General features: G+C 37.9%; 3 protein-coding genes across 11 annotated transcripts; 1 reads left to right on the top strand and 2 right to left on the bottom strand.

The window, feature by feature from the left end:
• Positions 1 to 50,620: 50,620 nt before the first annotated feature.
• Positions 50,621 to 52,490, bottom strand: c5h3orf38 (chromosome 5 C3orf38 homolog). The gene is made up of 3 exons (XM_026912745.3): positions 52,275 to 52,490; positions 51,921 to 52,099; positions 50,621 to 51,810 (listed from the first exon to the last, which is right to left on the bottom strand). Exons 1-3 carry the CDS (start codon positions 52,399 to 52,401, stop codon positions 51,265 to 51,267), a joined length of 852 nt encoding a protein of 283 aa, XP_026768546.3. The 5' UTR covers positions 52,402 to 52,490; the 3' UTR covers positions 50,621 to 51,264.
• Positions 52,491 to 57,484: 4,994 nt separating this feature from the next.
• myo1b (myosin IB) lies at positions 57,485 to 115,933 on the top strand. Of its 5 annotated transcripts, XM_053234555.1 has the most exons (32): positions 57,485 to 57,725; positions 65,498 to 65,640; positions 69,198 to 69,313; positions 85,041 to 85,135; positions 87,997 to 88,101; positions 89,370 to 89,416; positions 91,171 to 91,234; positions 94,923 to 95,021; positions 95,454 to 95,557; positions 97,708 to 97,855; positions 98,758 to 98,876; positions 99,625 to 99,711; positions 99,796 to 99,861; positions 101,614 to 101,718; positions 103,164 to 103,226; positions 103,459 to 103,659; positions 103,956 to 104,182; positions 104,312 to 104,512; positions 105,646 to 105,739; positions 106,970 to 107,119; positions 107,252 to 107,320; positions 107,430 to 107,516; positions 107,823 to 107,909; positions 108,621 to 108,707; positions 109,492 to 109,578; positions 111,081 to 111,155; positions 111,252 to 111,386; positions 112,168 to 112,274; positions 112,362 to 112,494; positions 112,604 to 112,756; positions 113,530 to 113,660; positions 113,756 to 115,933. In XM_053234555.1, exons 2-32 carry the CDS (start codon positions 65,506 to 65,508, stop codon positions 113,883 to 113,885), a joined length of 3,507 nt encoding a protein of 1,168 aa, XP_053090530.1. In that variant the 5' UTR covers positions 57,485 to 57,725; positions 65,498 to 65,505; the 3' UTR covers positions 113,886 to 115,933. The 5 variants fall into 5 exon arrangements, with proteins under 5 accessions (XP_053090530.1, XP_053090531.1, XP_053090533.1 ...); XM_053234556.1 differs by lacking the exon at positions 108,621 to 108,707; XM_053234558.1 differs by lacking the exons at positions 108,621 to 108,707; positions 109,492 to 109,578.
• A 4,035-nt stretch (positions 115,934 to 119,968) lies between these two features.
• Positions 119,969 to 126,920, bottom strand: LOC113525845 (uncharacterized). 5 transcript variants are annotated; one of them, XM_026912440.3, is made up of 6 exons: positions 126,614 to 126,920; positions 125,854 to 126,138; positions 124,833 to 125,069; positions 124,487 to 124,600; positions 123,180 to 123,212; positions 119,969 to 121,717 (listed from the first exon to the last, which is right to left on the bottom strand). In XM_026912440.3, the coding sequence occupies exons 1-6, from the start codon at positions 126,666 to 126,668 to the stop codon at positions 121,689 to 121,691; spliced, it is 753 nt and encodes a 250-aa protein (XP_026768241.3). In that variant the 5' UTR covers positions 126,669 to 126,920; the 3' UTR covers positions 119,969 to 121,688. The 5 variants fall into 5 exon arrangements, with proteins under 5 accessions (XP_026768241.3, XP_053090537.1, XP_034160506.2 ...); XM_053234562.1 differs by lacking the exon at positions 123,180 to 123,212 and adding an exon at positions 123,271 to 123,303 and having other exon boundaries at positions 119,969 to 121,797; positions 126,614 to 126,919; XM_034304615.2 differs by lacking the exon at positions 123,180 to 123,212 and adding an exon at positions 123,271 to 123,303 and having other exon boundaries at positions 126,614 to 126,919.
• Positions 126,921 to 144,179: the final 17,259 nt, after the last annotated feature.

Here is a 144,179-nt window from a genome sequence, read left to right as displayed (position 1 = left end):
CAGGAGGACAATGGCCTCTAAAACCCTGGCCTCGAGCTAAGCACAGGCCAGGCTGTCCAAACGAAGGGTCCAGGCCATAATTGAGTTGCTGAATTTGCCACTCACTGTCAAGGCAGGTGTTAAAAGCAGAGATAGTGAGTGTTGTGTGCACACACGTACAGTGTGATACAGCCCCTCAGCTGCAGATACTGCTAGAGAGGAAGCCATTATTCATATATCTCATTACTCCATATTTACAGCCTGCTGCTGCGTGTTTTACTATGTACACTAAACCCTAGCATAAATGCACGCCAGCCTTTCTATTAGGCTTTATGAGAAGACGATCACTCCGCCAGGAATGTCTTTTATTTACAGCCTCACCTCATAGCTCAGATTCAGACTCTGGAGCTTTGGTTGCCTTGCTGAAGTTTTTTCCCGGCTGTATTTTCTTCATTGTTAGATAACAGTTGAAAGGACTGTCTGCAAGTGAGTCAACAGGAAAATTGAGTGTCAGGAATGATGAATGCAAAGTGTTTGAGCATAGTTGTAGACTTAACTGCAGTTTATAGTCAGTTATTTTGTACATTTTTTTTTTTTTACAGAAGCATGATCTTAAAAACAAAATTTTTACTTGTTGTAAGCAGTCTGTGAGTGAGGGCAGTAATGCGGCAAGCAACCTGAGTGCTCTACTGCAAACAGATGCTATGGTTGCTGACTATCTGGATAAGAAGGTTTTGTGGCATCTAAGTAGTACGAAAGACAGAAAGTGGATGGATACCCATCAATGAGGGTTTTCAGTCATACAAGTTATTTAATAAGTAGTAGTCAAGTCAAGACAACCAGATGTAGTATAATATATAAACCAGACAGTATATGTTATATAATGTATAAACCACTCATTCCAAGTACAACAAATGGATCATGGGGAAAAAAATCTCTTTAGAATGAAATGAAGCAAATTCACCAAATGGAAATCGGCAGGTCCATCTAGTACTAGTTTTAAAAATTCCAGATGGACTCAGTGATAATGGGCAATTTTCTTATCTCATTAATTAACTCACCATTTTTCACATTGGTAATGCAAACCATGGCTTTCCTGATATACCTCTGCACACATAAATGCCTGAATTTAGCTTTAGCTCTAATCCAATATACTTGATCCAGTTAATCAAGGCTTTCCATAACATCTGACTATTAGAGCCAGGGGGAATGGGGCTAAGCCCTGAGGGAGTTTTCCTGATGTATAAAAAATATACAGCTCATCCTACTTGATGATGAATTTCATGAAGTTCCTGACATTGAATCTCCTTTATAGCAAATTAAGTGCCAGGGTCAATTTATGGTGCCCTTATGGAAAAACCATATACATTTGTCATGTTATCATATGTTCTTCACATGTGAGTGTCATGAAATTGTGCATGTGCCTTCAAGTAAACACATGTGAACAAAAGACCAGTGTGACTATGTGAAAAATAAACATGGAAATAAATTAATCATGTATAAAAATCACATGTGAAGAATAAAAACACATTCACTACATTGGAAATAAATGAATAGTGTAAAAATCACATTTGAAAAAATGAAATGTGGAAAAAAAATGTGCAAATGAAAAATATGTCATACATAGCGTGTGAATTGCCTAAAAGCCACATATTTAAGTTTCACATTTGAATCATGCGATTATTCACATGTAAAGTTTGTGTGACTTTACTGTACAGGTGAAATAATAGATTGTAGTTTAACTTCAGTTTTTGTATCCTGCTTAATCCTGCTTAAAAAAAATACAAAACAAAACATTCATCCTGTGTGTTTTCTCCCACAGGTATAGTTCATGTATAGCTGTGTGAGAAAGTATGTGAGCTGTATGTGCTGTATGTATAGCTCATGTAAGAAAGTTCATGTATAGATGAATGAACTCCAAACAGAAAAGCTATGATGCTCCCGCCACTTAAAGAGGCGATCAGAGTGCAGTGAGATCCTTTATACACTTTATTTTTCTAGTGTATCCTATTCATTAGGTCTGCATAACCAAAATATCAGATACAAAAATATTAACCTCTATTATGCAAAGGCTAATTATCTCATTCAGTCAGTCATTCAGTTATTCAGTGGGCCTGTCCCTCAGAGAGGCCTCTCTCATTTACAGTTAATTTCAAATTACATCCAGAATGATTATACTGATGTGCATTTAGTCTGAAACTCTCAAAGCGTCAGACGCATTACACAAAATACCTTCGTTTTTGAGGTAGTTTTTGTTAGAACAGTAGTTTAGAATAGTAAGCGTTCTAAATTACTTTATTTTAAATCTTTTAGACTCATGGAGCATGGATCATTTTAATAGAGCATACAGCATCAACTAAAATTTGTGGTCAGAAGCTGTTTTCACTCACTAACCAATATGCTTTAAGGGATTCCAGAATGGAGTATTATTATATCTTTCAATTTCCAGCTCAAGTACCTTAAACCTGCAAGCATCACAACTGCCTGAGGACCAGTTCGGAATCTGGTAACAGAAAGCATAAATAACATATGTTGTGAATTTCATTTTCATTTCTTCCAGTATTTTTATTGTTTTGTGGATTTCATAGATTCCAGAAGTTATTTTCAAGTTAAAGAAAAAATGTGAAATATGAATTATTATAAATATTCATGTCTAATATGAAGTCTGAACAATTATTTTGTAGGATAGAATTGTAATACCAGCATGAAGAAAAAAAAGATTGCTAAAAACCGTGGTGTTCTATACCCTTAAATATATTAAGCATTTACTGAAAGAAGGACATATGGTCTCTCTGTCAGGTTCTAAGAATTTACATTTTTAAACAATTATCTTATTGTCGCCGGTCAGAAGCTCATTGCAAAACCACTGAATGTATGCAAACAGAGGTCAGACATAATTAATGTGGAAGATCACATCTTTTGTTGACTTTTCAAAGTGAGTCATGTTGGATGTGTTTACGCACGAACAAGCATAATGCAAGCTGAATGAACACAAATACCCAGCAGTCTTTGCACCGAGGGGTAGATTTACTGCGTCAAAAGGCGCACCAGTAAAACTGCCTGATGAAGAAGCTCAGCAATCCATCTGTCTATAGACCACTGGTCATTCTGGATCATCTCACAGCCTGGTTAATGTGTGGGTGGCCCAAACAGGGCTGATGCTTAGATCCCCCTTTCTCAAGAGAAAGAGCATGAATTAAGACTAGCACACTAACTTGTGCAAATTGAAAAGAAAGAAAAAAAAGATAAAGGGCAGTAATCATTAACATCTGCTCATAAGAAAATCAGTGTGGTTTAACCTTCAAGAATGCTTCTCAAGATGAGGCTATAAAACCAACAGTCATTTCCCCTTTCATTTTCAAAGACAAATACTGAAAGGTAATAAATGTGTGATGAGATGAAACAATTAAATACCTGACAGGGATTACACTGTTGATGTTGTTTCTGCCATTGTCTTCCCTATTTTCATTGCCAGATTCAATCTTATATATGCAAAACTGCTTTATCTCTCTGTAACCAAGGTCATTCTTGGTCGGCACTGATAAACAGCTGAAAACAGGCACCCTGTAATAAATAACTAAATACAATCTGTGCTGTAATGAGACTGCTCCTAGGTGATCATTAGGATAAAAAAAATAATCCCATCAATAATATTTGTAAGATGGGCCCCCAAAATGCTCCTCCAGGCCCATCACCAGCTCCCTGTTCATAAGAACCATCAGGGTGTTGTAATTTCCTGTGCATCCAGACTGACACAGCTTGGACGATGAAGATGGAGAGATAATGGCCTTTCTGTGGCTTTCTGTGATTGGCTGGGAAAGGAAGAGGAATATAATATGCAACTTTTCTGTCTCTCCTCATTGTTTGGGATCTTGCTTACAGTGACATCCATTGCGCAGCGTCAGTGAACCATTGCTAACAGTCCAATGGCTGTATTCTTCACACAGACAAGTCTCTTTCAGATCCTAGAGAGAGGGAACAAGGTTAGATTGAAAGGTAATGAGTCTATTAATTAAAGGTCTTACAGAAAGACTGGCATGGCTTAGTGTCCTTCCACAGGCCTGCTCTCTCGCACAAATTCCTTTTGAGAGAGGGCAGCTGTCTCTGTAAAACATTCACACCCTTATTCACCCACACTCTTATTTTCTCCTTCAACACACAGACACATACTTTAATCAACCCCCTGGCAGATGTCACTTAATTCAACTGCCAGATCCACTTCAATTTTTCTCTCGTTCATATTAAATTAAAAATATCAGCTATAATACATGTATACTGATTATTCAAATGTAACCTTATCAACAATTGCTAATGGATAAGCGGAAACAAAACTGATCATAATCTGTTCCTCAATGATGGGTTATATAACATTTGAAACTGTAGAATGTCATGTTTGGACCAGTTTAGTAGTGGCACAAGACAATAGCGAAAATATATGAAAAGATTTTAAAAAATGTAGAACATCTCACAATTAAAGTCTCTTTTTTTCTTTTAATTTTTGTTGCAATGATATGCAGACTAGACATTTAGGCAAAGTTTTCACACACAAAACAAGTCTAGACACACATATAGACATACACACAGTGGGAAAAAATGCCCCAAGACCCCAAATATCAAGGAAGTCAGTGCTGTCCCATTATAATCTGAGACAAAGATGGACACACTGCATCTTGCAGGATTTGTTTGTGCCTTTTACACAAAGATAAAAAAGTAAGTAAGTTGCAAAAAGCACAAATTATTGAGGAATATGTGGGAAAATTTGAATATGATTCCTTCTATGAAGGAGAAAGTTCTATTAAGCTGAACCTCCATTTCTGTGGCCCACTGCACAAGCAATACGATATGCCTATTTGTTGTTTTTCTTTCTTTCTTTTTTTTCTTAAAATCCTTGCTGTGTATGCTCACTGTGGCTGTACATGACAGGATAAACTACAACTATTTTCACTGCACTTTTAACAACCACAAACCTCAACCCTAACCAAAAGCACATAAGTAAAAAAGGGTCTTATAACCAGTTGTTTTGGAAAAATTCCTGAACCTAATCCAAGATTAAAAATTTTACTGAATGAACTGTGACAAAATTTAGTTCCCACATTTAGTTCAGCACAGTTAATGGACTCTCTATGTCATTTGGAACCATGTTTGGTGCATCTTCATTTATATGATATGAGTTTGCAGGATAATTCAGTGAATGTTTTGAGAAAGAAAATGTATAATCTTATGTTTGATAACTAGAGTTATATTTGATGAGCTTGGTGCAGTTCAGACCTAATGAGCAGTGATCTAAATTCTCAGTTGTTGTTAACTAGCTGAAAGGTAGCTACCAATTAATTGTTTACTCCTTCACACACATCTACACAATCCATATAGACCAATGTTACTTTGAGACCATGGCTTGTGTTGTCTTCTACAGGGTCTTCCAGCCAGGATGCTATGATTTATTTGAGATGAGAGAACAATGGCGACGGAGAATATGAGGTGATAAAAGGAGGAGACTGTGAGGCTCTTCAGCCATTGATCAGACAGGGCAGCCTGACCTTCCGAAATTACAGCCTCAGATACAAAGTGGTTGCATCAATTTCAGTGAGGCAGAAACATACACCATTGATTTTTACCGAGAACCACAGCACTGTATTAAAAGCACATACACCAAGCTGGACCAAATTCCATAATGGGATTTAATGGATCGATATTAGCTTGTTGAAATCAGCAGGATGAATTTGGTCAAAATGCATGATGAAGAATATTCACTTTATTTTCTAGACAATTTTTGTTTGGGATATTTTAAGATTCACAGGAATCCAAATTATCCAAAACTGAGAAATGTAAACAAATTTATAGTAGTTACAGTTGTTGGATGCATAAATGGCATGGCAGTCATTAATGAATACTAGAGTTTGAATTCACATCAGTAATGTGAAAAGATTACATCATAGGACCACAGGACCACCACCCTCCCTCCCCAACACACCCTTACTTATAATGTAAACACAAAGTGAGTAGGCTTCAAAAAGAGAACTCATAGTTTACTAGATGCACTGTTCAAGAAACAACAATTTAGAAGTCCTTATTTCATTCTTATGGAATGGCTTCCAGAGAAAACACTTCTGAGTATGGTTGGTAAAAACTGTTTATAAATGGATGAGACAATAAAACTTGGATAAAAACTGGAGTGTTGGTGTAATTTCAGTTGGTTTATTGGCTGCTTCATATTGGGTTTATAAGGGTGGAGGTGTACATAGGGACTGGGAATCAATTTAAAATTCCAATTCAAATTTTATTGGGCACACACAGAGACACACAACCATACACAGTACGATGTGCAGTGGAATGCTTTTTACGACAGTCCATGACATAAAAATAGAATTTACTTAAACCAGAATTTACTTGTATACAAGTAGAAAAAGGAAAAATATAAAAATATAATATAAAGAATATAAAAGATAGATGGCAGCAACAGTATAGACTATATTTGGAATAAAGTGCATATATTTGCAGTTGTGCGTGCAATACAATGCTGTATGTGCAATACAATACAATCCACAGAACCCATCAAAAAAGTAGGTGCTTGGATTGGGCAGTCAGATATGAAGCTCATGAGACAAAGAAAGGTCTAACTGATCAACATGGGAGCGTATTGGGCAGGATACTACCTACTGCATTTATCCAGTTCATTCATTCATCTTCAGCAACTGCTTTATCTTGGTCAGGATCGCCGTGGTTTAATTACTTATTGTTTTATATTTTGGCAAATAGACACAAGTAAGATCATTATAAAATATCACACACACGTACAAACAAAAATAACTGTAGAAAGGGGTGGGATTAGTCCAGATTAAAAACAGTCCCGCTTCCACAAGTCTTTTGGGAATTTCCTAGCTCTTTTTGACAGCTTCCCACTTTCCACACTGAGCAAAAACACCCTTTTTGTTTTCTAACACAGTGGAAGTCAATCTATCTGCATGAAACTAAACTATTCAAACCATGTCCTAACCCTGGACAGCTACTTTTGATGCCATCTTTCTTAGTTTTTCATCTTCTCACAGCTACGGCGTGAATATTTCCTCCTCAATAACAAAAATCTCACGAGAGCCAATAAGGGGGCTTGGGAAATCCAGTAACCTCACTTAACTAAGCCTCCTATAGTTAGAACAGAACCCAATGTCAATATTTGATGTTTTCAGTGACCTCTTCAAACTAACCTGATATAGCAATTTCATGGGAGCCTGATAATTCTCAGAGAAAATAAATACATTTGCTGAGATGGACTTAAAATTCTGAGTGGGTTTCTTCATCGAGAAGTCAGAAGACATTTTAAATATCATGTCCTGGGACTGAAAGTGGATAGATAGAGGGCATAAGGACATGTGTGTATATAAACACATAAAGTAGGACCAGAAATTACAAAGATGACTTAACATGGCTTCTGCTGAAACCTGGACTTGACCTCACAACAACAAACAGAGGTGCACTGAAACAAGGCATATAAAACCCTAATTTAATCAGCAACTCTCACAGAACTTTGTAGCAGTACATGTTTCACACATACTGAAAATGATTGTTTGAAAATATATTTAATATGCATTAATTCATTTTTTGTTTGTTCTTTTTCATTTTAATTTCACTCATCATGCCTTCCTCATGATGTCTCTAGCCCTGACTTATTACCCAAAACCATTCTCTGCTAAATGGTCAGTGGGGAATTATAATGAATTTAAATTCATCCTACAGCATAAATACATATTAATTAAAATTCCCTCACAAATCCTGTCAAATGTATTTAAATGCTGATTAAATTTTCATTAGGGTTTCCTTGTTTGTTTTTTGTTTTATAGGATAATCCTATATAAAATGATCAAATCTAATCTAAGTACAAAATACTAATGTAACTGTTTCCTCTTCAACAGACCGAAAGTGATGAAATTCAGTGATTTCTTTAGTCTCACATCCACATATATCTATGCATATCACTACAGGGTTAATTTTGCAGCACTAAGCAAATAAAAGTGGCAAAGACATTAATATTGTCAATGAAGGCCTAACCTTGCTTTAGATTCAGGAGGACAATCATGGATGAAATTTAGGCTAAAGTTTGGTTATTTAATTCCACCTAATGCTGCAATCCCCAATTAAACTTTAGCTAAACTGTCAAACAGTTAAGAAGTTATTTAGGAAAGGTTGTATCCATACACTGCCCTTAATAATTATTAGCACCTTTCATAAAACAATTAAAAATGACTGTATAAAATAAAAATTTCACACAGCAATTCAATAATTCAAATGTTCCACTGAAATAAGAAAAATATTTATCTCTGGTCTAATAAAAAGCTCTTTCATAGTTTTAAATAATAGTATTTTAAATTGTAAATGTCAAGTTGCTTGTTTGTGTAAGGAAAACATCATTATCCTGGTCAGGATAGCATTGTATCTAGAGCCTATCCCAGGAACACTGGGCACAAGACAGCCTAGATCTACTCATGTGCAATCATTCACACTAAGAGGCAATTTACAGTCACCAATCCACCTACCAGCAGGTTTTTAGACAGTGGGAAGAATCCAGAAGAAACCCATGCAAACACAGGGAGAACATGCAAAACTCCACCCAGACATCAATGCAAGCTCACAATTGATTCCAGGACTAATGCGCTGTGAGAAGGCAACACTACCCGCTGCACCACTGTTCCGCCCTAAAGAAAAACATCGCAAGAGAATTAATTGTGGTGGGATGGAAAAACAGAGTGAGAAAGTACAAATTCAAGGAAGGCATAGGAAGGAAAATGAGGCTTCAATTCACACAGGGCAGAGTGAGCACATAAAGCACTGATGAGAAATGACTCATTACTCTCTGGTGTGTGCATAAAGTCCCACAAAATGTACCACTAGCTGATTTATTGCAATGTGCTGTCTAAAATCTGAAACCTAAATACAAAGACACATCTATACATTTGTATAACATCCACTACAAAGTTGCAATCAGTATGTTTTAGGAACATTCATTCATTCATTCATCTTCAGAAATTCTTTACTGTACACTGCTTTAACCTGGTCAGGGTCACAGTGGATCTGGAGCTAATCTCAGGAACATTGGGCGCGAGGCACACCCTGAATGGGACACCAGTCCATCACAGCAGAAGCAAACTCCTCTCTGATAAATCTGACATGTAAAATTTGCTAAGCTGATTCACTTTTCCCTTTTTTCCCCATTTAAGAACAGCCCACGGGCAGGAGATTGTTCAGGGAATTACCAACCAGACACTATACCTGGCAAAACCAAGGGTAATGACTCCTAAGGGATAAAGTTAAGGCACAGGCTGTACACATACCTTTAACATTACAAACAGGCTTGCATGTTAGCAGTGAGGCTAATAACACTACTGCTGTGATTAATATAGGTATAAACTGAAAATTAATATAAAACAAAAAATGTGAAAAAACGTGCGAAAGCAAGATTTACGCCAACATACTTCACATGTTATAGTCAAACCAAAGTAACATTATTATTAGGTATTATTACACACAACACTCCAATATGACAAAAAAATTATAGCTTCTTCAAGACAACAGGTTCAGAAACATTTATTTAACTCGGATTATAATTAATGAGGCTCCCAGTGAGACAAAATATATATAACATTTTACATTATTATATAATGTTATGCACTATGATAAATTATATCTGGCTGAATTCCATTATGCAGTATATGTCAGATAAAATTACTCTCTAACAGTCTTCATAATGATATGTGAGTTTTCATGTCTTAAATTACAGTTTTTAAACACCTCAAACACTTGACCACACAAAACACATAACCTGGAGTGTGGAACCCTGGGGAAATAAATAATGTTCCACCAAAGCCTAAAATACGCATGTAATATGTGTTGTGTGCTACAACAGTGAAGCTTTAGTCCTCAAATTGTTGATCCAAATTGTCACAAATATTTCTCAATTCACTTATACTTACTACTTACTTATATCATCTTATTTTGGAGTATTTAAAATGCTTAATTAGGAATGCTAAAATGAAGGGTGTTCAAAGCATTTGACTGTGTACATAAATTGGTCATTTCCTACATCTAGATTTGTTTTTGCTTTGGGAAACAAATGTTTCTAACCCAGATCTGTTATTGTTGTTAGCTGGTAGTGCAGTAATTTAAGAAAAGTCAGGCTTACCTTCACAACCATTCTAAAAATCTACAAGCTTATTTTGATTAATCAGTGTTCACATGAATTCACTGTACAATAGCTAACATATAAACCTGCCCTAATCAAAAAACATGCTGATGCTGACATGACATAACACGTTTTCACTGGACGGCCTATACACTGTACTATTCCCCTTGTATGGATTCCCAAATTAGTCTTAGTCATTTCCCCTCAGTCTGGGACACAGAAAACCAACACGCACATCAGAGGATGTCTGCAAAGTATGCCACTGCATATTTTAAACCACCAGCCACACAGCATCGCCAAACTCAACACACTCAAAGGAGAATACCGAGTGCTCTGCTGTGCGACGCAATTATGCAGAGGCAAAAGTGGCTGGTATAAGCAGAGAGAGGCACGCTGCCGTCCTCCCCTCTGAATGATAATGTTGACAGTTGTATCCTATGGGAGCCCTACTGAAGTCAAATCTAATTCACAGCTGTAAGAAGAGACTCTGTACTGTTAAGCTGTTTCTACCAGGTCTACCCTGAGGGAATGTTTCATTAAAAGTTGATGAAATATTAAGAGAAATCGTGGCCATACGTGCAGACCTGTGAATGACAAGTAGGTAATAGCCCAGAATAAAGCAAACTTCCAGTACTTTACTTTTAAAGCTTTGACATTGGTGAATAGCAGAATGAGGTCTGGCACGGCCCCCAAAACTGAAGCACACTGACGCGAATTTTGACCTGTTTTAAAAGACACGGTAACACGGATTAAAGGTTCATAAAGCTTGTTTAATGAGTATTTTAAAAACACAAAGCTACAGTAGGAACCTTTTGATGTGCAACTGAATGAGGCTCAAAGGTGAATGTTTTCAAATGATCTTTGCAATTCAGTATATGTGTGTGGAACAATTTGGAATGCAGCAATGTATTAAAATTATTAGCTTTCAACTAATTAAGCATTATGTTGCATTAACATGGCAAAAAAAAAAAATCCACTGTAAGAAAGTTTTGAACTTGCACACTTTGGCTATTTGGAGGAGAAAATAAAGTCATAGCTCTGGAAAATAAAGTCATATTTAATGTCCGGTTCAAATTCTGAGGCTACCCAGAATTCAACATAAAAAATAATTACTTCTTGAAAAGAGGATATTATTTTAATAGAATTTATGTCTGGTAATTACAGCATTTTGCTGACTTCTTTGTAGAATCACACAGAAATATAGCATATTAGAATATGTGAATTAGTAAACTGCAATGAAATGAGAAATTGTTATTTATTTTCCCACAATGTTTCTAATCAAGATAAGATCAACATATATTCGATCATAATGGACAGAAAGTACTAAGAAGTCAGATAATGTAATGTTGCTCCAGGATAAATCAAAAGAATGCTCCAAATAATTCAGAAGAGTGCTGCTGTTTTCAGCTTTCCTTTATAAATGAACTTGAATGACTGTCACTACATTCTGTGCTAATTTCAGCTAGTACTGCATGTGAGATTTTCTAGATCTTTTGCATGGAAAGCTCTGCAAAAATCTTATGTAAGTAATTAGTGAGATTTCTTTAATGCTGTTTCAGATTCTTGTCTTAATAGCCAAAATTCTTTCGGAAGCTTGTGCCACTGGACCTCTAAGGAAGAGAAGCTAAATGGCTTTGCAGTTTATAGATGATGAGATTGTGGTGAATACTGATCCTCTTGCCACAGACAAATTGTTTGCAGAAGTAAACTTCAGACTTGAAAGAGTCAGAAAAGATAGTATAGTAAGCAGTCTGAGATTGCCCAAATACACATATTACTGTATCAAAGTATATCTAGTGAGATTCAGCTGCAGTGCTACAAGCCTGATTTTTTTTGACTGTGTACAGAGTTTCAAATAATAGCACGTCGATATGTTTAAAAAAATACAGACTCCCTTTTAAGCCTTCATGAAAGGAAGACAACACCCAGTAATATAGACATACACTATATGGCATAAAAATCAATAGCTTTCATTCAGAGTGAAAAAGTGAGTGGATTCTGTTGTTCCATGAGCTCTGTAAACTTCTCCAAACACACACACACACAAATTCTGTAGTGTTGAAAATCCTGGTTTAATATTATTCATACCCAATAAAGATGTCATTTCGAATCAAAACATGCACGACCCATAAGCTGTGCATTGTGCTGAGATAAGCAAGGGAAGCAGCGGCGTGTTAATTTGGGTTTGTAACGGCAGATTTGCTGCTTGTTGGCAGCGTCCGCTTGTGCAGAGGAAGGATCAGACTGCAGGCAGAGATGGCAACAGCGCCGTTTGATCTTTCACAGAGCTTAGAAATTTGAGTGCAAAAAAAAAAAAAAAAAAACATCCTATCCTCCTCCACCAAATTTTTTTTAGGGAGCAGATATAGGACATCCTTATAGTTATAGCAAACTGTTATCACTGACACTATATATCACTGAGAGATTTTAATATCATGATTTTTTTGTTGATTAAAGAGCATATTTGTGACGAATACAGGTTTAATCAAAGGTTTAATACATAATGTTGTACAGAATTTTTATTATTACCTCACTGTTTTAAGACCACACCAGGATAGGTCTCAGACAGAAATCTTCATTAAGTAGCAATATTGGAGCTGCTCCTCCTGGGGGCCCACCCTGACTGCCTCAGGGAAAGAAAAAGACAAATGAATTTCATGATCTCGGAATATTTTCCTCCCTCGGAACAGTTTGACTCCACGCTCCCTCTTCCTTCAGCTGTATTAAGAGGCCCAAACAGAGCAGTGCTGTGGTCTCATCAGCTTCATACCTTTTCCATGACATGATCCCCCAGAGATCCCCCAGGCCTGTATCATAAGCCCTCATTAGCAGATGTAATCCATATGGAAATACAAGTCATGCACAAAATGGCCCAGATAGAGAGCTAAACTACTCATAATGCGTTTGACATTAGTGATATTAGTCATTGCTTTTTCATTGTTAAAACAGACTTTCAGGCAATAAGTCAATGTTTCATGTTGCAGCATAGAATAATATATAAATCTAACATGAAAGCCATTATTTTCTATTAATGAATTACTGCAAAAATTGACCTTCTCTGCTTTGTTAAAGAAATCATGTAATGTCATGTAATGTACAGGGTGTAATACTCTAGTTATTTGATATTGTATCTTTTATTATACATGCTACCTACATAAATAAAATGTGATCTTACAACTTGATCAGGAAGTGAGCTGGCAAGATAATAGCCAACCCATCTCATACTTTTTTCAATCCATTCACTTCAGCACAAGACTCCATCATAATAGCACAACCGGGCTCACAAACCATTTTTTCTGCAAAGCAGTAGGCACTTTAGCCTGAAACCCAGCACCCTTCTTCACAATTTCTGTAAAATTGCACAATGTCAATAACACATAATATACTGTATATAATTCTGTACAGTTCTCTAGAAATCGTGCACATATGTACATATTCCGTATACTTGGATACCTTGATAAACTGTACTATTTCTTATTATATTTCATGTACACACACCAAACCAATTTCCTTGTATGTGTACCAGATTGTGATTCTGGTGACCTCCCACAGAATGGTAAACTTGAAAAATACCTTTCTAATTTCTAATGACCTGGGTTAATGAGATCAAATATGAGTTAGCAATGTTTGCAATGTTTTGCCTCTCTGCTACAGCACTGGGAATAATGCAATGCAACTGAACAAACACAGGGCCTGTTGATCTAGTGTATCCGAGCTGGAAGACTGTGAGACTAACAAAGCTTGTCTGTAATTGAGGAAATTGGAAGCTGAAATGGGGCTGGCATGCAGTGTCAATGACTGTGGCTCATTCGGGTCTAATTAAGGTGTTTACAGTAACAGGGCAAAATGACTATTGGCATTCCTAATGTGATAGAGATAGATGATCTGGACATTTGAGCTCTAAACCTCAGCAGTTAAATTCATTGTCCCATTTCACACAAATGGGCCAGAAAATTACTAAGTATATGTCCCTTTGAACTTCTGTCTGTGGACAGTCTCTTGGGTTTCCAACAAGGCCACATGTACCCAGAGCTAGCCCTCAAAGGAACGGAAACTTGAAACATTCTAAAGATCAGTACAAATGATATGAAAGTGAAGGAGGATTACTTATGCCCTGAGCATCTCACCCTGCTCTCTGATGGTGACCTCTGCTTTATTCTGCAGCTAATTGGAACAAAACGTTTCCTTGTATCCTCTGTTCAGGTAATTAAAAGTACTTTTACAGTAGCAGTGCCTGGAGACACAGTGCTAGTGATAATGTGCTCTTTCTGTGACACATTAGCATCTGCTGAATTGTATTAAACGAGCAATATATAAGTTGTAGACATTAATATTTTTACTCAAATTTTAACTGGATTTTTACTCATGGGCAACAGCAAGATTATTGACAATGCTATCGTAATGTACAGTATAATTAGTTTATTAAATGCTGAAGGGAACGTTATCTTATCTTTGTTTTCTTATCTAATGACCCTGACTTTTTTTGCGTCGTCTTGCTGACAGACAGGCAGCTTGCTACAGAGTACATGGGCAGCTGGAGTTTCCTGGTAGATAATATGACAAGAATTCTCATGATATTCCTACTCACATTTTGTAATTGTATTCCCAGAGCTGGTGGATTTGAAGGGATTGTGTGACAAGAACATATGTGTGTATTAAAATCTGTGTTTACACCACAGTGATGATGAATTCTCAACTCTGATTGGTTAGGTGTTGATTAATGTTCTATAACAGCCCAGCTCTGACAATAGACACCAGCTGCAGGTGTATATTAATCTACTTGTTCTATATGTTTCTTTAATTTCTATAGCAACAAGTCATTCACAGGGACTAATATGACTGACACTACACATAATTTAATCCTATTTATTGCTTTTCTGCTTTCTGGTGCTCCAGTAAAGACATTTAATTAACATTTATGAAAGAAGACATCAGTCAGTGTCAGTGCCTTAAGGTAAAGCTGTTCCTTTAAGTTTTGCACTGCGGGGAAAGTCTCCGAGACAGAGCACACTGCACAATTTCAGTTATGTGGCACACTGCATTTTTTCTTATTAGCCTACTGGCTTCAAGAGAACAAGAGATGATGAAGACAAAAAAGATTTATTTTACATTGTAGTATAATTTTGCTTAGATTTCATATAGTAGTGAACATCTTGAAAAATCACTGCTGAATGCAAGCTGAAACCTACAATATATACTTTAACATATAGGTCTTTTTTTCATTCTTAATATTTCTCCCTTTCAGAATGTTCTTCATTGCATTTATTGCTTGCATGCACTTCACTCACTACATGATGTTTCTTACATTTTGGTCTGCATATTTTCTGCTGTATGTTGGGTGGCTGTATAATGTGCTGTTTTTATCAGAGTCAGCCGTGCATCCATGTTAAGGTATGCATTTATATTGCAGTTCAATACGTTTAAATTATGTGTTGATTTCTAAGAACTATAAAAGCCTTTTAATTTTCACCACGAGATCTAATTTTATTGCCTATGGAATTCTTTTCCATTACCAAATATAATATAGTCCGGTGGTTTATTTGGTGCCATATGAGTTTTATAATGTATGAGCAAGCTGCTCCTAAATTCCTTGTGTTATTTTGATTATCGGTCATGTTTTTCTATGATTTTAATGTATTTTTTATTTGTTAACTTTCATATTGTATTAATCCTACTTTGCCCATTCTCCCCTCTGGTGGTTCCTGCAGTAACACACTGATTTGCTTGCATTTTAGTCATTGTGTGGTGTGACTCCTGCGGTTGCAGTGTTTATAATAATGCCTGTGGTGTGGGTGCTTACATCAACACATCTGAATTATATATGTTTCTGTTGCTTTGCTTTATTTATAATTGTGGTTTATAGCTCTGTGGAGCCAGTGCAGGCACCCGCTATGAAGTCTGCTTCGCAATGATTTGGCCCTATTTTGGGTAAACCATTTTTTGTGTTTTGTTTTTTATTTGTATATTTTTCTTTACTTGGTTTCTGTCAAATCATATTGATAGCTTACATATCTTATAATATTTATATTATTTATAATATTTATAATATTTACTTTCTTTTTTATTTAGACTACTTGAGCTGCTTCTCCAAAAAAATGCTATTGCTAAATGATTTACGCTGACATTTCTTTGTTTAAGTTGTTTGGGATTGAATAAGATGTCACAGTGATTTGACACTGAACAAACATTTGTTATTAAATATGGCCAAACCCAAACCCCCATCGTGTTGCCCTCTCGCTCTTGACATTGTTCTGGTGCCTATGATCATACACAGGGCAAAAATGCAGCACCTTTTTAATTCATATTTGTGAATTTCAATTTAACTCCTTATGCACTATAAAACTGTGCTGCTAATACTTGACATATTTTTATTTAAGTAATATAATCCTTTTATAACATCAAATACCGTACACTTAACATATATTCCTTCAATAGACGCTTTTATCCAAAGCAATTTAAAAGTGAAACAGAATCCAATCCATGTGTAGAGCTGCGCAATTGAGATTTAAGGGTCATACAGTGTCTCTCTGGTAGTCCTGGGATTTGAACTCGCAATCCTACCACAATCCCGATGTTATAGCTGTACAAAGAAAAAAAGTTGCTCATCACATCACTGAGACAGAATTTCCCTAGGACTAGAATTCAATGTAAGCTATTGTATAATAAGCGCTCTGTAATGATGCTAAAGCTATGTATATTAACTTCACGTAAGGGAGCAAAGTCCCTGTTTTGTAAAGCATTGTACCAACATATTGTGATTATTATGTTGTGCTGCTTTTTGAAATCATTTTAAAACCCCAGAGCTAACAAGAACAGTCTGGTCCCATTTCAGATGCAGGAACAAAAGTTGCTTGTAGCATCAGTTTATTGACTGGGCATGGATGTGATACGTTCTGGTTTGTATTCCTGGTGGCATATCTTGGCTGGAGCCAGACGATTCAGTGAGCTGTCATTTTCAGAAAGATAGATGCTAACCATGTGGCCAGAGTTCAGAGGGCCTGTCTGATCTGTCTCCTTTAGACCAGGCACAAAACGCAAAGGATGGTGGCTCATCATACACTCTCTCTATTAAACGGTGACCTTCACATTAACATCAGATTGAGAGGAGAAAGTGTAAAGGACAAAAATGTGGAATATTGGTTTATTTTCTTTGGCCACTGGAAAATGATTACTATCAAACTTAATTAGTCCCACATTTCTAGGATTTGAATTAGGACACAAGCTAACACATTACAGGAGATTTGGCAGTGGGTTACATCAGCCTTTGAACATTTGCCCATGGAAATAATGAAAAGGTTATCTTTGTCAGTGAGCAGGTCCATTTCTATTCTTCTATCAAATTCAGCTCATAATTTTCCAATCTTAATCACCTTTACTCAGTGTCTCTATAAACAGTAACGGAAACTCTTTCAACAAAAGTTAACCATCAGTAAAATACTTCAACTTCATATTTCATCAACATCTGTTTTTAAAGGACTTTTCTGTTGACCCACTTTTCAGTTTCTGCTCATATATCACCTTCACTGTCCCCAATTTTACCTTTCACTTAGCTAATGTCATATCTCTTTCTCCACACAGGCTCCATTTAAAGATATAAAATCCAATTTACACAATTTTCTACTAGATGCTCACTCAAGACAAGCTGCCTATCCACTGTTTACTTCTTCATTTTTACACTAGAGCTATAATCCTTACGTAGCTAACTTTTTAGTGTGTCTCATTCAACTTTTTCATAAATACCCAACACATCATAAATATAGCTTATACTTCAAGCCACATCCAGTTCCTCATTAATGATACCCAGATTTGGCTCAGGATACAGCAAGACTTACTGTAACCTTTGAGAATAAATAAACTTAATATAAATAAATGAGAATCAACTTCACATTATATATTATGTGGGCAGCCATCTTGGACAACTGGAATCCCTTTTTTCCTTTGTACAACTTGGTATCATTGTTACCCCCCCCCCCCCCCCCACCCCACCCTAGGCTCCAATGGAATAGTACCTTAAATCTGAATGTGATGTGGATGATAACACACAGTAGTTCCAACTTAAATCTGTAAATATGGACCACTATTTTTCAAAACAATTTACATAAAAATGATATTGCATGTCTGAACAATATCATTAGAGTAGAGTAGAAAAATCCCCTGTGTTGAATTAACACCCTACAGTGTTTATATATGTCCAATTGAACACAAATGAAACCTGAAAGTGTTAAATCAACACTCTGGGAGTTTCAACACTGGGGATTTTGCTGTGTGTGTAAAGAATTGGGCATGTATTTATGAAAAAAGATTTTGGGTGAGATACATATCCATTACTTGTTTGCCTCAAAGCTCTGGTACGAAATGTCCTTGATGATTGATTAGTACAAAGTCTTGCTCTTTTCCTAGACACCCTGCAACATTTTCATAGCAACACTAATAATAATAATAATAATAATACTAGCTGATTTTCATGTGTTGCTTTATAAATGGAGTGAGTCACCGTTTAGCTAAGGCAGAGAAGTGGTAAATTACCATAGCCTTCCTAATGCTCATCTTTTATCTAGCACTTAGAGATTGACTGCACACTAAACAAACATATCATCAACAATTTTCTTGCACAGATTATCAAATCATTTGGTGTTTTTAGGGTGAAACTGCACTTTAATATTTCAAGTATGTCATGAAGCTAATGCCATCACAAGCTGATCATCTTTGCTAGCTACTATTGATTCTTGTGTGTGTGTGTGTGCTTCATGTGGGATTTCAAGGCTTTTAAAAAACAGTTCTGGTGTTATTGTACTTAACTCCAATTTTATGTATTGGCCTTTTAATCCAAGTAACCGGCAGATTTTATTTATTTATACAGATCCAGGCATTCAGCAGTGTAAGGCAGAGTTGGAACTGGAAAGAAAGGGCATAGGGAAAATCCTATAGTATGGCTCTTTTTTGATAAACGGCACTAACAAATGCAGAGCAGCAGCACTGAATACAGTAACTTCAGATTACTCTCGTGCTCATCGTCTTCTCTAACACCATGTTTTCCTTTAACTGAGAATGACTGCTGACAAGCAACATTATGTCTCTGATACAAAGCTCCAGAAATGTTTTCTCATTCCAAGTTTCCTTTGGAAATTAATATAACAGTATTTGGTGTTGAAAGCCCCCTAAAACATGTGTAAACATTTAATTTGATTTGCCATGTAGCTTTGTTATTTTATATCTCTAATTTTATCACTTCAGATTCTTTTGTTGGTACATTTGCCATAACATTAGAGAACAAAGATCAGCATGTCAGCTTACACCCTGTCTTATTAAAACATCAGAATCATTGGTCCTTTTTGTTGAACTTATTACTTTATTTTACTGAGTCTGTCTGGACAAGCCATCAGGAATACCAATATGCCAAGAGAAAGAACAGATATTGATTATAGAGTAAAGGAATTTTGGCTGTGTTGCACATGGTGTGGAGAGAATTTCAGGGTTTCCTGAGCCGTGTCCAAGGGCATTCTGGATTTCAGTCCCAGGGAGTATCCACAAGAGCACTGAAAGAGAGGCCAAGTTCTTTCAGTCAATTCAACACGAAGAGCATTTTTTAAATTTCCTCGAACTTTCTTTCAGGGTCAGGTATAATCATCTCTAAAGCTGTTACCACCATTAAAATCAATTAACTGTCCTCTGCAAGAATATTCCATCTAGATTGTCAGATGGACTTCAGTATATAGATCGCTGAAAGATGAGAATTTTCCAGCTCTAAGACAGATGCCAGGCTGCCAGATGCCTGTTTTGAGAGAACAGCAGAACTGAGAAATGAAGATGTGACAGCCAACTTTGATTCCTCTGTATGATATAGCAGCGCTGATGTGTCATCCATCGCCAAAGGTTGGCACCAGCAGATGGGTTGCAGTTAAGAGTGTAAAAAGGATGTGTGAATGAGGCTATACTTGGGGACTCTGATAATTACATGATTCCGTCTTACAATCAGCACCACCATCGTCCCTGACTAGGTGCTATAATCTCAATTGAATGTGGAGAAAACACTTACATTGAAATGTTGTTATTTTTAAATCGGGCATGCTTTGGAACTCTAGTTGTGAAATATGAACATTTTGGTATCTTTGAGCTGGGGTTTTACTGTTTATCATGAACTGAACTGTTCATGCTCTGTTAGTCACTGATTCGAAGAAAAATCTGACTGAAAGTGGAAGCATTTAATGTGGCAACTTCTAGATCTCGGGTCTCTTTAGTCATGGCAAAAGCCGCCTCGACAGAATTCTGTTTTATTATTATATTCCTTGCACATCTTAAATCTTTCAAGACCTATACCAAAACACACCATCATACCACCACTGTGTAATAAATGCAAAGTTTTTTGAAGTGCATTTGTTTAATATTTTCGTCATCCAGAGAACTGGCTTGAAGTAAAGAAACAGCGGGAAGCAAGCCAATACACAGCCCAGCACCTGGAGTGTGCACAAGCACAAGCACAGTGTGCACAAGCACACCTGGAGCTAAGCACCTTGCTGAAAGCTCAGCTGGACACTTCCATTAGGGCAGTTGTGTCAAACCTGCTAAGCCATAATGTTGCCCTAACCTCATCTGGTAGGAGATGAACAGAGGAGACTGGATAATGAACACTTACTATCCAGCTAGCCTGCTAAAGACTGGTTTTCCTTTACTCTGTGTTGGGCTTCTTATTAACAGAGCACAGCTTGAAGCTTTTAACAATGCCACTGAGCTAACTGTATAAACATTGTATAAACATTTGCATTTCTAATTGTAATTTTATTAGGCACAAATGCCTACTGTGACCATCTATCAGTAAGAATTCTGCCTCATTAATATCTCCAGAAAGATTTAGCTCTGCTCGATCATACCGAAATCTGTTTCAAATCAAACATGATTAAACACTCAGCCTATTATAATCAAGCCTAAATTCCTTAAGCATTTCACTTGAATAGTCATCAAAGACTCAAGTGGAGAAAGACATTAGAAAAATAAACTTTGATCTTGAGTACGTGATTCCAAATTAATCATTTGCATCCATCATAGTGTGTCATATAACAAAGCTGAGAGTTGCAAACACATGATGATGGAAGTTAATTTCAGTGTCATTCTGTACCAAATGTGGCATGCAATAGGTTAGAGGTTATAAGCAGCATGTGAAAACACGAGCACGGACACTGGAGCAAAAATCGTGCACTCTCAGTATCATGAGAGGGGTTATATGAAGTTACAAGGAGGGATTAGAGCACTTCAAAGCAGCAGTGATTTGTAAGCTGTTTGAAGCAAAATCCTCTGTAAGAAAAGACGGCCAATGTGCAGAGCACAGACTGCAAGGAGAACACAAATGACCTGTGGGCTGTCAAGGAGGAGGTGAAAAAAAACATTTCCTGCAGACCGGGAAGCATACGGCTGCCCAGGCGCTGATGAAACGGCCGGTCTTTGCCTCATGCTAAAGTGTAAATCAGGAACTAAGCGAGCAGCCGGATGTGATGGATGCTCGGGCCATGCCCGTGTACTGACAGGAATCTCATCTGTCACTGTGCAGGAGTGAGGGAGTGTGACTTTCCCCGCAAGAGGGTCACATTCTGCCACGATAGACTGGTGCAGTCCACTGTAGATTTATTGCTTGTGCTGTGTTGTTCCTGCATTTATAAATATGTAGAACTTGTTGATTTTGCTGGGCCGTTCTAATGAAACTGACAGGGAAACGTTGGTGTCTCAGGAAAGCAAGCATATAATGAATATACAGCTAATCTCTGTATCACAGGAGAAATCTCTCTACTTCTGCCACTATAAACATTGAGTTTCAATGCAGCCCAGAGAGGTAGGAATGAGAATTCCAAAGAGAAGAGAACAGCAATAAATATTTTGGTGTGAGGAAATAAAATATTTATCTAGAGGGACTCAGGTGTGACAGCTTGCTTGAAGAAAATGTCTGATACAGAATTGCTAGCTTTATGATTCAAAGATCAAATTGTGATATTTATATTGTGACAGTTTTTAAGGCAAAAGAAGGTGTGTGTGTTTTTTTTTTTATCATTTTAGGCCACCTAAAACACAACAGCAGTTTCTTATTATTTTTATAGAGAATGATATTCATTTATTTATTTTATTGCAATTTTGATTAGCATCAACTTTTCTTTAACAACAGATACACTCACTAGCCACTTTAATAGGAACACTTGTACATGTGCTCATTCATGCAATTATCCAATCAGCCAATCATGTAGCATCAGTGCATAAAATCCTGCAGATACAGGTCAACAGCTTCAGTTAATGTTCACATCAAACATCAGAATGGGGTAAAAGGTGATCTCAATAACTTGACCGTGGCATGGTTGTTGACGCCTAATAGGCTGGTTTGAGTATTTCAGAAACTGCTGATTTCCTGGAATATTCACACGCAACAGTCTCTAGAGTTTACACAGAAGTGCAGAAAACAAAAAACATCCAGTGAGCAGTGGTTCTGTAGGCTGAAATATCTTGTTGAAGAGAGAGAACAGAGGAGAAAAGCCAGACTGGTTCAAGCTAACAGCAAGGCTACAGTAACTCAAATATACATTCTTTACAACTGTGGTGAGCAGAAAAGCATCTGTCAGACAAGAACAGAAATCTGAGGCTGCAGTGGGCACAGGCACAATGAAACTGGGCAGTTGAAGATTGGAAAAAGACTAGATAATATTTTTCCAATCTTCTACTGATTGGCTGATTGGATTATTGCATAAATGAGCAGGGGTACAGGTGTTCCTATTAAAGTGGCCAGTGAGTGTAACCTGGTAAAAAGGCCTTCTAGAACAATATGTGCACCTGCTTGAGACGACGTGCAAAATTAAAATGTTAATTTGGTTTACACATCACAGGCTTGTGGATAAACAGCATGCAAAAGTATGCAAGACTGCAAATAGTATATTTATGTAATGAAGAGTGAGTAAAGTCACATACAAGAAAAGAGCTACCAAAAATATATGACTTAAACTTAAACAAAAGTGCAAAGCATAGCCTTTATCAAGAACAGAAGGATATAAACACAGTCACACAATCACACACACACACACACTTGATTTTGGAAGTTTTTGGTTCTTACAACTAAATTTACGTTTATAACCTTATAACCAAGTATCACATTTCTTGACACAAGTCTTGATGAATGCTGATAATAAATAAATAATCTCTGTAAAGACATTCTGATTAAAAAAAAAAGGGAAGGGTGGCAATAGAGGAAAACTATGAAAGTGTACAGCAAAGGTAGCTGTATATGTAATAATTATTAAACCATCAAATATAATATATATATATATATATATATATATATATATATATATATATATATATATATTATTGTTTCCATATTATCATTCTCTCAAAAAAAGTACAAATACCCTACATATAAACAAATAACTAAACAGAAAAAAGTATACTAAAAAAGTTAAAAATATGAGGAAATTTATTATTATTATTATTATTATTAGTAGTAGTAGTAGTAGTAGTATTATATTTTCCAATGGACTCCCTATCATCCTATTTTGTTGTTGTTGTAGATGATGATGTTCATGTTGTCATGCCTATTTTTTTAAATAAAAAAAATCTAAATTACGTAAAAAGGGCAAATTATTAACAGGCCATTGAAAAAAACCACAATTTGGGCATAACAACTGGAAACTATCTAGAAAATACTCAAGCCCCTTAAAAACATTAAAAACATAATTAGGCTTCTAAGGAATAATAAAAATGAAGAGAGAAATGAATCTGTCTGTTTTAACATTGTAATTAAATTGGCAGCTGTGTGTAAATCGGAACCAAGCAGTGGATTACTTGAAGTGGGCATATGTCCAGTGACCATGCAACGGGATTAAACCTCTCCCTCCTCTCTCTCTCTCTCTCTCTCTGGCACTGGCCAAACTGTGTGCTGGTGGCAGCCATTCAACAATAGCCACAGGAGGGAAAACTGTCCAGCCTCTGATGGCACGCTTTTTTATCCCAGAGAAGGAAGGTTGGAATAACAAACAGAGCTGTCTTTATGTACAAAGAACATGCTGACATTCATTTAGAACACTCCCTAACCTAAACTGAATGGGTCATTACAGGAGAGTTTAACTTTCTCTACATTTCACTAAATCTCACTATGAATAGAAATGCTGAGGAAATGAAAGTAAAAAAATATTAACCAGACAACATCACTTTTTCTCTGTTTTGCACTAACAGACTGTGATAGTTTTGGGGAAAAAAAAAACATTCAAGGAAAAATCCAGGGAACACCCAAATGATTAAATATTAGGTAATAGCTGGATAGAAGTACTCAGAGAAATTATTTTTCATTCAGATATATAGATGGTCCAAGTCATAAAACTAGTAAATGTAGTAGTGTACTTATATTTTATTCTCTAGTTCTCCACAAAATCTGGAAAATTTTTTTCTTTTCTTTTCTTTTCCATTATACTGGATTTTTTTTCCACATGACTTCCATAAACCCAGAAAAGCTGTTTTTAAAATATATGCTGGTTGTGTAATTTCACGCAGCATGGTGGGATGGTCTTGTGCATAGCTGTGTCAGTTCGCAGTGGGGTGGTTTAAAGTGCTGCACCAGTGGATTGATCAGGTTTGACTGCTCGGGTCACAGGGGGATCTGGAGGGTAGTTGAGTTCAGCCTTGTTGGGCAATAAACACAGCATGACCCAAACACAGTGTGCACTAATACCCACATACATGCTCTGTCACCATTTCTCAAAAACCAGAATGTTATTAATATTTATTTACATTAACAACTGTTATATAAAATAATTAATGGCACTGAGATCGTAATTGTAAGTGCAGCATTATTGTCTATTTATTTTCCTTTAAATTTAGTCAGTTCTACTAGCTCAGCTGACATGTCTACATTTACTAAAATAAATAACCTGCTATTTTAGTAGTTTTAGACATGCCCTTAACACCAACACACCATTGTTTTTTATGTCAAACAAGCTATATACTGTAGAACACTGAACACTGGTACTATAAAACATCCAAAAAAAATAGTAGCGCTGAATTAGATGTTAGCAGTTTCCCATTCAAAACTGTCAAATGTTCTTTTTTTTTCTGATCAAATTTGGGAGACAATTACATCATCCTCAAAAAACCCAAATCATCAGATGATCCATTGGAAATTACTACATAGACTCTATCTGTCCCCTTTAAAACGCTTCTATATGCATCTGTCACCTTCCCCAAAATGCAATTTTTGTCCGCAGAGGCCACTCGGTACATATTTACATTTTTTTTGGGAATGCTCTGCACTCTCTCTTCTCTGGTCTCAGCTTGCTCATGACATATCATTCCTATTAGAAAAGGATGTGGTTTTGACTCCAGATCTTTTCTTCTTAAATAACTTTTCGGAATTGGCTCTGTCTCCGCAACAGAGAAACTTGCTTTTAGCTGCTCTTACTGCTGCAAAGAAAATGTTGGTCAGTCACTGGGTTCCTCCCCATTTAATGACCAGACGTGTATGGGGCTTATCGTTGCTCAACATTGTTTCTATGGAACTATCTACAGCTCGCATTCACGGAGCAAAGACAAAAACTTTGAAGACCTGGAGTGCTACTTTTGATATTGTTAAATCTTTTGTCTCTTCTTTTTGATGTACAATTTATTTGGGATTTATGTATATTTTTTATTTTTCTTGTGATTACGTATTACACTTTGTACTTTTCTCCACTGCAATGTTTTGTATTTTCCTCAGCACAGTAGAAGTCTACCTGGTGGGTTGGTGGGTTGGTGGGTGGGGGAGGGGGTTTATGGCTACAGTCTAAATTACTGTGTTGTACTTTGTGCTATACTGAACTGACTACTCAATAAAATAAGTGTTCACAAAAAAAAAAACTGTCAAATGTTCTGTTGTAAAGGCAAGGTTGTGGGTGGTGGTGAGGATCAGCTGGAGAGATTAATGACTTTTCCGCTCTCTGAACTCACCCTGACCCTACTGACACAAAACCCAATGGACCTGATTAGGCTTTATGGAGGTAATGTACACATCTACACATCTGATGCTATTATACTATACACATATGTTCACAAGGAGAAGTCTGATCAATGGTAATTTTCAAGAGGTTAGATGAAAAAATTATTTTAAAAATGACAACACTAGTGCAATCTCTACAATTATAATTTAAAAAACAGATCACATATAAACAGAGAATATATTTAAAATTATTAAGAGTAACCTTGAATAAAAATGTATTATATTAACAATAAAATGTATTGAAAAAAAAATTGAGTAATAGCTTATAGGATTTATAGGATAAAAATATCCTAACAGCATCCTTGTAATAATACTAATAATACTACTACTAATAATAATATTTTTATAGATAAGTATCATCCTGTTTTGTTGTTGTTGTTGTTGTTGCTGTTGATGATGATGATGTTGATGCTGTCATGCCTTTTTTTTTCAATTTAAAAAAAAATGATGCAAATGATGATAAGCATATGCTACTGAAGAAAACATTTCTTATAAGCAATTAAAAGTAAATGCATAAATATATATAACCTCACTTACATTATTCCTTTTATTTTTTACCACCTGGCAACTATAATCAATACCAAGTCCAGTGATCTTGCTACTATTAACATGATCGTGTTTTAGGTGTATTTATTTATGAAGCCATTTATCTGATTGGGAAAAATAAACAATGTTATTTAAAAATATTTTTTCTATGTTTATAATTTACAATAGTATCCCATTTCCATTTCTTTATCAAATATATAGTTTATAATATTAGACTTGGATTTTTATGCTTTTATTTATTATATGCATTAGGCTCTATAAATTTGTAATTTGTAATTTGCTTGAAATTACAGCAACAGATTTTTTAAATTGAAACATATTATTTGTATTTTCAAAAACCTAACACCATTACACAAACAAGCCAAAATAACATGATTTCATCACACTAAAAACTCTGCTCATGTCTTAACGTCTTAAGCACAAACTACATGTCCCACTGTCACAGGAGTAGAAATATATGTAGCTCTTGAGGCTTAAATCCCTCCTAGTAATGTATTCTTTTCCTGTAGTTCAAGAAGATTAGCTTTTCTATGAATGTCTATCAGATATATTGCTTGATTGCATTTTATGCTCAGTGGCATCATGAGATTAGGCAAAACAAAGGAAAGACCCCACACCCATCTACATGTCTGGCTTGTCTGGTCAGTGAGGCCTTTATTGCTGTAATGAAGGTCTATCTCACTGACCAGTAGCACAGCTGTAGGCTGCTAGGCTAGCTCAGACCTGCTGTGATTAAGATGTGATTGTGATTACTTAGAACGTGGGTGATGAAATCAGTGGCCTGATCGACAACAGAGCCGAAGGCTGCAGGAGTCAAACCCATACTGTCAGGTGCAGCACGGTGCACAGCCCTGCCTCTATCCGCCTGGTCCCCAGGGTGCTATGTGCCATCTCTTCTCACCCAATGATATGAAACTAATGTCTCTCAACTGACACATGCATCTTTATGTTAGACAGCAGTCCTTCCTCCCTGGTGTGCTGCTGAATGTGGGATTTAGTGGTTTTAGCCTACAGGGAGCATATCGCAGTAGCAGCTCTTCAGAATCTCATCATAGCAGTCGATTACTGTGTGTCTTTTCACACACACTTAATCAACAAAAATGATGGATTTGTTCTCAGTGTTAATTTGAAACATTTCATAATACTTTTTAATAATATTTAATCATTATTAATGATACTATACTCTTATAAAATGTTATCAAACACTTAAAGAAATGTCTATATTGTATATTGGGTCTTGACATGCATTGTGCTGGTGCAAAAATAAATTACAAAACAAAATATCCTGACAACATGTGCTAGGCGAAAGCATTAGCAGCAGAACAATCACTTTACACCAGGTTTGTTATTGGCCTCCAGCTGCAAATATTTATGGGAAATATTGATTGGCATATTGTTTCCATCACAGTATGAAGGAAAATCACTGTGGGACACATCTCAATCACGGATCTTAAATGTCATTCATGTGACTATAAATCTTATTAACAGTGGCAGCTTAGGCCTGTTAGCTCTGAACATGCTGCACACTTCAACATTCTCACCTCAATCTGTCAGGATCAGATTGAAATCAGGCCCATGCAAATCTACGTGCACTGTGTGCTGTAATAAAACCATATGGCGTGTGTGTAGGAGCACAGAGAAGAGGGCATGCAGCGCAGACGTGAGGAGCATTTCCACTGGACTGCCTTTCCTGCTCAGGCTACAGTTTCAGTATGAGCGTCTGCCTCCCAAACCGATTTTCTCTGTGCGTGTTTCTGCACTCCAGCAAGATGAAATGTAAAACACGGCTCTAACTGTTGTCGCTGTGCCCGTGAGTGGATGAGGGGATTTGGGGAGGAAATTGTGGCCTGACCTATATTTACACAGTGGGAAGGAATTTAAATGACAGTGCAGAAAAGACTCAGTGGAAGAAGTAACGCTAAACACCAGAGCAGCAGTGCTAAAAGACAACATCTTGTTTCTATCAGGAGAATTAAAATTGCCTAAATGTAATAGAGTTAACTATGAAAATTATAAAACTATGAAACTATGAAAATACATTCAGAATTAGAAAATTATCTTGATTATTTAGAAATACATTTAGAGCACTATGATAATAATAATAATAATAATAATAATAATAATAATAATAATAATAATAATAATTTATTAAACAGCCTTGTAGTTTTGGATATTTAAAAATACTCGGGTTCTAATGACTTAGAATAACAATTCTTCTTCTTCTTCTTCTTCTTCTTCTTATTATTATTATTATAAATCAAACTTTATTTATTACACTTTTATGCATACTTTTTTTGCATCCAAAAACACTGAGATGTGATGATCCACTGATGCTTGATGTTTATCTAGCATGCAGCATTCCCAGATGTGGGACAGCAGAAGCTTGCATGATGAGGACAAAGCAAGACAGCACGACATAAAATCCCTTACTACCCAGCCTTTAAAAATGCAGGAGCCACACGCACGCAATCGAGGTAGATGTATAAATTATGGACTGAAAAATGTCTGCCTTCAAAAGATTGGACAGATCGTCCAAAATAGGCAGGAAACATTTACTGCCTGCATTGCCTCTAGTGGGAAACAGTGGAATTACTATTCCTGTTATAGTAATCTCCATAAAATATTTTTTTATCCGTTAAAATATTTTATATATATATATATATATATATATATATATATATATATATATATATATATATATATATATATACTATACAGTACTGTGCAAAAGTCTTAGGTACATGCAAAGAAATGCTTTAGAGCAAAGACGCCTTCAAAAAATAATGAAATTGAATATTTCTACATTTAAAAAATACTATAAAGTGCAGTAAACAATAATAAATGAAGTCAAGTCAATATTTGGTGTGACGGTACTTGCTTCTTATTTTTGCAGCAAAACCCAGCAGCCTTTATTATATTTTTTGTCTGAAAAGTGGTCTCTTATTTAATATACTGCTTTCTTTACTGACGTACAAACATTTTTCTGTAATATTTAATTTTGTGCTGGAAAACTAATGTTTGGAAATGTTTTTGTACTGACTCGATAATGCAGAAGTCAAAAACTTCATATAAAAAGTTTGTACAAAAAAAAGGGTGCCTAAGACTTTTGCACAGTACTGCATGTATATATACCTGAAAGAAAATATTTCATAACCGGAATTGAACAACAAAGCCTGTGTATTTATGATAAGCTACAGGATTGTGTTGGTATATTTGTGACAGCCTACAGCATTATAAGTGCACAGCTTGGATTGTCACATAAAAGGCAGTGGAAAAGCATCCTATATAAGCAGTGAATTATGTAACCCAGCCTGGAGAGTGGCTCAGTTTCAGCAATGCATCCATTTTAAAGCAGCAGCATATACAATAGAGACATCAGAAATAATGATTGTTTTGGTAACAATTTATTTGGATAGTCCACTTTATTTATTTACTGTATAAACCTATAGACTGTCATGACCAAGCCTACCAACTGATTCTCAACTTGATATTTATATATTTATCATTCAGCAATGTCATAAATGTATCAACAGTCCACATGAACTGAATTTAAAATTGTGATAGGACTAGGAATGAACTGATAGTCCATGGATGATCTACTAAACATGGAGACCAATAAAATGTACTATCCAAATATAGTTAAACCAAAAAGGAAAAGATCATACTCTATGAAGTGTGTATAGATTATCTATTAAGTGTTGACCACCATAAACTGTTAAGTTGTTTAGAATTATTTCATACATGTTATTGACAGTCTATAGATGGTTTATTCACTGTTCCACTGCATCCAAATAAAGTTTCACTGTTCTTTTTCCCTTTCAATTTTATTTGTATAGAGATTTTAAGAATAGAAATTGTCACAAAACAGCTATACAGAATTATATATATTCCATATATAAATTTTACATTTATAAAGTTATCTTTAATGATCAAGCCAGAGGCGATGCTGGCAAGGAAAAAACTCCCTGAGACAATATGAGGAAGAAACCTTGAGAGGACTCAAAAGGGAACCCATCATCATCCGGATGACAACAGATAGTGCGATTGTAAATAATTTCCCTTCTAAAACTGTATACTATATAGTCAAAAAGTGCAATTGTATAACCAGGAACTTTTGAGCTTATGAGCAACTTATGAATATGCCCATCAGAATTAATTCTGAATTCATTACAGTTTTAACATGAAGTCTATTTTGTTGAATTTATCAGCTGTTCAATGATGGAGACTTGAGTGCACACCTGTTCGTAGCTATTGCAGTCCTAAGGCTATCATAGCAATTGCAGTTCTAAGTCATTGTAGCAAATCTGTTTGTAGCAATTTCAGTCTGAAGCCATCTTTATGGGTTCTGAGTGGTACCATCCACAGTAATCTCACTGATCTTTAGTCTGCATCCAAACATCCCAGTTCACCAAAACACTCTATGCCTGTAAGCCCTCCAGATCTGAGACTTTACCTAAGAACTATGAACAAAACCTTAACTAAACAAATATTTTTTCAGCCTAGACTTAAACACTGAGATTGTGTCTGAGTCCTAATTGGAGGGCTGTTCCATAACTGTGGGCTTTGTAACAGAAAGCTCTTCCTCCTGCTGTAGCCTTCAGTATTCCAGGTACCAACAAATAGCCTGCACCTTTTGATTTAAGTAGGCGTGGTGGTTCATAAAAGACCAGAAGTTCACTCAGGTACTCCAGAGTTACTATGTAATCAGAAAGCTTACTTCTAGCTGCCTGTGGTTCTAGTACAAGTACTTCTGTCTTGTCAGAATTAAGTAGAAGGAAGTTAATAAGTCCAATGTCCTTTACACATTCCTCAACTTTATTAAGCTGGCGTATTTCATCTGGCTTTGCTGAAACATACAACTGTGTGTCATCAGCATAACAGTGGATGACAACAGTTTCCACAGAGGCAGCATAAATAAAGAAAAAAAGCAGTAGGCCTAAAACAGAACCTTGTGGCACACCAAACTTTACCTTAGTATGCATAGACAAGTGATCAGAGGCCAGTACTTGATCATTTACCACGTTATCCAGCGTTGTCTCAGTGCTATGATGAGGCCTAAATCCTGACTGATAGAGTTCATGAATGTTTTACCTATGTAGATATGAGCATAACTGCTGTGCTACAACCTTTTCTAGGATCTTGGAGATTAAGGAATTGTGGTTCACAGACTTCTACAGACTTCACCTAGAACTACTGCATTGTATATGGTAAACATTTCTATACATTTACACCAGGTGAAACCTGCAGCTATTCCTCTTCACAGGTAAAACAATATATCACGATGGTATAAGGTCCACTATTTTGGGAATTTAAAATATAACTATTTGAAACTAAATTAACATCTAAATACTGGCCATTTGACTTGCAAGCCAGGGGAATGAATTTTGAAGGGAGTGAAGGGAATGAATGGTGTGTGTGTGTGTGTGTGTGTATGAGAGAGTCAGAGAAAGAGACAGGTTAGTAGTCAGTAACCCAACTGGGCTTTACTAGTCAGTTGGTTTTAAAAAGAGATATTTGCATGTGCCAAATTTACATGTTTTAATTTCTGAATTTCAGTCCTAACAAACCCGGAAGTAACACACTCACACATTTTAAATATATCAGTTTATTATGACAACTTTTGCAAAGTGAATCAGGTGGTGGAGCAAAACTGCACTCTTTTGATTAATTATTTTGATTAATCTAGTCCTATCAATTATCCTAGCTATTTATAACCTACATAAAATCATCATACGCTAAAAGAATTAAAGATTATATTCAATAAGTTTAGAAAATGTGAAATTGATGCACTTCACTTAGACTGACTTAAGTGGAGTAAAAAGTGCAAAGTAAACTCCTAAATAGGTAAATGTATTCCATCAGAGTTACATTTGGTTCTGGCACAAGCAAGAGTGCGGTTATACTGAATATTGACATAACCATTCGGATATTCAGTATAACCACATACTTGCTCATCTTGCGATATTGCGTTTATACACAATTGTATAAGCAAGAAATGAATACTGAGTAACTGATATTTTGTACACAATATGGCCAAATGTTTTGTTTATTTTTGCTCCACTAACAGAAATAGATCCCGAAGAAGCTACATTCACTTTATAGCCCATCACCTAGCTGGCTAGCTAGCTCACATTGATTTGCGCATTCCCATTAAAGGTGCTTCTGGTGAAAGCGGCTTCCCTTCTTCCTTTTCATCTTCACCTGACAAGCTTTCATATTTTAAGACAAAAGTTATATTCATGAAAAACGTGCACTGTAGTAACCGTTTCAAAATAGGAAGTGGAATTTTATGTGACGAACACAGAAAAGCAGAGTGATAGACACAGTGAAAGGTCCCAGTGCTGTTAAACATTAGACATAAGCATTCTTGGAACGCCACTCGAACAATCACGTTAGTGGACCAGAACTAACTGTTTTATAAATAGTGTATAATCACTATTGCTACACAAATGCACATGATTGACTTTGTAGGATTGTCTTTTTTGTACATCAGATTCAATATTTCTCTGCGAAATTGCTAACAAAATTACAAAACTATAAGACAATATGTGTGGCTTTGACTGGTGTGCAGTATGTTACATCATGCACAATCATGTATAAATATAGCATCTGCCGTGTGTTCTCCCTGGGTATCAGATCATGGTTCTGCAGTAGTGAGCAGTGCAGAGAGAAATGCTGAAAGCACAGACACCAGGTAGATTTCCTTCCTAAAACGATAACTACTACAACTCATGACAACCAAAAAATCATTTATGCATGGAGCCATGTACAGCATCTTATATCTAGACTAGAACTAGTCTTGATTAAGTGTACTAAAAGCCCTTTATGCATAGGCTAAACCAATGCAGAAGTTGATGTCATTTCTATCACTTACTTAGCTGTTGATGCATGAGAAGGTGTTGAAATAACTACTGGACATTCTTGTGCTCTTTCAGTTGTCATTTGTCGTTGCATTGTGTATGGGCATGGCATGTTAGCTGGGCAACAGAGAAGGCATAAATGGGTTAAAGTCTGCTTGGCTGCTCTTTTCCATCTACTTCACGCTCACCAGGAGAAAGGATGCCAGAAGAAGCTTCCATTTCCTTCAACTAAGTGAGAGCTGGGGAGGCACGCAGTACTGCCAAGCATAGCTAATCCAAAAAGACAGTTCCTTCTTATTATAGACCTATTGCAGATAGTAAAATCTAAATCAAACTGCACACTGAAAGCCACTGGAGACTTTCTTCCTGTTTAATTTTTAAAGTTACAGAAGCACTTGACACTGAGGTGGGTCAAATATCATTAGTTTGCCTGCAAATACTTACGTAGTGGGGCAGCGTTTTTTTTGCACAGTCAAATCTGTGTAAAAGATGCCTCTAGGTGCACAGCAGTGCAAAGGCAACTAATGACAGTGTTCCATTTCCCGCTTCTCCTAGTGTTATATTTGCCCATAAGTGGTCATGCCTGATTTATTTCGATTAGTTTCCACAGTGGAGGTGCTATGACAATTTGATGGTTTGGCTGCCTGCAACCAGCACCAATCATGCATGTCAAAACAGATGGAAATACATCTCATGATCACTGGAATCCCTGAGCTAGGAGAACAGAGTAAGCCAAACAGCTTTCACAGACTGAGGGACAGAGGGAAAGAAGAGTGGCAGGCTGCTGTTTTGACTGACTTCTCTATTCATTTTTCCATCTCCTGCACGCTGTCCTCTTTGATGTGCATCTTTTGTCCAACTCTGTATATAAATCGCTCCTTCACTCTGTCCTCATGCAAAAACTCTATCACAACTTTAAACATCAAACCTTGCTCTTGCTGGCCAATATTACTCAGTAAATAATGGACTACAGCTTCTTCTGCCTTCCCAAACCCTGAAGCTGTAAAAAGCACCAGCACTACGTGCTGCCCCCCACGCAGCCCTACAGTTTAACAGAACATGACGAGTAAGGAATAAAACATAATGGGGCATGCTGTTATAGGAAAAACAGTGGGGAGGTGTGATGTAGTACCACCACAAAGTTGATTATTTTCCAATTGCCAACAATTACATTTTGAATTTATTAAAGAATAACATGTTGAGTTTCATCTGTTTATAGAAACTTTTAATGTTATTGAACATCCACAAAACAGGAAAGTGCATCCTCCATCCTGAAGGCTTTCCTGTGTTACCTGTGTGTTACAAAGTGATGCTAATGGAGACTTGTTCCAAAAATGCTAAATAAATGCCTCTTTACAGAAAGCTTCACGATACCAACTATTACACGTCTTTTTAACTGATTTATGGGAAATATTCACCATATAAGTCCATGTGTAAGTTGTTTCGTATTACATATATAAATTGCAACATATTAGAACAAGTGCATGAATATAAACCTTGCAGCTGGAACTACTGTCCAAGCCATGCCAATACCTTTGGCTTCTGACCAAAAGTATGCAACAAAATGGTTATAATGTTGAATGATACTGCATTTTTAAACAACAGGGACAAGGTTAGGTACTTGCCTGATTTTATTTGAGATGAGAAAAAAGTTTTGGAGAGTTATGTTTATGTGTGTGTTCCACCATAAATAAGTGAAAATTGAAAGCTTTCCCATCACTAGCCATTTGAGGTGCACAAGACAGATATTTCTCACTAAGAGGAAAATGAATAAGTTTAGATGCGGCAGACGGTATCTCACAGCAGGGTGTATACTGCATACTCTCACACTCTCTGACAGTGATAATGAGTGTTGTTGCCAAGTGTGACTGCCATTTGAGATGTGAACCCTAATGTGTGTCCTTGCCTCTACCCACCCAAAGCTAACGTACTTCCATTTGGAAGGAAGAGGAAGAGACCCCTCCACATTGCATGACAGTGTAATTGACATACTCATGTGGCAGAGGAGTTCAGCTTTAGAGTGCCTGAGCTGCTTGAGATGGAGAAAGGTACTGGTTAATTATAACACTATGACATTTTGGCATATTCAATAAATCATACCACATGTGAGGGAGACAATAGCAGATGATGCAGCTACAGGCTGTAATGATTAAATGATGGCAGACGAAGAGAAAAGACAAGTGCCTCATTACGCAAAATGGCCAACTGCTAGATAATTGCACATCAAAGATAAAAATACATCTATGAAGAATGTGAATGCATGCCACCCATAGTACTGTCAGTCAACATAATTTTCAGCTCAGAGTAGACAAGACTAATTTAGTCATAAATCATAAAGTAAGTACTGTATACCTATTTCCTACTTTTGTAACCATTTAGATTTGTCCATACAGGAATTTTGAGTCATTTTCAGATATGAAATCCCCTTTATATTTGGATAAAGAAAGAAAATTATCAGGTCTGCATGTTTGAGATCTTGTAATGAATTAAAAATGATGAATGAATCAACACATTAATGTAAGCGTATCGCCTGAAAGCTGAACAGGGGCCCGAGATCCTTTTAAATCACCCTGTTTCCTCCAATATATGTCCCAGCTTCAAGATCACAGCATTGCTTTAATGCGTCATGAGCTGTTTACAGTCCCCCATCACAAGCGGTCTGAGAACTGAATTATCCAACTGCAGATTCAGACCTTGATAACTTACAGGTCCTGCACTCCAGGATGTCGTTTAACAGACATTAACAGAGCTCAACCACATGCAAGTCACATTAACCATCTGATTCTACTATATCTTCTGTTAAGCTCTAATATCAGCATTGATATAGCATGTAGGAAATTCCAACATGCAATAGAATTGCTGATAGGTGGTTTAAAGGCATTAATTGAGGGTAAATCAAGGCATTATGTGGATTGTGAGCCAGATCTATATCCTGAACACTGAGACGGTCACATAGGGAAAAAAAACGCATTTCTGTGGTGACTCATGGCATTTCCAAAAGAGCACTTAAAAGTAGTTTCACTTCCCTAAACAGATTAATCTAGGACCACAGGGAAGCACATGATTCAGCTTTACCTTGCCTAAACAACATGGTCGCCACTGAGGTCTCATTTAATTTAACTTAACTCCACTTAAACTGGTGACGGGCTGCACCTTATCTGATTACTCTCATGCTCTTGAATAATCAGAAAGACACAAGGTAGACGTGATACGAATAACGAAATAAATAAACATCTTTATGCCTGGAAGGTGTAAGGTAGGCTTTTCATTTATTTCACTCTCTTTTGGATAAGAGAGGCAGAGAAGAATGTGTACATACAGAGGAATGTGAAAAAGAGTAGTCCAATTTTATTTTCATAGTGAGGGTTTGCTAGTGTTTTCATCTCCTACATGAAAAAAGATTTTTACCAGCAATGATATGGCTCAGAATTAAGGGATTATTAATTGCATAGGCAAATTAGAAGGATCCCAGAATGTGACCTTTCTTTGGATGAGGCCAGAGAAAAAAATGGTCTTAATCTCTCCAGATAAATGTCAAGGATATCTATCACCTCAATTAACCACAAAGAGAATGCTGTCAGCGTCTAATTCTTCTCGTGATAAGAGCCTGGCACCAAGAGCTTCCCACCTCTTTCTCTTTCTCTATTTCAAAACAACATTGTGGAAGGTAATACAGCTAATGCTGCGCTCTCAAAGATACTCTTCACACCCCGCCATTACAGTGTAGCCTATTTAATAATAAAGCACAGCTATGCCAGCTCTGTGTCTCTCCCTCTCTCTCTCTGTAAATATGTATGTCAGAAATTAACACTAAACATAGTACAATACACCTCGTGTACCAACAGGCCAGAGTCTAAAAAGTTAAAAAAAATTAGTAGTCTCAGGTATAATTTGTGTAGTTTTATAAGGAAATTAGCTGATAAGTATTACTAAGCATCTTTCAGAGCCATCATTCTTCTGGTGCTGCTTTCATTCTTTTCTCTAACATTTAATTTTGTGCTGGAAAACAAATGTTTAAAACTACAATCTATAACAAAGTTTGTACTAAAAAAACAGAGTGTCTAAGACTTTTGGTACTATATTCTAGCCATGCAGACACAGAGAGTAAAGCTTATTGAGTCAGATTACAGCTAATTACTTTTGCCTTTAGGTCTACTAAAATCTGTGAGTGGGGGTTTATTTCAATGCACAAAAATAAATGTGTAACACTTAAGAGGTTAGAATAGATAATCATCACTACTTTTCTGTGACTGACTATTAAATCTACAGTAGCTCATTTTAATGCCCCCTTTCTAATGAAACGGCTTAAATGTCAGGCATATTATTTTAGTGAGTTTGTTAAAGTCTCCATTTACCCACAAGAGATTTCTCGAGTGGTGTGGTGAACATGTGTACCACATACACCCCTTTTCCCTTCATTTAAGTAAACACATATGACGGTAAGTGGCCATGATTGGAACCAATGACACCATGTGTGGTCGTCTGTCTAGACTAAGCTGTGTGCCACTTACACATTCAGTCTAAGAGCAAGAGACATCTACATTTATTCTTAGTAATTCAGTAACGTAACTCATGGCACTCAACTCATCAGTAATACTTTATCCTAAATTTTCACAATAAGATCATTTTTGCTCAGGATACTGTTCAAAAATCTTTTTATATTTTTATGTAGATTTAGTGTTACATGTCTATTTTATGCCTACTGAATTAGTGTCAGTAGAAAAAAAAAAAACGATTTCAAAACATTACATTAAAAAAAATTTTATTTTATGAGAAATTTGTTTCTGAAACAACCTATCAGCCAGTGTCCTTAGAAAACTGAATGAGTGTATGCAGTTTTAAATGTAAAGGCAAATAATGATTTGGTGTAATGTTTATTGGTTGTTTGATACTTAGAGACTTTTCATTTAATTATTTCTGGAGGCTTATTCGCTTTAGAAATTCGCTAGAATTTCTAGGATTTTTTTTGCGCAGTACTGTATTACACTAAGTATACTGTATGCTAGTAGATCAATATGCAAAATATTTACATTTCAAATCACTATCATTTGTAACATTAGACATGTTTAACTTTAGGCTCTTGGTACTGAAATATTACAGCCTTTAATGGCCCTCCTCCCCTAAAAAATCTATGCTGTGCTTCAAATTGTACATTATTAGAAGATGTAGTGCTTCTGGACACCATCATAGATCTGTCAAATACCAGAAAAACACAGCAAAATCAAAAGCAGTTCAAGGTTCTGTTTGAAAAGCACAAGATCTACTGCCTAGAACTACTACCATCATGGGTAAATATAGAAGGGATCAATCTCACTTTCATGTAGAAATCTTTTAAAACATAATGTGTTCATTTGTTATGTGCCCAAATAAAAACTAAAAAATTATGAATTAAGAAATTATGCTTTACAGAAAATGTTTTGGTTCTTGTTACAATGCTTCTTGTAATAGAGAAGTGGTCCATAGTATTTACCTGCAGGTGAGTTTGATTTACAATGAGTCCTTAAATAGTTCTGATCTACATGTTGGAGACAGACAGAGAGAAAATAAAGGAAAATGTCAACTAATGTACCTAATGATGTTTCTACACTCTTAGAAAAAGGGTTCTTGAAGTGGAAGGAAAAGGGTTCATTGGACTATTAAGTGGACTTAATAAAAAACAACAACAACAACAAAAAGTTCTATTTGGGACCTTGAATGAAATCTGTTAGGACATAATTTCTTTATGTGAAGCCTGTGTACCATCTCCTCCGTATTCCTATTCAAACTAAAAGCACTCCAATGAGACAGCTTCTACTAAGTGTCTCTGACAAAAGTCTGAAGCAAATCCTGACCTCACATTCTCTAACACACTTTACTTTCCTTAACAGCACTTAGAAATCATCAAGCTTGACAGCACTTTCATTTAATGAACCTGTTGCTAACTTAAATGCCATCAATAGTTCTAAAATGCAGTGACTTTATAAAATGCCAATCAGTGCCTTTGGAGTCTTGATTCAGCATCAAGCATAAAGCTGATATTTTGATTATACTCACACCATTAATGTCTTTAGATTTATGGGCCTTCTGAGAGCAGATGACTTTATTTCACAGAGAGATTTAAAGCAACTATAAATAATGTGTCTAGTGAGCCAGGATCACAAACGTTATACAAGATCTACTCCACTACATCATGCTTGTGGAGGATTTATACTCCTTTTGACAATTTTAGTTTTGAGTTATCTGCTATGTATAATAAAATAACAGTAAGATACATGCAATTCCTAGAATTTGTCTTGTTCTCTCAGTAGTTCATTAATTGTTTGAAGGTGCAGTAACGTTACAGCAGCATCCAAAGAAACCCAACACCCATGTGAAACTGTATGATTGATAGACATCATTTTAGACAGTTTGCTGTAATTACACAAGTTCACAAAGTTACTTAAACACCCCGAACTGCTCAAACTGGGGAGAGGGAGAAAAATGAAGATAAATGACCTCCATCTGAAGTAAAATGTCATGTGAGGAGGTGGCCAATTAAAGTAACAGTGAAGGTCACAGTGTAATTCACGTTAATACATAACCCACATAGATGGATTGTTTGTTTTTACATATTCTGATGTACTCTAATCTGTGCCATACAGTTCCTTGCAGCTTACTATGAAATCAATAATATTTGTACTATATAATAATACTAGTTTTAAACACTAGTGAAATTATTGTATATGTACAAATTTCACAGTGTGATTAAATAACTAAAGACAATGAGTCCCTGTTTTTACATATTAGGTTTAATTTAACGTACTTTTCCTACAAAACACACATTCCATACTAATGTTTATGTAAGGGCATTAAGACTTTTTTGTTTATGCACTTACAAAAGTACAACAAGGAGTTTTTTTTTTTTAAGGACACTTTTTGCAATTTTAAAGTTTTTCTGCACTCATGTTGCATACCTCAAACATTGATCACAGGTGGAATTTTGATAAAAAAAGACTGAAGTGAATAATTTCTTCCCAAAAGATCACAAATATCCATATGTATAATAAATTACCTGCACATTTTTCATATTATAGTAGTCTGACTTGTCCTGAATCAGGTGGTACCAATTTTCATTTTAACCTCTTGTAGTTTTCATGTCTGAGAAAATTTTTTGTTGTTCTTTTTTGGTCCCAAAGGTCTAATTTTTTAATGAAACAAGTGTGAAATTCACTGAAAATTGGCCCTTTTAATAAAGACTAAAAATATGAAAACTGAAGCAATTTGGCTGATTTCTGTGTTTAAAGCTTTGGACTCAGTTGGGCCCCAAGAACAGCTATAGTGAAGGATAATTCAAAATTCCACTTTGAGCGTGAGCGGGTTAATGTACAATATAGCTGTCAGAATATTGCAACACACATCATAAATACAAAACTGCTAGTCTTACACACACAGAACATATATTATTTAAAAAAAAAAAAATCATTCAATTTGTGTTGCACTTTGCTCCTAAATACTTCAAGTTAATTCAACATCATCTTAGTTTAAGCCTAGTATAATACCTCTTCATCTGGTTTCCTTCTTTTGTGTCTAGTCAGCAGAATATGAGAAAAGTTTCTCTAAAGTGTTTTTACTGCTGAGTTTAAGAAGAAAATCTCTTTAGACTTCCCTCCAGTTTGTTCTGACCTGTAGGTGCCATAGTTACAGCAACGCAGCTTATCTGCTGATGGTGCAGTCTGGGGAGCAAAGACCCATCTTCCCAGCAAGACAGCCTGAAATGAGCCTAAAAGCCAGAGAGTTTATGTTCTTAAAGAACTATGTGAGATTTGTACATATCCAAAAACTGCAGAATTGCACTATGTTATGTAATGGGGGCGAAAAAAAAAGCATTACTACTCAAGTTTTAAGTTTTTAAAGAAGCTACACATACACACAATAGGGTTCTTCAGTTGGTCCTTAGTATAGCAGAGAGTTTCTATCTTTCCTAAAAAGCTTGGAACCTTTAAAGGCTTCCCACAGACAACCAAGGAACCTTTGGAATTATTAGGTTTACATGATCTTGTAAAATGGACTTTAAAATACAATCCTATATGAAAGGTTCTATGCAGTAAAAGGTATACTGTTAGCAATAAAAGGGTAAAGCTAGTACTCTAAAGCTAGTACTTCTCTGGATCATTCCTCAAGGAGAACTTTTAATGTTCCATGTAGAACCTAGCACTAAGAAATACCCCTTTTAACAGTGTAGAACTTCAGCTTAAATAGTTTTATGAAATGTATTTATGTTTAAAAAGCAGGTTTGGTAGAAGTATAGTGACAATAACATGTTTGTTTCAACCTTTTCATTGTTTGACGTCTTTGAAACAGCAAAGATTCTCAAAGATTCAAGAATAAAATGTTCATCTTGTTTCCTTCCACATGCTTCTGAACAAATGCACTGCTGAATTAGTTACACTTATGGTGTCATCTCAGGAATGACTTTGCATTCCACTGTTTGAACAAAACTGCTGTGTCCATGAAATCCAGCCATGAACAGAACTGCTTACTATGTGGGCTACTTGAAATAAACTAGATACAGAACTATTCACCTTTTATTTTTTAATCAGAAGTCATGAACCATTGTGTGCATATGAGGAAAAGAGGAGATGTGCGTATGAGAACGAAGAGAAAATGTCCTGTTATTTTTGTGTCTGTTGAGTGTCTTCTTAAACCAATAAGCTGACACATCTATCTCAGTTGTGTCTATTGTGTGTGCTGCCAAACAGCCCACATGATAACATACTGACAGATATAGTAGTTGACAGAATTTCTTTCCATTTCTGTTCTGAGACTGAAAATTCAATTTGCAGAAGCACTAAAAGTAGTTAAAAGAGGTGATTCCTTGGATAGATTAGGATAAATATATTCCTGGATGTCAGCAGCAGTCTGTATCTGGCCCAGCGGAGACATGCGGCGAGCAGCTGGAGCTACACAAGCTGAGCCCAGTACCCATTGATTTCCTCTCTGCTCTTTCAAATTATTAAAGGCTGCCGGCAGCAGACTGCTCTTTACCAACACACAAACAACCAGCAGGAGTCCTCAGGGAGACAACTCACACTTCAGCATGGGATATTTGATCAATTAATATGACCTTCACCCAGTTCCTGGATCCTATTCAGAACGAAGCCTTCATTCCCAGGCAGGATGAGAGGCCGCTCTCCACCTGAGGGAACACTGCACTGAAACAATTTAAGCTTACTGCTGGGGTGACTTTGTGAAAGAGACATGGTGTATCTGTTTCAAGAGCCATTGGGTAAGTCAGGGGCTAATGAAAATCTTCTCCAAATTGTCTCCAAAGGAGGAAGTACTTCAGACAGTTAGGCAATGCACATATCAGCAGGCAAACTCTGATATGAATTCCATTCCTCTGTAAAAGAAGCAGTAATTGGATTAGGCCTTTGATAGAAAGTCAAGCTTCAGGGGCTGGGAGCGTTTCCCTCAGTGGAAACCGAAAAAGGCACTGACCCCTGAAGTGTCACCCTCATGAGGCCAGTCACGTTAAGAATCATTCTTTCATACTAACATTGCCAGCATGGCTCCATAATTAAGACGGCATAGAGTCTGAGCAAGTGGCACAGTATGGTCTTAAAGGCTCGAGTGGGGAGAAATATAAAAAAATGAATAAAAACATGCAGACTTCATGATATATAGCATGGGTGAACAAATCATAAATTTATGTAATATTGCAGTGAGATATTTGATCATTTGATTCACTAAAATATTGAATTCCACCAAGATTGATAAATAATATAGACACTTTGGTAAACAGTTTCGCATTTTAATGAAATTTTAGGGGAAGCTGGGCTTCCTGTGTAGTCTTAAAGCAATCGCCTGTGGTGCACGCTCATTAATCTGCCTAGTTCTACCATCAGATTGTCCCTCGGTCAATGTGTGTAGTGCGGCAGGCTTCAGAACTAGTAGCACTCTGTAGCATCAAGATGTGCCGCAAAGTACATTGAATTATACTGTGAAGCAAATTACATTTAAACATGTAAAAGCTTTTTTAAAAGTCAATAAGGTGTAGTTTTTTTTCTTTTTCTGGTTGTTAAAACTACTTGTTATTAGTATTTATTAGGCTATCTTTACCAAATTTGCATTAGAGTCCCTAGTGTTTACTTAAAAATTTCTCTGACACTGAAACACAATAGTTACAAAGGCAGCCTTTCCAAAATCAGAATAAAATCTTTTATTCACCAGGCAAATGTTATGTACAATAAATTGATTCTGTTGTATTAAACATTTAAAAATCTGTATATCGCAGTTCACTGACTACAATAGTATTAGATTAACCATGACATATGGCAACTATAAAGCACTTACGGACAGCACGTATAACCGCTTGGTAGTGTGATTGATCATACACTTGTTAGATGTATTATAAGGTGCTGTTTGTGAGGATGCCAATACAAATTAGAGGCATCATAGCAGATTCTGGCTGAGTGAGAAAGTCTTGGGAAGTCACAGAGCACAAACAATTCTATGGTCACTGCTGCTTTTAGCCACTAATGGCCTCCAAATGTCTGTGCACTGATGTCATGGGAGGCTCAAGGGAAATTGAAATTAATGAGTGTAATCAGTGGCAAACAGCAAAAGAGGCAAGGGCAATTAATATAAACAGGCTACCAGTGAGCTGCAGATGAGTATTAAGATGCAGAGTGACCACACAGCGCAGCAGATGTCCTGCAGGAGCGAGTGGACGCCAGCCGAGACCAAAAGCAACCTGACAGTCTGCTGGCACACTCTGATAAAATGATCATTTTCCTATCAGCAGCCATGTTAAAGCCTCATTAGCATCCTCTGCTTGCTTCCCGTCCACACACTAACAAACCTAAGAGGGATCACACCTGTTTGTTTTTTATTAAATGAGCTAAAGTACAAACAATCAGTTGATATTAACAATTAGACATAATTTATTACTTCATGTTTATGAGTCTTGGTTTATCTCATTTTAGATGTAATTTTATGTTTTAAAATAAATTTAGGTCCCAGAAAGGCACTATACAAATAAAAAAATGAAAATACTATCTTTCTTTTAGGTTTATTCCATATTTTAATTTATTGAAAATCAGTCATTTGTTTCCTCTTGAATGTGAATATAGCAGTATCTCCCACTGAATCTTGTGAAATAAAAATGCACAGATAAGGATAACATTTGCCTTACAAGTCAAGACTGTGACCATCAAGGCAGTCTTTCAATCAGAAACTCTTAAATGGACTTTAACGAATTCAGATTTCATGTCTTCACATTACCATGCAGTTCAATATTTGGTAATGAATTCCTTGTTTGTATGCATGACTTCTGCACACAGAGAAGTAGACAATATCTTAATTCAAACCTACAACAGTGTCCCAATGAACATTACACATTTTATTACAGGACAGATGATAAATGCAGGCATTTTTAAGGTCCTCTCATACACATAAAGTTACAGAGACTGCTATAATAAAAATTTCAGCAGCACAACTCTTTTCACACTAATAAACTACATTTAATTCTATTAAGAAATCAAAGTTTAGCTGACGAAATAGCTAAGGCTGACACAGTCAGTGACTTGCAGATCTTAAATCTGTGCTTGTACTTTGCGCAACTCATGGTCAAAGCAAAAATATCTGACACTTTCAATTTTTCTTGTCATCATAAATTCACTAAGAAATAATTTAATAGTCAGTTGCTTGAGTGCACAGAGTCTGATGACTTCCAAACAATTGCTTTAAAAGCTTTTGCCTTGGACTGTGATTAATGTGTAAATTCCTGCTATTAATAAAGCTGCTGCACCACCTTGTGGCGATTATTTGAATTGCATATTGATGCTGATTAAGACATGTAGACGATGGAGATGTTAATGTGGCCTCTTCTATAACAACTGTGAATATACACCGATCAGCCATAACATTAAAACCACTGACAGGTGAAGTGAATAACATTGATTATCTCATTACAATGGCACCTGTCAAGGGGTGGGATATACTAGGCAGCGAGTGAACATTTGAGTGAGTGAAGTTGATGTGTTGGAAGCAGGAAAAATGGGCAAGCATAAGGATCTGAGCGACTTTGACAAGGCCAAATTGTGGTGGTGAGACGACCGGGTCAGAGCATCTCCAAAACAGCAGGTCTTGGGGGTGTTCCTGGTATGCAGTGGTTAGTACCTACCGAAAGTGGTCCAATGAAGAGCAACTGGTGATCTGGTGACAGGGTCACAGGCGCCCAGGCTCATTAATGCACATAGGCAGCGAAGGCTAACCCGTCTGGTCCGATCCCACAGAAGAGCTACTGTAGCACAGATTGCTGAAAAAGTTAATGCTGGCTATGATAGAAAGGTGCCAGAACACACAGTGCATCACAGCTTGCTGTGTATGGGGCTGTGTAGCTGCAGACCAGTCAGACTGCCCATGCTGACCCCTGTCCACTGCTGAAAGCACCTTCAATGGGCACGTGAGCATCAGAACTGGACCATAGAGCAATGGAAGAATGTGGCCTGTTCTGATGAATCAAGTTTTCTTATACCTCATCAGGACAGCCTGGCGCATGTGCGTAGCCTACCTGGGGAAAAGATGGCACCAGGACGCACTATGTGAAGAAGGCAAGCTGGAGGAGGAAGTGTGATGCTCTGGGCAATGTTCTGCTGGGAAACTTTGGGTCCTGTTGGATTCATGTGGATTTTACTTTGACATATACCACCTATCCAAATCGAGCATCTGTGGAATGTGCTGGACAAATAAGTCCGATCCATGGAGGCCCCTCCTCGCAACTTACAGGACTTAAAGGATCTGCTGCTAAAGTCTTGGTGCCAGATACCACAGCACACATTCGGAGGTCTTGTGAAGTCCATGCCTCGATGGGTCAGAGCTGTTTTGGTGGCACAAAGGGGGACCTACACAATATTAGGCAGATGGTTTTAAAGTTATGGCTGATCTGTGTATCTTGATCATAAAAAAAATGATGGAAAGCATTTGCCATTGCTCTGTCAAACACAAATCCTCTATACTGGCACTGCCAGTGTTATTTATGGGACAAACTGAACCATTCATTTATAAAGCTTAAGAAAAATCTTCAGAACTATACTAGATTCTAATCATCTTTACAATCCTTTCACAATAACGTTTAATTATTTGGTATTTGATAGTCATCCTTTAGTTGGTGGTGTAAAGTTTTTTGACCACAAAAATAAAATATTGCAAGCTAATTAGAACTTTCACTTCAGTTCAGCATCCTGAAACATATTTCAAAGTTTCTGCTGTCAGGGGGCTAACATAATCTTTATGAGAAACACACATCACCATTAAAGAAACCCCAAAGTCACAGTGATCCGCAGACGCCAGTGAACTGTATTTTTGAAAGTGTACGTCATAACTGGTCAAACCACTTATTAAAATAGGGTAGGCCAAGTGCCATAAAGACTAAAGGCAGGCAGCTTGTTATTTTTCTTTCTGTGAGGTGAACAGGAAAAGATCAATGGCTGTGGTGGACTCTTATGCCACAACTATGGCACTTGCAGGCATTAAAGACTGCTCAAGAGAAGAACTTGCAGAACTCTCTGCCTTTGAAGCCAGTGCCAAGAATAATTTCCCAAATGTCACATTTCCCAACAAAACCACTCAGCACTGAAGTTCCCGACACTCCCTCTCATCAGCACAAGCACACACATTTCAGCACGGTAGGGGAGAGCTACTTTATCTATTCCTTAAGAGGTCAACGAGTCTAAGAAGGTTCTACTCTCCAAAAACCCAGTTAAAAACAATATATACGTTTTGTTCCTTATATTACAAGGCGAGCAAATTGTTCCAGAAATAAAGTTATTGCATAAAACAATAGTTAAAATCTGGCCCACAAAGTAACGTGTCACAATTTTCACCTGTGGCTCAAATAATTGGCAATAAATCATGTAATATTGTATTCATCTTATATCATTAAAAGAATAAATAGGAGTCCAAAAAAGATTATTGTTTTGAATGATTTTATGTCTAACTTTCCTTGAGTAAGTAAAACTGTATATAGGCACTTTAAAAAGTCAGCAGTATACTTTATTCCCAGCTAATGAGCACTATAAGAGTGCACCTGCTGCTAGTTTTTGTACTTTTTCCTACATCTGTATTTATTATAGATGCCTCTGTGTGAAAGTCCTTGGGTATTGCTGACAAAAATCTCTATTTTTAACCATGTGGAACAGAACAGCATATTTGAAGATATTGATATATTGACATATTGATCATGTTTTTTGTTTCCCCTGGGCTACTTATTCACACAGGTAAACTCCAACTAAATATGTGACTCTTGGTAGAAACGGCTTGCACCAGAGCTTATTTAGGGGTTTCACAGCATCAGGGATGAAAACCTATCCAGTCACAAGTTTCATGTTTATAATTTGTAAATAATTTCGCAAACTATATTGATTTTACCTCCCACTTCAATATTATGGCTATATTGTGTAGTCTCATGACATATAATCCTAGATAAGTCCATTTTAGTTCCATGTTGTAACACTACAATATGTTGAAAAGTTGAGTCAGGATGATTAACCTGCTAAGTATTTTCAGAATGCTACAGTAAAATCACACCATTTTTTCTATACGCATAGCCTGAAAAAATCCCAAGTTCAAATGACTTCTTTCTCTGGTATCTGTGTGTTATTTTACCACTGGGTGTGTGTTAACCATGCTCAAGTTTTATACGCCGTTACTATAAGCTTGTTTTGCTGAAACACAACCAAGACTACTAAAGCTCCTGGACATCTACTGCTTTGCACAGTTTATTTCCAGCGTATTGGCCTCAGCACTCTCCTCTAGTAGGTTGGGATGGTGGCAGAATAAACAGCTGTATTTGTTTGTGGCATCTCCACAAAGCAAATGAAATCAATAAAGTTCTGCATGACCTTTTATAATTTAATTAATAAATCCTTCCTACACATCAGATTATATTTGATTAACTACATGCAACAAGATGTGCCAGATTTTATTTAAAAGGTTCTCATTGTATAATATTTTATTATATCATAATAATTATGATTATTATACAAATGCTTACATACAATAGAGTGCAAATATTTGCATCCCCTGTCATCTCTGGGTGGAAAAAAAAGGGGGGGGGGGTTGCCTCCAAAAAATTTCAGAAAGTTAAAAAGGGAATGTGGATGTATCCTACAATAAGAGACATAAGGAAAAATCAACAGGAAAAATGTCCTATGCTGTGCAAACTATATGAGCTGCTCATCTCAGCAGCTTCCCAGTACACTTATACCATACACTTCATACCTTGTTTGAGGTGACTAAAGGTTGAAATTTTCTTTCCATTAGCTGCCCATTAGCTAGCTTACTCCAAATGTTTAAGCATAACATCTCCACTCTCAGAACAAAGCATTCATCAAGGGTTCTCATAGCCCTCCTTCTGTCCTCTCTTGTCTTACTCTCCTACTTATGCAAGGCGTCTTGAAGGTGTACATTAGACTAACTGGTGAGACTAAGCAACTTTCTGATGCTATACTCCTGCTTTTCTGAAGATCTACAGGTGTACAAGCTAGTCAGAATGCTGGTACAAAAAATGTAGTTTATCAGAGTGCTAGTGTGCGTATTGCAGACTTCTGATATCTGTATTGCAACAATGATGAATAAATGGAACATTGTACATGCACCACTCCACATATAATATTATACTACTATTACAGCTATCACAGTTAGAATTCAGCTTGCATTTTATACACCATGTGTATACATTTTGCCCTTCTCTCTGTATCTCTAACTATTCTTTTTGACAAAGCCTCAACAGAACAGTAGTATGGTCTATAAAAACATTGATTAAAGCCCTAAGGAGCATCTGCATAATAAATACAATTTTCATTATATATTAAAATATAGACTCACTGAGCACTTTATTAGGAACAGCTGTACAATGCATTAAATCATGCAGATACAGGCCACTTCAGGTAATGTTCATATCAACCATCAGAATGGGGAAAAAATGTGACCTCAGTGATTTTTACTGTAGCATGATTGTTGGTGCCAGAAGGGCTGGTTTGAGTATTTCTATAACTGCTGATCTCCTGGGATTTTCACCCACAACAGTCTCTAGGGTTTATTCAGAATGGTGCAATAAAGAAAAACCATCCAGTGAGTGGCAGTTCTGCAGAAAGAAATGCCTTGTTGATGAGAGGTCAACATTAAATGGCCAGACTGGTTCAAGCTGACAGAAAGGCTACAGTAACTCAGATAACCACTGTTTGCAACTATGTGAGCCAAAAAGCATCTCAGAAAACACTACACGTCAAACCGTGAGGTGGATGGGCTACAATAGCAGAAGACCACATCAGGTTCCACTCCTGTCAGTCACAAACAAGAATCTGAGGCTATCATGGGCACAGGCTCAAACAAAATGGACAGTTGAAGACTGGCAAAAGACCAGGTGATTTTTGTTTCTAATCTTCAGCTGTCCAGTATGGGTGAGCCTGTGCTCATGATTCAGATTGCTCTTCTTGGCTGACAGGAGTGGGACCTGATGTGGGCTTCTGCTGTTGTAGGCCATCCACCTCAAGGTTCGATATTTTGTGCATGCTGAGATGTTTTTCTGCTCACCATGGTTGTAAAGAGTGCGTATATGAGTTACTATATCCTTCCTGGCAGCTTGAACCAGTCTGGCCATTTTCCTCTCATCAACAAGGTGTTTCAGCCTGCAGACCCTCCACTCACTCAATGTTTTTTGTTTTTCACACCATTCTGTGTAAACCCTAGAGACTGTTGTGTGTGAAAATCTCAGGAGATCAGCAGATGTTGGAGATCTGGCACTGACATCCATGCCACAATCAAAGTCACTGAAATCACACTTTTTCTTCATTCTGATGTCTGATGTGAATATTACTGTAACTGTAATTACTGAAGCTCTTGACCTTTATCTGCATGATTTTTTTGTTTTGCATTGCACATACCACAAGATTGGCTAATTAGATAACTGCATGAATGTGCAGATGTTCCTAATAAAGTGGAGGTGAGTGTATAATATATTATTAGGGATAAATTCACAGTGATAAATTCAAATATTTACAATATATTTTTGTGAATCCATTTATTTCTGTAAAGCTGCTTTGTGACAATGTCCATTGTTAAAAGCACTATACAAATAAAATTGAATTGAATTATAAAACTCTCTGTTTTGCATAAGGCAGATTAGAACATTTTAAATGTGAGCATATCTAGTCACTGAAATATTTATTTACTAGTTTCACCTCTTTAAAAAATAAGTTTTGACAATAAGTTTTGTTTAGCACATTTTGTCTTTTTATTGCCTCAAAATGAAAGACAAAGGCCTGACAAATTTTAATGAAATGATTTAGTCTTTAAATAGACTGGAGGGGGGAAAAATGCTGATACTGATTCAGTAATTCTCATTAAAATGTCAAGCACTGACAGATAATCTAAAGCAAATCTGTTTCCAACCATCCAGGGCATTTTAAACATTACAGGCTATGTAGTACACTATATGACTGAAAATATGAGACAGATTATGAGCTTCACAGCACAAAGATAAAAGGAAACTGGTAATGAATGACAATTTGCATAGCCCCTTCAACCTTACACCTGTCTTAATGAATGTTTAAAGAAAAACAGAATTCATAAAAGGACACATAGTATTTAACCAGTGAAAATAAAAAGAATTACCAATGCTAAAATAATATATACAGTGTATCATGCATTATTTAAAGTGCTTTTTGTTTAGTGTAAAAATGTTCACACAAACAGTTCTAAGTAAACAGCTGAACCAGTTCTTTTGAATCATAGCTCACTGCCGGCAGTGTCATACCAATCTGTCCCTTTATTTTCAAATGCACATATTTGATCTTCCAGCGGTTTTCGTCCAGAGGTGCACGGATCAGACCAAACACTTGCTCGAAAACTCCAAGACAATCGCTCTCCCGATGGATGGTGCCAGCGACGGCCACCAGCACCAACCCATGAGGCGAAGATACACACTTCAGGCCTGTTTGCTCCATGTTAGGGCAGAAGAGTAACTTTTCCTGCCAGACGAGGGCAAAAAGCCGCTGGCTCACCAGTTCAGCTCCAAGGAACTCCTCTTTCTGCTGAACCTGGGCATGAGAGAGAAGCAGCAGCTTGGCGTCACTCCAGAAGTGCTGCGGACCCCAGTCCTGCACCGGCTGCGCAGCCTGGGGGTTCTGAGAGTTCCAAAGCTGGAAGAACCATCCGCAAAACTGCCTCCCCAAAGCTGACAGCTCTCCCAAACCATCTCCATTCTGCTCTGTACAACGTGCACTGGACACACTTACAGTGTTCTGTGATTTGGAAACACAGAATACAAAAAAAAACAAACATGATAAGCCTATAGGCAACAGCACACAGTCAGATAGGCTCTTATGTGAGTTAGGGTTAATAATTTGTGTACCTCGCTGTCAGAGGACCATAATTCAAGCGTCTTCTTTACCAGCTGATGTTTCTCACTGCTTGGAGATACAGCAACACTTTCTGTAGCGAGGTATTTAAATATAATATCCCGATGAACCTTTTTCCTTTTGAGAAGCTCTTCGGCACTCTGAGAGTAAGCTATGATAACTTCAATTGCCTCTGTTAACACAGGACAGAATGCCTATATTAATAATGACTGTAAAAACTGTCAAATCTGGTTAGCTCTGCTAATTTCCTTACTCTTACTAAACACTTCCGGATGGCTAGCAGGCTGCAGAGTTAGCCAGCAGGCTAGCTGAAGAGTCAGTTATGCTAGCAGGTTTTTCAGTCTTACCTCTGGAACTCGTTACGGGGATTAACCGGTTAGTCACTGTATCATTCAGTGCCAATAAGTCCTCCTCTGACAGCAGTATCAGCAGTTTTCTACAGCCGTCTAACTCTTTTTTCGACATCGCAGACATTTTCGCAGTGGCTATGTTCGAGACTAGCCTGAAACAGCATCTCACAGCGCTTGCGTTCTCATCGAGTCGCGCATCATCGCCCCCTAGCGGAAAACTACAATCACAGCGAGCTTCATAATAAAAGCTTCGCAAGCGGTAGCTTCAGATACACTTCTCATTAACACCATCTCAGCGTCTGCTACAGTGTTTATTCATTCATTCATCTTCAGGTCTTAGGTTTACCCTGATCATGGTAATCTGGGACATATCCTGGGAACTGGGAACACACACACACACTCACAAATCCTTTTAATGGTATCCAAGAGTCCACTTTTCTACATTCAGTTAGAAATTCAGGATATATTCAGTTATTAAGTGTTATTCTTGTCTATGGTAATAGCTCATACTCACTGAATAGTGAATGATTAGTTTGAAAAAGTTTTTTAATGGAATATTTTATAATGAATGCTATGTATAAATAAGTTCTCTTGTCATCTAATATAAAGCTTGAAATCTGGGATTATGACAGATGAAGGTCCCGATCAAAGGTCCATCAGGTCCATTGACTCATACCATACAGAACAAGGCCTACTCCATCATAAAACAAGGAGGGGATTTAAACCTGGATTCTTCCGTGTTTAATAATTGGTTATACAAGTCTGCGCGCGCGTGTGTGTGTGTGTGTGCTGACTGACAAGTGAGTCATCACATATAAAGAACACAGTGACCCAGCCTACTATAATTCCATAGTAACATTTTCATTTTCCACTGAGCAGACCTCTGTGCTCAAAGGAAGGTGTCTGGTACTGTACTGAGAATACTGAAATATTGATGTGTTTGAGGCTGTAGGCCTATTCTGTCACATCAAAGAAAATATTTTTATGTTCTGTTTAACTGGAATGTTATCAGACTGAGCTTTGATTTGTGGTATCAAAATTTTAAGGCTGATGCCAAATGATGGAGACAGTGTAGGCCAGAACTGAAACACTAAAATTAATTAACACCATGCCCACCATTCAGATGTTTGACTGCAAACTGTGCTCTGTATATAGGTATATAATGATGTATAATGTATATAGTCATTGAACAGTGATTTCAGGGTTGGTCACCATCTTTGTGCATGTATAGGCCTACATCTTAGAAATTAAACCACAATCCATTTTAGACTGAGATATTGGTCATTGAAGGTCAATTGAAAATTATACAGTGAAATTCACGGTCAGCTGGTTTTTCCACAGTGATTGTACATGGATCCGATCTAACAGAGGCACATGTTTCAGTGAACTAAGTTGTTGAAACTTATTGTGACACAACTTATTGTGTCTAATACCTCAGCTGATGCCCCCATTATAAAGTACAAATAGTCAAGAGCAACTATTTCATATTACCTTAGCAATATTGGTGTTATGTAAAACTCAGTTTATAGCACAATCCCTTTCCAATTATATATATTGTTGGTCTGCAGTCTCCTGTAACTCAGCTGACAGTTAAGACCAATAGGGATACCATGTGTTTGTTGTGTCATTCAGTTCAGAAATACTGCATGCGTTGTAATGTGAAGCTTTATTTCCCACACTCCTCCACACTTCCTGATCTCTTCATCTCTCTGTTATACTTCATAACAGTATACACACTCACACACCCACACACACACATATATATATATATACACGTGTGTGGTTGTATACAGTACAGTACTGTGCAAAAGTCTTAAGCACCCTATATTTTTTAGTACAAACTTTGTTATAGATTTTTATTTTATGACTTCTACATTATCGAGTCAGTACAAAAAATTGTAGATTTCCAAACATTAGTTTTCCAGCACAAAATAAAATGTTACAGAAAAATGTTTGTATGTCAGTAAAGAAAAAGACCACCACAAAAGACCATGTTAATGGCCACTTTTCAGACAATTAAAAAAAAAAAAAGGCTGCTGGGTTTTGCTGCAAAAATAAGAAGCAAGTGTGACAGTCAAAGTCTCCAGAAGAACTGTGTAGTAAAATTTACAGCTCATTTTCATTATAGGCGTAAACTGTACCAGACTACTTTTTTTAAAGCAAAGGGTCACCCACCAAATATTAACTTTATTTCATTTATTTATTTTATTACTGTCTGCTGCTCTTTATAGTATTTTTTTATGTTTTTTGTTTATGTATTTTTTTTATTTCCATCAAACAGTCTGCAGAGTTTACAAAGAATGGTGCAAAGGAAAAAACAAACAAACAAATAAACAAACAAACAACAAAACATCCCGTGTGGCAGTTCAGCTGCATGCTGTGTTGCCACTGATCTGTTGGTTTTATAAAAACAGAACAGGTTTTACATTCTTTGTAATCAAGGCCTTACTTACTTAATTACTGAATTTGAGACCCTGATTAAAAGTCATTATAAACTTCTTCTATAGACATGAGAAGCTCATGCACTACATAGAATCTCATGCACTACGAATGAGTTGAAGTTGAACTGTAATTCTTGTCATGAATACGCATGATGAAGATGTTCACTGTTGAGGTTAGTGATGTTGCAGATTTGTGTGATGAGAGCAGGTCTGCTTGCTGTGTGATGAGAGCAGGGTGTGATGAGAGCAGGTCTGCTTGCTGTGTCATGAGAGCAGGTCTGATTGCTGTGTCATGAGAGCAGGTCTGATTGCTGTGTGATGAGAGCAGGGTGTGATCAGAGCAGGTCTGCTTGCTGTGTGATGAGAGCAGGGTGTGATGAGAGCAGCTCTGCTTGCTGTGTGATGAGAGCAGGGTGTGATGAGAGCAGGTCTGCTTGCTGTGTGATGAGAGCAGGGTGTGATGAGAGCAGCTCTGCTTGCTGTGTGATGAGAGCAGGTCTGCTTGCTGTGTGATGAGAGCAGGTCTGCTTGCTGTGTGATGAGAGCAGGGTGTGATGAGAGCAGGTCTGCTTGCTGTGTGATGAGAGCAGGTCTGCTTGCTGTGTGATGAGAGCAGGTCTGCTTGCTGTGTGATGAGAGCAGGGTGTGATGAGAGCAGGTCTGCTTGCTGTGTGATGAGAGTAGGGTGTGATGAGAGCAGCTCTGCTTGCTGTGTGATGAGAGCAGGGTGTGATGAGAGCAGGTCTGCTTGCTGTGTGATGAGAGCAGGGTGTGATGAGAGCAGGTCTGCTTGCTGTGTGATGAGAGCAGGTCTGATTGCTGTGTGATGAGAGCAGGTCTGCTTGCTGTGTGATGAGAGCAGGGTGTGATGAGAGCAGGTCTGGTTGCTGTGTGATGAGAGCGGGGTGTGATGAGAGCAGGTCTGCTTGCTGTGTGATGAGAGCAGGTCTGCTTGCTGTGTGATGAGAGCAGGGTGTGATGAGAGCAGGTCTGATTGCTGTGTGATGAGAGCAGGTCTGCTTGCTGTGTGATGAGAGCAGGGTGTGATGAGAGCAGGTCTGGTTGCTGTGTGATGAGAGCAGGGTGTGATGAGAGCAGGTCTGCTTGCTGTGTGATGAGAGCAGGTCTGCTTGCTGTGTAATGAGAGCAGGGTGTGATGAGAGTAGGTCTGATTGCTGTGTGATGAGAGCAGGGTGTGATGAGAGCAGGTCTGATTGCTGTGTGATGAGAGCAGGGTGTGATGAGAGCAGGTCTGCTTGCTGTGTGATGAGAGCAGGGTGTGATGAGAGCAGGTCTGATTGCTGTGTGATGAGAGCAGGGTGTGATGAGAGCAGCTCTGCTTGCTGTGTGATGAGAGCAGGGTGTGATGAGAGCAGGTCTGGTTGCTGTGTGATGAGAGCAGGGTGTGATGAGAGCAGGTCTGCTTGCTGTGTGATGAGAGCAGGTCTGCTTGCTGTGTAATGAGAGCAGGGTGTGATGAGAGTAGGTCTGATTGCTGTGTGATGAGAGCAGGGTGTGATGAGAGCAGGTCTGATTGCTGTGTGATGAGAGCAGGGTGTGATGAGAGCAGGTCTGCTTGCTGTGTGATGAGAGCAGGGTGTGATGAGAGCAGGTCTGGTTGCTGTGTGATGAGAGCAGGGTGTGATGAGAGCAGGTCTGCTTGCTGTGTGATGAGAGCAGGTCTGCTTGCTGTGTAATGAGAGCAGGGTGTGATGAGAGTAGGTCTGATTGCTGTGTGATGAGAGCAGGGTGTGATGAGAGCAGGTCTGCTTGCTGTGTGATGAGAGCAGGGTGTGATGAGAGCAGGTCTGCTTGCTGTGTGATGAGAGCAGGTCTGATTGCTGTGTGATGAGAGCAGGGTGTGATGAGAGCAGGTCTGCTTGCTGTGTGATGAGAGCAGGGTGTGATGAGAGCAGGTCTGCTTGCTGTGTGATGAGAGCAGGGTGTGATGAGAGCAGGTCTGATTGCTGTGTGATGAGAGCAGGGTGTGATGAGAGCAGCTCTGCTTGCTGTGTGATGAGAGCAGGGTGTGATGAGAGCAGGTCTGCTTGCTGTGTGATGAGAGCAGGGTGTGATGAGAGCAGGTCTGATTGCTGTGTGATGAGAGCAGGTCTGATTGCTGTGTGATGAGAGCAGGTCTGATTGCTGTGTCAGGCCGCTGTGTAGCAGATCTGTAATGTCTGGGAGAGGGCGCGCGAGGGCGCGCGAGGGCGATATTGCAGGCAGTGTGTAAACGCCACCTCACACCGCTGCAGGCTTTGGGATGAAACATGGCAGTTTATACTAGTGGTAGTGATTCGTTACTTTCAACACACGAACACGTCTAACTCATCACCACATATAGAAATATCATGTAGATAATATAAACCCCCCCAACACACACACACACACACACACACACTTTAACCCACATGCACAGTCTTATATCTGTTATACTGTTTAATAAAAGCAGTCTGTTTCATGGCTCCAATAACATTCAGGTGTGTAATAATAGGAGCCCAACTGAGACCACATTTCTATGTAAATAACAAATCGGTCAACAACTGTCGGGAAAGAAGATACAGCTAAAGAAGGCAACTTTGCCAAAGCTTGCGATTTGTTTGAATGGATCAGATCACTCGGTTCATCTAAAAAAGAGTCATTTGAAAGCAGTTAAGGAGTCGTTTCTGAATGAGCCATCGGTATAGTGAGTGGGGGCGGTTTTAGGCTCCAGAGCCACTCCTGCTGTCTTCATTCACACACACACACACACACACACACACACACACACACACACACACACACACACACACACACACACACACACAGGACACATCACAGTGTCTTTACCGGGAGCGAGCAGAGCTGCTGGACTGGAGACTGACGCGTCCCGGCTCTGAAAGGGACAAAACAACACCGACAACAACGGAGAAGCATCGAGGAAGCTCCGTTTCACCTTTAGAAAGACGGCTGGATGTTACATTTCCCTCCAGCAGTGGATTAAAGGGAATTTCATTCTGAACACGAGGTAAGTTTCATTCTCACTCACAGTCTCGTACTCACAGAGTATCATTTTCCCACCAGCCAGAAGTTGTCCTGATTGTTGGACCAAACTTTTACATTCAAACTTCATGCTCAAGATCCTGAAACGCAGATTTATACCATAAAACCTCTGTGGAGGAAAAACCTAAAGTCTAAAATGCTTCCAAAGGTTTAAAAACTGAAGAAACTGCATGGCATCTGATTGATTTTTTAATCATTTAATCATTAGGGTTCATCGCAGGAGGACTTGCTGAGGAGGACATTTGTGAGGGGAAAACGTGTACTAACTTTGCGTTACGTTTGGTCAGTGTCGGGTTTTGTGTGTGTGTGTGTGTGTGTGTGTGTGTGTGTGTGTGTGTGTGTGTGTGTGTCGAAGACAAAGGGACTGCTACAACTCTGTTCCTTCTCAAGTGTTACCACTCTAGACACTCAGTCTACTTAATGGTCAGAAGAGAAGTTTTATTTATTCTGTTTATTTTTTGATTATTTTTTGATTATTTATTTACTAGGTGAAACATCCCATTTAGTCTGTTTTTTTTTAATGACTGAGGATTAAAATGAATATGTGATCTGCAAGCACACCCACACCAGCTGTTACACTGCTCATACATCAGAGTTTGGTAGCTTTTTTTTTTTTAACCTGAGAACACCTAATCTTAATTTTCTGAGTTAGATTTCTTGCTAAATGTACATTACATGAAAACTATATGTCTGTAAGTAGTTTTGTTCATCCATTTGATTATTGTGTTCCTTTAGAGCAAAGTTGTTTAGTTGCCATGCACCCAGTATTGTTCTTTTGCTATCATTAAATCCACACTCCTTGTTACTGGTTAGTGATATCTGTGTTTTTGAGAACACTTGAAACCAGTGTTTATGCGTTTATTTCTCTCAGACACACCTGTATTCTGATCTTCAGTGTTTTGCTTTTTTTTCCTTTCTATTCTTGTTGTTTGGTAACACACAGTGTTTAAGTTGCTTTGGGGAGGTCATGTATTGTTATTGTACATGCTTTGCCTGCAGAACTCAACACCTACTCTAGTGCACTTCTCAGGTAAAGTGGACAATAGATCAGAGGTGATGAAGCCTGTAGGGATTATTACAACCCACACGGTATCTGGTGTAGTAGTGTTCATGTAAAAGAAGCTGCGTTCTGTGTGACTGAGGGTCAACACAGGAGTTGACATGAATTGTACTACATGGGGAAAAATTACACAACTCTTTTTGCTATTTGTGTAGACCCTGGCTACATGAATAGTTGTTATATCAAGGTATTAGTGATGGTCTGATTAAAAAGTTGGAAACAGTCACTTATTGTTTGAGCAAAAACGTTACAATCCGAACATTACAAATATAAATGACTTTTTTTCACCGTTTTTATTGTATTAGACCGCATGTAACCTACCTTTTAAAAGAAACATTGGTCGGTTGCACTTGCTTGACTTGCAGGATGGCTTTCCACTGCACGCACGTACAAGTCGACTCATGCCTCAATACCAGTGTTAATGGAGATTTACTAGTAGACGCTGTTTTAGAAGTTGTGGCAGGTTGTGCTCAGCCCTGTTTCCCAGAGAGCGTCATGGGGTGTTAGCCCTGCAGGGGGGCAGATTCGTCACTAATTGGCAAACACATAGCTAGCTAAGGGTTGCTGCAAACTTGGGCCCAGTGCCAGGCAGAAGGAGTGTGGCAGTCTGGGAAAACCTCTCGGATGTCACTGTGAATGAATTCCCGCACACAGCCAAAAACAAGGGAAAATGGTGTCCTGGCCTAGGTTTTTCTTATTATAACATAATTTGACACCTTAGCTTCAAGAAACCATAAATATATTTCACCACAACAACATGGAAATGTTATCATTTACTTTTAAGTCTTGCCTAAGATTTCTGCAAAGACCATGTTGGGCAAGGATCCAGTTTAACAAATGTGATGGTAAAATCAGTCAGTCCACCTTAAGATGTGTAATACCTTGTAATACCTTGCCTAAGTGTTCTTAACTTACACAGTGAATGTCAGGCTTGGATCAAGTCGCTGGATAGCTATGTGAGATAGTAAAATGGTCATAAATCTAATCAGATACCAGCTATCAAAATATCCATGATGCACTGTGCTGCATTTGAAGTGGAAAGTTTAATTTTATTTTTTTTTTTTCCACTTGTCAGGGTAATCTGATTTTAAAATGCTATATTTCTAGTTGTGGCTGATATGCATGCAAAAGAGAAACATATTCCAGTTCAGGAAAGCCTGTAGCCACTGTATAAATCAACATACTTACATGTGCAAATTGCGTGTATTCATTTGACTAATGTTTTTCCTAATATGACATGCAGTAAATCATGGCCCTTTTAAAAGCATGGTTTACCTGAGTCTGTCCAAGATATAGCAAAAATATTATTATATCAGTCCAGATACGAGTCTTTTGTACGTGCTTTAAGTCTTTAACTTCTAACTAGAATTAAAAGGAAGACTACAGGTTATAGTGATGCACATAATCAAAAATATCAGAACATATGTTACGCAGCCTAGGAAGAAAGCTGTTATAGTGATGCACCTAATCAAAAAATACCAGAACATATGTCCTGTTGTGTTCAGAACATGTGATCTGTTCAAGCCTAATGAAGATCAAGTCCATTTTTATCTTCATCCTATCCTTAAACATACAAGACAGAACACGGCCTTGGTGCATGGCGTCGTTTCAGTAGAACTAGCATAGTTGTGTTTGAATCAGTACCTTCAAGACTGGCTTTTGATTGACAGACAAGTACATCTTAAAAAATGTACCAGTATTATTTAACATATGGTTATTGACTTTCAGATTTTCCCATAGTATTTGTTTCCAAAAATTAGTTTTTCATGCATAAGGATAATCATGTGTAATGGTAATTGAGGATGTAGGTTAACTTCATTATAAAGTCTGACTGTAGGGACATTGTGTTATGGTTATGTGAGATGGTACTCAGATCAGTGATCAGTGGTAAGCGGTTAAAAAAGGTCCAGAAGAGTTGATGTATTTTAGTGCTGAGTCAGTACAGTGGAAAAGTCTGTCTCTGAGTTTACCCTGGCACTGGAAGATGCTCATGAAGCAGCGTTTCAGGTCACTGAGCAAGCTTGCCAGTCCACACAAATAGTCACAGTGTCTGTGTCTTTCTAAAGCTGTTGCATTTGGAGGCACTCATAATTCTCACATTTGCCTGTAATCTGGGATGCAGTCTGGCTGCCACATCATTTTGGACTTTGCACTCCATTAGAGCCACCAGTATTATTTATTTTTGCTCATGTGTCTGTTAAGGCCATGAGGTTGCCAAAACAACAGATTTGTAGATTGTGACTTTAATATAAATATAACATGGTTTTAAAAGAAATAAGTGGAAATAATTTTTTTACTTGTCCATTCTTTTTAGTTTTCCTTCCAAATAGGTAAATATTAAAGGTGCATATTTGTTTTTCCAAGATGATCTAATGCATCATGAGTGAAAAGTAGGAGGACATGCCTCCTGGGCTAGGACAGACAGGCACAGAGGCCACACCTACTTCATCTGGACTAACAGGCACAAAGAGTCAGAGGGAGGGAGAAAGAGCGCAAGAGAGAAACAAGGTGAAAGGAAATTAATTTGACAATTGGACAGAAATGACTATAGTAATAAATTCATGATTGCCTCCCATTTTTTCTGTGTATATACTGGCTTGAATTGGTGCATATTCAGACCTGTCCTAATTCAAATTGGTGAATCCACAGTTTATTTTATATACTGTGCGTGTGCGTGCGTACGTGCATGCGTGCGTGTGTGAGAGGGAGAGCGAGAGAGAGAGAGAGAGAATGTAGGAGGAGTGAGAGAAGGGAAATTCTGCTCTAGGGTGAGAAAGGGGAACATTTTCCTTTACCTAGCCCATAAGTGGAAAATCACACATGGCCCAGCTCCAGGAATTCCAAATTATATATTATTGTTGTTGCTTTAAGAAAATTAAGAGCAGCTGTGACGTTTTGGAAGTGGCCCAAACACGACACAAAGTAGTGTGATGTGCCATCCGAGCATGTAGCTTCTGATCAACTGTTCATGCTGGCTTAATTTTTAGGGCAAATGCAAATCTAAAAATATCCAGCCTAATCCAGCCTAGTGGATGGATTTCAGTAACAGTCAAACACAAATATGAAGACTGCTGCAATCAGTAATGGTGTTATTGAATATACTGTTTGACGCCATTATAGTACAGTAATGCACAAATTGTACGTGGTGGTGTCATGGGCCAAAAATCATAATGTATTGTGCAGGATTAGCAGATTACACAGCAGAAATGATGAGGCAAATCTGTGATACCTGAATGGTTTGGTATGGAAAATGAGAGGAATTTACATGTTTCCCTGGTTTCTCCTGTATCACTGAATCTTATAAGGGTTGTGGACCTCCAAATGTCCAAATATTGCAAATATTCTACCTTTTTCAAGCAAAACTTTTTCACATACTCTTCATTAATGGATTTTCATATTCAGTACACATGTCCAGGCACTTCACTGGGTGTCTTTCAGTACCGACAGAAATCGGACTCCCGGAGCAATATCAGTCTTTCTACTACTTCTGTTTAGCTGTCTAGTTCATTAGAGGTCTGTTAAATAAAAAATATTTGTATACTGATGAGATCACACATGACCTCAAACTTCTAGCAGGTTATGCAAAATGTGCCAGTAGTCAAATAAAATGGAGACTAACAATGTCTAAATATTATATTGTTCTTATTCATCATAGGCAGTCCACATTAGCTTCCTACTTTTGTAACTATGGGAAGCGGGAGGTTGCAGGATGTGCATGCAGGTTCTATTATGTTTTGTTATCTATTGTTCTATTCTATTATGGCTTACTAATCCTGCTCCAATCAACACTTCACAAAGAAAGGCACATGCCTGGGTAGAAATTTGTCAACTAGTAGATTTTCAAAATACTGTTTCTATCACGGTTGAGTGAAGGCAGCTAATGTATTTGCCTACTTGTTGCACTGCTTAAAAGCTAGTTTCTACTTTCAACATTGAGTGTTGTGTAAAAAAGAGAAGAGGTGTGCGTTTCCTGTGAACAAAAACTAGTAACAATAATATTCAGGTGCATGATGTGGTGACCAACAGCCGCATGATGCCAGAGCACCACCACAATTGAAAAAGAGTATGCCAATTTAACAGTGCACACACCCTGGCAACAGGGCGGGTCAAATATACAGTTCAGTTACCATGTGAGAAGGAGCCGGTTAGGAAATAATTGTTTTAAAGTGATTTAATATGGGTCATTTAATGTTCTGGATAGTGGAACAGCACCTTTTTATTTTTCATTTAAAAAAAATCCTGTTCTGATTTGTTGTGTTGGAGTATCCAGAACTTTAAGTTGAAACAACCTTTAACCAGTGGGACAACATCGGCTTCAACCCTCCACCAAACGCTGTTAGACTTGTGCTTTGTATCTCTGTATTAGACATTTAATTTTCACTGAAAGAGTTAGGGTCTTTCAGGCACAGCATGTAGCATTGCTGCCTCACAGCTCCTGGGTCCCTGGTTCAATCCTGAATTTGGATTGCTGTCTATGTAAAGTTTCTCATGTTCTCCATATGCCAGTGTGGGTTTCCTCCAATCTCCTTGTTGGTGGATTGGTTACGCTAAAGTGCCCCTACGTGAGAATGTATGTGCAAGGCTCTAGACAAGGATTGGCATCCCATTCAGTTGTGTCCCCGCTTCATACCCAGTGTTCCCAGGATTGGCTCCGGATTCACCATAACCCTTAGCAAAATAAAGAAGTTAGCACTATTGTATTCCAATATGCACATGTATTCAGTTATTATACCAGTTTACTTGCGAAGCAGTTTATAATTCAATATAAGGAAAAAACAGTCTTTAAAGCTAATTTTTCACTTTAATGAGTAGAGCTGACTGACTTAAAATGTACCAGAACAGAAGTAGACTTCCAGGGAAAATGTTGATGAAAATATAAAGCTTAATTAGTGGGAAAGTGGGTAGACAGAGTAGTTTCTTATTTCTAAAGTGAGTAGACATTGTGTGAAGAACCTATATTTAAAACCTTACTGGGAAAATACAAGGTAGTATTTCCTTTTCCTTTTTTCCCCCTCATTTTCCTTTTTTTTTTTTTTTCTTTTTTTCCTGAAAATGTTCCATCCATAAGTGTGCTGTGCACATCACGTTTTCATGTCAAGCAATACTGGAGGCTCTATGATTGACCCTGTGCGTGACAGTTGTCATTGGGCACAGCAGATTATGATAAGGCACAGTAAGTTGTGCAATCAGTCTGGGATACTGATAAGTTTGTTAATGCTAGGCCAGCACTTTCGCAGCTGTAGCTGTTTGGTGTTTGGAGCAGTTGATCCTATCTGATAATCCACCATATTCACAGACTTGTGAATATTGCCTCTCCTAGATTTTATATAAGGCCTGTACAGAACACCCATGCTGTTGCCTTATTTCCTGTAGGTTTGTGGTTTATTTTTAATCTTATTATCTAGAATAGGTTATGTCAGTTTTATTAAAGCATGTCTTTAGTCCGATTACATGTATTGTTATTGTGGTATATTCTTGTTGATTCTCACTGTGGGGTCCATGAGGCATATCCAGGGGATCCTCATTTTTCTAAACTTGTTACAGTGGTAGAAATCATGTCCCACTATTAACAAGGTAATTATATTTATTATTGAGTTCTTATAGTTATTCACATATGTGACTGGTCATGTAGGTTGAATACATTAAATGCAAACCTCAATAACTCAAGAGCAAATAGGCCAACAAATAGTCAACTTGAATCTAATGACAACTTCAATTTTAAAAAAAAAATGCTCTGTGAGTGGAAAGTTTAGGAATAAAATTCTCTGTGGCCCCATATATAGTATAGTACACATAAATGAGTCATTGTACAAATAATGAGATTAATGTTTAAATAGTTGGATTATGTTCATAAAATAGATCTGTACCAATGGGCATATAGATTCTTCTGCAGATAAAGAGGTCCTTGATGCAAAAAAATTTAATTTAAAATCTCCTGATTAAAGAGTAGACCAACAGAGTCATATAGCAAGAGATTAGCTTGTCACTCAATGTGAGCAATTTAAATCTGGAATATTTCAAGCAATTTAGCATCTTGAATAAATCCAGAAATAAGGCTGTGAATGGACTCAGTCATCTTTTACGTTTTTTTTTAAACTACAGTAGGATATGTGGCCCGGTAAAGAAGGGTTAAATGTTCCCTTCCCAACCATGTCTTTGTGTTCAGTCCTCTGTCCAACATCCAGTTATGTCAAATGTGACAGGAAGAGGTTTACGGTAAAAAATTACTGGTGAATTCTGGTGGAGGTGGGACACAGCCTTTGATTAACATTTTCTGTAAAACTAAAGTTGACCCCTCTGTTAAGTAGGAATGTGGATTCATTTTAGGAGTTTAAACCATAAATGTCCAGTGAGCAGGGATCAAGAAAAAGGACTGTGTTGTTTTTCTATTACATAATTCCCAGTGGAGTTTCTGAAGTCTGTAGTGTTCTGGGTTAAACAGACCTCTTGAGTATAATGGCCTTTGTGGCCCAAAACTACTGCTGTGCAAATATGTTGTGTGGGTGTTTTTTTTTTTTTTTTTTTTTTGGAAGTGACCATGTTTAGAAATCATGCATATCTAGGTTAATTTCTCTAGGATTAAAACTGTATGTGGAACACACTTCAATGCACTGAAAATGGTGTGAGTGCTGTAACTCAAGTCAGCTGTATGTATGTATGTCTCTGCATTTCCACAGGGGGGAGAATGTCCAAAATGGAGGTAAAGACATCACTTCTTGACAACATGATAGGGGTGGGCGACATGGTCCTGCTTGAGCCGCTGTCAGAGGAAACCTTCATCAGGAACCTACAGAAGCGCTTTGAGCACAATGAGATCTATGTAAGTTCTCCCAAAAGTTCTACAAATTGGTAATCTTTAACCGTAAGCATCAGTATTATGAATGCTCTTTGCTTGTGAAGTTTTAAGCTCTTACGAGATGAATTGATTATTTTTCAACAGCATATTTAAATGCTAAAGTGTAAGTTACACCTCAAGTGTTGTATTGCAGTCTAAGGCAGTGTTCAGACTCAAATCTGATTTGGGTAAAATGATGGGTAAAAGAAAGTAAAGTTAGTCTTTATTCAGTCAGGTTCAAGCCACATTTTTAATGTGATTTTAAGACATATTAAAATATAATTTCTGGGCATGCAGCTTGGTTTGACAGTAAAATCAGATTCCACTGTTTTTCTTTTCCTGTATTTCAATATGTGTCACTTGTTGACATCAGAAATTTGCAAGGACAACATCATGGATGAAAACCAACATGAAGGCAGAGAAGACATGTATATTTGTTGTTTTTTCCTTTTATTTGTCACCTGTCTGTGTATATATAGTCACTAGGGAGAACTAAGTCAACAAAAGCGATATACCATATGGCAAGCTCTTAATTTTTTGTTGCTGCTGTCTGTTTTGAATATGTTTTAAACCATGACTGAACATTACCCTTGCGCAAAACAAATCCATTATGGAGCAAACTTCATGATTCAAATACTGTTCAAATTTTCATTATATTTAATTATTCAAGGGTAAACATTTTCATTTGTTTATTCATGTTTGTGTTTTATCTTGTGTCACTGTCTTGTGTCACAATGCAAGTCTACCACATGTTTCCTTTACTTTTTGGCTTTTTAGAAGGCTTTGGCTTTTTATTTGGCTTTTATAAGGATTTCCATTGGACATATATTGGCATATAGTCCACTAGGTAAGGCTGCTCCCACATTCTCATACCACATCATATCAGTTCCTCTAAGTTTAGCTCACATCCCGTTCACTATGTGTCAGTGTGTTTAAGGAATAGGAATGTGAAAAGGAAGAAGTCATAAATGAACATTCTTTCATTGGTCTGTCATTTTCCTCAATATGTGCCATTCTTTTATGATTACCTCATTTGCCTGACACTTTTATCTAAAGTAACTTTTAGTTGAGACATACAGCTGAGCAGTTGAGGCCTTGCTCAAGGGCCCGACAGTGGCAGCTTTGTGGTGCTGGGATATTAACTCATGATGTTCTGATTGTCTGAGCCCAATTCCTTAACCACTGAGCCACAACCACCCATTTAGACCATGTCTTAGAAGCAGAGACTCACAGAAGAGACCACACACCAGATTAGTCAGTGAATTAGATTGGCCTGAAATGTAGTTGGTGCCTTAAATGAAACAGATCCTCTAGATCAGAACTATTTGACTCAAATTTGTGAAGGTCCAGATACATAAAATTCCTTGCTTAGAAAGGTCCGGATAAGCAACTAACATGACTGAATAGCGACAACAGGTGCTTTTTAATTCTTAAACCTTTATGGCTATAAATAACACACACCAATTTGTGATACTTTAGTTTACCAATTTTGACTAGTGCCACAGACTCACTAACTTGAAGCGGAGAATAAACTCATCCTTATCTTTCCAGTTATCTTTTTAGCATTCTATTTTCATTCTCGACCTTTGTCATTTCATTAATCAGACCATAGAAGGTAAATGAATAAAAAAAAAATCTAATCAACAATTATCCACAATTATGTATGTAAATGTAAAATCTAAAATACATGTTCGGTTTGATTTACTGAAAGTCTGCATCAGGACTTTCCACTAGTCCACTAGTTGACAACCACTGATCTAGAGCATTCTGGTATTTAGGCTTCTTACTGAGCCTTACAGACTGACATGGATTTTTGGTAATGAAGTTAAAGATGGTGTCTATTCAAATAGAAGGAGATCATTAAGAATTGCTGTCTTAGAGGATAGTTGGTTTTAGATTTTGTGTAGTAGCCTTTATAGCTATAAAAATTTAGTAGAGCCAGTGTTGGAAAGCATAAATTTAACATGTTCTCAGGTAATAAAAACTTTAATATGTCATTTTGAAAGCAGGGCATGGTTCATTATGTCCAGCCACATACAACTTTTAGCACAGCCTGGCCACAGCCTTGCACTTGATAGCTGACTTGCATCATTTAAATTATGCATTATTTTATACCCCCTAGAGCTTTGATCCTAAAATGATATGATGATCGCCTTATATCAGTTTATCTTTAACGACCCTAACTTTTCACAGAGATATAAATCTATCCAGCTGACTGTTACAATAGATACAGTATCAGTTTTAGTTGGTTATAATATTCACTAAGTACAAAGTCTATCAGAAGATTATCTTGAACTTCAGACTTTAGTCAAGTATTGTAGCTAAAGATAAGGATGTCTGATGGCTGTTACAGTGTTGAAATAAGAATTATGTTCAAAAGTTAGATTTCACTAGATCAGTGCATGGAAGCATTGACTGGCTCAGTTTTTCTTGGAATTTCTGCTCTTCTTTTATTTTTAATGATTAACCAGTCTGATAATGCCACATTATTATCAGGTTAGAGCTGATTTGTTCATGTTCATGCTCCTCGTTATCTATCTCTTGTCCAGATGACCTTGAGTTTTATGTTGCCTCATTTCATGCTATTGTAACTATGATCTAAAACTCTCAGAGAAGTGAGAGGTTGTACCGAATCATTTTGGGAAGTTGAAAGAGACATTTTTAGGTGTGTTTCTTTCACTTGTATATAAGAATAGGCATGTAGTTATGTGAGGTATCTTACACATAAATTGTGTCAGTTATGCACTGTGTGCTGTTTATATTTATAGATAAAACACCTTCCATTTAGTTCTGTTTGCTATATGTAAAGATATCATTATGCTGCCCATTTCAAATGAGGTTATGGCTTGTGTTGCTATGGTGGAGGCCTGACTCTCCAGCTGAGTGGATTATGCAACACCCATTATAATAGAAGGTAAGCGAGTCCTGGAAGAATCAGACTGCCATCTCAAGTCTCTAACCATATAAACATGTCCACCCTCTTTGCTTTTAAAATCACAGGTTTGATATAAAAGGAAATATTGGAAAATGCAGTTGGGAGGGACATGAAAAGACAAAAAATAAAATAAAGTTCAAAGTGTTTTAGCAGATGCTTCCTAGGATTCCACACATTTTTTCATTGTGTTTTCATGTGCTTATGCTTTTGGGTCCCTGCATGCCTGGACAATACACCAAGAATTCCCAGATGAAAAATGCCAACAGATGCAGAGTTCCTCTGACCCCAGTGCAACAGCCTCTCGGATGTTTGAGTGTTTTTAGTAGGGTCTTGGGCCCACATGTCTGTGGCTTGTATATAGCTTGTTTATATAGCCTTGTAACTTGTATGTGAGGATATAAAGTACTTTAGCTTCTATAGTTAACGTAATCTAGCCAGGATCTGACATATCTCCTGCTTCAACTGGAATTACTTCCAGACGTATTATTGTGCACGTTTGATGGTGTACACTTTTTACAGATTGCACACAAAAGGAAAACATCCTGATAAGAATTTCTGTGTGTTTACATTCTTACCTCTGTCTAACACTTTACTTTCTTTTTTGCAGACATATATTGGTAGTGTGGTGATTTCTATGAACCCCTACAAGTCCCTGCCAATCTACTCAGCAGACAAGGTGGAAGAGTACCGCAACAGGAACTTCTATGAGCTCAGCCCTCACATGTAAGTCCAGCCTTCTTTTTGTTCGACCTATTCATATTGCGTAGGGTCTTAATACACCCTCAGAAATAAAAGTACCAAACTATACTTTTTCTTTTTGCGGGGGTGGTACCATAAAGGGTACATCTTTTGTGCCTTTAGTATGTATCTTGCACCTGGGAACGTGTGCATGGTATACCTTTAATTAGCAATAACAATAAAAATTTAAGTCATGGTCTAATTGTGTACCTTAATTTACTTTTTTTCTATATTTATTTTTCCAGGTGAAAATATATACTAAATATACAAACGATGTACCTTGATATACCATGTCAGCAACAAGGAAAAGTACCTTCACTGGAAAATATTTTTGTCTAATACAAGCAATATTTTCAAGACCAACAGTGTTGATTAGCAGAAAACATGAGCAAAAGTACTCAAAGATTGTATTCATTTGTGCTGTTCAGTACTCAGCATGCAAATTGCTTCATAAAACACAATGGCTTTTGTGAATGTTTTACACAAAATCACTTACAGGTTCTCTTAATCTGCAAATTTTATTACACTTCATCTAAACATTTTTGTTCTTCAGACAATGATATGATATGATATATGATAAATAACCTTATATGGTTAAACTACAAACCTCTTCCTGCTTCCTGTGACCTCTGAGACCTGCTGCAGTTGTAGGTGGGGGATGGAATGTCCTCTTCTGCCACACTCCAGCTAATGGCCATCTGTCTCTCTCTGACTGTCAGAGTCAAAACAAAGCAGCTTGCTTTGTTCAATTAGCCTCTGCTTTCTATAGAAATCAGCAGACACGCACAAGCCCTGAGAAAGACCAGTGGCACAGTGCCAAGAAAATCCCACACAATAAACCCAGCAGGATTTCTGCCTTTACCAACACCTCAGCTGCTGTCTCACTCATTCAGTTCTTTAACAGATACATGGGTTTACTGTGTTCTGTATTTCTTAATAGGATTCACAGTATTCTCAGTATTCACCTTAAGCTTCCTTCTAGAAGAACACTAGGAATTTCAATCCATTCCATGTTTATATTTTCCCATTTATATTCAACATTGATTTTGGCGTGCAGAGTTTCTCACTCATCCTCTATCCATATCTTCCTTATTTGTTCCAGTCTTAACCCCCACATTAGACTAAAGTCAGGGCAGATGTTCACCCCTTTTGTGATCCATTGCCAAGTCTGGAGCTGATCCAAAACAGCTGCTTCAGCCATCATGCTTGAGAAGCAGATCTCTTAGATGGAAATTTAACCAAAAGTTGCAAAGGCTGTAAATAGGCCATAACCAGCTTCTTTGCTGCGCTGCTGATAATGTAATGATTACATGTACCTAAATTCGTTTACATGTAGTTTCTATCATGTTTTGTATTCTTTTTGGGTGTTTTTAAAATGTTGTTTACAATTTTGAATTGTAAATTGATAATTGCAAAATCCAGGATCAGTGTAATAGCCATAAGTGATACACAACCATACTTGTAAATCTGAATAGGTTTCTTAGCTATTTGACTGAGGTGCCATTGAACCTTCTCAAGTATATTTGCCTGACCTCATTCTTCTTTTTGCATATGGGTTTTTCTGTTTGCTGATGAAAACCTGAGCTGTATTTATAGTCAACACCTCATAATCAGGATACCATCAGCAATCACAGAGTGTAAGCAAAGAAGCTATATGGGCTCAGTCCAGGCAACACACTGTCATGTTGACGGTTGTATTAGTTTTAGTCACTGATCTCATCATGAAATTCTAGCAAATCCTGAAGTCTGTTTGTGCTCGACTATTACTTGTTTATCACCCCACCTCTTTGTTTGATGGATAAACTGGAAATTTCCAACTGTACTGATAAACGTTACAGGCTTTTGGCTGGTTCTCAGAAGCACATGTGACAAAGCATAATCCAGCCTTAAGAACTCGCTCTTCTTCTGACATCTTTGCTGGAAGATGTCAGTCTGGATTGAAACCAATAATAATCAATTGTGCGAGTTACTAGTATTACTAGTGTTAGTAATATTAGCAAATATAAAGGCTGTTTAGTCTGTTAACATTTGATCATTTGTTCACCAAAGAGAAACAACTGCTACTAATCAAAACTTTATTAGATATAAGATTACCACATTCAATGCATGAATCTACTATTTGTATATAGCTCTAGTAGATCCTTGGTGTCCTCTTGGTGTGAGAGCACATGCCCTTGTAGTACATAAGAGGCCTGGACTGGTACATGAGGTCCTCTTATTAGATCATGCAAAATGATTCATACAGTTGATCTGATCTGAATCCTCCAATCAGGCAACCTAGCTGTGAATTTTTCTTAAATACAGTGTTAATCATCCCGCACTTTTCCAATAACCTCTCCTATATCTGTAAAGGATATGTACAGGAAATGATATGTACAGGAAATATACATATAAAGGAAATGTAGTGATAATAAACTGTCAACATGACTGCCCGCGATTCCAGCATTACTGTGTTAAGACCATGTTTTTCCCTTGGGTAAACTGTTTAAAAAAAAAAAACCTTTTCAGTTGTGTGCCAAGAAAAATGCATCACTGAAAGCTTAAAAAATCTTGAAGAATGAGTGAAAGAATGGGTGTCACATCCTGTAAACTTGTTTGTCTCAAGATGCTTTTTGGCTGTATAGTACCTTCATGCTCCACAAAGGGCATTAGGAGAGAATGTGAGAATATGTAAACAGGAAGTAAGAGGTGATATTAGTATGACTTTAGCTATGTAAAGTGAAGAAATCTTTGAGATTTATTCAGCTATTGGGGATTTAACTGGACTTTCCGTGCTCTACCACAGTGATCTGTTTATTTTGCCACACTGCTGCTTGCAAAGGTCACCCATGAAGTAAAACAGATTAAATGACAGATAAACATTTACCTGGCTTAGCGAAATCTCTGCTCATACAAGCACTGAGGACCAAGTGTTCCAAGAATCTGCCCGTGGTGACATGATGCATTTTGTATGGGTTACATTTACTTTTAAATACATTTATATTAGATTTATCTGGGGGAAGTCTTATATGTAATCTCAGCTGATATTAACTGTTATCTTTGAAATGTCCCTTATTGGTCTCTGATTTGTTCTGCTTTATGTCCTCATTATAGCCATCACCAAAAGAAAGTCCACAGTTAATAAATGCCATACAATCTACCTCTCTTTACTGGGGCAAGGTGAGACAAGTCACGTTCATAATGGGGCTAAGAGAGGCCAGTCACCTTATTTATTGAACATTAGATCCAATGCATTAACAATAGAAAATCAATATATTTCCAGGTCTTGTTAGTAACTTACTGTAAATGGGGAGTAGTAAATAGAAAATACTGATACAGACACAAAATTAAGCTGATCATTTTGTAAAAGTGTTCTTCTCTTAAATTACACCTGTGTTAGTTTAAGATCTGTGTTGAGCTGCTGTTATAGCACCACCCTTGTTGTACAGGTATATCTCTGGGGTATTTAAAGTCACATATAGTCACATAATGTCACATAGCAACATGCCTGAGGAGCTGCAATGTTTCTGTAAGCACAGGCTCACTGAGAAAGCATGGGAGGATACAGTAGTGATAACACTCCTAATTTTTTACAAGCGTTTATGTAATGAAGGGAGTACAGTGGTATGTTTTTCCTGGTGACACCCAAAGGTGGCTTTATTACATGATGGCACTGTCATAAACCTCCTTTAATCATGTACAAAAATCCACTTACAGCATGCCTAGACAGTAGTTATTAGTGCCTATTATTAATGTATTTGCTTTTAAGCCTTGGCCACTATGTAGGATCTGTGCTGCCTTATGTTCCAGCTGCATATTATTGTTCATACTGAACTTTTCAATGACCTAATTCTGCAGCTTGGTGTTTTATATTAATTTATTTTATTAGCTCTGAAAATATTAGAAAATATTGACCTTGAATCATGAGAGGTACCTTGTTGATAATGTTGAATATATATTTATTTCGGTGATTGTTTCGCTTCTACTTTTTCTTAGCCACCAAAATTTGGTCGTAACTTTGGGTGTCATTCTAATTTTATTTAATGACCTAGAATGAACAATTAGAGATGTCATTTTGGAACCCATGGCTGTTGAACTTGCCACAGTGTTTGCATTTCCAAAGCCCTCAGTCTATGCTGCTCATCCTGAATGGTCTGGGAAGAGACACACTGCATTGCTGACTCTGGGTTTCTGTGGCCAAGCTGGTGTGGCGAGGTAATTTCAGCTGAGTGTGAATACGTTTGCATACTTTCTCACTCATTGGTGAAGCAGCCAGAACTGTCAATGGTGAATATCCTACTTGGCATGCTTTACCTCATAGTAAAGGTATCTGAAAATCCTCATTTTAACTTTTAGTCTAGACTTTTCCTTGTTCAATTTAGTCAGGAATGTCCTGACAGTGAAACTGGTGTGTAAATATAGTGAGTAATTACCTCCCACCTGAGGATGTTTGCGTGATGTCACGTGTTGGGCATGTTGAGCTTTTTAGTTTACTGAACACAGCACCTCATCGTTTAAACTGTTTTCGGGCATAAAATCTTGTATAGGTTACAATAGGACCTGGAAATATAACATAACAGTTTTTCTGCTGTGCCAAAGTATTTTGGAACAATGAATTTCTATGTGAATGAAATTGTAAAGTTTAAAGTCTGAGATTGGGAAAGTGTGACCCCAAGAAAGAAAAATTAGAAAGCCACTCAGCTGGAGCCAACTTGGCACAGTGTTTACCAAAACTTAGTTACAGCTATTATTAATTCTCCTTAACCACAGTGTTATAGGTAGGAAAATGAAGCTGTTGGTTGTATCAGCATGTATATACTCAGACGTGAATGTGTGATGCAGCACCTAAATGTATTGATGCATGGTATACTGGTACTGGACACATCATTCATCATTAGATGTTTATCATAGCATTAACTTTACATGAGTATCAGCAAGATGATGTCAATGTTGACAGTTAGAATTTACAGTCATTTGTTTCCATATAAATGTCAGAGGAATGTCACTGAATGCAGAACACATCTGCAAACATGTGATCAGTGTGTTCATCTGCAGAAACAAATTCTTCTACCATTATGTTTGAATCACTAGTCTCAATCAGAGGCTAGTAGAAATAATCTATTACTAACCATGTTTTGTATTTCCACACAATAATGTAATTTAGCCACAATCACTAAAGGTATACCTAGCACTAACACACAGTTGGTGCAGATGGCTCGTAAATGTAGCAGTTCTGTTAAGGTGACAGCCAACAATATATAATGATAATCAGTGAAAGTGAATAATACATAATGTAAGATTAGAGTCAAACAGAAACCCACTGGCTATGACCAGGCATATAGTCGGTTATTCAAATTCAGATTTTATTGGTCACATACACAACCATACACAGAACGATGTACAGTGAAATGTTTTTTTTTCCCAGCTGTCCATGACATAAAATAGAATTTACATAAATCAGAATTTACTTCTATATAGGTAGGAAAGGAAAAATATAAAAATATGATATAAGGGATACAAAGATTGGTGGCAGAAAAAGTATGACTATTTTAAATAAGGTGCAGGCATGTGCAGTGTTAATCTGTAACGCTCGTGGCCACCCCAAAGCATAATCACAGATAATTATTTCAGTTAACAATATCCATTTTCATTTTTCTTTTTACCATGCTGTCCTAATGTGAAACAGTTCACAAAAACTTTTAGCTGATGGACATTCAGATTCCAGGAAATTTTTGTTCTGTTATGCCTTTTCTGTTATTTTCTATTACCATTTTTCTGCTGTCAGTTATCTATCTATCATCTTTGCAGTGCTGGTATCCCTGTACTTACAATTTGCAGTGAATTCTATATTTTATCTCTTATTTTATCTCTTATTTAGTACTTATTTTATCTCTTACAAATGAATTAGACTGGTGCTGTCTGAGCAGACAGATTGTGAATCTGTGTCTCATTCCTAATGCTCATCTGCAATCATGAACCTCCCTTTTTGTCCCACCGGGGCTTAGCAGTGTCTTAGGGGCCTGTGCACACCTGCTACCCAATAAAGCCGGGCCTATAGAGAATACATAAAAACTGTGCAGCTGGCCTCCTGGGCTATTAGGACCAATTGTGTCTGCTCACAGAAGAGCGTTAACTGTGGCCAGTATGTCCATATCCATGATGTCATTTTGCCCCAAAACAGGCTTTCACAGTTATTAAACATTTACATTAATTTTTTATCAGTTAAATCCACCAAGCGTGAACATTAGAATGAGAGAGTCGGAGAGAGAGTTATGATATGCAGATATGCAGAAATTGAGGCCTGCCTCGCTGGAGGTTGTGGTGCAGGTGGTTGGTATTCCTTGAACGACATGCCCAGATTGCGCTGGATAGGGGCAGGTCTCTGGGGCAGTATTATATTACTGTGTTTGTAACAAGGTAATGGGACCCGGGCGCACTCTCAGCCCCTCTCTCTCTCTCTCTCCCCGTACACCGATATCAAGCATCACTGGGGCTTTGTGTATGGGGAGAACACACCCTTCTGGTGGACCAGCCAGTCCAACATAAATGGCAGCCTTGGGGGATAGAAATCTCTCTTAACCTGGGTCTTTTTCCTGAAACTCTTGCATCATCCTTTCTGTAGATCTAACCTTTGTTAGATTGTGTGTATTAGTTTGCAGTGTAGAAACTCTGTATTACTAGCTTTACTTGCCAATATAAACAACATAAAATGAAAAATGCATAAAATGAAATGGAATGCAGTTAGCATAGCCAGTTTATATCCACCATTAACATGAACATTTCACTATTTTCAAGTTGACACATCAGTGGAAGACATGTTTCTGTTTTGGTGAGTTACAGTGTTCATCCAACAGCAGATCAAAGGCAGAACCTTGAAGTCAGGCATGAAACTGTTTCTGCCTCCCATCTAGACGTTTAGTCTCTTTGAGCCATGGGCGGCATAGCTGGCTGCACATGCCCTTCTGTCTAAGGAAAAATAAGCTCTGAACACCTGGGGATTTTTAGACTATGGGTGGCTGTACTGTACCTCCTCCTCTCTATGTGTGTTCCATATTCAACCAGGCCATGCAGGGCGCTTGTCATTCATTCCAGGTTAAACAATTCAGTATAGAAATTGAGAGGTTTTTTTTTTAAATTTTTTTTTTTAGTTTTTTCTTTGTTTGGTTATTTCACATACATCATATACAGTATGTAGTGTACAGCTACTGTATGTGACAAGCAAATGACTAGTTAAATTAGATTTGAAGGGATTATGGTTAGATGCAAAATTTGCAAAGAAGCTTTCTGCACATGACTGATGGTTGTTTCTGTTAAGCCCTTCCTTAATGGAAGCCTTGTAAGTTGGTAAATTATAGTTTTTAAAAACTTTGCAAAGGGAGGTGCATGTGTGTGAATCATCTCCTAGAGACATACAGATCATGGTTTACACTGATCTTTTACACCAGTGGTTCTCAAAGTGGAGTCTGTGATATGTAGCCAGGGGTCCTCATTTTTTTTTTTTATTTATTTTGTTACAGTGGTGGAAATCGCAATCTACTATTAGCAATGTGATTGTGTTCATTATTGAGTTCCTTATATGAGTGACTGCTCATATTTAAGGGTTTATGGGATTAATAACTCAAAAACAAGTAGGCCTGTAATGTAAACTTGAATCTAATGACAATTTTAATAAAGATATCTCCTGTGAGTACAAAGATCAGAAATGTAAAAGCTCTATGGCTTCAATAAATAGTCAAAGTATTTTTGTACACATTTGAATAAAGTGCCTAATATTTAAGCAGTTTGATTACGTTTATAAGCTAAATCTATACCGAAGGGGTCCAAGGAGCTCCTTCTATCTGAATGCTACACCCACATACCAAAGGGAGTATCCCCCATTACTCATATAGCACTAAAGTAGCATGCAGCGTTGGTGGATACTGGCTCTGTTCTTTTAAAGAAAATAGGTTACTGTACATGCGCAATATTCAAAGTAAGTTAAAGGCTTGGTCTTTAATTATAGGGTCAGAGAGAAGTCCTGGAAGACTTTGAGAGGAAGTGTGTGTGTGTGTGTGTGTGTGTGTGTGTGTGTGTGTGCGCGCGCATGAGAGAACTTTGTATTTGACTTGGTTCCTGACTGCCACATCTCACATGCATGTGTTACACAGACAAGCTTCATAGAAAGTGTAGGCCAGACAAGATGTCTGCCTCTCTAGCACTAGACCAGGCCCAAACCCTTATACCAGAGCCATAGATGGCCTGACCAACCCCCTTTCTTAATTTACAGTAAAAAATGTTTAATTGAAACCAAGTCACTGTGGTATCTTCTAATGGAAAAAAAAAACAGTATTTCATGTTGTTCCATGTATGTTCTGGTGTGTCTTTTCTTGTCTTTTCTCTACCTTCATTCTTGCATAGTAGTGGAAAAATGGTTACAATTACATTATCTGTCACCATGCTACAATCTATGCACTGATCAGCAAACAGTTATTAGCTTAGATTGTACTGCTGCCTACTGGGTAAAGGTCAAAGTTTTAAACTGCACTGATCTTGGACCAGCACCTCTTATGCACCTGATCTGATAAATTGGACTCGGCTACAGTGTCATGTAGTGGTGTTCTGTTGCCTGTGAAAGCTAAAAGGAAGCAATAAGGCAACTGAGGCAATAAGGAACTGTACTCGTTCCATCATCTGTTTGTTTACACAATTGGTATAGTTGTTTGCTTTCCCAGAATCTCTTGATCCAACAGGGTTTTATTGGCTAGCTTCTTCCTGTAAATGGCTGCAAGCACAAGCCACTTTGACATTTCTGCTTCGCTTTAATGCTCTGACAGTCTGTTTAATCCACTGAAATTATTTTGTAAGCCACCTGGGTAAGAAAAAGTCTCACTCTTTCTGCATTCCCTGAATTGCAATTGTTTGATAAAAATGTCAAATAGCTGTTCCAGTAGTTGTTAACTTGTGAAGTAGTGTGTCATTTCAGCAATCAGCAGGCGAATGAGAGGTGATCTCTGGACCTTGTGCGTTGGCAGATTGTACTTTCAGCCAGCTAGATAATGGGGGCGGCATCTCTCTTTATCAAATAATGGCCACCCACCGTTCACTTCTCCTGCACATGAAATACAAAACAAATTGTTGTCCCCATATCAGCCAGTTTATAGCTTGATCTAAATAGGCTGGATGGCAACAATAGCTAGAGCAACACTGGCCTGGTCGCCACATGTGTTGTAAGTCCCAGGAGAAGCGGTTAGGGAAAGGCTCAGAAAGCCATTGATAAGTACGCTCTCTTCACTGCAAGAGTTGTAGGAATATTAGCTCATATTAGCTGTGTAAACTGAACAAGAAGATGCACTCATATGCCAACACAAATCACACACAAAAAATTGCCTGGGTCAATGCTTGGTATACATGCCTCCGCCCTTTATTTTACCTTTTTTACATTTATTCATGTATTTCCCTCAGGCATTGCTATTTACTAAAATGCAATCAATTTTATATCTCCATATAAGTAATAAATTTGTTTTATATAAACATTGTATAAATTTGCAGGCATAGCAACAAACCTCAGTTTACTGATCATATTTTAACACCCATGTTTGGATTTACGATTGCAGAGTTCACATGCTTGTATGTCTTGAACATGACCTTAGTCTGTGTGGGGTTTTTTCCATTGCTTACATTCCTGTCCGTTGACTTTCCTGGTTTCTCAGGGTTTCAGTACTGACTTAACTCAGTTCTTCAGAAAAGCATTGCCACTAAGTCAATTAGAGATGTTAAACCTTTCTGGCAACATATTTGTGTGTTTGGTTGTGTCTCTACTACATTAGTTAGTCCTTCTCAGCCATGCCCAAATGCATTTTAGTAACAACATTTTATTTTTAATTTTAAAGTACCCCTGATATTGTTTATTTCTTGCAAAGCAAAGGCAGTGGTGACCCTGTCCCAGTCTGGTGACCTACTCCACTCCCTCACTTCCTGCCGGGGGGGGGATGAATAAACAAGCTTTGCTTCTTTGCTTCTGCCTTATTGCAGCCCCTCAGCATGAGCTACAATAGCTCCAACTGTAGTCTAGCAGAGACTGGTCACCAGGTCTGGTGCCAGTAAGCTAGATCCAAACCAGGTTACATTTAGGTCATGCCTCCCCCAGAGAGATGTCAAGTGATGTACTATTTATGTCATTTTTCTCTATGAACCTGTGTGTGTGTGTGTGGGGTATCTGCTTTTTCATTTAGTGATTTTTCTCATTTCACATCTCTAAGGCAATCTGGTCTGCTTTAAAACCTAATAGAATTTCAGAAAGGATGTTCTCACTGTGGGGCATCAGGGCACTAGAACACACAAAGGATTGTCCCTTTGGGCCCCAGAGACACTCTGTATACTTGAGTGGTGTGTTATGGTTAGAAAAGAGTCTCTATTGTTAGACTGAAAGACAGAGTGTTCCTTAGTGCTTCCTTTTGCCTTCTCCATCCTTACCCACACAGCCTAAACGAGTGGATTTTTGGCGTTTGCGGGTGCCATATTCTTTGTGAATGTAATTAAACTTTTGCAACTTTCTATTAAATCTATTTTTCTAATCTTGTCTTGTAATACAAATCAGGACTTTTTTTAGACACTGATGCATGCTTTGCACCAGACAGAGTAGGCTGACCAGCTTTTTAGTGTTGCCTTAGTAAAAACTCCTATCCCAAGCCGACACACTTCTACGCCTTTAATTTGGATGGTGTATGTGGCCAGCCATCACTCAAGTGCATGATATTGTACTGCGTGTCATTAAGAATCACTTCGTGTGGAGCTCTGATTCAGGGTCAGCTGGCCAACTCCACATACCCAGATCACCCAGTTTGCAGCTTTCCAACTCCTGCCTTAGTCAGGAAAGCAGACTCAGAGTAGACAGGGGAAATACTTTAGCCATCCAGTGTGTAGAGGCTAAAAAAAGCCTTGTTCATGCTTTCCTCTTCCTGATCTCCTATATGTGTGTGCAGGATAGATGTGTGTTTGTTGGAGCTAGGGGCTTTCCTCAAGTGTGTCTTAGGTACTGAAATTGTTTTTAAGTTTGCACTCGAACTAACAGCATATTCTCTAGAGCCAATAGTGTAAAACTTATCAGCTTAGATATATCTACATTTTGCCTGGAAATAAGGCAACCTGTATGTTGGCCAGGAAAATAGATAGAAACTGCAAAATGACTTAAACTTATGGATTGTTGGAAAACCTGTTATTTTGTATGGTCTTATTTGAAGTAATTAAATAATGTGGCTGTTTGCTACATGAAGCCACATCAGAGCTTTGCAAGGTTTGCTTATACAAATTAGACACATTGCACGCTGTCCCCATAAACAAATATTTTGGAACAGCTTCATGTTTTGGTAGGAAACAGCTGAAAGGTTTACTGCCACCTGGCTGATTGCACCTGTGTGTTTTGAACCTTTTGGTCTTATAAGGCATTTGCAGACCATTGTCTGCTGTGAGAGACCGTGTTCCCAATGCCGCCTGTTTATCTCAGAAGGAACACCTCCATTTCCCCTGCAACTCGTTCAACACAAGATACGGAAATCCTGCAGAGTACAGAAGTCTGGGCAAAAGCTTACTGTGTCTCACAGTTCTACTCTGTCCAAGTCTTGTGCCATTACTTCATCACCAAACACTCAAACACATTGCAGGTTTCCATACAATGGTATATTCTGGCACTGCTTAAATCAAAGTTGTTTTTTTTTTTTTTTTTTCATAATAACAATGCCTTTGCATGTGACCAGTCCTGCAAACACATACCGTACAGTATACTGACTCAAATTTTACAGTAAAGCCCAGAATCTAAGGCTGGAGGAAGTCCATATTGTTGGGTCTTCTACTTGGTTCCACATCCTGTAGTGATGGGAAACTGGAAGCTCTGTTGGTGAGTCTCTGTCAGGTTTCATAGACCCTTAGAGCCATGCCCAGCTGATGGTGATGTGTTCTGTTATTACAATAGAGGGAAGGAAACAAAGGCAAGAATGTAGAGGAAGGATCTATTTGTTCCTTCCCTTACATTAAATCTAGTTTTTTGTACATATTAAGCTTCTAAATATAGGTTCCCTGGCCATGGGATAGAGTGATAGGAGCAAGTTATGGATGTGGTTGGAAATGTTTCGCACAGTTCTGAAGTTGTTCAAATGTGTGCAGCATCCATCCATCCATCCATCATCCATTCATTTTCCTTCTGCTTATCCTAGTGGGGCTTGAAATGACAATAAGCTAAGAAGGACAGGACTTCTCTATCTCTGGTCACCGATTCTAGCTCCTCCTAGGGGATCCCCAGGTGTTCTAAAGCCAAATACAAGTCTCCAGTGGGTACTGGGTGTTCCCTTGATTTTCTGTCCAATGGGACATGACTGATACTGGCATTGCACCTGATCCCCACTCTTCATTTTGCAGGTAGTGGGCCAAAAATTTGACTCCATGTTGCAGTTTCAGGCTGGGCCTAGTCATCTTACTGGCACCAGACCTGGCTTTAGGGTCCACAGGTCTTTAGGATCACTATTTGTCACCCTTGGTGAACAGTTTTGAGGGTGGCCCTGCTGGGAGCATTACGCTACTGCGTGGCTATGCAGTATTATCCTGCCTTAATTTGCTTAATTTTCATAATTACAAGTATGACCTTTTGGAACCAGTTCTGGTTTCAGATTCAATTCAATTCAATTCATTTTTATTTGTATAGTGCTTTTTTACAAAGGTCATTGTCTCAAAGCAGCTTTACACAAACAAAAGTAAAGTGAAGTGTGTGTATGTGTGTGACGTCTCTGATGAGCAAGCAGGGCGACGGTGGCAAGGAAAAACTCCCTGAGATGGTGATAGGAAGAAACCTTGAGAGGAACCAGACTCAACAGAGAACCCATCCTCATATGGGTTTACACTGTAAATCACGGGGTCATTACACTGTAGATCACGGGGTCATTTTCCTGAATCTCTTAAAGCTGATCATAAAAAAAAGAAATATTGACACTAAGGTTCATTACTGTATTCTCCATCTGAAAGTTTATCTTGGGTGATTCTGCTCCCTCCCCACCACCTTCTCAAGGCTACCAGTGGAAGGACATGCTATTTTCAACATTGAATCATGTTGTGGCTTTTGGCCTCAACCCTGCCACAAGGAAACTAAAATTACAGGTCATTCTCCTGCAAGCTGGTGCTGATGGGTGTGCCAGGCACCTCCCCATCCTCCACACAAAAATCCTCTTTCAGCCTCTGGTCAGATGTGGAGGCCTCAGGGTATGGCTATACCAACTGCCTGCTTTGATGTTCTCAGATGTTGCTTTTGATTCACTCTTGCTAGGCTAGGTATCAATCACAGTAGCACACTGTTTAAAAATATAAAATTCAGGCACACTCATTCAGAGTGTTTCCTTTTTTATTTCTTTTTCCTTGTGCAACTCAGAACTATGTAAGAAATCCTGTGACAAATCTGATATCTGTCCCCTCCCTTTGTTTGGTGGTGTGTTTGGTGACTAGACACCCCACTGAAAGCTCCCGGTATGCATGCGTCGCCATGTAGGCTGTTTTCATATTCATCATGATAACTAGAGTCACGATCCCTTCTGCCCCTGCCAGCTGTCCTGCTTCCCCATTGAAGGTTGGGGTAATTCTGCTATTGTCCTTCTTTGTATGGCTTATATTGTGCTTCCACATTTACCCACAAAGCACAAACATCTGTTCTCTAGACTCTGCACATTTCTTTCATGATGTAATGCTCAATGTCCCTCTGTCACCCTCTCTCTTTCTCTTGTACTGTGCCTATTTCCACATGTGCCAAGCTTCCACCCATTTCTAATGCCATTTCCAGTTTTTGGCTTCTTTTTTCTCTACAGAGCACGGGTGGATATTCATTTGCATTTAGGATCACTTGGATTATCTCAGCATGCTTTTGCTTTGAGCAGCATGATGCTATACTAGTGATTATGAATAATGACTAATGATGAGGAATAACTGATTCATTTGAATAGTTTTTGATTAGGTCTGTGTTTACAGAGATTCCAGGATGTTTCTATGTCCCTGCAGGAACCAGGGCCATTATGTATGTAAAATAATAGAAAGGACCTAAACTTTGAAGTGGTTATATAATTTTAACATTTTAAGCTTTGCAATTGTGATGTGCCAGCTCTGTGAAAGAATTAGTAGTCATTGTTTTAGCTAAAGGGAGATTTTTTTAAATTCAACTTTTTGAAAATTGCATACTGTATTTGATTCTTGGGGATGTCAGATTTAAAAGTAAACTATGACATGCATTGTACAGGAGATCTGATTGGAGGGGTTTCATATAAAAGAAACGCTTCCTGAAAGCAACCTACAAACTGCAGTGCCTGAACTTCAAGACGTCATCAAAACTGGTGGAATCACGTGTTGTGGTCAGATGAGACCAGAATTAAGCTTTTTGGGCAGACATGCCATTGCCATGTTCATTCAAAAAAATTGGGACTGCATGCAGAGTCAAGCACCCACACCCACTGTAAAAACTGTAAAGCTTAATGATGCTTTTGGCTTGGTTTTTTTTGTTGTCGTTGTTGTGATGTTTTGGTGGATTTTGAACCCTTAACTGGTCTGAGTTAGGGTTCAGAGAACAGTCTACATGCGCAAACATGAATATAAAAAGCGTTGTAAAATATCCCTGTACAAGTGTCTTCAACCTTGTCAAATGTTACAGGAAATGGTCATCTTGTGGGATGGCAGTAATTCTCGAGCTGAGTGTGTATATAACATGTATACAGGCAGCACAGAATTCCCTGCAGACTTGAGTCTCATGTGTTTCTAAATGTTTTACAGACGGGGAAACTACATGCAACATTTCCCTCACAATCAGAGCTATTATTAGTGGTGGTTCTGGAACATTCCTGGGTAATGATTGTAAAGTGAAGAAAAGTACAGACAGAGGGAAAACTGGGAGACTAAGCGAGTTAGCTGCCTGGCTGAGTAGATTAAAGTGTTGTGGCGTAATGGAAGTGAAATAAAATGGGATCGACACACAATGTGGGTTGTTTGAGTCTGATTGTGATTGTTAGAGCATACGTCATCACCCGTATGCTCTCTCCATTACCTCAGAGCTCCTCTCTACTGGTGGCATTTTGTTTGTTCATTTACAGGCAAGCAAATCAATCACAATCATCTTATTGTTGCACAGCCTCCTCAGTGCAGGACAATATGATCCATTTTTCTGTTTATTCCACCTCTACAAACTGTAACTTCAGAAGTTTCTGAGAGTTCAAAATTTGAGAACTGAAGATGCAACATTCTATGGCGAATTAGAAGTGATGATACATTTACAAGTTCGTAATCATCAAAGTTGAAAGTGACTCACTGTTGTGTGGGTATTTTCATAGGTTTATGTATATTATCAAGGTTTTTTTGTGTGAGTAATTGTGTGAGAACTTTATCAGCCAAGAGAAAACCACCAGTAAAGCAAAATGCCATCTCTTGATTGAACACATTTGTTGACTGTTATGCAGATGCGACCTAATTCTGTTCAGGATTTCAGTATGCTGTTGTTTAGCTGACATATGGTGTGCACAAGCACTCCTAACCATGCATTTCCTCTCTCCTCTCACACATAAGTGAAGGAGATGAAGAAAGCTTTTCTATGAGGTTGGGAAGCCTTCTGCTGATTAGGCATTCAATTAATGCATGTATTTAAGAGTACAGTTATGTGCCAACACAAGTTAAACCATGCATATTTATGACTATAGTTTTGTCAACCCTAAGTATCATATTTTTATATTTTGTCTTCCAGTTATGCTTTGGCAGATGAAGCATATCGGTCTCTTCGGGATCAAGATAAGGACCAGTGCATCCTCATTACTGGAGAAAGTGGTGCAGGAAAGACCGGTAAGGCTGACGTGAGCCCTGTTAGATTGAATATGCGTAATTTTTTTTTGTTCTACCAGGACATAACGTTTTGCATAGCAGAACAGTATGTGATCAGAAGGTGACACATTTGTACCGCATTTTTTTAATAGATCATATTAAAACTTAATTTAATCTGTGCTGGTGTTCTAAGTTGCAGCAATTGAATATATAACAGTACAGGATTTGCTTTAAAGGCTCAAACTTTCTTCTACAAAGCATGCTTGGATTTTGTGTAAACCTACTTTGACACATAAGAATTAGATATTTATATTCTCTAAGCTTTTTTGGATGTAATGAATTTCTCATCTGCAGTCTTGGAGTCAGATAAAGAACCGTAAATGTTTGCCAGGTGTAGTCTAGCATCGAAAAGAAAAAGTTATGAGTTATTCATTGTTATGGGTATCACTTTTGGCCTACATCTAATATTCACACATGGTGGCCATCTTATGCTCTATCTTATCTTAAAGGCCAGGGCTTGTATGTCTGTTTGTGTTTACAATGCCTGATCATTCGCTAGTCATAAACTTCATCAGTTCATTTGTTTTTGCAAACAAATGATAGTTCTGCTGAAATATGGGCTCTTCCTGCCCATCTTCAAATGTAGTGTGCTTGTTGGACCACAGTGAGATGATTTCAGGCGCCATGTGATGGTGCAGTCTGCCAGGTCCACATGGCTTTAAAGAGTGGATGAGGTTATGCTGAGGTCTTCTCTCAGTGTGAGTATGCTCCACGTTAGCTTGTTCCTCCAGTGCTGGCTCAGCTGAGCTTCGCTAAGGGCTTGCTAGAGAGCTGCAGAGAATGATGTCAACAGTTACAGTGCTTTTTCCCATGGCTGGTGATAGATTCCTAGTTCAATATGATGCATAACCAGGAATCAAACAAAAATCGAGCAATCTTTAAAAAATTTTGACATACTGTTTTGCATATAAAGGGAGCTTGAAATGTCATGCTTTATTAGCATGCATATTTGTTGATCTTACATTAAATTGCTTTTTTCCATTCATCACAATTCAATTGGTTTAGTAGGAGAATGCAGGTAGTCCAGTGAGCAATCAATGTGATCATTTGGGATTTTTGTAATCGCTTTATTATTTGTGTAGTTTAAAGGCTGATGAAAGTGTTTGAGTATATAGGTCATAGAATTAATTTATAAGTGCGCTTCACTGATTATCAAAATCTGCTCCACAGATAATTAAAATTACAGTTCTTGTTTTCTAGTTTGGTCAGGTGGCTTGTCCATAAAGGCATATACTGTATATCAGCTGGATTTTGTGTTATGTTATGTCATGTTTGTTATTCACAACTCAGTACATTTTAAATTCCATTGAAATAATAATTATCTCCTTTGAGTGACCAGCAATTTAAAATAGATGCTATTTGACAGATATAAGCTGATGTTCAATTTATTTGCTTGCCTTTCTTGATGTTGTCCAACTGTGAGGCAGGATGTCACATTGTCACATTTAGCTCCATAGAGTTATTATTGCACCTAGTTGTCTCAAATAGGAACAGCAAAAAGTGCTTATAGAGGCCCATTGGGGCAAGAAATCATGCTGCCTGTGCTCAGGGGAGGAGCAGCGTACAAACTGTTAATAACAGGTTTGCCAGTTTGGGCTAGTTTAAAAATAATCTATGGCCACCATGATATTGTTTTATAGCAAATAATCGGAATAAAATCAAATACATTTCCATGAAGGGGATCTCACACAAAGGCTGAAGAAAAAGAAGAAAAAATGTGTCTCCCTTTTCCAATGCCCAAATTTTCTGGGATAGTTTCAGGTCTGTTGTGTGGTTCTTGAGATGTAGTTGGTCTGGAAATTTTGCTGAAACCTGGCAACTCTGATATTAGTTGATATTGATATTATGATATTATGATAGTAGTTCTTTTGTACGTTCCTCGCTGTATTAAACACAAAGGTATGTCTAACAGTGCTAAAACAAGCTGCTAGATTGCATTATCTGTTGTTTTCTCTCAACTGCCTATTACAGGGTTACTCTTAAAATTCACTAAATAGTAGCCTATAGCATAGCCAAGTATCTACTTAGTTCTGTTTGAGGCTGTGTCATTATTAATGTCTTCCTGCCCCACCAAAGTCTGTGGTCATGAGCTGTTGCTGGACAGGCATCAGGTCTGTCACTATGTGCCATGTAAAACATATAAAAGTCATTTAGGATAAACCTTTATTTTTATGACAGAAAAGTATGTTTAATCTGCTTTGAATTGTGTTGTTAGCTTCCCCCCACATGATATGACTTGATTAACTCTGAAAATGATTTTGTCTACCATACTATTTACTTTGAATGTCGTTGTTTCGTATATTAAGTCTTCTGAAGTCCTGTTGTCTCCTTTTTACTCTTAGCTATTTCTTTTATCTTCTAATGAGTTTCAGCTATTTTCTCCACATAAACTTCTTTAATGTATTCTTGCATGTAAAAATAAATATCAATTCACATGGAACAATCAGCATTAACAATCACTAAATCTTACATGGTTTTCATCCCTCTTCATGTCCAGGAAGATTCTCATACCAGGTCTTTGTTCAATCTACCAAAGTCTGTCATAAGCTCAAGAACAGCATAATTTACATTGCATCCTGGATTAATTACATGAGAGTCTTTTGTTGAACACTGGGTCTGGGATTTGGCCCTGAATATTAAACATGAGCTAAAGGGGATTAACATGCCTCTTCTGAGAGGAGGAGGTGTGTGTCTGTAGTAGATCAGGGCGGGGTGGGAAAGCTGAGCTGACCGAAATGATGTAAGGGGGATTTTGGGGTGCGGCCTTGTCTCATATGGAAGAGTGTGACCTCTGATCTCTCTTGTTGTACTATTTGTTCCAGAGGCCAGCAAGCTGGTGATGTCATATGTGGCTGCGGTGTGTGGGAAGGGCCAGGAGGTGAACAAGGTGAAAGAGCAGCTGCTGCAATCCAATCCCGTACTAGAGGGTATGTGTAAAGCTCTGTTACCTTCATCACATCATCTTCATCTATATTTTCATCTTTATCTATAATGCATCTTATCTTATCTTATTTTTTTCTTTATGATTCCATACTGAACTGAATATAAAACTAAAACCAATTTAAAAGACCAAGGTTTCTGCTATTATGTACTTATATTCCACAATTTTAACGGACAGATTCTATAGCATGATAGTACAAAAATAAAAGTGATGATATAAGTAACATAATGTTTAATTATTAGTTTAGGCTTTTCAGCTTTGGCATTCAGTATAATTTAGAATTTGTGTAGCTTTTAGATACCACAGATTATATCACACAATACTCAAGCATAGTAGTTGCAAATTACAGTTAAATTATTATAACACATTAATATAAAGTATACTGTCCTTCTGGTTTTATTTTAACTGTTGTTAGCCTGACCACTCAAAAATGACCATGTGCTAAAAGCATCTGTCAACCTCAAGCACCAATAACAGGTATCAGAGCCTCAGGAAATTTCAACTGATAGAATATTATATAAATTTGATATTTATTTATATAAATTTGAACATTTGTGTTCAGTAGGTTGCCACAAGGCAGGTTATGTAGTTCACAACGCAAGAATTTTGGCCTGTTGCATCTTCCACTAAAATCGTATTAGTTCAAATGGCTCTGAATCTCACCTCTAACCAAGCAATAAGTTCAAAACTTCACAACCATGCCTCCAGCCCTTGACATGTTTGAAAACAGGGGTGCTAAGACATACTTGCCCTCCTTTTTCTTAGTATTGCCCTCCTTCAGCTGTCTGCCTTTGACTGTTAATGGAGCACAAAGCTCTCTGCTGCCCGATCGCAGACAGGAATGTGTGTTTTTAACGTGGGGCCATGCACAGGAAATGCCCATGAGCAATGAAGTGCCCAGCCGAGTTCCACATCTGTGAGAGTTTAGCTGCTGGCTGTAATGATTTCCACTCCTGAGGCTCGGCAGACTTCCTGCCCCATGGCCTCACTCCTGTACTTGCTCTGTGCAGCCAGAACTGAAGCGGTGTACTCCAAAGTCCAAAAAAGATTACTTCCAATTTTAACACACTGGCGCCTATCAATCATGCTTATTAAGTTAGAAGAAGTTTAATTACAGGCTAAAATCACTATATGGACCATAAACAGTTAAAATGTACAAAAAAAACCTAATCATACAAGCATTGGGTAGATAGCTACCAATAGGGAAATTTACTACACTTTGTCACTAACGTGGTATGTGTTTCTCCTTTGCAGCTTTTGGGAATGCCAAAACTGTGAGGAATGACAACTCCTCTCGATTCGTGAGTATCTGTCTATCTGTCTGTTTTCTGGCAGTGTGCTCTGTGGCTGGATTGCTCCACTAAGTGTCTTTCATTTACATAAGATTAAGTGCATGTAGACTGTTGATTCTAGTAACAAAACCTGCCAAAACAGCTCTTTTTTTCCCCTCTAAATGTTTTTTGTGGCTGTTAATATATTTTGTAAGGAATCCAGGAGTCCAAAATGCTATTCACACATATTATCCTTCTTTTTTTTATGGATTCTTTTGCCTATTGACTGACATTTGATTATGTTTAGCACTGCTGTTCTTCACATAGTTACTATTGCTGCACAAAGCAGGATTTTAATAAAACACTAGTTGTAACTTTCCAGAAAACTACATCAAGATGTATAAAAGTATGCGTCAGCACTCGCTGGGTGTGTCTGCAGACGCTCCTTTGTTATAGAGCAATGCACAGAACAGCTTGCACTGAAAAAGATTACCATCAAGGCAAAGCAATGCGTGTGTGCGCCTGTATTCTGTGTGTGTGTGTGTGTGTGTGTGTGTGTGTGTGAGTGAGAATGTTGCCTGTTGAGAGGACTTGGTATCTTTAAAGGTGTTTTTCCTTTCCAGTCCTTTCCAATGGATATGCATTATGTAATGGGCTATGGCTGAGGGATTGCTGAGAGAAGATTTCAGCAATATCACTGAAATCTATCTCAAATGTACATATTAGTTGTAGTCCTTGATAAATGTGAGATAAAAAACAATCATATAAGAATAAATTTCACAGAGGTAAACCATGGTCATGTATTATTAGTAATGCTGTATCTGTGTTGTATCAGTTAATGTTATTATTGCCATGGCATGTAAATGCATTTAGAAGGACCATCCAGAGGGGGAACAAAAACATTAGATTCCAGCGTGGAGATCTGAGGGGACATGGAATTGTGCAGGAGTGTTCTCACGCTCACTAAATGCTTTTAAGAGAGTGGGGGGCTGCGGGCTGTTTTCAGATTCCTTCTTGATCTCATTGCATGATTCCAGACTTCTTCAATTAGTCCAGAGCTCCAGAGTCACTACATGTTCTGCATAAGAACTCCACAAGCCCATTAGCTACTGCTGTCGGATCCTTAAATGCTTTTTTCTCATACTATAATGTGTCGTCATCTTCTGCACAGTGGGGGGAAAAAACAATCAGTTGCTTCCCATGGCTGGCAAAATGTTTTATTGAATTTGGCTTCAGATATTGAGGCAGTAGCTTTGAAGAGCTGTTGGCTGGGGGAAAAAAGAGGGAGTGAAAGACACTTAAAGACAGGAGGCTTACTGTTACTTTTCAGTTTTAAGTTAGGATAGAGAGCAGTTTCTTTCACCTTCACACTTTCCTCACTGGTAGTTCATTACTCCAGCAAAAATTTATAGTCTACTTTATGAATAAGCCTGACTAAAAGACCGAGCTGGGGGGAGAAATCATTTTTCTTACCTGCTCTCTTGTGGAAGTCTTGTGCTTTTAGCTCTATTCACAGTCACGACCCCTTCTCTGCTTTCTCCTTTATTCTGCCATTAAAAGCCACAGTTAATACATGTGGTTCTTCATGTTGAACCTGCCACTAAGCGGTATTAAAGACCTTGGTGCAATCTCATGACAGGGGTGGGACACACTGCTCCTTCATATCTTATTTCGACTGTGTAGGGCTAAAATAGAAGCTAGTTTAAAGGTGTCACCCTTTATTTCAATTTTTTATTTGTAGCTCCTTATTGTTTTATGCAAATATTTTTTTCCTCTATCCACAGGGCAAGTACATGGACATCGAGTTTGACTTCAAAGGGGATCCACTGGGAGGCGTCATCAGTAACTGTGAGTATAATTACAGGATCGATACTGGGTTGACCCATTAAACAGTACCTCACTGAGGCTCACTGTCGATTACAGAAGCTGTGCTTTTTTCCACAAGGTTCTCAGATCCAGTTGTGTGGTCATGGTGATGGCTGCAGAGAACGGCAGTGGAGCGCTGCCCTGCTGCAAACCACCTAAAGTGTGTTCTCCTCCTGCAGTTATGCTAGTGGGTTGGGACACACAGACAAATACAGGGTGTGCTCGAAAGAGCTTGGGCTTAGATTAGCCTTTCCTGCACATCTTACTCTGTCTGACTCTCACACATTCCCAAATCATCTGCCTTGGATACAGTATCCACACAACCTATTTTATGCAATTCTGCATGTCACCATTTGCTCCATTGTTGTGTGTTAAGGGACTATAAATTCCCTGTGACTGTCCATTGAGAGAGCCTGAAAGGGAAGATTTAAAGTCTGCACCTTAACTCATTTGCCCAAACGGTGCTGCATATGTTGAACACACTCTTGTGTTTTGATTTATTCCACAAACATTACTAGTGAAATCAGTAGTGCCCTGATGTAATAGATGTTTTGTAATCTGGATTGTGTTGGAGTTGAGTTGTCGATTGTGTGGCATGTCCCTGTCCATGTGAGGCGAGAGCAGAGAGTGAATAAGATCAATAAACCAGTGTTTGTGTTTTTCCAGTGAAAGTTCATGGGCACAGACAAACTTTCTCTTGTTTTTTCTCTACGTTCTATCTCTACTCTTTATCTCTGTCCTTCTGGTTCATTAGGTCTGCTTTCAGTTTTCCATTGTTTTGACTCCATTAACACACCCAGAAACAGGCGCTCATTGAAAATACAAAATGCTTGGTAATGGGTTTCCGCTACATATTTGGTCCAATGTAGTATATTACTGATTAACATTAAGAATAATTAAGATTAGCAGTCTTGTTGTTAGCAATATTTCGTGATTAGATGGATTTGCATTAAAGGTGAATTGCCTCAAATGTTACATGGTAAATGTGTTGTTGGTAGGGTTTTTGTTTGTTTGTTTGTTTGTTTTTCTGAATGTACAAAAGGTGAAAGTGCAGACAAGAGTCTCTTTCATCAGAGTTAGATTTTCTAAACTTTTGTAACCCTCATCCACTCTTTTCCTTTACTCTTGCCTCTCTCCAGTTTGTGTTAAGCACATGTATAATGAAAGTAGAAAAAAGGCTCATAATGAGTTTTGGATTATGAAGGGGCTTTTAATATACTCTTGCATTATTGATGAGGTTTTGCCCTCACTGGCATGAGTTAAACCAGCTCAACAAATATAAGATGATCTTTGGTATTAATCATTTCCCCAAAGTCTAAGTGTAAATATATTCAAATGAAGTGTATGATAAAGATAGGTGAGGTTTGTGTGCTGTTTTTTTACAGCATCAGCTGATGAAATTTGCTCATAAATTGAGATGTTATTATAAATTTCAAGTACAATTTACAACACAAATCAGCACAATATAACACAATGATGATATGAAGGGGTATATATTGCAGGTCTTGAGGCCTTATGTCTTGGGTGAATATATATATATATATATATATATATATATATATATATATGTGTGTATATATATATATATATGTATATATATATATATGTATATATATATATATATATATATATGTATGTATATATATATATATATATATATATATATATATATATATATATATATATATATACATATATATACATACAGTCAGGTCCATAAATATTGGGACAGTAATTTTGCCTCTGTACACCACCACAGTGTATTTGAAATGAAGCAGTCAAGATGTGACTGAAGCGTAGATTTTCAGCTTTAATTCAAGGGGTTTAACAAAAATATTGCATTAACTGTTTAGGAATTACAGCCATTTTTTACAGAGTTCCTCCATTTTCACAGGCTCAAAAGTAATGGGACAATTGACTGATAAGCAGTTTCATGATAAATTAAGGAGATAAAAGGTCTGGAGCTGATTCCAAGTGTTGAATTTGCATTTGGTAGCTGTTCATGGGAACTCTCAATATGCCGTCCAAAGAGGTGTTGATGCAAGTGAAGGAGGCCATCATTAGGCTGAAAAACCAAAACAGACCTATCAGAGAGATAGCAGAAACTTTAGGAGGGCCAAATCAACAATTTGGTACATTCTTAAAAAGAAGGAATGCACTGGTGAGCTCAGCAACACCAAAAGGCCTGGGAGACCACAGAAAACAACTAATCGGATGATTGCAGAATTCTTTTCTTATTGAAGAACAACCCCTTCACAACATCTAGCCAAGTCAGGAACACTCTGGAGGAGGTAGGCCTATCATTGTCAAAGTCTACAATCAAGAGCCACCTTCATGAATGTAAATACAGACGGTTTACCTCAAGATGCAAACCGCTGGTAACACTCAAGAACACAAAGGCCAGATTAGACTTTGCTAAAAAACCTCTAAAAAAAGCCTGACCAGTTCTGATGCAAGATTAACTTGTACCAGAATGATGGGAAGAGAAAAGTATGGAGAAGGAAAGGAAAGGCTCATGATCCAAAGCATACCACATCATCCGTCAAACATGTGGAGGCAGTGTTATGGCATGGGCATGTTTGGCTGCCAATGGAACTGGGTCACTGGGGTTTATTGATAATGTGACTGTTGATAGAAGTAGCAGGATGAATTCTGAAGTGTACAGAGCTATACTTTCTGCTCAGATTCATTCAATTGCTGCAAAACTGATAGGACAGCGCTTCACAGTACAGATGGATAACAACCCAAAACATACTGTGAAAGCAGCCCAAGAGCTTGGAAATTAAATGTTCTTAAATGGCCGAGTCAGTCACCTGACCTCAACCCAACTGAGCTGCTTTTCACTTACTGAAGACAAATCTGAAGGCAGAATGGCCCACAAACAAGCAGCAACTGAAGATGGCTGCAGTAAAGACCTGGCAAATCATCTCAAGGGAGGAAACTCAGCATTTGGTGATGTCCATGGGGTCCAGACTTCAGGTAGTCATTGACTGCAAAGGATTTACCTCCAAGTAATAAAAATAATCCTAATATTTATGATTATATTAGTTTGTCCCATTACTTTTGAGGCTGTGAAAATGGAGGAACTCTGTAAAAAATGGCTGTAATTCCTAAACGGTTAATGCAATATTTTTGTTAAACCCCTTGAATTAAAGCTGAAAGTCTACGCTTCAGCCACTGTGGTGGTGTACAGAGGCAAAATTACCAAAACTGTGTCACTGTCCCAATATTTATGGACCTGACTGTATATTCCTTTTTTGGAGTTGAAGAAGTGGGGCAAGACCCAATAACTTTGCAGCAGGGATACAGCATGCCTATGCTAGTCAAAATATGATGGTAAAACAGAATCCCATCTCAGAATAGACAAGATTGAAGACTTTATGATCACAATAATGGCTCTAATAAGTGCAGTTAGTGTGCAGTGAGGCACCCTTCCAGACAGATCTCTCCTGTGAGATTTCCTGTTCTATCACAAACACAATAGACAATGAGAGGCTACATACACTGCAGACACCTTGAGTATGCAAATATTTGTCCCTCCTGGAAACAGACACATTGTGTGTTCTTCAGATCTCAGATGCGCTTTGAAGGGGGTGGCCTTTTTGAATATTCTGGCCAGTGGAATGACAAAAGTTGTGCTTACCAATGTTATAATGCTTTCTTCCTTCAGATCTTTTGGAGAAATCTCGTGTTGTGAAGCAGCCAAGAGGAGAGAGAAACTTCCACATCTTTTACCAGCTGTTATCTGGAGCATCAGATGAAACACTCAGTAAGAGACAACAAGCATTTACATGCTGTGTTCTTAGGCTTGTTACATACAGCTTTACACATGACTATCATTCTTATGCATGGGGTTATGCAGAACTGAGGTACAAGAAGATTTGTTTTTGTTTTTTAAACAGTAGGGAAAACCCTGAGTAACTGGGCCAGCAGCTATTGTTCTCACTTGTTTTACTGGACCTTGGCCATTGTTGCCATGCTTACTGCAAGAGAACAATGTAGTGGGCTTTAATTTCAGAGATCAAATAGCTGAAGGACCCTGGAGGCAGTGTGCCTTTATAATCCTAGCTGAACAAAAGTATGTTTTTGGGGTATGTAATATTGGAATTGAATGGGAATTGTGTGTGTAACCATAGTGGAAAATCTGGGAGTTCAGGGCTGATTCAAACGTCCTCTAAAATACATGCTTTCTTTTTTCCAGAGCTACTAAAGTTGGACCGAGACTTCAGCAAATATAATTATCTGAGTCTTGATTCTGCCACAGTCAATGGACTTGATGATGCTGCAAACTTTAGGACAGTTAGGGTGAGTTATTCAGTCATTTATTTTCACACACACAAACGTGTAACCACACATGGCTAACCTTGTCAACAACTCTTGTCAAGTTACATCTACACAAAGCACAGGCAGTAACAGAGAAAATGTGGACTTGGACTGTGCTTTGCCACTCACTAGTGAAATGATCCTTTTGAAATAGCTCGTTAAGTGGATAAAACTTTGTGAGTGTTGATTAAATAGGATTCACCAGTATAAGAACACTGAGCGGGCTACAGGTTCAGACACCTCTCACCATAGTAAGCTGTACTGTATCTATATGACAACATACTGGCTAAGAACACCTGGCTGCCAATTTGCATATTATACTAGTTTTGACCACAAGGGAAAGGCATTTTTTTTCCTTTGTAGCAACAGATAAAAAAATAAATAAATAAATAAAAGAAAGCTAATGGTTATAGTTAGCTACCTGCCAGTAGTTGTCATACTTGGCTTCACCTCAGGATGGAAGTGTGGCTGCCTTTTTGTGTTTCCTGCTGCAAACAAGTACTGCAAGCCTGTTGTGGGATGGCCACGGCCAGTATTACTCAGTCAACTTTTAATTTCCAAAGGCGGAATGACAGCTGTCTGTATTTAGAGTCATAGCGCCAAACAAAAGTATTTTTATTATAAGAAAATAAGTAGTATTTTATGCCTTAAGGATTCCATTCTAAGACCATATTCTTTTTGACTGCTGACAGAATGTAAAGAGAATAGAATCAAACATAATCTTATAACTGAAACTGTTTATACAAGTATCACAAATCAGCTTTAATACTGAATTTTAAAAAATTTAAACTGTAAAGTTCATAGATTTTAGATTATTTGGTAACTTACCAAAGCAATAAATGTGTCACTAGACATGCCATCCTTGATAGAGATCAGATATTGCCTAAGTTTAATTGAGCTGTTTGATGGCGCGAGAGTAGATCTGCTCTTGTCCATTCTCTTTAAGATGGAGTCTGAGATCTTCATAGCAGTTGTCCTTAGTGCTATTATATGCAGCAGCTTTACACAAAGGAAAGATTAATTTAATTTCACCCGCACCAGTATTTAATAGAAGCAATTAGCAGGTGTATCCCTCTTAAAGTTTTTCGGCTTTGCCGTCTCCTTCCCTTTAATCCCATTCATACAGTAAAATGTGATAGTCTTGGCAAGATTATATTTCACCATTTTTATCATTTCACATCTTATCATGTTCTGTACTTGCCATGATCATTAGATGTCTGCACCCAACAGAGCTGGTTTGAATTAGTGACTTCAGCAGACAATGCTGTGTTCTCCTGGACAATAGTTCTAAGCCCAGCTCTGCTAGTATTTAAAAAACCATAGTTCAACTAGTTCTGTCCTCCGAGTCTCTGTCTCTGCCTCTTGTGACCGAGATCATGGCCAAATAATTGGACAATACTTACCTTTTGTGCTTTATGATTTATTCAGACTGTTGCATCTTTGGGAAGTAACAGTGAGTCATCGCTTTTGTTGAATGACTGTCGAAACTACCAAAACAATCATAAATTAGTTTTGGTAAGATGTACAGAATACTGCACGCAGTGGAAAACATTCATTTTACATCATCTCTGTCCTGCTTCACATTCTGACATGCCTGATATACAGAAAAAGAACAGGCTATGTTTACTGAAGGCTTACTCTATGATTATTGTGCCATGCTTATCCTTATCTTGTAAGTTAGGATAAGGACATGAGTGGATAGTCAAAGCTCTGTATAAATCTGTTCTTTACTGTGAAAATACTCTCCACTTTGTTATTTGCTTGTGGATTTGGTTTTGGAGAGGATCGAACTAAACTTTCTGTAGTAGTGCTTTCAGTAGGATAAAATAAACATATAGTTCCTAAATTATTTGGTTAAATGCTTTCTTCTTTATGCAAGTCTTCCTCTCAAACCTACCCGAGGGTCTCCTCCTTACCATGACCTTCCTACATCAGCCTGTGGTTTCCATAACCAAAATATGACCAAATGACCAAAAATGACCAAAATATCTAGCATAGTCATATTAGTATATTGTTTTTACCCAGCAAACTCTGTGTCCATTACTTGTCAGTCTGCTTTGTTACTTGATGGCTTCCATTAAATCTATTATCTGAGCTGTAGTGACTGAGGAATTTTCCCTTCTTTTATCCAGAATGCCATGCAGATTGTGGGTTTCATGGAGGACGAGGTGCAGTCAGTACTGGAGCTGGTGGCTGCTGTGCTCAAGCTGGGCAACATAGAGTTCAAGCCCGAGTCACGAGTCAACGGCTTCGATGAGAGTCGGGTTAAGGACAAGAACGGTGAGCATTTTACCTGGTGGAAAAGCTTTGTTCATCCTCTGCTTTTGGTAGTGCAGATGCAATGCAGGTTAATGCAAATTATAGTTAGGCAGAAAAATCAGATCCTTGATGAAGGAAATCAAATCCTTGATGAAGGAAATCACGTGTAGTAGATGCGAGGTAACTGGACCCTTGTCTAATACATTACTTTGTCTGTTGGTACACCTGGTTGAACTGTACTGCCATCTATTGATATTTGCCTTGGAGGTTTAAAAACCTGATACTGTTTGTATTTGAGAGTATTTAATTGTGGGACACAATGTTGCTCTTATAGTTGATTGTGCAAATAAATTTAAATAAATTTTCCTGTAAATCTTCGAGCAGATGTGTCATGGATAGTAATTTGCATGTTCTCATGGCTCAAATAAAAATAAAAAGCTAACTCGTATTAGTTTAAGTGCCTGTATGAACTTAATGGTAGTATTTCGTGAGGATTGCTATCCATCTTCAGTCACTTGCATATTTGCAGTTCTTCCTGGAAGAGGAAGAGGAAGAGGGTTCATTTTTTGTAGTGCCTAAATTTCTCAAGGGGACCTAGGTCTGATATTGACCAGATCTTTTGAAAAACCTACCAGAGGGGCACCTTAAGAGGTTTCCTGCTTTAACTTTTTACATAAGCACTCAATGTGCAGAAATCCCACCTTCAACATAGTCATGAGTCCATTTTCCTGTTATTTTGTTGCTCTAATAGGCCATAGAATATGAGCAAAACATAAAATGCAAATGTCATTAAGTATAAGTCATTAACTCTACTTTATGGTGGGGAATAATTCCCATACAAAAATTATTTTTCTCTTATACTTTAACAATGTGGTTAGCGTGTCTGTTCTGTGTGTAACTCGTCTGCACTGTTCCTTTCCCAGATCTGAAGGAGATGTGTGAGCTGTTGGGCATTGATCAGTCAGTGTTGGAACGAGCATTCAGTTTTCGCACGGTGGAAGCTAAGATGGAGAAAGTGTCAACAACACTCAACGTTGCTCAGGTTGACTTACCTCACCTCTCTTACCATAAATTATCTCTGTTGCCTTTACTAGCTCTTACATGTTACTTTTTGTATCCATCTCTCCTTGGGGCAAACAACTTGAGGGAAAGTCTTGTAATATTTATCAGTATGTCTCCGTAAACAATGTAAATGCACACATGATGATAATTTCAGAACTTTGTTTGTAAATTAATATTATTTTCACATTTTAAATGGCATTCAGAAAAATAGGATGAGGGGTATTGGCTCATCTTATAGGTGCTAGTCCTGAGAACAGCTTTCGTTTCGTAAGAAGGCACTCCACAGAGCTGGAGCATTACTCTAAAGGACAGGCTCTCTTCTTGCAAACGTCCAACAAGATAAAGCAATTTCAGCATGAATTCATAGCCACAGGTCTAAACATGGAATTTTTTACCTTTAGCTTCATAGAGTGTTCATATCACTATCAGAACCTGTAGTGATTGTAATCTGGGTGACACTAGCCAAGCACTGTTCTATCTGTGTGCCGTTAGCTTAATGTCATCTAGAGTTCAACCTCTTACTGCATTCTGCTGCCACGTTGACGTGTTGATGGATGATCTTACACAGTCAGGGCTCAGTGCCAGCTCTTGAGACTCTTAAAACTCAGAAAATTTTATTTTGCCCTTTGTTCACAAAGCCTCTAACCTTTCACTGTTTTTAATGAAATAATGAGAGAATGGTTATTATTAAAGCTTAAGCAAATAACTGGAAATTCTGTTTGTTCTAGGCCTATTATGCACGTGATGCACTTGCCAAAAACTTATATAGCCGCATGTTTAGTTGGCTGGTGAATCGAATAAACGAAAGCATCAAGGTATGGACCCAAAGTTATTTTTGTATCATTTTATCATCTTTAATGCTAAACACTGAATAACGCTTTGTCATCTTTTATGTTTAGGCTCAGACCAAAGCCCGGAAGAAGGTTATGGGGGTCCTGGATATTTATGGTTTTGAGATCTTTGAGGTAAGGTTTATCCAGGAGGAGTCATCTGCTTGTAGACTGCTTCTGTTTAGACTTGTTGGCTAATGACTAAGGGAACAGTAACAACAAGAAAGACCTGTCTGGTTAAATAAATATGACATAAGAGCTCTAAAATGCCTCCTATTTGCACTAATCAAGAAATATCATCACACACTATCAAGTCACTTATAAGAACAGTACCTCCAGTATATCAGTAATTCTTGTTCAGTGTTTAACACATCACTAAACAAGAAGTTGCAAATTATACTTCAAATTATACTATCATTATACTTCTCTATTTAAATTTATATGCCATATCTTATGTTGTCTGAAACATAATATGAAAGTTATTCTCCTCTGATGAATGTTTGTTGTCAGTTCTTCGATCTGTACACAGTGTTATACATAGTGTAAGTGAATTTATTACCAAATATACTTTTTGTAAAGTTGTAAATTCATATATGCCATCTGGTACCATTCAAGTTTGCTCATGACAAGCATGCCTAACAGGAAACGGTTATATTCACTACTTATTGGTTTGCTTGCAGTTAGCAGTATGTCAGCACTGCTTGTTTTTAACACTGGCCATGGCAATAATATTCACCTGTCTGTAAAATTCACCACTGTTTATTTGGATTTGTCCATTACATTTGCCTGCTGTCTGACTGTGTTCCTTTCTCCTTAATGTCGTTATTGTTGTTTGTTTTTGTGTCTGGGACAACAGGATGGAGTAAGTACTCCTCTGAGGATGTGATGTGGCAGTGTGCTTGCTGCGATTAGAGCATTTAATCCTAGTCTTAATTTAGCCTTTCTTTCTATAATTTTATACTGCAAAGGTGCATGACCAGCCGTGAGGTGCAACATTAGCTGCAGTGTTGGCAGTGTCAGTGTTTATGTACCTGACATTGCATCATTGGCTGTAGTAAAGTTGCACCTCCGGGTCTGAGTTGCTGAAACAGCCCAAGATTTGCAGTGCTTTACATGTAGTTTCCGTACAGTGAATAGCTAATACAACCATGGAGCCGTTTTACTCTCGCGCTTTGAAAAAGCAGCTGTTGAACCTGATTTCACCATTACTTAGTCAGCTTCAGGCTGAGGTGCCAATAGGCTATGTTTGTAGGGAGGCCAGCTGTAAACTGGTACTGCCAAGTTAAACAAAGAGATGACTGAGTCTTTCCAGTGTACCATATGCAGCCTTTTGAATTAGTTTTGAAGCTTTTGCCTGGTGCCAAAAGCACACCAGTGGTTTTTAGTCTAACACACACCGGGTTTGTTTCTGAATGGCAGAGGTGAACACACAAAAGCCTCTCATAAAAATAGACAGAACAAGTCTTTTGCAGCATTTAACAAAATTTAGCAAAATGCCAACCTGATCATCATCTAACCTGTAACAAATGAATCATAACTAACACAGCCATTATTTAACCTTTAACAATAAATACTAAGCTAATTGCTGTTGCTATATTAACACTTCACTGTATTGACTGTATTGAGATGTTTGTTAGTGTTAGTTATACTACCTTTTGGTGGTATACATTACTTATTAGAAATACCAAGCTTTAATTTTAAGTTAGTTAGATAAAAACAAGGAGGCTAAGAGAGTACAGTGATTTATAGCCAACCATAGGTGGTTCTATATCAGTCAGAAGGTTTGCTGTGCTTAATGTTTTGGCTGTTGTATGCATCTGAATTATCCCAGTACAAATGCAATTTAAATGGCACACACATTCACACTGCATCTGGTTTGTCCCACAGGACAACAGCTTTGAGCAGTTCATCATCAACTACTGCAATGAGAAGCTTCAGCAGATCTTCATCGAGCTCACCCTGCGTGAGGAGCAGGAGGAGTATGTGCGTGAGGTAAGATATGTTTTTTTCTGCCATCACACAATATCTGAAATGTTTAAGATCAATAGTAGTAATAGTACGCTTTAGTTATAGTTACTCAATTAACTGGTCTTCCTATATAGATCTGAGAACTAATGTCATCTGGGACAGTCCTTCACACAGTGCTTTTTGTGAACATTATGTTAATATAAAACCTCACGAAGTACCTTTATGCCAGGCTTTTATCAACCTTGATGCATTAACACAGCCTTGAGCAGCCTCTTAATTGCCAACTCATTTCATCATCCTATCTACTTCTTCATTTGAATGCTGCTCACTCCTACTCTGCGAATTTTGCACAGAAGTAATCCCTCAAAACAGCATGGGTAAACACACTTGTCCCTGAGGGCTTATGGGCTATGTTTGCTTTCTGAGCACTGAGTATGTGCCCTAACGCAGCCATGACCTCCACACTATAATATTCAGCTCTCTGGACCAGTTCCAGGCCAGTACATGGGAAAATACCTCCGTGTTGGAGACTGGGGAGGAAAATTCAGTGATCTGGGGAGAAGTCCACCCAGTCCACACTGTAGATTTCCCCTTCCACTACTTGCCCTCCCACTTATACTCACTATCTCCTCATGAAGCTGTTCACATAGCCAAATTAGCCTGCAGCAATTTTTTTAGCTCATTACATTCACAGTCGACCCATGTTGTGGGCCAAATTAGCCTACAAGCCTGACAGATGGTGCTCTCAAATTATTTCACTTAATTGATGAAAACATCATCTCTGTTATTTCTTCCACCACAACACTTAACATCTGTGTGGATACCTGGTATAAAAAGCCTGCCTGGTTTTACCCCTTAAACCACTAAGGTTTGTGTGTGAAATCTGTAAGATTATATGGCCAAAAGTCTGTGGACACCTGACCATTACACCCATATGTGGTTCTTCTCCAAACTGTTGCCACAAAGTTGGAAGCATCACAATTGTATAAGATGTCTTTGTATGCTATAGCATTATAATTTCCCGTCACTGGAACTAAGGGGCCCAAATATGTTGCAGCATGACGGTGCCCCCGTGCAAAAATCAAGGTCCATAAAGACATGGTTTAGCAGGGATGGTGTGGAAGAACTCAAGTGGCCTGCACACAGCCCTGACCTCAACCCCACTGAACACCTTTGGATATATTGGAACGCTGACTGAGCACATCCCCACAGCCATACTCCAAACTCAGCCATACTCCTTTCCATCTAGTGTAAAGCCTTCACAGAAGAGTGGAGGTTATTTTAACTGCAAAGGGGGGGACTAAATCTAGAATGGGATGTTCAGAAAGCACATATGGGTGTAATAGTCAGTTGTCCACAAACTTCTGGCCGTATAGTGTAAGTGGGAATTCTTATAATACTATTAGAATCACGGCAAAGAGCTGGAAGAGAGACAGCAAATCTTGATTCTTGTTTGTGTTTTATTACAGGGTATTGAATGGACCAACATTGAGTATTTCAACAATGCCATCATCTGTGACCTCATTGAAAATGTAAGTCAGGCTGAATTCATTTTAAACAAAAATACTTTCTTTGCTCATTTGCTTGTGATGTTGACTCCATATTTTTACCCAAAAATTATATATCATATTCAAAATATAAGTGAGTTAGTTCATAAGAACATGCTATTATCCATTCATTCAGTACTTTTTGGTATATGACATCATTCGCTGAGCAAGCTATCTTGAATTTCAGTTGGTCTATAATCTATTTTATAACCCTCAGAACCAGAATGGGATCTTGGCCATGCTTGATGAGGAGTGTCTGCGGCCCGGGACCGTGACAGATGAGACCTTCTTGGACAAGCTGAACACTGTTTGTGCTGAACATCAGCACTTTGAGAGCCGCCTGAGCAAAAACTCAAAGTTCCTCACAGACCACAGCTTGCCTCATAGCTGCTTTCGAATCCAACACTATGCTGGCAAGGTTAGGTACCCACACACATGCATAATTGCATTGTCTGTCACTTGATGCAAACATTACCTTAGCATATACCATCCTTTGTTTGACTTGTGTGTTATTGATATTGATATATTACTGACTACAACAGATCTGTGCTGTTCTGAAATCTCCAGAAGTCAGCTTTAGTAACAAGTTCATCACGCTAAACAACTGGAAATACTGCACATACTGTGTGTTAAAGAAAACCCACAAATATGTTGTAGATGAAAACCAACCCATGGGAATCTGTCTAACTGACTAATTTCTAATACCTTGCGTAGGTGCTGTATCGGGTAGAGGGGTTTGTGGACAAAAACAATGACCTGCTATACAGAGACCTGTCCCAGGCTATGTACAAGGCCAACCATTGCTTGATGAAATTACTTTTCCCAGAGGGCAACCCTGCCAAAGTCAACCTGAAGAGGCCTCCTACAGCCGGATTCCAGTTCAAAGCATCAGTGAGCACACTCATGAGGAACTTACAGACCAAGAACCCTAACTACATTAGGTTAGAATGGCAATTATCAGCACCCAAACACATAAGTGGTTAAGTCAAGACACTTGTTTTAATAGCTTGCAGTTAAACACAAGCAAAGTTTCAGTAATCCTCCTCGTGTTGTCTTGTTTGTGTTTCCAGATGCATCAAACCCAATGACAAGAAGTCAGCTCAAATCTTCACAGATTCATTGGTGTGCCACCAAGTGCGCTACCTGGGCCTGATGGAGAATGTGCGTGTTAGACGGGCAGGATATGCCTTCCGCCAAGCTTACGAACCCTGCCTGGAGCGCTACAAGATGCTCTGTAAGCAGACCTGGCCCCGTTGGAAAGGCCCTGCCAGGTCAGACAACCAGCTACAAGCATTAGAATATTTTAGGTCAATGGAGCAGATGCTCACTGTTCATACAGTTCTCATGGCATAGCTCTCCTGACTTCAACATAAAAATGACCAAAACACTGCCAGATGTCTAAATTTAAATCTGCTGTAATTAATTTTAGAACACGTCAGTTAAGCATCCTGATTACTATCACTAAAACAGATGGTTTGAGAAAAAAAGTATACATGGGTATGAGGATGGAAAGAGCTAGCTTCATGAATTAAGGGATAAGCCTAGGATTAAGGTTGTTGGTATAGTTAGTGAGCTTTGTTTCACACCTAGGTACAATTTCAGTGGAGGCTTTGCTTAGTTGCTTAATCTGGAAACAGGTGTGAAGAAGAGCCCACAACAACACTTTTTGGATCATGTTGCGACATCATGATACCATTTCACTGTGTGTGTATATACATGTCTTAAGAGGAAAAGGTTTTAGAGAGAGGTTTGGTTGGAGGGCATGGGACTAAAATGAGTGGGTGGACCTTCTGATGGCTAAATGTTCCACGCTGTTAGCAAGATTGGCAACATCACTTACAATGGCTTAAAGCATCTAATTCAATATTATGTAAATCAAAACTATAACTTTGACCCAAACATGTTATGTCTTGTTCTTGCTTTGGGGGAAAAAAAAAACTTTTGATATCCAGCACGTAGAGAGTTATGTCAACATGTCTGGCCTGGTTATGCTGTTTATCTAGAGCAACAATTTAACAGTTCTTATCCAGAGACAGGGCTCCTTAGAACGCAGCTATATCTAGACATGCTGGGACAGAATTCCCGCACATTACTGCCACCAGGAATGACTCATGTTTCATTGAAAAATAAGATAACTCTGAATCATATCGCATGTTAGAATTGCTTAAGCAGTTCTGTATCTTTCAGTGGTATGCTGACACCTTTGTTGTCTTGTGCTACCTTTGTATGTGGGGTAGATTGTAATGTTTACTGCATTTTTTCTTTGCACAGTCATACTACCAGTACCCCCATTTGCTTCATTGTTTTGTCTGTTGCTGATGTTTGTCTGTTACTATTACTTCTACTGGTATGGATACACTGATCAAAACCATGAGGCAATGAATCTTGGATTGTGTGAATGCAGGGAAGGTGTGGAGGTCCTCCTGAAAAACTTGGAGGTACCTGAAGAGGAGTTCTCCTACGGGCGCTCCAAGATCTTTATCCGGAATCCCAGAACTGTGAGTAGTGTTAGACTCCTTAAATTCTCTTCACTGTGCTTTTGTATATCTAAAGCTTGTGAAATGCAATAAGCAGATATGAAATCACAGAAATTAGATAGTTAATAGGAAAATACAGACAAGATCTATGCTGAAAAAGATTTAGAAATACGATTACTAAGGTAACAGGCTGTTATAAAAATTAAATGTGTTCATGCTACAGAGTTTTGAACAGCTTTTTCAAACAGGAAGTTGTTCTTCTCCAATATCATTATCAGCCCTCCACCAAAAAAAGATGAGGTCAAACACATGGTTTCACTTATACATTCCTGTTTGCCAGTTAGCATGGGAAAGCAGATTGTAGTTAAAAGGCTTCAACGGAGTAAAAAATGACTGTGCTGAGCCTCAACATCATAATGGCTGAAAATGTTCAGAGTGTGATATTATTCATGCACATTCCACCTCTGTAATCTTTATCCCCAACTGCTCTTCTAGTAACAACATCCAGCTCTGCAGATATCTGAGGAAGCAGTATTATATAGCTATTTGTTGTACACGAATGCCAGGAGTAGGGTATACTTGGCAGCCATTGTCAATATTGGTCTAATCGTAGAGGATGTTAGTTAATGTTTGGCCTAGTTTTATGATATTGGTTGCTGGACATTTTTGTAATTTTCACCAATAGTTTTCACCAGTGCTTGATATGAAAGACATGTCTACTGGGTTGGTAATACAATTCAGCTCAGTGCATTTGTATAGCTCTTTTAAAAATCAATGATCCTTTAATGAGCAGTCCAAATGTAGTTGCAAGAAAAACACTCCCATAATATGGCATAAGTAAGAAACATTAGGAGACTCAAAATGGAACCCGTCCTATTCTGGGTGACACTGGATAGTGGGATTTTGATATTAAGCTTGTGATAAATTATAGTCATGCACCAGGTGGATTGAGGCAGGTCCAGAGGACCTGCAGAGGTCTTATCATTCATTCATTCATTCATTCATTCATTCATCTTCAGTAACCACTTTATCCTGGTCAGGGTTGCGGTGGATCCTGAGCCTATCCCAGGAACACTGGGCATGAAGCAGGAATACTCCTCCTAAATCATTATAAATAATTTAGTCTCATGTTGGTTATTTAGTATAAGACTCCCAGGATCTTGGGCGATTGATCATTGTGATCATTGTGTGATTGATCATTAGTTCTCTGCTGGCATTTGTGTTCATACTGTGGTTTTTGTTTTATCTCAGCTCTTTTTCCTGGAGGAGAAAAGAAGGCAGTGTCTGGAGAACTTGGCTACACTCATCCAAAAGATCTACCGTGGCTGGAAGTGCCGCACACATTTCCTGCTGTTGAAGAAGAGCCAGGTGGTGGTGGCCGCATGGTACCGCAGATTCGCTGTAGGTTCATCTTCCTTTCTCTGCACAAATTGCCTTTTCTTGTCTTGCTGGTTTTGACTTATTAATCAGTAAATGTATTGCCGTTTTTAACTTCCGTGGCACTTAGCATTTTCTTGATGCTTTTGATTACAGCAACAAAAGAAATACCAGAAGATCAAGAGCTCCTCCATAGTGGTTCAGTCTTTCATCAGAGGATGGAAGGTAGGAATAAAACTCAGCATTACTCTGTTTCTCTTCAGTTATTTCTGGGCACCATGTCTCTGAGAATTGTGCCATTATTCCCTTTTCCTCATCACTCTGTCTCTCCCAGGCCCGCAAGTTGCTGCGTGAACTGAAATACCAGAAGAGATGCAAAGAGGCAGTGACCACTATTGCAGCCTATTGGCATGGAACACAGGTACTGAGTCTCATTTGAAAGAAAATTAATCACAAAAGGAAACCACAAGTTGGGCAAACGTCTCATTTTCAGGTCAAGATCCACCAAACTCCACTGGCTTTTGCCAACACATTACACAGTTGGTTTAGAGAGCGGCACCTTTTCCTTCAGCTGCTTTTCCTTCTTAAACTCACTATTGCTTATTTCAGTGCTGCGGTTGTCTCTGTTTCGTTCACTCTGTGTCTCTCTGTACTTCTTCTCTTCTTTATTCTAATCTTTATCCTCTTGTGTGTGCTGCTGCCTGGCCTCATTGGCTAACCCCTGCAGGCTCGCTGGGAACTGCAGCGTCTGAAGGAGGAGATTCGGAATAAACGTGCTGTGTCTGTCATTTGGGCAGCCTGGTTGGGAATGAAGGTATTTAACCAGCCGGCTAGTTAGTTTCTGAGGCATTCCGAGCATCTGTCCAGTGAAACTGTGTTGTCTACCCATCCACTAACTTCCTGTAGCTGGCTGTCTGACTAATTTTTTTTTATTATTATTTATTTATTTTTTTTTTGCTCATTCGTAGGTTACATTTTGAGTTGGATTCTGGGAACATACTAACATCTTATTCAAACCTTCACTCATGTAGCATTAACATACTTCTTGGTTGAAATGATAATGCTGTCTGAATTTAAACATACTTTTTGCCTAGATTTATATTATAGTCTAAACTAAGCTTGAGGAATCTTGGTCCGAGATAAAGGCATTATCATTGTCATCCTTTGCCCTTTGCAGCAGCATGTTATCTCTGTGCTCCATGACCTTTTTTTCCCCAGATAAGCATCAAAGAATTTTTTCATTCAAATTTTATGCTTGACCATCATGAGTTGCAATGTTATGCAAGTATAGGCATGCATTGCCAGTATTATCCTACTTGAACATACATTATAATCAAAGACATTATAATGTAAATGTTGCAGCAGACTCTTTGCATCATACATCTTTATGGTTCATCTTTATGAATGCTTATTGCTGTCTGCTTTTATCTGCTTTCTCTTAATAGTCTTACCCAATTTGTGCTTCTAACTTCATGTTTCTTTACCTTCCTCTGAAATCCCCAAAAAATAAAAAAACCTAAACAAGGCTCGGAGAGAACTGCGGCGCTTAAAGCACGAGGCTCGGAGTAAACATGCCGTGTCCATCATATGGGCCGGCTGGCAAGGAACTAAGGTATTGATGATGTGTGTAAGGGGTGCTGTCAATGATTTCCTTCCTTTCATCTCAGCATTGCACTGAGGTTGAGAGGACCATGAGCCTCAGTGCCCTGAACCCATCCCATCTCATCTCATGCATGCTAAGAGTATTGTATCATAGCTCACATTCCCCTAACCATAAAATGTAGCACATATTAACTCGGATGAAGTTGTAGCTTAAGGATCCAATCTTAAGCCTCTTTGCTCTGGCAGGATTTAAGCTCATTCAGACATGCTTCCAGGTATATGGGCAAATTGCCATGCAGCAAGAGAACTTTGGGCTTCTCAGAGTGCACCACTAAGAGTAAACACATGAGGTATATGAGGAGATATATATGATTTTAGCATATGTAAGAGTCCATTCCATTTACCATATTTCTTTGCATGATCTGACCAAACAGTTTTGTTTGGCCTTGCTTGGTTTTTACCAAGTGTCCATTTTTCTGTGTGTGTATGTGTATTTGTGTGTGATGAGCAGCTTGAAAGTCTGTTAGTGATTTATTTTCTCTCCATTACCTCAGTCCCCTGAAATGAAATTGTGTGATTCAGAGGGATAACCCCGCTGATTCAAATGCATAACTTCTGCCTAGCACCTTATCGGACAGTACTGATAATGGAAATACAGTGTAGCTTTGTGTGAGTGCCCACTCGTTTGCTCCTGTTCTCTGCTGGTTATGTGCCTCCTCTTCATACTGCTCTACTGTTTTCAACAGCTTCACTCTCTTCTGCATTCCTCGTCCCTCTCCCTCCTTCTCTCACAGGCACGCAGAGAGCTAAAACGGCTGAAGGAGGAGGCCAGGCGTAAGCATGCTGTCGCTGTCATTTGGGCCTACTGGTTGGGACTCAAGGTACCTGCCCACTAGTGCACTGGCCCTGTCCCATCATGAACCACTCTGTCAAAGGTGGAAATGAAAACACACACTAACAACCTGCCTCAGGGTGTCACTGTCAGATGATAAAGCTAGCCGTAAAACGGACAACGATGCCATTTATATCTGCATCAAATGTCTGCTTAATAAAATGTAGTTTTGCCCAGTGTAAACCCTCTTCTGCATGCCTCTGACTAATAACCAAGTATAAAATAAACCACTGAATGTATGCAACAGAGGTTCTTAACCACCCGGTCGCAGATGAGTACAGGGCTATGAGGTCGTACCAAGCTGCTTCAGTGCAGTAGTAGGGGCACTAAGCAAGGGTAAAGTCTGCCGTTTAACAATTAAATCCGATAAATAAAACTGAAAGATTAATGAGTTCCAGGTTTTAACATCAGCTTCATTTGTTAATTAAACTTTTAACGCTGGTCGGCATTTCCAGGCATAATGCTCTCTGCCAACACTAAGCTAGTTAGCCAACATTAATATAAAAATTCCATTCACATTGTGCCTCAACACACATCTCAAAGCACTAGAATGCTTCCCCTGCCCTAACATATGTCCCACATCCCACACACTTCTCTCTTAAAAATGTTGTGGGCTGCAGTCTGGTCTGCTTTGTTTAAAAAGGTTGGGAAGCCCTGGTATACAGTACGAAGGGCCATGCTGCCTCTGGGCTGACATGGATTAATGTGTAGAAAGTAAGGATGAGATTTTAGATGTGCCATGAGAGTGCACTGTAAGCCATGCTTCATGAAGTAGATTCAAATCTGCTCTCATAATCCAGGGCTTTAGATAAGCCATTTCTGGATAGATAAACGGCAAATATTTTTTGCCCTTCATTTAATAAGAGTGTAATTTTTATGCAGAATCCTCAGAAACTCTGACCTTCACTGACACCACTGTGGTTGCCTGGAGATTTTCCCTGTCTGTCTATCCGTCTATCTGTCTGCCTGCCTATTCTCACCTGTGTATCAACTTGTCCTCCTCCTCCTGCCTGATGTGTGCATGCTATGCCAACTAACAAACTAACTGAGTATTTGTTGCTTTTTAGTGTTTTTGGTTTTGAGTTTTCCTCACTGTTGTAGGTATTATGTTTTTTTGTGTGGTGACTGGTTTATTTTGCTTTAGCAGTGTCCTCAGTCTTTTAGGAGGAGAAGCTGTTGTATGCTTTACCGAAAGAGGAGACCACTTTCTTCGTACTCTTAGTATTTTTAACACTTTACTTGCTTACTGTAACCACAGGAATAGCAACATTACTGAATTTGTCGGAATTTCCTCTGGCATTGGTAAAAGACAAGTGTAATTTTTCTCCCCTGCATTCATTTATGTGTGTATCTCCCTGTTTTCTACTAACAAATGTTTTAAACTAACCTTGTTTCCTGAAAGGATCATTGCACAGATTTTCATCAGAATGGTCGAACAAACATCAGTGTGACTGATTGCAAGTGATAGATTAGGTTCTTTTTCATTTTCAGGTCCGAAGGGAATACAGGAAGTTCTTCAGAGCGAATGCTGGCAAGAAGATCTATGAGTTCACCATCCAGAGAATTGTACGTCTGTTAATAATTGTCCCGCATTTACTTTCTGCATTATTGAGAGATGGCTATGTTTAAACACACACTTGGTGTGCATGCATTTATTTACAGATACAGAAGTATTTCATTGGTTTGAAGAACACCTTGCCTTCAATGTCGCCAATTGATAAGAGCTGGCCATCAAGATCTTACCTGTTCCTGGAAGGCACACATGAGGAACTCCGAAAGATCTTCCATCTGTGGAGGGTCAGTCCATACATTCAACAGCAGCATATTTTTTTATTTAGAAAACACTGATCTAACCATTAGGGCTGTTCCTAAGACCATTTACTTACACCTTTAAGACGTTGGACTACTGATCAGAAGGTCATGAGTTCAATCCCCAGCACCGCCAAGCTGCTGCTGCTGGGCCCTTGAGCAAGACCCTTAACCCTCAACTGCTCAGTTGTATAAAAATGAGATTAAATGTAAGTCGCTTTGGATAAGGGCCTCTGCCAAATGCCATAAATGTAAATATTTAGTTTTTTGATTTTTACGATTTATATATAATTAGATCTGTAAATACATCTGCAAATCTACGTTTGAACCAAGAAATCCGTGTCTGTACAAGTTTCTCTTTCACTTGTTCACATGCATGAGTTCTGCATCACATCCATGTGGATGAACTGATGGGTCACACAAGGTGGAATGTAAATGGTGTTCCAATGTACATATGATGTACTACAAGCATAACTGTGCAAAACATTGGCATCTAGCCATGCTAGTTTCCATCTTAATTAACCAACAGGTGCATTAATAATGTAGCTTACCCCATGCCCCTTTTTCTTTGACACATTTTTCATATTCATTAAGTTCAATAAATTATGTAACACAACATATGCACATATTGTGTTCAATATGTATGTATTTATTCATGAGCTTTTTGCCATTAGTCTACTTGAGCTTTTTGCTCAAACAAGAAAATCCTTAATCAGGGACAGCCCTGCTAACCCTCTATAAATCTTCCCCACTGCATCCTAAAATTCAGTGCAAGAAATACAGAAACAAGTTCACAGAAGAGAAGAAAGCCATCTATGAGGAGAAACTGGAAGCAAGTAAGATTTTCAAAAACAAGAAAGCTCTGTACCCCAGCAGGTATGAACAAGCTTTTACACTGTATTCATATGTATCATTTTTTTTTTCTGATATTGGACTACAAGATGATTCTTATTTGTTCCACAGTGTTGGGCAGCCTTTCAAAGGAGATTATCTGGAGATTAACAAAAATCCTAAGTACCAGAAGCTAAACAGTGTGGTAGATGAGAAGGTGCTTCTTGCAGATGTGGTTAATAAAATCAACAGGGCCAATGGCAAGGTGAGCTTCAGAAAGAACTGCCTAAAATCAGCCTGAGCAGCTCAGCGAGTCAGTGATTCAAACGTACATTAGGCCTAATTAACCGTTTACCGCTGTATCTCATTTTAAGGGTGCTCCCAGAATCTTCCTCCTCACCAAGAAAAACTTTGTTCTGGCTGATCAGAAGACGGGTCAGTTAAAGGCCAGCGTCCCGCTTCCTGATCTCGCCAGTGTCTCTGTCAGCACACAGAATGATGGCTTCTTTGCTCTCAAGCTCAAAGAGGTGACACATAATGCTTTTGTACAGTGATGTTAAAGATGATGTTAAAGGAAAATTCCAACCTGAAGCACATTAAATATGTTTATATAGAAATATTTGTGATGTGCTTAGCAATTCTGATCCAAATTTGTTGTTTGGCACTGTATTTATGTTATTCCCTTGAGAAGTTAGCCATTGTGTGCCGCTCTGATGTCATAGGAGGACAATGCTAGTGCATTTACTGTGGTGTTTAATAGGAGAATAAATTTCAGTGATCTCAAACATAAGGGATAACAGTCAGGTTTCACTGTTATCTCCTAAATATAAAAGTGAGAGCTTCTTTTCTCAGTTACCAGTTTCCAGTGACATTCAGTATCATACTAACGAGATATCCAGCGGAAAAGTAGTGGAGATGGTAGATGGCTTTAAAGATCCAAAACACAGTGCAGCTATAGGACGCAGCTGCGATACAACAAGCATGATGTCATTGAAGGCCATATTAGCATGAAAGTTGAAGCTCTAAAACCTGATCTGATCAGATTTATAGGTAATGTAGGAAACCATTAACCAAAGTGGAATCAACATGTCAACGAAAGAAGTACACTAAAATAAATCTTGGATGCTGTTGAAGACTGTTACTTATAAAGATTAATATGCAAGTTATTCAGGGTGGATTTTTCCTTTAAAGTAGTCCAACGTGTAATTTTGGTGAAATTTAAAATATAAATTCACTTCAGTGTATGAAGTGATTTTAGCATGACCTTTATCCTAACATTACCACTATGCTGTCTCTGAAGGGCACTGCATCAGCAGCCAAAGGTGACTTCTTGCTGAACAGTGATCGATTAATAGAGATCATCACCAAACTCTATCGCACAGGGGCTGCTTCAGCCGACGTGGAACCAGTCAGTGTTGACATCTCAGATGAGTAGGTGTTCCTCATGCTGTTTTTTATGTACACATAATGAGCATAACTACTATAGTGATTTTAGTAATTATTTATTCTCCCTATGTTGCTTCCAGATTCCTTGTGCAGTTCAAGCAGGATAAAGTGTGTGTCAAATTCATCCAGGGCGGACCCAAGAGCAGCAATCAAGTCGCCTGCAAACGTAAAAACAACCGCCTTCTGGAGGTGTCAGTTCCATCCCCATAATGACCAGTCATCTTCACTCCCTCTCAGGGTGCCATTTCGATGACTCTTCATCATCAAACCCAAATTTAAACACAGTTCTCAAATGACTGTGCAATTATTTTCTTGTCATTGCCATATCTTATATTTTTAAAGACTTAATCATTGCATTGTTGAGACTCAAATATTCCATACAGCAGTATTTGGGTACATAAAGCAGACCTCATATTTACCTTGGGATAGAGGTGGGAGGTGATTCTTTCCTGACTGTCTTGGATAGGGTGCATTAAAAGTCCTGTTTAATCAAGACAATAATAGTAATGTTGTAATTATGATGCTATAGATCATCATACAGTGTCTGGGCATCATGTACATGTGAATGGGTGAAGTGCTGTACACATAGATTGCAAGCGAGAATTTTGTCCAATTTCCAAATTACTGCTGAAAGTTTGCACTTGTTTTGTTTACACGTGGGTAAAAAAAAAAAAAAGACATTTTGATTGGTTTGTCTTTGCTTTCTTGTTTTTTTCCCTCTACACATTTTAATTCTCACTGTGCACAACTTTTTTTTGCTGAATTGCCAAAGTTTTATAATTTTGCAACAGCTGATCCTTTCAGGTAGACCTTATTCATAATACATTACCCTTATTATTTACAAAGCCAAATAACATGTAATCTCTACAGCCTGAAGGTAATCTCAGAAAACCCAAAGGCCTTGTGGGTCTTGCATTTGACCACAATGTATTTTTTCAAAATAGAAAATAATTTTGTATACTACTTATTTTTCAAAATTGTGTGGATCTTACTCTTGTGCAAAATGCAGTACAGCTGCATCCCAAACTCATGTGCACAAACTGACAACAATCCCATCTCTCAGAGGATTCTGGTTCTTCCCCCTGCTGTGTTTAGGAAATATCTGGGAAACTGACAGCTACAGTGCTCAGGAAGACCTAACAGAAAAGCATAGTACCACCGCATCTCTGACAATGTACTTGATTGACATTCTCAGTTGTCTGAATGTAGTAATGTCAGCTTCAGTGAAGAACCTGATCAGTGCTTTTGGCATGCTGAACTGATTTTTATGGAAATAGATTAGTTAGCGTGATGTCTAGCTTCAGGAAATGACAGAGAGCAATTTATGTACACCAGAGACTAAGCTGTGCTGTTTTACCCTCCCCCCCAAAAAAGTGTAGAATGAAGATGTCCCATGTTGCTTAATTACTCATAACTGCGTGTACACTAGCCAATTCATAAAACCTAAAGGGATGATTTTCAGGAAACCCCATTTTGTGTATGTAGAAGGCTATTAATAGTAGCTGATATTTATTTACTTATTTCTTAAATTTTTCACATTCTCACCATCGGAATATGGGTGGTTTTACTTTTTTAGCTGGCAAATGGTATATGCAGTGATTTACTTGGGACTAATCCAGATGTTTTTGTGTGAAACAAGCATTATACATTGAATTATTTCAAATGTTGGAATGCTAACACAGTATGAACTACACCACCAAACCACACAGGTAAACTATATGTTCAGTTTAGGTTTTTGTCACTGATCAGGAAAGTCGGTGCTTTGCTTTTAAAAATACTTAATATAATATTTTCTGTTTATTCTTCAGTGGACATTTTGTGGTGTTAAATTTATGAAGGTCTTGGCAGACATTTTTGAAGACACAGCCCCTGGGAGAAGATTTAACATTTGCTTTTGCAGGTGTTCAATAATTTTCAAGCTTTTAAGATGATTATGTAATTTAACAGTAAACAGTAGTCAAGATGAATAGATTATTGTTCCCTTTTCATGAGGGATGAGGGATGGGGAAATTGTGCAAATTTACTGACATGTTCATTGATTGTGTACAGTCTTCAGCGCAGTATACTATAGTTAATCTCTTTTTTTGTCAGGAAGTTCAAGAGAAAAGAACTTTGTGTCTATTTTCAATGACTAAATGTAACCTGGTGTATCAAGAGAACATGGATGTGTTTCTATAATGACTAAATGCAACAAAGTAAAAGCAGTCTTTTTTGCTTTTTTAAATTAAAGCAACAAATAAATAAGTTAGGCAAATCAATGTGGTTTGATATACTGTCATTATCAGGGTTTTTTGTTGTTGTTGTTGATATCAGATAGTATGTAGAGGGTGGCGGGGGGGGGGGTAGTATTTCTTGCCTTTTCAGTTAGCATATTTTGGACTTCATCGTATTGTGCTTATGAACTATATTATCTGTGAGCCAAATGAGGTGGACTACACATCGTGTGAGTGGGCATCTGGGTCCATCTTCCTCCCCGCCCTGGCACTTCTTATTCCAGGATTTGTACTAAAATCATAAACCGAAACAAGATGGTGGTTCTCACAAGCTCTATTGTTCATCCTAAAGACCAAGGAGTACTTAGGGGCAGAGCAGCTGGGACCAGATGTTTTCCATCACATCTGGAAAGCTGTCCTGGGTGAAATTCCACAGCTTAAGGATACTGCTGGTGGCACATCCCTGAGGAGCAGACCTTGACAGATTGTGCATGTTGAATGTAAAAATAGCACCCAATTACAGCGCTACCCTCAGCAAGTTCCCACCAGTCTGAAGTCTGGGAACAGAGAAGAGGCCGAAACTCCTGTGGAGTTTGCTGAAAGGGAGTGATGAGAGAGAGGGAGGCAGGCACATCCAGCTGGAAATGTTATGAAAACTTTGTGAAATTCTTTTTGTTCGTATTTTCCCTATTGTGCCTTTAATCTTTGTCTGTGTTCATTAGAATGGAAGATATAAGCCTGTTTCAAGCTTCATTATGTTACTTGGTAGATATCTTATGAGGAACTTTTACATATGGATCTCTTTAGGGTTCATCATATATTTAAAAATAAATAAAAGTATTTCCGCTTTCACTTTGGCCCACGAATTAGTGATGTTTATATATGTATATATATTTTTTAAAATCTATGTTTGGGCAATTCAGTGCCACTTGGTTATATTCTTTGACTTGTGCCATTCCTAAGTGAACTAGTCTTCTACTGCCATCTAGAGGGTAGATTTTACTATTCATGGAGTTTTAACAGATTATGCCAGATAAGACAACATAATTTGCTGTTTAATTATATTAACCATTTGGTTCATGCAATGAATAATGATCCATGTTGTACATGTTCTTAAACCCAACAATTTTGAAGAACACTATGTTTATATTTCATTTTATTGCTTACACAAACATATGGTGTGAAGCTGCTGGAGAAATATGACGTGATAATCATGTGGTCTTATGGTCAGAAACTTTTCTCATAATACTTATCATCTTTCAATAAGATGGCAGTTAAAAAAAAAAAAAGATAAACTTCTAAAGAAGCATTGTGAATAATATATTCACAAAATGTGTATGTATCAGAGATACTTAAGTATGGTTAAGTACTTACTTGACCATAGGGTTCTGGGCAAAAAAAAAAGAAGACATCTAGGGCAGTTAAGGACATTGACTCTGTGGGCAGTGACAGCAGTGGATCCCCAATCAAATCTGAGAGACAGTGAGAGTATAAAATTAAGCCATTAAGCCTTAGATCTGTCTTTTATTCCTATATCTTGGTTGCACAACTGATTTACACTCCAGAACCAATGTAGGACTCCACCAGAAGAGGAGAGTAAGAGGCAGATTTTGTTCAGGATTTTGTGCTTATGTTTTAATATCTGTGCTATATTTATGTTGTTTTTTCTTGTGTGTGATGGTTCTACTTCCTCTTTTAGTTCCCCTTTTTAAATTTCTATTGTTTCTTCAACCAGCAGAAGGCACAAAAAATGCCACTGCCCTAGGAAGTGAGAATCTCTAGAATAACTTCTTGTTGACTTGCATATGCAAACCTAGACCATCCAAAAAAGTCACAAAAATGACTGATCGTATGATATAGTATCTGATATGAATACCATTAGCATACGTCCAGGGCAGCAGAGTGGTGCAGTGGGTAGCATCGCTGCTTCAGCTCCAGGGTCGGGATCGATCCTGAGCTCTGGTTACTGTCTGTGCAGAGTATTGCATGCTCTCCCTGTGTTCATGTGGGTTTTCTCCAGGTTCCGTGGTTTACTTAAACTGTCCAAAAACATGCATAGGTGGATTGGCTATGCTAAACTGTAGGTGTCTGTAGGTGTGAATGAGTGTGTGAATGTGTGTGTGCATGTTGCTCTGCAGTAGGCTGGACATGGCTACAAACATAGCATCCTTGGCTTCTCTTTCAAGAATGGTAGGAGAATTGACTCTCAGGTTATAAGAAGGATTCTGTTGAAGGGCACAAACTTCTGCTATACCCTTCAGTTCCAAAATCAACTATTTCAGCTGAGTCAGATCCTGTGCACCCAGTGCTCCTGAGATTGGCATCGAGGAAGCGTAGATAAACCACTGTATTCGGCATGCTTAGCCACTGGCAGGTTGGTCTGGAGCCAATCTCAGGAACACTGGGTGCACAGGATCTGACTCAGCTGAAATAGTTGATTTTGGAACTGAAGGGTATAGCAGAAGTTTGTGCCCTTCAACAGAATCCTTCTTATAACCTGAGAGTCAATTCTCCTACCATTCTTGAAAGAGAAGCCAAGGATGCTATGTTTGTAGCCATGTCTGGTAGACATTTCCAGTCTGATAGTGAACCCTCCAGCAAATGCAAACACAGTGATTATATTCTGGTGAGGTCTTACGATATCGCCTCACAGGCCATTTGTTAGCAATTTTGCTGCTTGCATTGGAACATCCACTCCAATGTGCAGCTATTGACCCCTCTGTGATGGAGCTGTTTGAAACCTTGATCCTAATCCAGGACACAGGGTGGCTTACTGTCAATCTGGTTTATGGAGGGTGCTAAGTATGGTTGGCATAATCCACACTGCCTGGCGCACGTAAATCAACCGTGCAAAACCCTATGTATCAGGGACGTTCTTCAGGTCTGCGACCAAAAATGCTGCATTCGACTTACCATGGAAGTGGGACTCAGAATTATGTGATTTTTGTCCTCTGTGCATTTGAGCTACAAAATGGGGGAAAAAACATGGGGGCCTCCATGTTTGTCTTATGTTAGCAACATGCTACCCAGCTAATTGTGATGACTGATGTATATTGATCTCCTCAAACCAACAAACTAGGCAGTGTTATAGATTTAACAAGTGAATATGTCTGTATATTGAGTGATCTAAAGCAAATATTTGTATATACAGCATAACCCATTTAAAGATAAGAAGTGCTACTTTGTTTACTGTTGATGTGCACAGCCATGTTGATTTGACCTTACTTGCTGAACTTGGGGTTGAGAATGACATCTGACCCCCTCAAATTTTCCCCAACCTGGCCCGTTGGCTAGACGCCCACATTTGTTTGGGCAACAGTCATGCTCTCAAGTCTCTGGCGGGCACTTGAGCACCCCCAATTACCCTGTGGGTCAGGCCCTAAACAGCTCATGAACAGCTGAGAAACCCCCTATCTTGAGAATCGCTATACTACTCTTGGTATTATGCTGTGTTTGACTAGGGGTTGCAACTTGTAATTCGCAACCTCCAACCAGGAAATGCCACAGAAAACGAGTTCCTTCCCAGTTCATGCCATGATCTCAAATCAACATGGCTACGCACAGCATCAGAAGTAAACAAAGAAGGACTTTTTACATTTAAATCAGTTATGCTTTTTATACAAGTATTTTACAACTTCTGTTTAATCGTGGGGTACCACTGAGACTTTAAGAGGCCTTGAAGTAAATCTCAGCAGATTTCTCTTGGTAACCCTTGACCGAGTCCCTGATCAATAGTTTTATGTTTCAATGGTGTTACTATATTTTGGAGGTCATTAAATTTATCAGGTTTCAACAGACATTTAAGGAGTTCAAATGAACTCAAACCATTTCCATCTGTATTCTCTGCAAATCGGGTTGCCTTAAATATCTCTAACAAACTTCCAGTAGCTGGATTATTTAACCCTACTGAGCACCTAAAATCAAGAATGATAAACTTGGAATTTTTTTTAATTCACAAATCTAGTTTGCTAGTGTTAAAGACCAGCAGATAAACATTATATGCATATAATGTAACAGGTAAAAAGGGAAGCACTGCTATAAACAATTAGATAAAAATAAAGAGATATACATGTTAGTGTGTATGTGTGACTGGTATTTGAAGCTCAGTAGCACTTTATTCCATTTTTGATTGCACGTCATTCAAAGATAGATACACAGTCAAAGATAAGTTTATACATTCACTCAACACAAGCTGTTTTAACATTTGCTATTTTGAAAAAAAAGTCAGAGAGTATAGGTTTAGGACTACTTTGACAGCGCAATGTCGAAGAAGAAGAATCCAGGGAGTAACTGCAGGGTACTTTGTTAACACATGCCCATGTAAGCAATCAGGAAAAATCTAGTTTCACATCCTACAGTGTCAGAAGCACTTTGTACAGCTGATGGAGAACATAAATCCTACCTCAACTTCAAGCCCAACAAAAACAATCACTACTACTACTAATCGAGGGAGTGGACTGCACTGACCTGTAAGTGTAACATTAGTAATACGAGAAACATCAGCAGTCATGGTTAAAATCTTTAAACTAGATGAATAAATTCCAAGACAATGCAAGAAGAGTTGTTCCACCTGGCCATGCTACCCCCAAGAAAGTCCTGGTGATTTGAAATTAATTTGTTAACGTGTTATCCGAGGACCTTAAATTTATACCTACAAGGCCCATCCTTAACGAAGTCACTGATATTAATGATCATAAATTTTTTCATGTTTGATAACATGTGCTAACATTAATAGGGAGGTCCAAAGAAAACAACATCCAGAATTTCTGATGTCAGTGGAAACCTTGGTGATTTCTCTAAATATTATTCTATTAAATCATCTGAGACACCTTGGAGAATTTCAAGCACAGGATTTCATACTGCTAATGGCCAATGACTTAATGTCCCAGCTATAGTCCTCCATTCAGTCAAACTACATTACTAATACAATTTCTGCAGAATATCTCCCCATTTATTAACAAAACTTAATTATGAATATTCTACACTGGAGCCATTTCTATCCTATGCCTAAAGAAACCAATCGTAAAGAAAGAGAATAAAGAAAACAATTCGGAATGTCCTGTGGTATTGGCTTGTTCTTGTCGCACAGCAATAATATCCAAATTAGCAGAAGACTAAAACTAATTTCTAAATTTCTAATGTTCAGTCTTCACCTACACTTAAGCCTCCTCACATTTTCTGCTTGCTGTCTGCTTCACTCACTGCTTCTGCTCTCTATAGAACACTTCAAAAAACAATGTCTGCATGACAACCCTCTACTTTTTTCTGTGGGCATCAAAGGTCCATGCACAGTCATCCCTAATGAAGACAGACTGAGTGTTTTAAAACATTCTCAATCTGTGAGTGAAAACCCTTAACTTTAATTCTATATTTCATTATCAGGCTATAAGTTAGTATCAAGCACCAGACTATGAATGAAGATGAATAAAACATACACACTTAACAGAAAACACACTTAAGTTTGCTTTGGAAAAAAAGGAACAACAAAATACAAAGAAGAATAAAATCCAGAAAAACATTGTAAAATACATATAATGAATAAAGGTGCTCTTTAAAAGTGCTCTGTCTGCACATTTACACATTTTACAACTTCTTTAAAACATGCTCTTCCTCATTTGGCCTTAAGTCCACATTAAAACCACCAAAAATGCAGATTTATGAAAAATTGCTCTTACTTTCTGAAAAATTGCTTTTGAATATTTTACACTTTTAGTAGGGGGATAGGTGCACCACGTTCAATTCCATTTGGTTGACTCTTTAGCCATGTAGTTCCTCCTTTGAATGCAGACAAATCTTGTTTTCAGCTTGTACTCATTGATTTTCTTTGTCCTGTTTTGACAGAGTATCATCACCCCCATTAGCATTGTGGCTGTTCGATGTTCCCAAAGGCAGACGTACATCACTTTGATCTGGTTTAACAAATAAGTAAGTGAGTAGGTAAGTAAGTAAGTAAGTAAGTAAAGGCAAGCTACCTGACAAATATAGATGACTTATAATGTAATTCACTTTTGACTGTAGTCATTTAAAGTCACTTAATTTGAGCATGCATACAATTTTTTTTAAAATCAGAAACACAAAGCATTGTCCACTGGAAAAAAATTAAATAAAATGGTAACATTAGCTTGTAAACCTTTCCTTTCAACTAATTTCTTCACATTGTTTAGGTAAGTTATTGTCATAAGTCATCATTAACAGAATTAATAAGCGCAAAGTTAGTAAGCTTAAAAAATGATGGCTGATTACAAATCCTGGTTTGAGAAAAGGCTGGTTTAAACTTCTGTGTAGTTGCATGTATGGATAACTGTGTTGCAAAGAAAAGGGATTATGGGTAACCTTAGGTCACAGAAGCAAATAGAGAAGCATGGCAACATGCACACCTCCAAAGTCTCAAGGTGTTGTGCGATTCTGCAGTGCTGTGCATCAGGCAAATTCCAATCGGTTAAACAGGAGGTTTATCCAATATAGTCTGTACCATTTTTCCACCCAGGCGCACTATACTAACGCTGCCTACAATATGTCTGTAATCAATTCAGTTAGACAAATTCTACCAAATCTATACAGAATTTTAAAAAAAAATGTCTTTTAAACACGAGAGTTTATTTTCTCTAATAAACACAATTGGACAGATTGAATACTCTTGCAACAGGCTACTCAAAGTCAAGCTTTTGTGAAATAAGGCAAGACATATAATGGAAGGCATATTTTAGCATAATGTTGGCACAAATGATCAATAAGTAAAGTCTAAACAACTAGCTCACACCCAGTCCTTTACTATTTCTTTCTATTCTCCTTACTACCGTTTATGTTTTTATTGCCAATTCACACCCACTAGTTACTACTCCTCAACAACAGCTAACAGCCAGGGATGGTGAGACATATGAAACTAGCAACAAAATCTTTCAAACTGCTGATCATGCTACGTCACAGAGCAGCTAAACACACAGAGGAGAGCACTTATTGGCCCTTTTCTGCATACATGAGCTCAGACATGCACTATATGCTAGTATTGCTCTGATCAGAGAGTGACACCATCCTTCCCACCCAGACAACAGGCCAATTATGCTCTCTTAGACTCCTGATCACTGATGGCTGAGGCATCATCAGGATGAGCTCCCAATGATGGAACAAAATGCTTTTTTTCCCCCTGGTTTATTATGTGACCCTCAAATACACTTTAAAATTACAAGCAAGTATGCTGGTAGGCACCTATGTAAATATCCACATATGCTCGTACATAAGAACACACAGAAGTATAAATCAGGCCAAAATACGATAGAGTTGCATCACTCACCAGGACCATCAGGAGAAGCTGCAGACATACAAACTAAAGAAGCACAAATAATACAAGTAAAAATTCAGCAGTGTTGCAGTAGCTTACTTACACAGAAAAGTGCAGATTTATCCAAAGGTTTAATCTGAGGTTGTTTTTTTTTTGAGGGAGGAGAAAGAAAAAAAATAAAAATTAAAAAAAATTAAAAGGATTTTAGATGGGGTTAGATGAGTACAGGCTGACTAAAGGAACATGTTTCATATGACTCATTACTTCTTTAATATTTTAACGGTTTTTTTTTAAAAACTTTTTCCACAAAATGCACCTTAGTTAGTTGTTTTAAAACAAAGTGTAAGAAAATATAAGCAAAAGAATAACTGTATTGCAGCTAGAGAAAAACAGACTATAGGCATCTAATCATAGCATTACTTCTCAAAATCAATTCATCAGATTATTAGATCAAATTAATTCATCAAATCATCAGATTTTTGAACTTAAATTTAAACAAAGGTTTAAGTGCATGTTAAAAAAAAAACTGCATTCGTAATATCCCTTAGGGTGCATGGAAATTTTACTTTGGAGTAGAGAAAATAGGGTACTGAAAACACTGGCAGTGTCATAACTACAGCAAATTTAGGCTTGCTTCAGATCAATGACTGTATACACAAATAGCCAACGTTAAATCCTATCATTCAGTTTTGAAGCCTTTTTTGCTCAAATTAAAGTTGCCATCTCGATTGAGTTTTGCAGTAGAAGAAAACTGGAGCCAGATTCCGAGCAGTAGACACCTCGGAGCCAGAATATTTATTTCAATATTACATGAGTTGGTAAATTTTAATATCCAAACCAATTAATTATTTTAATGTAAGATTAATATGATGACACATAGCTAACAAGGTATTATTCAGGTGTTTCAGTTCACTAATGTTATCAGCTAGCTAGCTAGCTAACAAGCTAGTTTGGGCATGAAAATGAGCGACACACCAGGAAAACGGCAAAGAACTCCCCAAGGGTCTGTTACAACAGTTTACAGCAAAACAAGTGAATTGTCAAAGTTTGAATGATGTCAACTGAAGTTTGCTGGGCTATGGTCTCATAAAGAGATTCAGATCCTTGTTCGAAAGCGTGTCCGCGTTCATGAACTCATAAAATGTAATCATCAAAAAGGAAAAAATACTCGAAGACGCATCAGTGTCAACTAAAAGCAACAGAAAACTATTCCAAAAAGAGAAATAAAGCTCATATAAACCTGTGTATACCATGCAAGGTTAGCAAAATTGCATTAAACAGACATTTGGATACCAAGTACTGTTTGGAATCTGTCATACCTTTTTTTTTAATTCCAAAGTAGTAAGCTGCAACTGCAATTGCAACAAGTAAAAGAATGCCAATAATACCACCAGCAATAGCACCACCATTACCTCCATCATCATTAACTTCACCTGCATAAAATAACAGTGGTAAGGAAATTATTAGTTTCACTAAAATGTTGACATTCAACATACTTTAGTAATCATACCAAAAGAAGTGCCTTGTGCTGAGTATTTCTTAACCATTATTGTATATATGACTGACAACACACTATGAATTAAACTTTAAAGCATTACGTTTAGCCAGCAACAGTGAAGCAAACTGTTTTTATCAAAAACAAACAAACAAAAACCCACACATTACCTTCAGGACACATCTTAAGTGTGAACTCTGTGGTCTTTTCGCTCACTAAATTTTTTGCAGTGCAGAAATAGACTGCGTCATCACTTTTTCTGGGGATATGAACACTTTCCCCAACATGAGAGAACTCATTTGGTCCTGTCCAGGTAAACGCTGCCTGCACTGAAGGGTCCACTGAGCACAGAAGTGTTATGCCTGTGTCATTCTGCTTACAAGCCACTTTTGGCTCAGGAACTGGGTCTGAAAGTAAAATATGTAAAATCTTTTCACTAAAAACTTATATTGTAATGCATGTATTTTTAGGCACAGGTCCATAGTAAAACATAGCCTGTTTGAAAGTTGTATAAAAATGTACTAATATGATGTGTAAGGAATAAAACATGATGGACCATGCTGTAATAGGAAAATAATCCACAAAAGGTTGGTGTTATACCTTGAACAGCACAACTCAAAGTGTTTTACTGTTCTTATACCACAGCGATTTACTAACTACATTTTTCTTATGTATTATTAAATAACACTTAGTGATTTTTATATTTATAGTTATATTTAATAACTTTACAGTATCTACATGAAAAGTTAGTTCCTGTTTTCACTTAGGTTATAGCAGCTATAAACACTTGTTTCCTCACAGCCTCTCTTTTTCACTCTTGAATTTAACAAGACAAGACCCCCCCAAAAAAAAAAAAAAAAAAAAAAAAAAAAAAAAAAAAAGGGACCATGCATCTTTTATTTTTACCAAAGCACAATGTCCATGGCCCTGAACACTCTCCCACTGTGGAAAACTTACAGGTCATCACAAATTGCTGATACCCAAGACTCCTTCCATTAATGTTAAAAGTCTACTTATAAAGAAATCATGACTGCATCAATGGTTATACATTTTTCTAAGAAGGAGCACATGAATTACTGCTGGAATTCCTGTCAGAGCCATGCTGCTATAGAAAACTATGAGAATTCAACAGCACTGTGGTGGTAGAAACTTCAATAACTAAGACTAAGATACAGACTGAGACTCACTTACCAATCACTGTAATCGTACGTTCAAAATACTGTAGAACTCCTTTCACCTGGAATTGACCTTTAAATACACCACTGTCCTCCTTCTTCACCTGAAGTGTGAGGTCTGCAGTGTCAGTGTTAATATGTGCTCGTTCGCCGTATCGATACCAGTGAGCCCCATTGTCAGGATCCCACTCAACCACTAAGTTCCCTGCGTGTCTCCAGTCAAAAGTTTCAATTTTTCCTTGTATTGTTGGACGAAAAGTGTAAGTTGTCCCAGTTGCAATATTTTCACTGTATACATAACCTAACAGAACAAAGAATGAAAGGGTCGTGACACTTTTCAAAATATCAAATTACAAAACATTACTACATACTGCTAAAGATAAACATGAAGAAAATATTAATAAAACTATATTAAAGGCCTTTCTAGAAAGAAGGATAGCTTCACTTTTTTCCCCCAGAAGAGGCGCGAGCTAAACGGCTAACTGGCGCGGGCCAATGCGACATTTACTATAAATGCTTACTTTGCTATAATATATAAAATACAAAAAAAGAAAAAAATGAAACTCTTCATCGACACACGACAGAAAACGATCAAATCGAGGAGTTTAAAATGGCGTTTCTTTCTTTTTTCCGCTTGTCCGTACCCACCCAAAACGAACGATGCTAATCTGTATTTTTTTAAGCTTAGCCAAAATTACTCCCTGTAGCTATAACGCTCTATATCACGTTCACATTATTAACAGTGAATATGTTTATATACTGCAGATTTAACTTACCGACACTAAAAATAAATAAAAAGTATAACACGAGCGAGCGGCCTTCGTGCTCCATGGTCGCTAGCTTTCGTTTTCGAAAGGAAGGGCGTAAACTTCCGCCTTTTTACCAGTGACACAAGGGTCGTGTTGGATTTCCGTTCAGTAATCACATAAGGCACATCAACACAACTCAAAGATGCTGTCAGCCATGAAGATATGCCATAAGGTTTGTGTGAAATTTTGCGTGTTTGTGATGAATTTCCCCTCGTCTTGTGAAATGATGATCCCGAGTATGGATTTGAAGAACTACTGCGCACTTTGCCAAGAGCGGCTTATTCTTTTATATTGACAAACTGAAAAGCGTGAATTATCGCCATCTACTGGTCTGGAGAAACTTAATGGGAAGGTTATGAAAGGTAGCTATACAGGCAGACTAAGGAAGATGTCAAAGCATCAGGATAGAAAACTCAAAGCACTATGCCTTGAAAATAGAAAATGCACAACAAAACAAATGAAAAACAAAAGGGCGGAAACAGGAGTCAATGTTTGTGACAGAACTGTAGGAAAAAGGCTGAATGAAATGAGATTTATATATAGAAAAGCCAAAAGAAAACCAGCACTAACACCAAAACAGAAGAAAACAAGGTTACAGTGGGCTAAGGAGAAGCAATCATGGAGTGTGGATGATAGGATGAAAGTGATATTCAGTGATGAATCATGAATCTGCATTGGCCAAGGAGATGATGCTGGAACTTTTGTCTGGTGCCGTTCTAACAAAACATATAAAGATGATAAAGATGATTTCCCAACTCATTTATGATATTGGGTTGCATGTCAGGTAAAGGACCAGGGGAGATGGCAGTCATTACCTCAGCAGTCAATGCACAGTTGTACAGTGAAATTTTGGACATTTTCTCATTCCATCCATAGAAAATAGGTTTGGTGATGATGAAATAATTTTTCAGGATGACAATGCATCTTGCCACAGAGCAAACAGTTTCAAAGCTTTTTTTCAGGAAAGGCATATCAACTCAATGACATGGCCAGCAAACAGTCCGGATCTCAATCCAATTGAAAATTTATGGTGGAAAGTAAAAAAACTGGTCCATGTTAAGGCTCCACCCTGCAAAGCTGATCTGTCAACTGCTATTCGAGAAAGTTGGAACCAGATTGATGGGGAATATTGTTTTTCATTAGTGAGGTCTATGCCTCAAAGAATAAAAGCCAGAGGAGGAGCAACAAAGTATTAATTGTTTTTTTTTTGTTGATGATTCCATAATTTTTTCCTCAACATTGAGTGATTCCATAATTTTTTCCTCTACTTGATTTGGAAAAAGACATGCCATTAATAAAAAAAATGTCCCTGAATTTTTTTATGTATATTTCACAAACCAGAATGTTAAGCTATTGAACAAAACCTTTTTTGTGTCATATCTGTGATTTGTTTGTTTGCTATAAAGTAAAAAAGCTGGGTGAACATCCTCTAAGTGTGGTGATTCCATAATTTTTGCCAGGGGTTGTATTCACTAACTTCCCCCTTAAAAAATGACTAAGTGCTGTGCCGTCATTTAATATTTGTCCCTGCACAAGATTGTATAACGTGAACGGTCGTTGTTCTCTAAACTGTGGAACTAAATTGGGTATTTCTCTCAAATGAAAATACAATTTTCGTAAAGTTGCAAACTGTAATATACAAGTATGTTAATGGTTAGCGAATCATGACCAAATATGGACTTTGGTGCGGTGCAAATTACATTACAGTGCAGTATTACATTACAAAGTCAAATCATCGGCAGTTCTGTTTGCTACAGATCTTAGCAAAATGGCGCAGGATGCTAATCTCGGTGCAGAGATGGATCTCGAGACTGTAAAAGAGAAACAAACTTCAGCGACACTCACTCGTATGCTTGTAAAGAGAAAGGTGGAGGAAGTTGTGAGTCTTGCCTGAACACACCAAGTAAAAATCAACCTCTCAAAAGGCAAAGACATGCTGCTGCTCTGCTGGAGAACATCATCCCAGTTCTTTCTGAGAAGATGAGCGAAAGATCGGATCAGATTGAAAGAATGGTAAGAGAGAATTCCTCCAACAGAACAGCTTTGGGCCAGTCTCTTACTTCAGTTCATAATGATGTAATGGATCTACAGAAAGAAAACGAAATCTTAAAAACTGCAAATGCACTCCTGGAGAGAGAGAGAGAGAGAGAGAGAGAGAAAAAAAAAAGGTCAAGGAAATGAATAGGAAACTTCAGGACCAGGAAGGCTACAGCCGCAGATGGTACCTGCGTTTATAAGGACTGGAGGCATGGAGGTATGCAAAGCGGTGGCTTCAGATACAGATAAACACATGGTAACAGATACATCTCTGGATGTGACACATCGTCTAGGCAGATCCAAACCTTCGAATGATGGCAGGAGAATTAAACCAAGACCTGTGATCATAAGGATTATCTCTCATACTGCCAGAGATTTGATCCGGAAGTATTCAAACAAACAAACAAACAAAGAAGGGGTACATAAGGGTGCCTGCTTCATTAAAACAATGTTAAAACATTGATTCCAAAACCCAATAAGGACAAATTATTTATTGAAAATTGGAGGCCCATTAGTTTGCTTAATAATGACTAGGTTTTTTGCAATGATTTTTGCTAGAAGAATGAAACAAGGTATAGATAAAATAATAGATGAAGAACAGTCTGGTTTTATGTGAGGCCATCATAATGGGAATAATATTAGACTGGTCCTAGATATGATTGATTATAATCATTTTATTGAAGATGATAGTTTTATTTATTTATTTTTATAAAGCTTTTGATACAGTGAATCACGATTTTATTTTCAAAGTTATCAAATTGTTAGGTTTTGGAGATATATTTTTGAACACAGTTAAAACATTATAGAACGAGTGAAATAGTTCGGTCAAACTTGCTCTTTGTACTTCTCAAATGTTTGAAATTAATCGAGGTATTAGACAAGGATGCCCTCGCTCTCCTTTTTTATTTCTGTTAGTCACTCAGGTTTTGGCAATGCATATAAAGAAAAATCAGTTTAATGATATCACAGATTTAGGTACAGAATTTAAACTCAGTCAGTTTGCTGATGACACTGCATTATAAAAAAAAATAAATAAATAAATTTGAAGTACCAAATGTAATTAGATATATAGAGGCATTCACTGCTGTTTCAGGCCTAAAAATGAATTTAAATAAATCTGTGTTGTTTCCCCTTAAAGAATGTTCTTTTACAGAAATAGAAAGTATTCCAGTTAAACAAAAACTAACATATCTTTGTATAGTAATTTGTAAAAATGAAAAACAAAAGAGTCAATTAAATTTCATCCCGATTATTGAAAAAAAAAAAAAAACAAGTTTAATTTGTGGTTAATGGGGGATTTATCAATATTTGGGAGGGTGTTATTGGCAGAAGGAATATCTAGATCTTTGTATATTTTTTTATCATTAGATGTGCCTCCTAAGGTGATTAAGGATTTACACAAGATACTTTATGACTTCATTTGGAGGAAAAAGCCACATTATTTTAAAAAGGAGGTAATTTGTTACACTAAAGAGCAAAGGGGACTTGAGGTCTTGGATTTTGGGACACTTAATGATACTTTCAAAATTAAATGGTTGATAGAGTTTATGAAATATAAGGAAAGTATTTGGAATGTATTTCCTAATTATATTTTTAATACTCTTGGGGGTATATACTTTTTGTTGAAGTGTAATTTTTCTTTTGATAAAATTCCTTTCAAACTAGCCAATTTCCATAAACCAGCCGTGCTAGCATGCAATTTGATCCACAAGCACAATTTCTCACCACACAGTTATTTCATATGGAACAAGAAAGACATATTTAAAAACAAATCACTGTTCTGTTCTGTCTTCATTGGTTCAATGAAGGGATTATTTTAGTAAGGCAGTTGATCCATTTGAATGGCTATTTGTTGTCATATACTGAATTTCTTAAAATTTAAACCAAGTTAAACCAAGAGATTTCACTATTGTTCCTGACATAATTCCAAAGAGTGTCATGTTACTTTTAAGAGACTCTACCTCAGTGGGAATCAACATTGGTGATTTTTGTGAACATATTTGTATTGATAATGTTGATGTTTTTATACATCAATGTAACAGTAAAGTCCTAAGAAATTTGTTGCTCTTTGTTCTGTTTCATTTCCTGCAGAAAGATTTTTTTGGTCTTCTTTATTTGGTAACATATATTGGGCAAAAGTGTGGAAAATACAAAATAAATTTTGTATGAGTAACAAAATTAAAGAATTATCTTACAAAATACTGCATAGGATTTATCCAGCAAAGCATGTTTTGGAAACATTTAATATATCTGTAAATTTTGTGGATTGGAAAAAGAAACAATTATGTATTTGTTTTATCATTGTATTTACTCAAGATTACTTTAGAAGAGTTTAGAAGTTTATATTAATAGAAAACTGGGATGTGTAATAGAAATTTGTGTATTTGATGTGCTTTTTTATTTTCACATTTTGACACTTTGGAATGTAAACAACAATTCATTGTGCAGTTATTTATTTTGTTAGGTAAATACCGTATACACAAGAAGAAATGGGGTCTTTGTAAACCAATTTTTCCACATTTTATAAATGACTTTGAATTATACATAGACCTTCTGGAACAAATGAATAACAAAAAAGCATTGAAAACATTCAATATTTTAAAAGAACTTCATTTTATGTAAGAAATTTTGTCTGGCAGCATTAATGTTGTAAATAACATGGAGGACTTCAGGGAAGTGATGCTGTCTACTCAGGCAAAAACATATGCATTAAATTATGCATATTAAATGATGAGGGAGTCGTGCCTCCCTAACATATAAGATGCTGCTGAAGGTCCCTTCTTCATTCTCAATCTCTTCCCCACACACATAAAACACACAACGCTCCTTGAACGACTGCCGACGGGGTGCTGAAAGGACAACGCCACTTCAGCACCCCCACTGTTTTGGATAGTCGGAGTGCGTGTGGCTCAGAGGCAGAGCGCTTTGATTCATGTCTGGCAGCCAATCTCCGGTGCGGTGTGAATCTACCCTCCTGGAGGAGCCAGTGGGATATAAAAGGAGCCCGCAGCAGCGCAGAGGGGGAGGTAAGGGACAACCGGAACTTTACTAATTTATGTCTGTCTGTCTCCTCTTTCAGAAGGCGATATCAGCGGGGAAGACGAGCATTTTCTGCTGCCAGCCACCCCCGTGCCCCTGTAAACGCTGCCGCCTTCAAACCTCCGACTCCTCAGAGCGCCACTACCCTGAGATTGCTGCGCCAGCCTTCACCTTCACGTCCTTCACCTCACCCTGCACACTTAAATTCCCTTCACATTACCTCACTTCACTGTAAATAAAGAGCACTTTCCCCCAACTTAAGAACTCTCTGTGCTGTGTCTGTGTTGGTGTCCAGGTCTCACTCGTCATGCCCGTGGAAGCTATCCTCAGCAAGACCCGCTAAAGATAGTTGTTTTTGCTAGCGGGTGTATTCACTGTTACAGTGAGTAGCCTATTATTTGTTTGGGATACATGAAGAGAATTAACATGTTATGGCAAATTCTCTCCCATATCTGTTAAACTTATTTGTTCTTTTCCTAAGCGGTACATTGTGGTGCATTGAGTTGTCTCTTACATTATGGCGACCACGAGTTCTGTAGGCAGCAGAGCAAAGGTGAAAGAAAGTGCACATGTGGCTCGATGATTTCGGGCAAGGATCCCCATCCCCTGTGCACCGCATGCCTGGGGGTGAGACATGCTCAGGCGGCACTCGTGAACCCTGAGTGTCGTCCCCACTGTAATCTCTTCCCATCAAGGGTGTTGGAGAGTGCGAGTCACAGTCACTACTAAAGGAGACCTCTGCCTTTCAAAGTCGCCCACAGAGAAGGAGACAAAACAGCCCCCCAGTGTCATGCAGATGGGGCGAATTAATGGACGAGGTCTCACCTGAGCTGCCTCCCCTCTTTGGGTTGGACACCTCAGCTGGTGAAGTCAAGGAGGAGGATGACAACGAGGAGGCTATCGTTCATCTATTAGAGGAGGAGAGAGAGGAGGACAAAGACCATGCAATCCTCCTGCCGAATCTCTCTCGGCCAGGGAGCGCGTTGAGTGAGGGGTCCCCCTCCGCAGTTCAGGCAGAGCTCGACCTTACTGAAATGTGCAAGAGGGGAGCGGCAAAACTCTTTTTTGATTGGCCGTCGCAGCAGATGGGGCAGGGAGCGGAGAGAGATCTTTATGATGGCAAGAGACTGCCTTTGTGTGCCCCAGCCATCAAATAGATCATTCCCACAGTCCCCACTTGCGGTTCAGAGGTTAAACATTTTGGAGATAAACCTTTTTCACACAGGGTTCCTGTTAAAGGATTTTCCAGGCTGGACATCCACAATATGGAGGACTTAGGGATGTCAAATCCCCATCTGGTTGAGCCGTCAGTGACTTATCACCTCCACCCTAACTGCACAGCAGCGTTTTCGTCGCCTCAGCTTCGTTGCCAGGACGTACTGAGCACTTAACAACCTCAGTTTTCCAGAAGATCTACTGATCTTCAGCCTTGGCAATGAGGGCTCTTAATGCCACCTCTCTCCTTACCGCTTATGAAGCAGAGCTCATGGAGGAGAGATGGGGAGGCAAATGGATGCCGGGACACCAAACCACGACTTTGTAGGAAGAGATTTGCGTCATTGCAGATCACAACCTTAGAACATCCAGGGACGCGGTCCAGAGCTGCAGTCACAGTATGGGCCTGGCAGTGGTGGGCGAGCAGGCTCTGTGGCTGAGGCTGTCAGACAGAGAGAAGGTGGATTTCTTAGATGCTCTGGTTGAGCCCAAAGCCCTTTTCGGGGCTTCATTCACTGACATGATGCATTCTATGTAGATGACATGCAATTCATCCTCTCCTCTCCTCCCTCAGCCACTCATGTTTCCGCTCAGATCTCAGCATGTCTGGCAGACATCTCATCTTGGAAGGCAGTTCATCAGGTGAAACTTAATCCCAGCAAAACAGAACTGCTGTTCATTCCAGGTGATGCATCCCCATGTCAGGGTCTTGTGATCGCCCTGGACAACTCTCAGATCTCACCTTCTGTCACTACACACATCCTTGGGGTAACCATGGACAATCAACTATCCTTTTCCTTTCACATTGCTAATCTGACACACGCATGTTGATTTTTTCATTTACAACATCAGAAGGATCCGTCCATTTCTATCCACACAGGCCATCCAGGTGCTTGTTCAGTCCCTTAACATTTAGAGACTGGACTACTGCAACTTGCTCCTGGCAGGTCTGCTTCTTAGCAGGACTTGTTTTCTCCCACACCACCCCATTGCTACGCTCCCTCCACTGGCTTCCTGTAGCTGCCAGCATCAGATTTAAAACACTGATGCTTGCTTACAAAGCCAAGCACCCACAAAGCACCCACCTACCTTAAAGTACTTATCACACCCTGCACTGCACCATGCTCCAACAGAGTTTTTAGATTGATAATATTCTTAGTCTGTGACCTAGTGAACCAGTGTCAGGATGTATTTATTAAGAGAGACTTCAAAGCACTTCTGTAAGTCGCGCTGGATAAGGGCGTCTGCCAAATGCCATAAATATAAATGTCAATAAATGTTTCTTTTTTGGAGATGATGTGGTGTTGTGTGGTGGCAACTGCAGTGGATATAAAAAGTCTACACAACCCTGTTAAAATGGCAGGTTTCTGTGAAGTAAAAAAATGAAACTAAGATAAATCATATCAGAACTTTCCACCTTCAATGTGAAATTACAACATTTAAGTGAAAAACAATCAGAAACATTTTAGGGAAAAATAGGAAAAAAAAAAAAAATTACAATAATCTAGTTGCATAAGCGTGCACACCCTTTTATAATTGGGGATATGACTGTGTTCAGAATGAACCAATCACATTCAATCTCATGTTCAAAAGTAATTATCATAGAGCTATCATCAATTAAATTATTTTGATTAACCCCAAATAAAGACCAGCTGTTTCTGTATTCTGGATTTTCTTGGTTTCATCTGTTTGCAGAACCCATGGTCCACAAAGAGCTTACAAAACCTGTTGGTATCTTGCTTGTCGAAAGGAGACCAGGAGAGGAGTATAAAAGAATTTCCAAAACACTAAATGTACCATTTAACACCATGAAGGCCATCACCAACAAATGGAGAAAATGGAACACCATAGTGACATTACCAAAAACAGGAATTCCCTCCAAAATTTACAGAAGGAAAAGACAAAAACTTACCAGGGATGCTGCTGATATGTACAGATTACTCTCTGCATGTGACAAAAATCTCTCATATTCTTCAAATTTCTGTGCTATGGGGTAGTGTGGCTAGACAGAAGCCTTACCTCACAAAAAAACATCCAATCCCAACTAAAGCACCCTAAACCATGTGACAAAATGTGTTATGGTCCGATGAGACCAATTCCAAAAGGTATAATAATTCCTTAATTCCAAAAGGTAAACACACAAAAAAGCACATCACCAAAAGAACACCATACCCAAAGTGAAGCATGGTGGTGGGAGCATCATGCTTTATGGCTGCTTTTCTTCAGCCAGGACTGGGGCTTTTATCAAGCTGGAGGGAATCATGAATAGCTACAAACACCTGTTGATTTTAGTGCAAAGCATTCAGGCATCTGCTAGTAAGCTGAAGATGAAAAGGAATTTCACCTTTCAGCAAGACAATGACTCAAAGAACACATCCAAATCAACAAAAGAATGGCTTAACCAAAAGAGAGCCCAGACCTGAATCCAACTAAAAATCTGTGGGGTGACGTGAAGCGAGCTGTGCCCAGGAGATGCCCTCACAGTTTGACAGGTCTATAATGTTTTTGCAAGAAAGAGGGAAAATATCGCCAAGTCAAGATATGCCAAGCTGATAGACTGAGTGGTGTAATAAAATCAAAAGGTGCTTCAACAAAGTATTAGTTTAGGGGTGTGCACATTTATGCAACTAGGTTATTGTAAGTTTTTTATTTTTCTTTTTTTCCCTAAAAAAAATTTCTAATTGTTTTTCACTTTATTTGTATACTTTGCAGTTTCACATTAAAGGTGGGAAAAGTTGTGACATGATTTATCTTAGTTTCTTTCTTTTTTTTTTTTTTACTTAACAAAAACCTGCCATTTTAACAGGGGTATGTAGACATTATATATCTATTGTAATTGGCAATATTGGTCCGTACACAAAGACCAGTTACTTTAGCTGTGGGTAGTTTTATTTTTACATTGATATGAATTTGATTGGGTTTGGTTTGGCGGTGTATTTACAGCCCAGCTGAGACACTGCGGTTAAGTGAGCCGCTCTTCCTGAAACCACGGTTAATCTACCCGCTCGGGCAATTGAGGGGCGCGGCTTTTAGACACTTAGCGGTAGTAACACCGAAAGCGAAAGCGAGCGCCTGCGAGCTCCTACACAATCAAAGCAATTTAACTTTTATACAAACTGAAATTTAAATAAATAACAAAACCAACACACAACAGGTCACAGTATTTATGAGTATCCAGGGTAAATGTTTTTATATTTGCGCCTTTACTTTTAAATAATGGGCAAAATCGATCAAGTTTATAGAGACGGTATAAATCATTAAGGCAAATAAAAATAAAAACATCATTTAAGAAACTTCATATTAAAAAATATAGATGGATCATTTCACAGATACAAAAATATTAATATTTCTTTTATTATATTATTAAATATTAATGTTTCCTTACGTACTGCTGAAATAACATGGACATTTCAAATCTCAAACCCTAAGTATAAAGTGACCTCCTCTATGCTTACAATAGAAAGGAATTAATTTAGAAATATAAAGTAGAAAGTAGAATTTTACTGTAGAAATTTAAAGAAATTTAAAGAAATTTATTGCTCTTCAAAATCAGTGAATCGATCAATGTAATTGAACCTGGAGGCTATTTTTGATTCATTATAAAAGGGACATTTCAAATTGGCAGACAATCAACCCCAGTCAGATCAGTTCACAGCAAGCTCCTCTATGCTCACAATAAAGATCAATTAATTCTACTGTAGAATTTTTAAGTAATTCCGCTTCGAACTCACAAGATCTGTCAATATAATTGAACCAGGAGGCTCATTTGATTCATTATAAAAGGAATATTTCAAATTGATAGATGATGTTACTCACTGATATCAGTTCACAGTGAACTCCTCTATGCTCATGATAAAGATAATTTAATTCTACTGTAGAATTTTTAAGTAATTGCTCTTCAAACTCACAAGATCTGTCAGTATAATTGAACCAGGAGGCTACTGATTGATCTTTATTTTGAGCATAGAGGAGTTCACTGTGAACTGATATCAGTGAGTTTCTTCATCTACCAATTTGAACTGTTCCTTTTGTAATGAATCAAAATAGCCTCCTGGTTTAGTTATATTGACAGATCCTGGGAGTTTGAAGAGCAATCACATAGAAATTCTACAGTAGAATTAATTCATCATTATTGTGAGCATAGAGGAGCTCACTCTGAACTGATATCGGTGAGTATCATCATCTACCAATTTGAAATGTCCCTTTAATAACGAATCAAAACAGCCTCCTAGTTCAATTATATTTACAGATCTTGTGAGTTTGAAGAGCAATTACATAGAAATTCTACAGTAGAATTAAATTATGTTTATTGTGAGCATAGAGGAGTTCACTCTGAACTAATCTGACTGGGTTTGATTGTCTACCTATTTGAAATATCCCTTTAATAATGAATCAAAATAGCCTTATGCTTCAATTATATTGACAGATTGTATGAGTTTGACGATTAATTACTTAAAGACTGTACAGTAGCATTAACTGATCTTTATTTTGAGCATAAAGGAGCTCATTGTGAACTGATCTGAGTGGGTTTCGTCACCAATTTGAAATGTGTATTTTCTAATGCTTCAAATTAGCCTCCTGGCACAATTATATTGACAGAGCCATTGACTTTGAGATGCAAATACTTTAAAATTCTACAGTAAAATTATTTCATTATTATTGGGACAATAGAGTAGGTCACTGTGGACTAATTTTAGTGGGTTTGATCATCACTACCAATTTGAAATGTCCATTTTATAATGAATATAATGAATCAAAATAGCCTCTTGGCCCAATTATATTAACAGATCCAGATCGTATATTTTATAGATTCAAAGTATATTAACGCTCGCTTTCCGCTGTCGGTGTTATTACCGCTAAGTGTCTAAAAGCCGCGCCCCTCAATTGGACGAGCGGCTAGATTAACCGTGGTTTCAGGAAGCGCGGCTGGCTTAACCGCAGTGCAGAGACACTGAGTTGTTTAACAACTAATGTGCGCGGTAATGTGCGCGGTAATGTGCGCGTCATTACCCAAACAGAAACTCAGAATTTGAAGTATTGAAGTGACGTCATCTCTCAGTAATCGGAGCTCTTGAAAAATTCCGTAGGAAGTTCAAATTGGAGAGCCAGTTAAATGGACCTTTCCTACTGGGAAGTCGGAAGATTCCCAGTTCTCTCTTCACCATGAACGCAGCATTCGATGCGCAAAGTGGAGGGGGAAAATATGGATACCTCCACGAAAACGTGTCTTTTGCTGTATTCGAAGCGAAGTTGCAACTTGTAATTCTCTGCCTACAGCCATTAAAAACCACCAAAAATGCCCACTCGCCAAGGGACTCACTTTTTTCCAGGGGTTTCAGAACAGCGTAATCGAAACTGCGTCATCAGGCAGCGTGGCCTATTTGAGAATCTGCATAGATTACCGATCATGCGCAGTTTGGGAAATGCCATTTACTTCAAATACCTTTTATATATATATGGGTATATATATATATATATATATATATATGTGTGTGTGTGTGTGTGTGTGTGTGTGTGTGTGTATGGGTTTATATATATATATATATATATATATATATATATATATATATATATATGTGTGTGTGTGTGTGTGTGTGTGTGTATGGGTTATATATATATATATATATATATATATATATATATATATATATATATATATATGTGTGTGTGTGTGTGTGTGTGTGTGTGTGTATGTATGGGTTTATATATATATATATATGTGTGTGTGTGTGTGTGTGTGTGTGTGTGTATGTATGGGTTTATATATATATATATATATATATATATATATATATATATATATATATATATATATATATATATATATATATAAACCCATGGCTGGCACATTAGCTTGTCTGTGATGCGTTTAGCAAGTTAGTGTTCGGATCATTTTACCGACTCGGACCTTTGAGTCTCGTTCAGTAAAATGAACGAATCTTTTTTCTGGTCATTTCGTTCATTTCGTTCATTTTAGGAAAATATAAATAAAATGTTACGTGTTACTTCCCTAACACATCTACTACTTATGCCCCATGGCCTAACACTGAAGAGTCTTTATTACCTTTACCACATTCAGTGTTATGGAAAAGAACCATCATGACAGAAATTAAAACCAACAATTTGACAGAAATGCTGTCATGTCACGAGACAAATGAACGAACGACTCGAAAGACTCGAGAGATGAACTAATCAATTCTCTTTCCGGCTCAGGCTGCACTGGTTAAGCTTATGGGGCTGTCACGTGATGAACGAACGCCTCAGACTCGAAGACTCGAAACAGGTGAACTAATTCCAGTACAGAACCTATAGGATGTTGCGCATGCGCGGCTGAACGAATCACTCCCCGAGATGACTCGTTCTTCCCGAGTCACGTTAAAGATTCGTTCAAAATGAACGAATCGTTCAAGAACGACCCATCACTACAAGTTAGCAGCAGTGCCAATGGGGCGTTTTACACCAAGGCATTTCACTTCACAAGTGTTTTATTTTAGTGTTTTACGTTGTTACTGATCATGATGTCGGTCAGGCATGATACATGTGTAGAGCAAATGCAGACAAAACATTAATTTTTCTGTTAAATCACAGCGTATAAAACTGCAGTACTAATTGAATTAACTGTAAAGTGCTGTTGTTTCAGTGCCGAATACCGCCACAAGATGGCGGCTCTCCCTCAGCCATTGATGTGTTTTGTAAACAAGTAACCCATCTAGGTATTTGTATCTATGCTTCTCGACTACCAGTTCCTTCTCCATGTACGGAATGACATCAAATTGACATGGCCACATACACTGTGCACAGTTTAACGATATCTAATTCTCTACTTTGAAATTAGATTATAGCAGTATTGACCATACTAATTACTATTTTGAAAAAGTAACCATCAACATTCGTTAAAAGTTAATAGTTATGCAGAGAAACAGATAGACTACAATGTGTAAATGCAGTACTACAAAATGCAAAATGGACAGTGAGTATAGATACAAGGTAGATGTACCTAATTAAGTGGGCAGTTGGTGTATATCCTTTTTTTTTTTTTTTGCATGCAATGTCAGATATGCAATTTTTTATAGTAAGATACAGTATCAGTGCACACATTTCCACATGTATGCAGACAAACAAAACACTTTCATTTTACACTTGTGCTGAATGTGGTCCGAGTGCATCCTAGACATCTCCGAATGTGGTTTGGATGATTCAGTACAATGTGACTGAAATCCAGTTGTGATATGATCACTGAAACCACATGGTAAGTCAAGGTGTAAAGGGGGCCTCTTATTCATCACCTAATTATGAGGCCCACAGATGACCCAGGTTTGTTGGTGCACATAGTTCTTTAACCTTTGTAGATCTTTGTAGAACTGTAGTGGTGTACGCTGCTTGTGCTAACTTTGTATGGATATTAAATGAGTGTTTTTTTGAGAATAAGACACAAGTAGACTCTGTCTTTCTTTATCTCTCTGCTCTACTGGATGAGACTTCTGATCAGCTAAACACAGACAAAGTCTGATTTATTCTACATGTGCTGTTCCCAGATGTGTGCCTTAAAAATATTACTTTGTTGCTACGTTTTGTATTGTATAAGCATGTAGCACCATTTGACTACATTCACACAATGTGGCACTTCAGAAGCCAAGGGAGTTTTCTTTAGAAGCCCTGAAATTAACAGAAGGTACATATACCCAAGAATCAATGTCATACTTTAAATTCTGCTTTTTGTGTATTGTAATATCCAGTAGGTGGTGATATTTGTCTGTTACATTCCCAGCTTGCTATTATGAGAACAGCCATACCTATTTAATTAGTACACATGTGAGAGCATTTGTTATATTTCTTTTTTTAAAGCATCCACATTAATAACATAAACAAGTGCCTTATTTTCAATGACTGAAGATGCAACATTGCTGAAAGTAACTATACTATAACTATAAGTACTATAACTCCTAGGTCCTGCTGTGAGCTGTAAGTCTGTTTAGTCATATGAACACTTTTATCATGTAATAATAATACTGACTAGCCTGATGGGGTCAGTGCAGCAGGAATAAAGAAACACTGAGCCTATAAGGAACTTTAATATGAGTTCTTTTACATGGAAGGCAGTGCCTCCCAGAAAATGGTGCTTCTAGGTCCTTCTTCCTTTCGCCGATTACAGTCAAGCCCCCAATATGGCTTAGGGCTGTGACTGGACAGTGATTGTATTGTGAGATCGCACTAGTAACATGCGTACAGCAAAGTGAAATGTAATGCACAGGGGAATATTCACTTCTGAACGAAGTCAGCATTTAATTCTTCAAAAACAATCTCCTGCTGATTGTTTTTCAATGAAGAGATAAAGCGGCATAAGAGCAATGCAATGAACATTTTGCTTTTCAGTCTGGAACATTTTCTTTATGTTACCAAAAAATAATACCATGTGTACTGGAGGTGAATTCAGGTATGTTGAGTACATTGGAACAGTTAAACTTAGCAGCATTTATTTTCTGGCCTGATAAGTGAAAGTCTTATGTTACTGAGACCTTGCAGTGGAAATAGTTGATAGCATCAAACAGGAAGGTGACCCAAAAAATCATGAGATAGGAAGAATGACATATGCTTTTTTTTTTTTTTTTTTAATATAAGGTTATAAAATTGTGATGAATAGTTTATTCTGCATATTTATTATGCACACGTTATACACATAAATTGTACTACTATAACAAAATAAGAATAACGTTACTTCAGATCACGTACAGATGTTTATCATTTAAATAATGTAAGTAAAAACATGATCTGGTAATTTGGGACAGCATGGTTCATGTTGATTGGGACAGTCTTAAAATACAATAGGTGTAGAAAGGAAAAATGAAGCGATATAATGGATACATGAAGGGATGCATGAAACAACTATGGTTCAATGATGTGTTGATGGATTTTATGTGTATTAAATGGTGTTTTTATGAAACATCATAATAAGTAGGGGAATAAGGTGGACCTTTAGACAGAAGGGTTAGGCATCTTCTGCATAGTATTTTATAAACATTTTTCATTCATATGTAAATAGTCAGCACCTTGAGGATTTCAGAATTGTATCATGTGTGGTATTTGTTTTGTTAATGGCAAGAAAGCTTAGATCAGTTGGAAATTCAAAAAGTGTCCAAATATATCAGAATTCACCCCATTTCACATAAATGTAATCTTCACCTCAGACATTCTTTCATTCAGCATTTAATTCTTGTAAAGTAATGCCCTGCTGATTGTTTTTTCACTAAACAGATCAAGCAATGTGATAGCAATGCAATAAACTTTGCATTTGCATTGCTTTTATTATAGTGCATTAGTCATGTGTTGAAAAGAAAATCAATACCACCTGTGTATTGTTTTTCATGTTTCCTACAAGTGTGATTGATTAACTATTTGGCAGAGAATGTGAGAATATTTCAGAAATCTGCAAATAAATCCAGGCCATTGGTTGTGTCTACCAATTGGCATGCATATCATAAAGACCCATGACTTGATATATACAGTCAGGTCCATAAGTATTTGGACAGTGACACAATTTTTTAAAATTTTGCCTCTGTACACTACCACAATGGATTTGAAATGAAGTAATCAAGATGTGACTGAAGTGTAGTCAGCTTTAATTCAGTGAGTTTAACAAAAATACTGCATTAATCGTTTAGGAATTAAGCAGCTTTACGGAAATATATAAATTAAGCAGCTTTACGGAAATATATAAATTAAGCAGCTTTACAGAAATTTATAAATTCAGGATATAATTTATAAATTTATCCCTAATGAGCAAACCAGATGGTAAGGAAAAACTCCCTGAGATAACATGAGGAAGAAACCTTCAAAGGAACCAGACTCAAAAGGGAACCCATCCTCATCTGGCTGACAACGTGTAGTGTGAATATAAATAATTCCCTTCTATAACTGTGTACTATATGGTCAAAAAGTGCAGTTGTGTAAACAGGAAGGTCATTACAGTTTTCACATACAGTACTGCGCAAAAGTCTTAGGCACATGCGAAAAAAATGCTGTAAAGCAAAAATGCCTTCAAAAATAATGAAATTATTTCTAATAAAATATTTCTACATTTTAAAAAAATACTATAAACAGCAGTAAACTCTAATAATTGAAACAAAGTCAATATTTGGTGTGACGACCCTATGCACTTAAGAAAAAAAAATAGTAGTCTCAGGTACAATGTGTGCACTCGTATAAGATCTCTTATGTAATGTGCTGCTTTCTTTACTGACATATAAACATTTTTCTGTAACATTTAATTTTGTGCTGGAAAACTAATGTTTGGAATTCTAAAATGTTTTTGTACTGACTCGATAATGTAGAATTATAAAATAAAAATCTATAACATAGTTTGTACTAAATAAAATAGGGTGCCTAAGACTTTTGCACAGTACTATTTTTTCTATTTTGTTGAAGTTGTCAACTGTTCACTGTTGGAGACTTCACTGCAAAACTGTTTGTGGCAATTGCAGTCCTAAAGCTTTCATAGCAATTGTAGTCCTAAGCCATCGTAGCAAAACTATTCATATCAATTGCAGTCCAAAGTCACCTTCATGGTTTTTAAGTGGTACCGTCCTCACTAATCTCGTTGATCTTTAGGCTGTCCATGTGGGGTTATCCTCTGCAACAGCAAGTGATTTTCAAGTGATGAGAACCAACCAGAAGTAGGGCATCAGGATGGATTAGGCAGGTCCGGAGAGCAGAAGGGGTCAGGATCACTGGTATCTCAGAAGTAGGTCGACATAGAGAGAGACCTCTGTTTCCACAGGCTCAAAAGTAATTAGACAAACTAACAATTATAAATATAAAGATTATTTTTACTACTTTGATTCAAATCCTTTGAAGTCAATGACTGCCTGGAGTCTGGAACCCTTGGACATCACCAAATGCAGAGTTTCGTCTCTTAAGATCCTTTGCCAGGCTTTTACTGCAGCCGCCTTCAGTTGCTGCTTGTTTGTGGGTCTTTTTGCCTTCAGTTTGGTCTTCAGTAAGTGAAAAGTGAAAAGCATGGGTTGAGGTCAGGTGACTGACTCGGCCATTTAAGAAAATTCCATTTCTTTGCCTTAAGAAGCTCTTGGGTTGCTTTCACTGTATGCCTTCGGTCATTATCTACCTGTACTGCAAAGCGCCATCCTATCATTTTTGCATTTAGCACTTTTGACTGAGTCTGAGCAGAAATTATAGCTCTAAACACTTCAGAATTCATCCTGCTACTTCTATCAGCAGTCACATCATC

The sequence above is a fragment of the Pangasianodon hypophthalmus genome, chromosome 5 (assembly GCF_027358585.1).
Source record: "Pangasianodon hypophthalmus isolate fPanHyp1 chromosome 5, fPanHyp1.pri, whole genome shotgun sequence".
NCBI lineage: Eukaryota > Metazoa > Chordata > Actinopteri > Siluriformes > Pangasiidae > Pangasianodon > Pangasianodon hypophthalmus.
Note: the sequence above shows the minus strand (reverse complement) of the source record. Positions and strands in the feature narration are given on the sequence as shown.

Coding starts and splice junctions, on each gene's coding strand:
- c5h3orf38 (XM_026912745.3), bottom strand. CDS start 52,401: ATGTCTGCGATGTCGAAAAAAGAGTTAGACGGCTGTAGAAAACTGCTG. Junction 52,100..52,274: donor CCCCGTAACGAGTTCCAGAG/GTAAGACTGAAA, acceptor CTGTGTTAACAG/AGGCAATTGAAGTTATCATA. Junction 51,811..51,920: donor TATGGTCCTCTGACAGCGAG/GTACACAAATTA, acceptor TCCAAATCACAG/AACACTGTAAGTGTGTCCAG.
- myo1b (XM_053234555.1), top strand. CDS start 65,506: ATGTCCAAAATGGAGGTAAAGACATCACTTCTTGACAACATGATAGGG. Junction 99,862..101,613: donor ATGGTTTTGAGATCTTTGAG/GTAAGGTTTATC, acceptor TTTGTCCCACAG/GACAACAGCTTTGAGCAGTT. Junction 107,120..107,251: donor CATGGTACCGCAGATTCGCT/GTAGGTTCATCT, acceptor TTTTGATTACAG/CAACAAAAGAAATACCAGAA.
- LOC113525845 (XM_053234560.1), bottom strand. CDS start 126,668: ATGGAGCACGAAGGCCGCTCGCTCGTGTTATACTTTTTATTTATTTTT. Junction 126,139..126,613: donor TTTATTTATTTTTAGTGTCG/GTAAGTTAAATC, acceptor TTGTTCTGTTAG/GTTATGTATACAGTGAAAAT. Junction 123,213..124,486: donor CTTTGGAATTAAAAAAAAAG/GTATGACAGATT, acceptor GTGCTTCTTTAG/TTTGTATGTCTGCAGCTTCT.